The sequence below is a fragment of the Melospiza melodia genome, chromosome 28, assembly GCF_035770615.1.
Source record: "Melospiza melodia melodia isolate bMelMel2 chromosome 28, bMelMel2.pri, whole genome shotgun sequence".
NCBI lineage: Eukaryota > Metazoa > Chordata > Aves > Passeriformes > Passerellidae > Melospiza > Melospiza melodia.
Window position 1 is genome coordinate 6,321,736 of NC_086221.1, and position 127,198 is coordinate 6,448,933.

The 127,198-nt window shown below is 52.0% G+C and overlaps 4 protein-coding genes and 2 non-coding genes across 9 annotated transcripts; 4 read left to right on the top strand and 2 right to left on the bottom strand.

Annotated features, from left to right (window-relative positions):
• Positions 1–4,296: 4,296 nt before the first annotated feature.
• Positions 4,297–21,085, top strand: LRRN2 (leucine rich repeat neuronal 2). The gene is made up of 2 exons (XM_063177987.1): positions 4,297–4,556; positions 18,791–21,085. Exon 2 carries the CDS (start codon positions 19,047–19,049, stop codon positions 21,072–21,074), a length of 2,028 nt encoding a protein of 675 aa, XP_063034057.1. The 5' UTR covers positions 4,297–4,556; positions 18,791–19,046; the 3' UTR covers positions 21,075–21,085.
• Positions 21,086–23,000: 1,915 nt separating this feature from the next.
• MDM4 (MDM4 regulator of p53) lies at positions 23,001–44,117 on the bottom strand. Of its 4 annotated transcripts, none has more exons than XR_010030826.1 (12): positions 43,984–44,117; positions 40,794–40,872; positions 38,790–38,864; positions 36,482–36,615; positions 35,362–35,411; positions 29,848–29,909; positions 28,994–29,090; positions 27,715–27,875; positions 26,244–26,378; positions 25,663–25,743; positions 24,170–24,888; positions 23,001–24,073 (listed from the first exon to the last, which is right to left on the bottom strand). XR_010030826.1 is itself a non-coding variant. In XM_063178161.1 (11 exons), the coding sequence occupies exons 2-11, from the start codon at positions 40,839–40,841 to the stop codon at positions 24,346–24,348; spliced, it is 1,386 nt and encodes a 461-aa protein (XP_063034231.1). In that variant the 5' UTR covers positions 40,842–40,872; positions 43,984–44,117; the 3' UTR covers positions 23,001–24,345. The 4 variants fall into 4 exon arrangements, 2 of the variants coding, with proteins under 2 accessions (XP_063034231.1, XP_063034232.1); XR_010030827.1 differs by having other exon boundaries at positions 23,001–23,786; positions 23,966–24,888; XM_063178161.1 differs by having other exon boundaries at positions 23,001–24,888.
• A 1,945-nt stretch (positions 44,118–46,062) lies between these two features.
• On the top strand, positions 46,063–46,135 carry TRNAK-UUU (transfer RNA lysine (anticodon UUU)). Its single transcript has one exon. It is a non-coding gene; the product is annotated as a tRNA-Lys (tRNA).
• Positions 46,136–46,306: 171 nt separating this feature from the next.
• Positions 46,307–46,379, bottom strand: TRNAK-UUU (transfer RNA lysine (anticodon UUU)). Its single transcript has one exon. It is a non-coding gene; the product is annotated as a tRNA-Lys (tRNA).
• Positions 46,380–47,245: 866 nt separating this feature from the next.
• Positions 47,246–85,537, top strand: PIK3C2B (phosphatidylinositol-4-phosphate 3-kinase catalytic subunit type 2 beta). Its single transcript, XM_063177841.1, has 33 exons — positions 47,246–47,327; positions 54,192–55,139; positions 55,988–56,088; positions 56,598–56,752; positions 58,331–58,451; positions 61,014–61,125; positions 61,254–61,333; positions 61,430–61,493; positions 62,430–62,576; positions 64,111–64,144; positions 65,522–65,717; positions 69,214–69,336; positions 71,296–71,463; positions 72,919–73,030; positions 74,828–74,970; positions 76,270–76,458; positions 77,583–77,676; positions 77,777–77,871; positions 78,633–78,813; positions 80,125–80,232; positions 80,312–80,404; positions 80,992–81,121; positions 81,371–81,507; positions 81,610–81,779; positions 82,186–82,342; positions 82,434–82,543; positions 83,692–83,893; positions 84,016–84,140; positions 84,226–84,343; positions 84,542–84,623; positions 84,869–84,975; positions 85,061–85,189; positions 85,274–85,537. The coding sequence occupies exons 2-33, from the start codon at positions 54,270–54,272 to the stop codon at positions 85,460–85,462; spliced, it is 4,842 nt and encodes a 1,613-aa protein (XP_063033911.1). The 5' UTR covers positions 47,246–47,327; positions 54,192–54,269; the 3' UTR covers positions 85,463–85,537.
• Positions 85,538–86,631: 1,094 nt separating this feature from the next.
• On the top strand, positions 86,632–98,776 carry PPP1R15B (protein phosphatase 1 regulatory subunit 15B). The gene is made up of 2 exons (XM_063177730.1): positions 86,632–88,020; positions 95,476–98,776. Exons 1-2 carry the CDS (start codon positions 86,632–86,634, stop codon positions 95,686–95,688), a joined length of 1,602 nt encoding a protein of 533 aa, XP_063033800.1. The 3' UTR covers positions 95,689–98,776.
• The last annotated feature ends 28,422 nt before the right edge of the window (positions 98,777–127,198 follow it).

The window sequence follows — 127,198 nt, forward strand, 5'->3', positions numbered from 1 at the left end:
TCGTCCATTTAAAATTACCCCCCGTTATCCATCAAAAATTCCCCTCCATTATCCATTAAAAACTCCCCATGTTGTCCATAAAAAAAAAACCTCATTATCCATTAAAAAACTCCATGTTATCCATAAAAAATGCCATGCTATCCATAAATACCCCCATGTTATCCATAAAAAAACCCCTCATTATTCATAAAAAAACCCGTGTTATCCATTTAAAAAACCCCATGTTATCCATAAAAACCCCCATATTTTCCATAAAAAAATCCCATGTTATCCATAAAAAAACCCTCATTATTCATAAAAAACCCCATGTTATCCATAAAAAACCCCATATTTTCCATAAAAAAATCCCATGTTATCCAAAAAAACTCTCATTATCCATAAAAAGACCCCCCATGTTATCCATTAAAAAATCCCCATGTTATCCATTTAAAAAAATTCCAAGTTATCCATTAAAAAAAATCCCATGTTATCCATAAAAAAATGCCATGTTATCCATGTTATCCATAAAAAAAACCCTCATTATTCATAAAAAAACCCATGTTATCCATTTAAAAAACCCCATGTTATCCATAAAAACCCCCATATTTTCCATTAAAAATCCCGTGTTATCCACAAAAAAACCCTCATTATTCATAAAAAAACCCATGTTATCCATAAAAAACCCCATATTTTCCATAAAAAATCCCATGTTATCCATAAAAAACTCTCATTATCCATAAAAAGACCCCCATGTTATCCATTAAAAAATCCCCATGTTATCCATTAAAAAAATCCCATGTTATCCATACCATGGATACCCCATCCTATCCATGAAAAAATCCCATGTTTCCCATCAAAAACCCCACGTTATCCATAAAAAAATTCTCATTATCCATAAAAAAATACCCCCCAAGGTTATCCATTAAAAAATCCCATGTTCTCCATAAAAAAAACCCATCAATGGGAGACCCTACCAGGTGTGTTCACCCTGGAATTTCCTCCCAAGGTGGGCCTGGAGGTGTCTGAGAATGAGGAAAGGATAAATCCCAGCCCTGGCAGAGGGAGCCGCTCCCATCTGGGCTCTAATTCCAGTTTTTCCTGGTTTTTATGGGATCGGCCCTGATTTATGGGCAGCTTTTATGGCAGCCATAAAGCAGCCCCAAAATGCAGGGAATAAAGGGAGCGGAGGAGCATTTCCCATTCCTGGATCGTGGAAATTCCAGAGGATTCCAGGATCTTTCCATGGGGGAGGTGGGGATTTGGGGAGGCTGCTGTGATTTGGGATTGGGGTTCAAAATGGGATTTGGGAAGGGGAAAAAAGGAGGGGAATTGTTGGGATGTGGGAAGAGAAAGGGACAGGATTTGGGAATTCATCTCCACCTTGGAAAAGGGGACAGGATCCCACTCCCACCCCTGCCACAGGGGTGACCTTGGCTCACCCCAAATTTATGGGAATTAAATTTGGGGTGGGGGAGCAGAATTAAAAACGGGGTTTGGGATGCCTGCAGGGTCCCTCCATCCATGGGGTTTCCCTGATCCAGAAGGGAATAAAAGGTGCTGGAGGCCTTTTGTTCATCCAGGTCTGGTGGAGCTGAGCTTGGCTGAGCCTGGCTTAACCCCCTAAACCCCGTGGTTCTCCAGGACAATTCCTCAGTGCACTCCCCCAGGACCTCACCTCGCGTCCTAAGGGATAAAAGAACGGGAATGTCACGACCCCACAAGCGTGAAAGGGAAAAACCCACTCCAGACTCCGAGATTTTATTTTTTTTTCCTGGTTTTGAGGAACATTTTTAACCCTTTCCCAGGGAATATCCCCCAGGTGGAACCCGGAGCCGGCCGGGGGAGAAGCGCTGGCGCAGCAGGGAGGATAAATCAGAGCCATCTCGGCTGCAATCCCACGCAATTAAAACCTGGATCGGGATGTGCTCGGCAGCCTGAGGAGCGTCTCGGGAGCCTCGGGAATTACTCAGCCTCTGCAGCAGCGCGGCAGGAGCGGGGCGAGGCCGGATGGGGCACGGGCAGGGATCCGGGACGCCTGGGAGCGGCTTCTCCATCCCTGGGAAAGCCTGGAGCGGCCAAAATCCGCCTGGAGCATTCGAAATCCACCTGGAAGGGCTTTGCCAGGAGCTCCACAGAGCCTTCCACAGGAATTTGGGAAATTTCAAAGGGAATTTCCCTGCCAGCCCCACAGCACAGGGGGCTGCAAACCAACCCCTGCTCCCGGGCATGGGCACAAAATCCACCTGGAAAGGCTTTCCCAGCCCTCCAAATCCACCTGGAAGGGCTTTTCCAGCCCTCCAAATCCACATGAAAGGGCTTTTCCAGGAGTTCCACAGGGATTTGGGACATTCCAAGGGGCATTTCCCTGCCCGCACCACAGCACAGGGGGCTGCAAACCGAACCAACCCCTGCTCCAAGTGCCCCCAGCCCTGGCAGCGGGAACGGGCACAAAATCCCCCTGGAAATGTTTTCCCAGCCCTCCAAATCCCACTGGAGGGGCTTTCCCAGCCCACCCGGAGCTCCTCAGCAGTTTCCACAGGATGCTAACAGGATCTGGGGAAAAATAAATGGGAATTTCCTCCCGTGAGCCAGCCCCGATTTTTCCTTTTGCTGTTGGACAATCCTGGAGGGGCCGGTGCAGCTGAGGCTCCCCTGACCTCAGGGACGCTCTGAAGCAAAGCCCGGCTTTAGTGAGGCTGAAGCGGAGCCCAGCTCGCGTTAGGCGCCTGCGGAAGGGCTCTGCCGAGGGGGGCGGGCAGGGACTCGATGCCATTGAAGCGCTGCCAATTAAATCAGGTCACTCCGAGCGCTCTGCGAGCTCTGCTCGGCGTGTGCGCGGCCCCGCTCCAGCCCCGAGCTCCAGCCCCGAGCTCCAGCCCTGATCCAGACCCCAGCCCTGCTCCAGACCCAAATTCCAGCCCCGAGTTCCAACCCTGACCCAGCCCCCAGCCCCACTCCAGCCCCAAATTCCAACCCTGATCCAGCCCCGAGTTCCAACCCTGATCCAGACCCCAGCCCTGATCCAGCCCCAAATTCCAACCCTGATCCAGACCCCAGCCCCACTCCAGCCCCAAATTCCAGTCCGGAGCTCCAGCCTCGAGTTCCAACCCTGATCCAGACCCCAGCCCAGCTTCAGCCCCCCTCCAGCCCCAAATTCCAACCCTGATCCAGCACCCCAGCCCTGCTCCAGCCTCGAATTCCAGCCCTGAGCCCCAGCCCCGAGTTGCAATCCTGATTCAGCCCCCAGCCCCACTCCAGACCCAAATTCCAATCCTGATTCAGCCCCCAGCCCCACTCCAGACCCAAATTCCAGCCCCACTCCAGCCCCGAGTTCCAGCCCTGATTCAGTCCCAGCCCCGAGCTCCAACGCCGAGCTCCGGCCCCGCTCCTGTCCCAGCCCCGTTCCAGTCCCACTCCAGCCCCAAATTCCGGCCCCGAGTTCCAACCCTAATCCAGCCCCAGCCCCTCTCCAGCCCCGGGCTGGAGCCAAGCCCCGGCTCCGCTCTCCAAACCGAGCATAAAACGGGCACTCGATGGCCGCTGTCACCTCCCCCCTCCCAGGGCCCTCTGTCCCTCCCCGGGGCTGGGAAAGGCTTTTCTGGGATGCAAAAACAAATCTGGGGGTGCTCTGCTGCCCGCACCCCAAATCCTGCCCTTGTCCCAGCCCCCCACAGCTGCCGGTGACAGGTCCTTGTCCCCGTGTCACGCTGGGTGTCACCGTGGGTGGGGTCTGTGTCACCCCTCTGGGTAACACAGCTGGGCAAAATGCAGATTTTCCCCAGTTTTTTTCCCAAGGTTAAGATTTCCCTGAAAATCGCTTTTTGGGGGAAACGAGCCCCTGCTTGGGGACAGAGCCGGGAAAGCCGCGGGGTGGCCTCGCTGTCCCCTCGGCAGGGACACGGGGCTGGCGGGGTCATCTTTGGAAATGCCGAGAAATGCCGATGGACAGAAGGAGATCTGGGACACAAATCCCAAATTTGGGACACAAATCCCAAATCCACCGAGCGTCCCCTTCCCCTCGCACCCACCCCCCGGGCTGGGCGACCCCCGTGTGCGGGGAGGGGGCGGCGGCGGCGCAGCGGGAGCGCTGCGGATGCCGAGGGCCGGCTCAGCATCTCCGGGAGAGCCTTCATCCCTCGGCATCATCCCCCGGGAGGGCCTTCATCCCTCGGGAACATCCGCCGGGAGAGGCCGGAGCCGCAGGGGTTAAGGCAGGAGCTGCTCGGGTGGGTGGCACGCCGTGGCGACAAGGCTGGAGTGAGGAGGAGGAGGAGGATTGGGGAGGGAGGGGAGAAGGAGGAGAGGGAGGAGGAGGAGGAGGAGGGGGAGCGGGCACTGTGCGGCTGCGAAGGCGCCGGGCGAGCGAAGGGTGAGGAGCTCTCCCCGCCGCCTCCAGCCCCGAGGGTGGCCGGAGGGTCCTGCTGGCCCTGTCGCCGTCCTCAGCGACAAGGACAGACCCCGCCAGCGGTGACAGCTCCGGAGCCAGCCGGCCTTTTGTCTGCCAGATGTGCGGGCAGCTGTGGCGGGGGGTGGCAGGCGGTGACAGCGGCGCCGGGGGACGGGGACACGCTCGGAGGGTGAGTTGGGGGCCACCGCTGTGGTTTGGGGGCTTTGGGGCCGGGGGTGACTTTGAGGGGGGCTCCCGCGCTCTGCAGCAGCGAGCCGGCGCCTCCAGCTCGCTCGGGGTTGTTTTTTTTTTTTTTTTTTGCCATTCCAGAGCTTTGCTTTCCCTGCTCGATGCTGGGTTTGAGGAGAAATGGTGCGTTTGGAAATAAACGGGGTGGGGAAAAAAAAATAAAAAAAATAACAGGGAATGGATGGAGAGAGGCGCTCCGGGAGGGGATGAAGGGACGGGAGGAAGGCAGGGATGGCTCCCAGGTACCGCGGGGTGGGAGCCGCATTCCCGCTCCTGGAAACTCCTCCGGGATCCGGCGGATCCTGGGCCCGGCGGGGCGGGAGCGGGGGGTGAGGGCGGCGGGGCCGGGGGTGATGCGCTGGTCACGGAGCCGCCGGCGGGGCCGGGATCCGGGGATGCTGCCGGGATGCGATCCGGGCGGGAGCGGCGCTTCCCGGGCGTTAACCCCTGGGTGCCCGAGCGACGCGGAAAATGTGACGGGAGGGACGCAGGGTGTGAAATAGAGGAACGACGCGGTCCTTGGGGCTCCTGGCCAGCCCTCCTCCACCTGGGGACAGCAAAGGTGATGGCAAAGGACGCGTCGGGAACAGTCATTTTGGTGTCATTTTGGTGTCGTTTTGGTGTCATTTTGGTGTCATTTTAATGTCATTTTCCTGCTTTCTGTGCCGGTGCCGTGTTTACCTCCCCCCGCTGCCCAGCCCTGCCCCTCCCTGCCGCGGCTGCACCCGCCCGCAGTGCCCGGGTCCCTGTGCCAGCGCCCAGCCCTGCCCGGGGCCGTGCCCATCCCTGCTCTGCCCGGGTCCGTACCCATCCCTGCCCGGGGCCGTGCCCAGCCCTGCCCTGCCCGGGTTCCTGTGCCAGCCCTGCCCGGGGCCGTGCCCAGCCCTGCCCGGGGCCGTGCCCAGCCCTGCCCTGCCCGGGTCCTTGTGCCAGCCCTGCCCGGGGCCGTACCCAGCCTGCCCGGGTCCCTGCGCCAGCGCCCAGCCCTGCCCAGGGCCATGCCCAGCTCTGCCCTGCCCGGGGCCATGCCCAGCTCTGCCCTGCCCGGGGCCGTGCCCAGCCAGCCCGGAGACCCCCGGGTTGATCCTCAGAGCCGCTCCGGGAAAGGGCTCAGGGCCGGCAGGGACCCCGCGCTCCGTGTGCGGCTGATCCAGCCCTGCCCTCGCCTCTCCTGGTGCTCAGCCCGGCCCTGGTTTCTCCCAGAGCCTGGAGGAAGGGATTGCAGCGCCCAGGAGGAGCGGGAGAAGCCCTGGACACGCAGGGCCGGTGCTGGTGGGAGCCCGGAGGAGCCGCCGGGAGCGGCGTTCCCGGGGATGCCGTGGCTGGAGCTGCAGGTGGGCGCTGCCGCCGGGACCCGCTCCCTCCAGCCTGGACGTGCCGGGGCTGTGGCAGCTCCGGAGCCACGCGCGGATGTCACCTCTGTCCCCTCCGATGTCCCCTGTGTGTCCCCTCCCTGTCCCCTGCGTGTCCCCTCCCTGTCCCCTCCGCGCTGGTGCCGAGCCAGGACCCAGCCCTGCCTTTCCCGGGCAGAGCCCCTGGAGAAGCCGGGACGGGAATGGCTCATCCCGGCCTCCCTCATCCCGAGCCTGCGGTGGCTCCGGACACGATTCCCTGTCCTGGGGATTGTTCCGGGATGTCCCTCAGGTCACTGCAGGGACACGGGGCAGCATCTCCCGGCTCCAGACCGGGCTCGCTGTGCTGCAGGATCCCGATCCCGCCCTGCTGAGGCTTTTCCTGGCATTCCCGGCTCTCTGTGTCCCCTCTGCGGGCAGCAGGAGTGGCTTTGTCACCTGCTGGCATCGCTGGAAGTGGCAGAGCAGGATCGGGATCTGAGGGCTCTGCTCCTCGGCCATTCCCAACCCTTTTATTTGGCTGGGATCTCCCTTCCCATTCCCAACCCTTTTATTTGGATGGGATCTCTCCTCCCATTCCCAACCCTTTTCTTTGGAAGGGATCTCCCTTTCCAACCCCAACCTTTCTCTTTGGCTGGCATCTCTCTTCCCATTCCTGTTCCCATTCCCGTTCCCATTCCCATTCCCATTCCCGTTCTCATTCCCGTTCCCGTTCCCATTCCCAACCCTTCCCTTTGGATGGGATCTCTCTTCTCATCCACAGAGGGAAACCAGGAGCTGAGCCGTGCCCAGAGCCCCGGCAGAGCCCTTGGGATCCCTCTGGCACAGGGAAAAGGGCCGGGAATTCTGCAGGACCCCGATCCAACCCCATCCCGACCCCATCCCGACCCCATCCCGACCCCATCCCGGCCCCATCCAGCCTCAGCGGGGCTGCAGGAATTCCCTTTTCCCAAAACCGCGGGTATTGAGCTGGAATTGCCCCCTCGGGGGTTCAGAGGAGCCGTTCCCATTCCCACGGAATCTCAGATTCCCACGGAATTCCGGTTTCAATTCCAGAGCACTCCCGCCGCCCTGCCCAGCCACAGTTCCTTCTCCCAAAGCCCAGGGATCGTCCCTGCTCCTGCTTTCTGCTGGAAAAACACTTCCCTGCCCTTCTGGGATGTGATCCTGGATTTCCTGGCTAGGACAGGGATTGGGGGGATGCTGGGAATGCCCAGAGCTGGCACGGGGGAGTTTGGGAATGTCGCCTGTGCAGGTGAACCCCGAACACGAGGCTCTGCCCCTTTATTCCCAGATTTCCTCCTGGATCACCCTGGTCATTAATGCTTCTCCCCTTCCCTGGGAGACTCCATGGAATGACATTCCCGATGTCCCAAAAGGACACAAAAATTCATCACCACCCCATTTTTGCTCCCAAATCCCTTTGCCAGGACATGAAGGAGCTGTTCCCACTGTCTGTTCCCAATCCCAAGCCCCTGGAATGAGGGCTGGGATCTCTCTCTCCCCCATGACTTTGGTTTTATGGGATTATTCCCAAGGGAATAATTCCCAGCTTGGAAAGGAGAATCCCAATCCCAGTTGCTGCTTCCTGCCAGGGCACTGGGATGAGCAGGAAAATGGGATGAATTCAAAATTCCTGAAATTTGGGTGCGTTCCCTGTGGATAAAACCCCGCACTGGGATTTTGGGGTGGAATTTTGGGATCGGGATCGCCGCTCCTGAGTCGGGAGGATAAACCTGGATAAACCTGGCAACTTCCAGCATCCATTTATCCAGGACTCAGGTAGCCTCTGGAATTCCCAGCAGCATTCCAGGCCATCCATTTCTTTATGGAAAGCTTTGGAAAATGCGGATCCAGCAGCTGAATTTTAGGAATTTTTTGGGGAAAATCACCTCGGGAGCCTTTGCCGTCCCCTCTCCATCCAGCCAGGAGTTCTTGGGGATCATTCCCATGAAAATTCCCACAGGTCCCAAGGTGGGATAGGGGCTGGAAAACCCCCTCCAAATGCTGGCAGTGGGAGCTGTTTGCAAACACTCGGGAAAAGCAGGAATTGTGCGGCGGCTCCGTTTGGAGCGCGATCCCGGGGAACAAATAAATATGGGAAAAATTGGGATCCGTTCCCAGACAATTCACAAAGGCCTTAATTGGGACTGAAGTCTGGGGCTCCTCTCACCCAGACTGGATCCATAAATTATTCGGGAATAAATGATTTGGGATAAATTATTCGGGATCAGTTGTTCACCAGCTCTGCTTGGAATTAAGGCCGGGTTTTCCCCTCCAGGAATGATCCTTGATTTTCCTGACCCTCTCCGGGCTCCAGAGTATCCCAATCTCTGTTAAAAATCCCATTTTTAATGGAATTTATAAGGATCCTAACAAAAATAATCAATCCCAGGTGAAATTTGAGGGTTGGTGCTTTGTCCTTCCCAGTGGACAAAATGAGGAGAATCCAGGCTGGGAAAAAAATTGGGATTTTTGGGGAAGAGAGAGGATTTAATAAGGAATTTTAAATGAGGGATTTGGAATCAGCAGGAAAAGGGGTTTTGCATCTTAACCATCTTTTCCCAAAGGATCAGAGCAGCCAGCTCCAGATCTTTTTTAGGAAGGAAAAGCAGCAGCTTCGCTTCCCTGATTCCCAGCAGGACCTTTGGGAATAATGATGAGGGAAAAGCATTAAAAATACAAATTCTACCTGGAAAAAAAAGGGGATTTTTCCAATTTATGATCCTTTAAAAAATGCAATTTGGTTTGTGCCATGAGAAGCTTTTCCGAAGCTTTCCCATCGTTTGGTTGTCGACCTTTCCAGGATGATCCTTAAATTTCAAGGAATATTTTGGCTGCTCCAAGCGGCGTTTGACGCCTCATCAAAGCCTCTCCCTTGCCTTGAAATCCCAAAAAAAAAAAAGGAAATGGGGTGGAAGCTTTGATCCCGATTTGAAAATTGCTGCAGAGCCCGTTTTTCCCAGGAATGTTTGGATTCCCATGGAAAATTTTGAGCTCGGTCCCATTTCTGAGTCACTTTTCCCAACTCCCACGAGCTCCCAGCATTGGTTGTCCCAGCATTGGTTGTCCCAGCTCCGGCATTCCTGAATTCCTGGAGTTTGGTGGGATCCATCCCTTTGGAAGAACCCAGGGCCAGTCCTTCAGAATTCCAGGTCCCCGAATTTCCATCCACGCTGGAATTCCCTTTCCATGGAATTCTTGTTTAAAAAAAAAGGGGATTTCAGGGGCATTTTCCAGCTGTTTTTATGGCTCTTTAATAATTCCTTGGCTCCTTTTTTTCCCAGTAAAATCCTCTTGGGCAGGGTTGTCCTCCCTGGCTTGGCCATGGATTTTCCCAGTTTTCCTGGAATTGTCAGGATGCTGAAAAGATGGGAGAGCAGGGATTTGGGAGATGGATTTGGGAAAGGGACTTGGGAAGTGGATTTGGAAATGGATTTGGGAGATGGATTCGGAAAAGGGATTTGGGAAATGGTTTTGGGAGATGGATTTGGTTCCATCAGCAGCCCTCGAGGTCTGTCGGGACAGGGATCAGCTTTTCCTGCTGCATTTTCCAGGTTTTCCCATTTCCTACTGCAGAATCCCTGGAAACTGAGGGATTTTTCCATGGGAATGAGGGGGGATGAGCAGCTGGGATGTCCCTTGGCTCTCCAAATCTTTTCCTTCCTGCTCCAGAGCCATTCCAGCTCCAGCTCCAAGCCCAGCGGTGCTTGAGCCCATCCCAGTTTTTCCCTCCGTGGATCAATCCCCTTTTTCCTCCTCTCCCAGCTCTCAGCAGGATGATTTCATTCCAGACAAGCTGGAAACGGAATTTACCGGGAATCAGGGGAGGGATTTTCCACCCGGCGGGCGCAGCATCCGCACCCCTCTGGAAAATCCCTCTCGGGGAGCGCCGCGAGCGGCTCAGCCCCCAAAAACCCCATAAAGGCAGCGCTGCTCCATCCCCTGCCCGGCTCCCCGAGCCTTTCCAGAGGGATTTGCCTCCATCCCACGGATCCGCTCCGTGCCCGGGGAGGGGGTGAGGCAGCCCTGCCTGCCAGTTGCCACGGCAACCGTAGGTTTTCCTTAGGATTCCTGATGACTCCTTGGCATCCGCGCCGATCCGCGGCTTTTCTTGGGGGATGCTGGGGGTTGTTCCCTTTCCGCTGGAAAAGCCTGGGTTTGGTATTTTCCTGGGTTGTTTTTTTTTTACTGCTGGGGCTCCCTTCTTTTCCGCCCTGACCTGCAGCCAGCGATTCCAGGCTTGGAATTTGTTGGGAATTGGGAGCTGGGGCACCTTGGGTTGTCCCCTGGCAGTGGGACCTCGTGTCGTTGTGGAATTCCAGAGTCCTTGTGGAATTCCAGATTCCTGATGGAATTCCAGAGTCTTTGTGGAATTCCAGAGTCTTTGTGGAATTCCAGAGCCCTGATGGAATTCCAGAGTCTTTGTGAAATTCCAGAGTCCTGATGGAATTCCAGAGTCCTGATGGAATTCCAGAGTCTTTGTGGAATTCCAGAGTCCTGATGGAATTCCAGAGTCCTGATGGAATTCCAGAGTCTTTGTGGAATTCCAGAGTCCTGATGGAATTCCAGAGTCCTGATGGAATTCCAGAGTCTTTGTGGAATTCCAGAGTCTTTGTGGAATTCCAGAGTCCTGATGGAATTCCAGAGTCTTTGTGGAATTCCAGAGTCTTTGTGGAATTCCAGAGCCCTGATGGAATTCCAGAGTCCTTGTGGAATTCCAGAGGCATCCTGGCCCTGGAGGGATCCCAAGGGTGGGATTGGCTCCTCAAGGAGAATCCTGGATCCTGCAGACATGGCTGGGATGTGATTCCAAGGGTTTTGGTCATTCCAGGCCTTTCTGGCATCCAAGGAGGCCGGAATGCTCCAGGAGAAAAGCAGGGAGAGGCTTCCCTGGGACTGGGAATGGCTTTGATCCCACGGATGCTGCCCTGAGCTGGAATTCCGTGGGAGCAGCCCTGGAATTCAAACCCTTTGACATTCCCAGGAACTCAAATCCTTTGACATTCCCAGGAACTCAAATCCTTTGACATTCCCAGGAACTCCTTTGACATTCCCTGGAATTCAAATCCTTTGACATTCCCAGGAACTCAAATCCTTTGACATTCCCAGGAATTTAAACCCTTTGACATTCCCAGGAATTCAAATCCTTTGACATTCCCAGGAACTCAAACCCTTTGACATTCCCAGGAATTCAAACCCTTTGACATTCCCAGGAATTCAAACCCTTTGACATTCCCAGGAATTCAAATCCTTTGACATTCCCTGGAGCTCAAACTCTTTGACATTCCCAGGAACTCAAATCCTTTGACATTCCCTGGAGCTCAAACTCTTTGACATTCCCAGGAACTCAAACTCTTTGACATTCCCAGACATTCCTGTCCTTGGACGGGGGAAGGGAAAAGGGGGAGGTTTGGGGGGAGCTGCTCTGCAAATGAGGCGGCGTTAATGAGGAATTAATTATCGATCCCTCCCCATCCGCTGGGAAGGTCACAGGGAATGACACAGCAGTGTCCCTGCTGTGCCCTGCATGGAGCAGCGCTCCGAAATTCCCATTTTATGGAATTTTGGGGGGGCTGAGCCCTTCCCTGGGCTCCCAGAGAGGGATTTTCCAGCGGGATGTGGATGCTGAGCATTCCCACTGCACCCACGGGATGGAAAAACCCGGCCTGATCCTGGGAAAATCCCACAGCTCCTTTAGGGAATGGGATGGGATGGGATGGGATGGGATGGGATGGGATGGGATGGGATGGGATGGGATGGGATGGGATGGGATGGGATGGGATGGGATGGGATGGGATGGGATGGGATGGGATGGGATGGGATCAATGGGATGGGATCAATGGGATGGGATGGGATGGGATGGGGTGGGATGGGATGGGATCAATGGGATGGGATGGGATGGGATGGGATCAATGGGATGGGATGGGATCAATGGGATGGGATGGGGCAGGAATTCTGGGGGCTCCCAGCTCCCCACAGTTCCCAGTGACTGGAGCAGTACTGATCACAGAATTCCCCAAAATCTGGAAGCAAATTCCACTTGGAAGCTTTCCCTGGAACCCTCAGCGACGGCTTCCAAAGGTTGAAGGGCTCTAAATTCTCTCTTGGGAAGGAGATCCTGGGGATGGCTCAGGAAAAACCAGGCAGGAACAGCCAGGAAGGGCGTGGGGCAGGAGGGGAATATTTGGGATATTCTGGGAATGCACCTGTGACCTCCCTGCCTGGATAGGAAGGGGCTGGATTGGGAAATTCCATGGAATTCTGTGTGGGAGGAAAAACGAGCCAAGGCTCTGCAAATCATAAAAAAAAAAAAAAAAAAAAAAAAGAGGTGTCAGGGTGATAAATACCCAAAAATCAGATTTTTTCCTCTTTCCCCACATCCTTTCTGCCTGGAATGTTCTTATTTGCTGTTGGAAATGTGGGATTTGGGAGCGGGGATCCGCAGGCACAGACGGAGTTCAGCTCCTGCTGCAGCCCGGAGCCGCTGCCAGGAGCTGGAGCTGCTCCCAAAAACGCAGAGAGCTGCAGCCCAGCGCGGCTCAGGGCGGGTGAAAAACATGGATTTTCCACAGGGAAGGACAATCCAGCTGAAATTCCATCTCCGCAGCCCTGGATCTCTCCAGGGGCAGAGCTCAGCCAGCTTTTCCCCCCCCACCATGGAATTTGGGCAATTCCAAACGCTCCAGGTTAACACCATGGCCTGAGGATCAGGGATAAAATGAGGTGGGGTCCAGGGGCTGAAAATCATGGATTTGAGACTTCTGGGCTGAAAATCATGGAATTGAGGCTTTCTGGGCTGAAAATAATGGAATTGAGGCTTTCTGGGCTGAAAATAATGGATTTGAGGCTTTCTGGGCTGAAAATCATGGATTTGAGGCTTTCTGGGTTGAAAATCATGGATTTGAGGCTTTCTGGGCTGAAAATCATGGATTTGAGGCTTTCTGGGCTGAAAATCATGGATTTGAGGCTTTCTGGGTTGAAAATCATGGATTTGAGGCTTTCTGGGCTGAAAATCATGGATTTGAGGCTTCCTGGTTGAAAATCAGGAAAATCCTCCTGGTTGGAAATCATGGATTTGAGGCTTCTTGGCTGAAAATCATGGATTTGAGGTTTCCTGGTTGAAAATAATGGATTTGAGTCTTCTTGTCCGAAAATCCCTGGGGATTTATGAACTTTTGGAAAGGCCAAACTCCCAAAAGCTGAATTTTGGAGAAGGGACCCCCAGCCCAGGGACCTGAGCATCTCCAAAGCTCCCTTGGGATGGGATGTGCGATCTTTAGGGAATGACTGAGGCATCCAAGCTCCTCTGGAATGTGCAGTTTGAGGCCGAGAGGGCCAAATTCTGCCCCTTTTCCCAGGCTGGAAGCTGAGCCTGGATTGGGGATGCCACAGGAACTTGTGGGAGCGTTTGGAGGGGGAAAACCACAAAGAAAACAATTCCAGAGACAATTCCAGAGCTGAGACAACAATTCCAGAGGCAAGACAACAATTCCAGAGGCGAGACAATTCCAGAGGCAAGACAACAATTCCAGAGGTGAGGCAACAATTCCAGAGCTGAGACAACAATTCCAGAGGTGAGGCAACAATTCCAGAGGCAAAACAACAATTCCAGAACCGAGACAATTCCAGAACCGAGACAACAATTCCAGAGGTGAGACAATTCTAGAGGTAAAACAATTTCAGAGGCAAAACAATTCCAGAGTCAAGACAACAATTCCAGAACCGAGACAATTCCAGAACCAAGACAATTCCAGAGCCAAGACAACAATTCCAGAACTGAGACAATTCCAGAACCGAGACAACAATTCCAGAACCAAGACAACAATTCCAGAGCCAAGACAATTCCAGAACCAAGACAATTCCAGAGCCAAGACAACAATCCCAAGCCCTGGAGCGCCCGGATGAGCACACCAGGCTGATTTCCCGGCCCTCCTCATTAAAATCCAGCCAGAGACAGGCAGAGAAGCACCGAGATAAGAGATAAGAGGCAGCTGCTGCTCCCGGCTGCGTTTTTATCTCCTGGCTGCCTCCCAGACAAGCAGGAATAACAGGAATCACGTTATCGCCCTCTCCCTGCCCGCCGAGATGCAGGAGGATGTGAAAAAAAAATAAAAATCCCATCCTTGTGCACAAAACAATGACTGAGAGGAGAAATCGCTGGAAAAGGGAGTTTGGAACGGGTTCTGCCCATCCTGGTGGCTCCAAACCCTGTCCAGCTTGGCCGTGGACACTTCCAGAGGTGGGGAAAGCTGTGCCAGGGCCTCGCTGCCCTCATGGGGAAGGATTTCTTCCCAAAATCCCGTCTAAACCCACCCTCCTTTCCAAGGAAACGCTTCCAAAGCCGCTTTTCCCGAGCAAAAATCCCGGCTCAGACCTCAGCAGGGACTTTGCCAGGTGTTCCCCAACTCCTGGAAATGGTTTTTTTTAGGGAATGACATCCCGAAATGGCAGCTGGAGGCTGCTGTGAGGGACACAGGGACACAGGGTGGCACACGATGGGGACACGTGTGGGGACATCGCTGTCCCATGCCGTGTCACCTCGGGGGTGGTGTTGGGTTAAGGGGGGTGAAGCTGCTGGAAAAGGGGGTGGGAATGGCCTGGAAATCCCAGGAAAACCTTCCCATCCCAGGAACAGTCTCATAATTCCAGGAAAACCCTCGTAATTCCAGGGAAACTCTCATATTCCAAGGAGCAGCCTCGTATCTCAGGAAAACCTTTCCATCCCAGGAAAACTTTCATATTTAAGGAACATCTTCCCATCCCGGAGAAACTTCGTATTCCAGGAAAACCTTCCCATCCCAGGAAAACTCTCCCATCCCAGGAACAGCCTGGTATCCCAAGAAAAACCTTCATATTCCATGAAAACCCTCCCATCCCAAGAAAACTTCCATAAGGAACACCTTCCCATCCTGGGAAAAACTTCGTATTCCAGGAAAACCATCCCATCCTAGGAAAACTCTCCCATCCCAGGAACAGCCTCGTATCCCAAGAAAAACTTTCATATTCCACGAAAACCCTCCCATCCCAAGAAAACTTCCATAAGGAACACCTTCCCATCCCGGAAAAACCTCATATTCCAGGAAAACCATCCCATCCTAGGAAAACTCTCCCATCCCAGGAACAGCCTGGTATCCCAAGAAAAACCCTCACATTCCAGGAAAACTCATTTTCCAGGAAAACCTTTCCACCCCAGGAAAACCCTCCCATCCTGGCATCATCCACCTCAGGAACACGCGCCCCTCAACTGCCGAGCGCCAAAACCCCCTGGAATTTCTGAAAAGGCCCCAAAAGCCACCAAGTTTTCCCAGCGGCAGCTCCTCAATCCCATCTCCCATCTCCAGGCTGGGGTTCCGGGAGGGAGCTCGGGGTTTCCATGGAGCCGCGGCGGCCGCGGGGCTCAGCCCGGGCATACAGATGAGGGGTGAGGGGGGGCGGTTGCCACGGAGCCGGCGACACTCGGGGCCCTTTGTCCCTCTATTTATTCCTCCTTTGTCCCTTCATTTCTTTCTCCTTCGTCCCTTCATTTCTTTCTCCTTCGTCCCTTCATTTCTTTCTCCTTCGTCCCTTCATTTATTTCTCCTTCGTCCCTCTATTTATTTCTCCTTCGTCCCTTCATTTATTTCTTCTTTGTCCCTTCATTTATTTCTCCTTCATCCCTTCATTTATTTCTTCTTTGTCCCTCTATTTATTTCTCCTTCGTCCCTTCATTTATTTCTCCTTCGTCCCTTCATTTACTTCTTTATTCCTTCATTTCCTTCTTCTTTGTCCCTTCATTTCTTTCTTCTTTGTCCCTTCATTTATTTCTCCTTCGTCCCTTCATTTATTTCTCCTTCGTCCCTTCATTTACTTCTCCTTCGTCCCTTCATTTATTTCTTCTTTGTCCCTTCATTTATTTCTCCTTCATCCCTTCATTTCTTTCTCCTTCGTCCCTTCATTTATTTCTCCTTCGTCCCTCTATTTATTTCTCCTTCATCCCTTCATTTATTTCTTCTTTGTCCTTTTATTTATTTCTTCTGTTAAAAATAGGTTAGAAAACTAACAGCACATGCTTAACAATTATCAACTACTTCACAATGGTTTCTAACCTATTTTTAACACTTCTTTGTCCCTCTATTTATTTCTCCTTCATCCCTTTATTTATTTCTTCTTTCTCCATTTATTCCTTCTTGTTCCTCAATTTCTTCTTTGTCCCTCTATTTATTTCTTCTTTCTTCATTTATTTCTTCTTGTCGCTTAATTTCTTCTTTGTCCTTTTATTTATTTCTCCTTTTCCTTTGTATTTCTCCTTTGTCCTTTTTTATTTCTCATTTTTGCCCCTTCATTTCTCTTTTGCCCCTTCACTTTCTCCTTTCCCCCCGTGTTTCTCTTTTTTCTTGCATGTCTCCTTTATCTCAGTATTTCTCCCCCTTCCCTGTATTTATTTCTTCTTCCTCTTCACTTATTTCTTATTCATTTCTTCTTCAGTTTGCTCCTTTCCATTAATTTTAGTCCCAAGTTTTCCCAAATCCACCATTTTCCCTCAACTCCCCATCCTGTGACTCGCACAAACCCCTGGATTATCCCACATCCAGGATTTCTCCCAGCCATCCATGCTGCAACCCTGCCCTGCGCTGGGAAAAACGGGATAAAATCCAAATATGGATGAAACCAGCAGAGCTGGGGAGGTTTTCCCTGGAAAAGCAGGGTTGGAACCAGGCGCCTTTCCCAGCATTTTCCCCCCTCAGCAGGGATCACTCGCTGCTAAAGCTCTTCCTTTTCTCCCAGTTTGTTCCTTTCCATGAATTTTGGTCCCAACTTTTCCCAAATCCGCCATTTTTCCACCCCATGACTCACACAAACTCCTGGATTATCTCATATCAAAGATTTCTCCCTGCAACCCTGCCCTGTGCTGGGAAAAAATGGGATAAAATCCAATTATGGATGAAACCAGCAGAGCTGGGGGGGTTTTCCCTGGAAAACCAGGTTTGAACCAGGTGCCTGTCCCAGGATTTTCCCCCCTCAGCAGGGATCACTCACTGCTAAAGCTCTTCCTTTTCTCCCAGTTTGTTCCTTTCCATGAATTTTGGTCCCGACTTTTCCCAAATCCACCATTTTCCCACAAGTTCCCATCCCATGACTCACACAAACTCCTGGATTATCTCATATCAGAGATTTCTCCCTGCAACCCTGCCCTGTGCTGGGAAAAACGGGATAAAATCCAATTATGGATGAAACCAGCAGAGCTGGGGGGGGGTTTCCCTGGAAAACCAGGGTTGGAACCAGGCGCCTTTCCCAGCATTTTCCCCCCTCAGCAGGGATCACTCACTGCTAAAGCTCTTCCTTTTCTCCCAGTTTGTTCCTTTCCATGAATTTTGGTCCCAGCTTTTCCCAAATCTGCCATTGTTCCACCCCATGACTCACACAAACTCCTGGATTATCTCATATCAAAGATTTCTCCCTGCAACTCGGCCCTGTGCTGGGAAAAATGGGATAAAATCCAATTATGGACAAAACCAGCAGAGCTGGGGAGGTTTTCCCTGGAAAACCAGGGTTGGAACCAGGTGCCTTCTCCAGCGTTTCCTTCACACCTCAAAGAAAACAAATAAAACTCCTCCAAATTCCTTCGTGATATTTTTTTTACGGAGAAAAGATTCGAGAGATATTCGAACAGCTGGAGACTTTTACAGACCCGAAAACGCCGGAGCACTTAAAAGGAAAGGTGTGGATCCATCAGAGGGAAGCGGGAATCGATGGATCCATCCTTTCCTTTCATGCTGGCTCTGCAGGAGCTGCTTTGAAAGCAGCGGGGAAGGAGGGAAAAGAGCGGAGATCGATCCGGGAGGAGCTGATGTGGAATAAACTCGGCTCAGGAGCCCTTCCCAGGGAAAGCACGGCGGGGATAAAACTGAAACTTTGCTCTTCCCACTCTTTTTTTTTTTTTTTGTTGGTTTTTCCCCTGCTGGGTGAGAGGCTTTTAAGGGAAGGAAAGGTTGGATTGGGGTCAGCGTGGGGTGGGAGAGCTGGAGGAAATAATGGAATCAAAGGCTGGACTGGGAGAGGGGCAGGAGGTGCTGGGGGTTCAAACCTACCCCAGATTCCCCCAGAGCATTCCTGATGTTTGGGGGATGTTTTTCCCTAAGGAATATCCCATTGGAGGACCCCAAATGGGGCTGGAGCTTCTGGATGGGGGAATTTGGAGCTGGGGAGGATGAGGAGCAGGAAGCAGAGCCCACAGGAAGATGATTCCCATGGAAATTTATTCCCAACTCTTGCAGCTCTGGCTCTGCTCAGCCACAGATCCAGGGGGGTCCTGAGCAGAATCCATGGGATGATTCCACCAGATTCTCTGGGATGAGAAGGCGCAGAAAATGCCATGGATATAGAATGGAATTCATGGATTTGTTTCGGGAATCCTGGGAAGATTCCATGGCATAATTCCACCCAGATCCTGTGGGATGGGAGGACACAGTTCAATCATGGATATAAAGCAGAATTCATGGATTTGTTTGGAGGGTCCTGGGCAGATTCCATGGGATAATTCCAGACAGATTTTCTGGGATGGGAAGGCACAGAAAATGCCACGGATATAAAATGGAATTCATGGATTTGATTTGGAAATATTCTATGGGATAATTCCACACAGATCCTGTGGGATAGGAGGGCACAGTGAATGCTACGGATACAAAACGGAATTCATGGATTTGCTGGGCAGTTTTGAGGGCACTGGGGGTCCTGGGGGTGCCATCCTCCGATTTTTACCTCCCCAACCTGTCCCCTGTCCCTGCCCCTTGCTCCCCACAAGCCCAAACCCTCCTCTAACCCAACTCTGCTGTTTTTCCAGGAATGACCTCAAGGAGAAGCCCAGAAGATGCAGCCAAGCACGGCAACAACTCCTTTGGGGAGGAAGGAGAGGCCCAGCTCTGACTGAGGTGCCCCCAGCACTTTGAGCTCCCATTTTGGGGGCGTCGGGCAGGGGCCGACCCTTCCAGGGGCTCGCATGGAGCATCTCCCGCCACGGGCGCCGTCCCCACCTCGCCGTCACCGCTGTCACCCTGCGGCCAGCTCTGGATGCTCCCTGTGACCTTCAGCAGCCCAAAATGAGAGGCCTCCGGCCCAGCTGCCTGCTGCTGTGCGTGGTGGCCGCCAGCGCCATGCCCACGGTGCCCTGGCGGGTGGCGTGTCCCCCGCGCTGCGTGTGCCAGATCCGGCCCTGGTACACGCCCCGCTCCGCCTACCGCGAGGCGGCCACGGTGGACTGCAACGACCTCTTCATCACCTCGGTGCCCCCGGAGCTGCCCGAGGGCACGCAGACCCTGCTGCTGCAGAGCAACAACATCGCCAGGCTGGAGCAGGGCGAGCTGGGCTACCTGCGGAACCTGTCGGAGCTGGATCTGTCGCAGAACAGCTTCTCTGACGTCTGGGATTTTGGGCTCAGGAACATGCCCCAGCTGCTGAGCCTGCACCTGGAGGAGAATCAGCTCTCCGATCTGCCCGACAGCAGCTTCCCGGGCTTGGGGAACCTTCAGGAGCTCTACCTGAACCACAACCGGCTCCGCAGCATCGCCCCCCGCGCCTTCGCCGGCCTGGGCAGCCTCCTGCGGCTCCACCTCAACTCCAACCTGCTGAGGACGCTGGACAGCCGTTGGTTCCAGATGTTGCCCAGCCTGGAGATCCTCATGGTCGGGGGGAACAAGGTGGACGCCATCCTGGACATGAATTTCCGGCCCCTGGGCAACCTGAGGAGTTTGGTGCTGGCCGGGATGCAGCTGCGGGAGATCTCGGATTACGCCCTGGAAGGGCTGAGGAGCCTGGAGAGCCTGTCCTTCTACGACAACAAGCTGGCAGATGTCCCCAAGAGGGCCCTGCAGCAGGTGCCCGGCCTGAAATTCCTGGATCTGAACAAGAACCCGCTGCAGAGGGTCAAGCAGAGCGACTTCACCAACATGCTGCACCTCAAGGAGCTGGGCCTCAACAACATGGACGAGCTGGTGTCCATCGACCAGTTCGCCCTCATCAACCTCCCCGAGCTGACCAAGCTGGACGTCACCAACAACCCCAAGCTGTCCTTCATCCACCCCAAGGCCTTCCAGCACCTTCCGCAGCTGGAGACGCTGATGCTCAACAACAACGCCCTAAGTGCCTTGCACCGGCAGACGGTGGAGTCGCTGCCCAACCTGCAGGAGATCAGCATCCACGGCAACCCGCTGCGCTGCGACTGCGTCATCCGCTGGGTCAACAGCACCCGGCCCCGCGTGCGCTTCATCGAGCCGCAGTCCACGCTGTGCGCCGAGCCCCCCGACCTCCAGCGCCGCCACATCCGCGACGTCCCGTTCCGGGAGATGACGGAGCAGTGCCTGCCGCTCATCTCCGCCCGCAGCATCCCGGCGCGCCTGGACGCCCAGGTGGGCGACGACGTGGCCCTGCACTGCCGGGCGCTGGCGGAGCCGGAGCCGGAGATTTACTGGGTGACGCCGGCCGGGGCGAAGCTGCTGCCGTTTGGGGACGACGGGAAGTTCAAGGTGCACTCGGAGGGGACGCTGGAGATCCGCGGCATCGCGGCGGGCGAGGCCGGGCTCTACACGTGCGTGGCTCACAACCTGCTGGGCGCCGACACCCGCGGCGTCCGCGTGCTGGTCAACCGCTCCTTCCCGCTGGGCCAGGCCGAGCTGGAGCTGCTGGTGGTGGACGTCCAGCCCCACCACGTCCTGCTGGCCTGGCGGCCGTGCCTCAACGCCGTCTCCTCCAACCTCACCTGGGCCAGCTCGGCGCCGGGCGCGGCGCTGGGCTCGGCGCGGATCCCGGCGGGCACCCACAGCTTCAACATCACCCGGCTGCGCCCCGACACCGAGTACCGGGCGTGTCTGCGCGTCACCTTGGTGGCATCGCCGCTCAGGGTGGCCTGTGTGAGCGCCAGGACTAAAGAGGCCCGGCGGGGCGTGCCGTGGGGACAGGGGACGCTGGTGACGGCGCTGCTGCTGTGCCTGCTGCTCCTGGCGGTGGCGGTGAGCGGCGGTGAGCGGCGGGAATCGCTCCGTGGCGCCGGGGCCGTGCGCGTGGTTTATCCCGTGCAGCCCCGGGGACACCTCCTGGCCGTGGAGGTGCAGGCGGCGCCCCTGGAGTGCTGAGGGAGGATGGATTTTGGGGGGGGGGGGGTTCGGTGGGGCTTTGGGGTGGGTGGGGAGGGGGGAAAGGGTTTTTTTACCAAAAAAAAAAAAAAAAAAAGACAAATGCTGGGAAAAAAATGGATTTTGTGGACGTGACCTTGAGGAGCCGCAGGAGCCATGGGAGAGGAGCCTCTGGTGGTCCTGGATTCGTGTGGAGGGGCTGGATTTGGCTGTGGATCCCCAAAAAAACTCCGCTGGGAAGATGGGAGGGGATGGAGAACGCTGTGGGGACGATGCCCCGAGTGGGTGAAGAGCCATAAAAGGAACCCCAAACCTGCGTCCCCCTGGCACCAGGGACACCCCAGAGGTGTCACCTCCCTCGCTGGACAGTCCCCGCTTTGGAAATACAGAAAAACCCTAAAAACCCCTTAAAAAAAGAGGTTTCTTCCTTTGGGATCTGTGTCGGGTCTGGGGTTTCTTTATTGGGGTTTTTTGGAGCCTTGGCATCATCAAACAAAGCAACCCCAATGTCACCTCCCTCACTGGACAGTCCCTGCTTTGGAAATACAAGAAAAAACTAAAAAAACCTAAAACAAAAAGGTTTTTTTTTTCCTTTGGGATCCACGTGGGGTTTGGGGTTATTTTTGGGTTTTTTTGGAGCGTTGGGATCATCAAATCAAGTGTCACCCCCTGCTCTGTCACTGCTGTCACCTGGGGGGAAGCAGGGAGGGAGGATTTGGGATAGAAGAATGGGAAATGGTGATGGTGACACTTCCCTGTGGGGCTGGATGGATCCTGGATGCCACAAGACCCCAAAACTTTTGTGGATAAAGGAAAAAAACAGGAAAAAGAAAAGAAAAATAGAAAAAAAAAAAAAAAAAAAGAGGGGAGGAAGAAGGAACAAAAACTGGGAATGTTGAAATGCATCTGGAGGGGCGCAAGGGGCATCACTGGGATTTGGGATAGGGGGAAAACCTGGATTTGTGGGTTTGGGAAATCAGGAAAACCAACTCCCAGTCACGGGAAGGTGTCCCTGAGCATCTTTTCCAGCCGGGAATGTGGATCCTGGAATGAGGGAGAGCAGCAGGAGCTGGGTGTGGGTGCCCTCTAGTGAGCTCTGCCTTCTCCAGGAGTGCTGATCCCAAAAAACCAGCTGGAAAAGGGAGAAAAACTCCACAGGGATGGGGTGGGGTGGGTGATCCCACGGGAATGTCAGGAAATGGGATTGGAAACGGGCTGGAGAACAAAGGTTCACATCCAGAGGATTTGCTGCTGCCATTCCTGAGGGACTTTGCAGACATTGGATGGGGAAAAAAATCTGCCTGGAAAGGGGGAAAAAAATTCCTAAAAAGGGGGAAAAGTCTGCCTGGAAAGGGGGAAAAAATTCCTATAAAGGGGGAAAAGTCTGCCTGGAAAGGGGGAAAAAATCTGTCTGAAAAGAAGAAAAATCTGCCTGGAAAGAGGAAAAGAAATGTATTTGAAAAGGAAAAACATCTGCCTGAAAAGGGGGAAAAAATTTCCTACAAAGGGGAAAAAGTCTGCCTGGAAAGGAGGAGAAAAATCTGTCTGGAAAGAGGGAAAAAATGTATTTGAAAAGGGGAAACATCTCCCTGAAAGGAGGGAAAATTTTGCCTGGAAATGGGAAAAATTTGCTTGGAAAGGGGGAAAAATCTGCCTGTAAACGGTGCAAAATCTGCCTGGAAAGGGTGCAAATGGGGTTTTAAAGGAATTATTTTATCCCTCAAAATAATGTGTTTAATTTTTAAGCCAGTTTTCAAATCACTCAAAAATGATGAATTTGTTTTAGCCTAAAGGATGGGTGAGGGCAGGTGGAACATCCCAAAATATCCCAAAGCTGCTGGAATTGAATCCTGCTGGACAGAGGTGACACAGAATAGATTGAAGTATACAAAAAAGAGAAGAAATAGAAATTAAGGAGCCCAAAAAGAAAGAAAAATATAACATTATTATTATTATTATTATTATTATTACATCTCATTTGTGACCTGAGAGGTGTGGATTATAAACATAGATTTATTTCCCGTCTGCAAGCAAGGAATTCTTCACCCTGCCGACCTTAATAAAAAAATTAGGAATAAAGTTCTTCTTCTCTCCAAAACAAATCCCCTGGCCACCCACCATAAATATTTATTTCTGTTTTTAGCTCTCAGTTCCAAAGGAATTGCACAAGTTGGGATTTATGGGGAAATAAAACATTCCAAAGGTTTCACTTTTTCCCAAATCTGCTGTTCTTGGTCGGGAGAAAGAATCCCAATGGGAAATTGGGAAAATTTCCAAGCTGGGGTTTTGATCTCGAGGTGAATTCCATGGAAAAGTGGATCCTGAAGAGGATTCTTGGTGGGATTAAATCTTGGTACTCTTTGGTTTCACTGGCTGAGCTCTGGAATCGGAGTTTGAGTGCAAAAATCTTCATTTTGGGGTTATTTTAGGTGCACAAGGTCCTGCTATCCCATAAAGATCCTCATGGCCATCTTGATCCTGCAGACCAAACTCTGGAATTGGGGTTTTTGTGCAAAAAAAACCTACTTTTGGGGTTATTTTAATACTAGAAGGTCCTGCTAGGCCATGAAGATCCCGATGGCCATCCTGATCTCCTTTCTGCACACACTGAAACTGGGATTTGAGTGCAAAAATTCCAGATTTTGGGGTTCCTTTAGGGGCAGAAATCCTCCCTACCCCATGAAGATCCTGATGACCATCGTGATCTCCTTTCTGCACACACTGAAATTGGGATTTGAATGCAAAAATCCAGAATTTGGGGTTATGAAGATCTTGATGACCATCGTGATCTCCTTCTTGCACATGCCGTAATAGAGGTTTGAGTGCAAAAATCCAGATTTTGGGGTTATTTTATGAAGATCCTGATGACCATCGTGATCTCCTTTCTGCACACACTTAAATTGGGATTTGAGTGCAAAAATTCCAGATTTTGGGGTTCCTTTAGGGGCAGAAATCCTCCCTACCCCATGAAGATCCTGATGACCATCGTGATCTCCTTTCTGCACACACTTAAATTGGGATTTGAGTGCAAAAATTCCAGATTTTGGGGTTATTTTATGAAGATCCTGATGACCATCATGATCTCCTTTCTGCACACACTTAAATTGGGATTTGAGTGCAAAAATTCCAGATTTTGGGGTTCCTTTAGGGGCAGAAATCCTCCCTACCCCATGAAGATCCTGATGACCATTGTGATCTCCTTTCCACTTAAATTGGGATTTGAGTGCAAAAATTCCAGATTTTGGGGTTCCTTTAGGGGCAGAAATCCTCCCTACCCCATGAAGATCCTGATGACCATCTTGATCTCCTTCCTGCACACGGGACACGGCGATCTCTTCTTCTTCAGCATCCTGGCACACCTGAAGCAGGCCACCAGGTGAGCAGTCCTTCCGTGGACAATATTCCCATCCCGAGGCCTGTGCTGGCACAGGAAGCAGGGATTCAGCAGGGTTTTGATGCTCTCCAAAGATTCCACCTCCTCCTCTTTCTTCAGCTTGGCAAAATCCCGATTTTTCCCCTCCTGTGCCAAATCCAAGCGCTCGATGGAGCCGCCCGGATCCACGTGGGGTTTGTTTTCTCCCAGGAAAACGTGTTTGGGTTGGCCAGCCGGGGCTGAGATCGTCCTCCTGCAGTCTGGGACGTCCATCCCTTCATCCTGCTCCTGGCTTTCCATGGAATTGATGTTGGAAAGGGACAGGGAATGGGGCAGTTTGGGGCAGTCCCTGTACCAGTCCTTGCGCAGGGCCCAGCAGCGGAAGCAGTACCTTTTCCCCGGGGAGTTGAATTTCCTGCACTTGGAGCATTGCCAGCAATCCTGAGGGATTTAAGGCAAAAAAAAAATTCCAGCAAAAAAATCAATTTGTTTTTGGGTGTTCCTCATTTTAGCCATGTGGGAAAAGTAGCAAGGAAGTCTCGTTAAAAGAATTTTATTTATGAGTGATTTATAAGCTGGAAAATCAACATTTTGTGGCTTGGGATTGATTCATCCCTCATTAATTCCTCTCCTTCCTCTCTCCCAGCCCTCTGGAAGAATCTAAGTTGGGGCAGCTTATTTTTATTTAATTTTAAAAGAATTTTCAATATTTTGCTCAAAATTCAAGGGGACAGCTCCTGGAATACGGTATGAATTTATTTTCCAGGCTCACTCATCACTTACCAGCTTTGAATCTGCACAATTAATGGATTAATTAATTAATTACCTCACAGAAAAGGGCAGGACAAGTGCACAAGTGCAGAGCCAGGACTCAGCTGTCCAAAGTCAGGGACATGCCCATTTATTCCAGGCTGGAAAATTCTGCTAAAACCATTACAATTCTGCTAAAAAACATTAAAATTCTGACTTTTTGAGTGACTATAAAGTGCTACTTGAGATTTCTAAGTTCCTTCCAAGGACAATCCTCCGGATTTCCATCCAGAGGACAACATGCAATTAAAACCTTATTAAATCATGCCTGGGTATCAACATAACTTCACCCAGCCATTTTTTCTTTTTGGAAACCCACAAGAAAATCAGCTTTTCCCACCCCAAAACCAGCAGCAGATGTGGGATGAGCCCTTCCAGCCCCAGGTGATCCCAAGGAATTCCCACCTCAGAAGCAGCCTCTGTGTCCGTGTCATCACTCAGGCACTGGGAATCCTCCAGCTCATCCAAGCACACATCCTCAGGCACCTGGAAATCCAGGAGAGCATTGTCAGACGTGGAAATGTTGGAATATTCCCTATTTATAATTTGCCTGGTGCTGCAATTCCCAAATAAATGATTACAGCATCACCCTGCTCATTAAATCACTTCTAAGAGTGAATTAAAAACTGTTTTTGCAATGGTTCTTCTGCATAATGTTGGTAACTTTTGCTGGTTTACCATGATCAGATTCTCCTCTTTGAGTCTTTAGCTGGACTCAATTTTTAAAAGCCTTTTCTAAACTTAATTCCATGATTTTTGATTTATAACTCTTGCAGATATTGGTTAGAAACCCACTTAAGTCGCTGTGAGAAGTTTAACTCATTTTCAATTGATTTTATGCCTTGAAAAATTGAATTTAAACCAAAACCCAAGCAGGAAAACCATCAAACACATGAGGAATGGTGACAGCCTTTTCTAAACAGGATTTAGCCTTTCCAAGGGCAGCATGGGATGAATTAAAACAGAGAAAACTGTGCCAGAGGTACCTTGGTGTCACCTTCTGTGACCTCCTCACAGTCCAACACTTCCACCTTGAGCCCAGCAGCGCCCTGGTCCAGGGGACACTCGTTGAGGAACCACAGGTCATCAGTGGTGTCTGAAACTATGGCAGTGTCAATGTCCTGAGAGGAAAAAAACAGGAAAAATCATTTAGGAGCAGCTCCACATCCCTGTCCCATTTTCCTCTCCAACAACCTCCAAAACCCCAGGCACCTCACTGCCCTCAGACATTCGTTCTGAAAATTTCTGCCTCACAGGTCCCCTTTTTCTCAATTTCCACTTCACAGGCCTCCATTTTTAAAATTTTCCCCTCACAGATTCCCTTTTTTCCAATTTCTACCTCAGAAGTTCCTTCTTTCTCCCCCACCAACTCAGTTTTTCCCAATTTCCACCTCACAAGTTCCCCTTTCTCCAATTTCCACCTCAAAGGCTTCTCTTCTTCCAATTACTTTCTCACAGGCCCTCCTTTTCCTAATTCCCACCTCATAGGTTTCCATTTTTAAAATTTTCACCTCACAGATTCCCCTTTATCCAAATCCCACCTAACAGGCTCCCCTTTTGCAACCTTTCCTCAATTTCCACCACGTAAGTTCCCTCTTTTTCCAATTTCCTCCTCACATGTTTCTATTTTAAAAATTTTCACCTCACAGATTGCAATTTTTTCCAATTTCCACCTCCCAGGCCCTCCTTTTCCCAATTCACACCTTTAAAGCTTCCATTTTTAAAATTTTCCCCTCACAGATTCCCCTTTTTTTCAATTTCCACCTCACAGGCTTCTCTTTTTCCAATTTCCACCTCTCAAGTTCCCCCCTTTTCCAATTTCCACCTCACAAGTTTCCCTTTTCCCAATCTTTTCCCAATTTCTACCTCACAAGCTTTCATTTTTCAAATTTTTACCTCACACATTCCTGTTTTTCCAATTCCCAACTAAGAGGCCCTCCTTTTCCCAATTCACACCTCACAGGCTTCCATTTTTAAAATTTTCCCCTCACAGATTCCCCTTTTTTCCAATTTCCACCTCACAAGTTCCCCTTTTCCCAATCTTTTCCCAACTTCCACCTCACAAGCTTCCATTTTTTAAATTTTCACCTCACAGATTCCCTTTTCCCAATTTTCACCTCACAAATTTTCCTTTTCCCAACCTTTTCCCAATCTCCACCTCACCATTTTCCTTTTTTCCAACTTCCACCTCTTCCAGCTCAGCCACCACCCTACAAAGTTCACCCCAATAAAAAAAAAGGGGCAACTCCTGAAATCCAGGCACCTCTGAGGGCCTTGAGAAAAGAGTTTAGTTGATTTAAAAAACATAAAATTCACCAACCACCCAATGGGAAAGGCCCAGAGTGGGGAAAAAGGCTGGAAATCCTGGAGTGGGAAGGGAAAATGGAGAAAAAAACTGAATATTTTATTTCCTTGATAGCCAAAAGAGGAGATAAAGAAGACAATCTTTTTACACACCTGGTTAGTCTGAATATCCGTGGATCCATTACTCCTGGATTTGTAATTGCTTCTGAGATTCCCTAAAAACCACCACGGCAGCCCAGCCACATCCCATTCCTCAAAAACCAGGTCCAGCTTGGGCTTTTTGCTTTTGGAGAGGTTTTCTATCAAATCACTGTCTGCAAGAGCCAAGCACAGTCCAAGTCATTGGGTAAGAGACACCAGCAGAGACAAAAATTGGGCTGAAATCTGAATTTTTTACTTTTTGCATCAGGCTGAGAGCTCTGGGGTTTGGATCCTGGGATCCCAAACTGAGCATTCCAGGATCACCTTGGATCACCCTCCCTCCCTCCAGTGCCTGGAGTTTCCAAGGCACAGCCAAGGCTGGTTTGTAAATCCTGAGAATTTTCCAAGGGTTTCCAAGGCTGGTTTGTAAATCCAGGGAATTTTCCAAGGCTGGTTTGTAAATTCAGGGAATTTCCAGCTCTCCCATTTGAGCTGGAAACAAGGAGCTGCTTTTCCAACTGAGGTTCATTGAAAAGAGAGAATAAAAAGTAGAAAAACAGGAAAATTGCTCCCAAAATTTGTGAACTCTCCACAAGTGATGCAGCAAAAAAGTCCCATGGATAAAATGTCAAAATATGACATTTTCCACCCAAAAATTCCCATTTTTGTTCAGTTCCCTGCTTGGTTTGCAAGGAATGACTGCAGCCAGCCCAGCCCGGGTTCTGTGAGCTCAGGAGCCTCCCTTGGGAAGGGGGATGGATCCAAAGATAAATTCCAGCATTTTAAACACCCTCCAGCAAGGTCTGGAAGATTTTTTTTCTCGTGGCATTACTCAGTGAGAGATGGGATTTGGGGGCTTAACCTGCCACTGCATTCAGAGCATTTATTTATGACCAGAAATTAAGAAAATACTTGTGGTGAATTTGAAATTTCTCAGTTTTCAGCAGAGAGATTTTTAATTATTCTATTCCAAACCAGGGGTTTTATTGAGTCTCTCCTCCAGCATTTTGCTGCTCTGTGTCCCACACAGGTGGCTTGTAAGTGCTGTGATAATGCAGAAATTTGTCCCTCACCTTCACAAGTGTCACATCTGGGCTCTGAGGTAGCAGGAGCTGAGGTTCTCCTATCATTCCACCATCCCAGAGTCCCAAACTTCAGCACCAAGATTTTTAATGATTCTATTCCAAACCAGGGGTTTTTTTGAGTCTCCCAACTCCCTCCTCCAGCATTTTGCTGCTGTGCGTGCCACACGTCTGCAGACATTGTGATAATGCAGAAATTTGTCCCTCACCTTCACAAGTGTCACATCTGGGCTCTGAGGTAGCAGGAGCTGAGGTTCTGCTGTCACCCTCCAGGATCCCAGAGTCAGATCCTTCCTCCTGGCTGAGCTGCAGGAAGGAAAATGCAGGAATGAGCCCAGCAGAGCTTGCAGGGACAAGGGGATGCAGCACTTCCATCCCCAGGCACCAGCTGCAGGATGAGACCAAGCAGGTAGGAAGAGGAAATAATTCAGAATAAAAAACTACAAGCTATTTTATTTCTCTTTAAAGCCTCTGGAATCTGCAGGAAGAACCAAGGAAAAATCTTCAGCTTGGCAAAAAATCCTAAAGTTGGTGTTTTTCATGCAGTAAAAGTTGATTTTGTGACTCTCTGACACCTCCCAGCCTTCATCACACCCCAAACCACACCTGGAAAAAAACTTTGGAGACACCAAGATTTTTCCTCGGTTTTCACCTCTGCCTGAAAAGCTGCTGGAAACAAATCCTAACTAGGCACAGTGAATTATTTCATTGGCAATTCCTAGTGGGACGAAAAGACGGGGGGGGAAAAAGCAGGAAAAACACAGGGCTGGAGAAGCTGAGGGCTGGAAGTGCTGCACCCCAGAACAACACGCTCAGAGACTGGCACTCTGTCACGAGGAGAGAACAGAGAAGGGTGGCTCTGTCCCTGCTCTGTGGATTCCAGAACTTTTTTACATTTTAGGGATTTTTATTTTTTTTTTTCAGGAAAAAAAAAAAAGGTGAGGAGCAGCACAACGAAAAAAAATGAATAAAAAACCAAAAAGTTCTGGCAGTCCACCATGCAGAGGTACAGAGAAGGGGCGGCTCTGTACAAGAAAAGAACCCACTGGGCAGTGGGGGTTACCTGCAGCTGGTCTGGGCTGGGCTTAGCGACGCTCTGCTCCTTTGGGAGAGTCTGTGCAGCATCTGCAGATGGCAGGCAAAACACAAGGAAAAGCCTTCCCTGGGAATTCCCACTCGCACAGCACACGGGGGCCGGGGCAAGCACACAACCAGGCGGGCTGGGCACTGCTGGGGCTCTGCACGTCAGGCTGGGCTGCTCGGGGGAATGGGGGGATGTGGGGAGAAGCAGAGGGAGGAAAACTCACAATATTCTTCCCTAAGGGAAAAAGTATTCTTCTTGCTATGGCCGAATTCAGAATTCTTCTCTAAGGAAAAAATTATTATTTTTGCTATTGCCAAATTCAGAATATTATTCCCTAAGGGAAAAATGATTCTATTAGCTACAGCCAAATTCACAATATTCTTCCCAAAGGGAAAAATTATTCTTCTTGCTATGGCCAAATTCAGAATTCTTCTCAAAGGGAAAAACGATTTTTTTTGCTGTAGCCAAATTCAGAATATTATTCCCTAAGGGAAAAATTATTCCTCTTGCTATGGCCAAATTCAAAATTCTTCTCTAAGGGAAAAAGTATTCTTCTTGCTATGGCCAAATTCACAATATTCTTCCCAAAGGGAAAAAGTATTCTTCTTGCTATAGCCAAATTCAGAATCCTCTTCCCAAAGGGAAAAATTATTCCTCTTGCTATGGCCAAATTCAGAATTCTTCCCAAAGGGAAAAACAATTTTTTTTGCTATAGCCAAATTCAGAATATTCCTCCCTAAGGGAAAAAGTATTCTTCTTGCTATGGCCGAATTCAGAATTCTTCTCTAAGGGAAAAATTATTATTTTTGCTATTGCCAAATTCAGAATCCTCTTCCCAAAGGGAAAAAGTATTCCTCTTGCTATGGCCAAATTCAGAATATTATTCCCTAAGGGAAAAACGATTCTATCAGCTATAGCCAAATCCAGAATATTCTTCCCAAAGGGAAAAATTATTCCTCTTGCTATGGCCAAATTCAGAATTCTTCTCAAAGGGAAAAACGATTTTTTTTGCTATGGCCAAATTCACAATATTCTTCCCTAAGGGAAATATTATTCTTCTTGCTATGGCCAAATTCAGAATTCTTCCCTAAGGGAAAAAGTATTCCTCTTGCTATGGCCGAATTCAGAATTCTTCTCGAAGGGAAAAATTATTATTTTTGCTATTGCCAAATTCAGAATATTATTCCCACAGGGAAAAGTTATTCTTATTCCTACAGCCAAATTCAGAATATTATTCCCTAAGGGAAAAATGATTCTATAAAATTCACAATATTCTTCCCAAAGGGAAAAATTATTCCTCTTGCAATGGCCGAATTCAGAATTCTTCTCTAAGGGAAAAAGTATTCTTCTTGCTATAGCCAAATTCAGAATCCTCTTCCCTAAGGGAAAAATTATTCCTCTTGCTGTAGCCAAATTCACAATATTCTTCCCAAAGGGAAAAAGTATTCTTCTTGCTATGGCCGAATTCAGAATTCTTCTCAAAGGGAAAAGTTATTATTTTTGCTGTAGCCAAATTCAGAATATTATTCCCTAAGGGAAAAATGATTCTGTTTGCTATAGCCAAATTCACAATATTCTTCCCAAAGCGAAAAAAGTATTCTTCTTGCTATACCCAAATTCAGAATATTCTTCCCAAAGCAAAACATTATTCCTTTTGTTATAGCCATCCCAAATTCAGAATATTCTTCCCAAAGGGAAAAGTTATTCTTATTCTTACAGCCAAATATTCAGAATATTCTTCCTAAAGGGAAAAAGTATTCTTCTTCATACAGTCAAATTCAGAATACTCTTCTCTAAGGAAAAAAAGATTTATTTTTGCTATAGCCAAATTCAGAATATTCTTCCCTTAGGGAAAAATAATTTTTAGCTATAGCCAAATTCCGAATATTCTTCCCAAAGGGAAAAACGATTTTTTTGCCATAGCCAAATTCAGAATATTCTTCCCAAAGGGAAATATTATTCCTTTTGCTATAGCCATCCCAAATTCAGAATATTCTTCCCTAAGGAAAAAAATAATTATTTTTGCTATAGCCAAATTCAGAATATTCTCCCTAAGGGAAAAGTTATTCTTATTCCTACAGCCATCCCAAACTGAGAATATTCATCCCAAAGGGAAATATCATTCCTTTTGCTATAGCTAAATTCAGAATATTCTTCCCAAAGGGAAAAATTATTTTTTGCTATAGCCATCCCAAATTGAGAATATTCTTCCCAAAGGGAAATATTTTTTTTTGCTATAGCCAAATTCAGAATATTTTTCCCTAAGGGAATAAAAAGTGGAAAATCAGGAAATTTGATTCTGAAATCTCCATGGGTTTCCCAGCAAGAAATCCCATGGGGGAAATGTCAAAATATGTCAAATCCACCCCAAAAAAAAATCCCATTTTTGTTCAGTTCCCTGCTTGGTTTGCAGGGAATCCCACCTGGATGGTAAAAAGGGATTTTTTGGGGAATTTCTGAGCATTTTTTGCTCTTTTTGAAAGGTTTGAGCATGAGGATAAAAAACAGATCCACCCTAAAAAAAATCCCATTTTTGTTCATTTGGTTTGCAGGGAATCCCACCTGGAAGGTAAAAAGGGATTTTTTGCTCTTTTTGAAAAAGGGATTTTTTGGCGGGGGAATTTCTGAGGATTTCTTGCTCTTTTTTGGGGGGAATTTCTGAGGATTTTTTGCTCTTTTTTTGGGGAATTTCTGAGGATTTTTTGCTCTTTTTTTGGGGAATTTCTGAGGATTTTTTGCTCTTTTTTGGGGGGAATTTCTCAGGATTTCTTGCTCTTTTTGAAAGGTTTGGCCATGAGGATAAAGAGCAAAGAAAGGAAAATTCCATGCACAGGGCTGGACACAGCTGGATCCAGCTGCTCCCAAGAGTTAATTAAATTAAAAGGCTGAGCTAAATGAACAAAAATCCAATTAGCAGGGATCTTTGTGAGCCTGGCTTTGAGCAGAGAGAACAAAAATTGCCAGGAAGGCCCCATGGAACAGGAAAATTCAAAATTCCCTTTGGATGAGGCTGAGTCCCAGCAGGAATCACACCTGGATAGGGAAGATCTGAAAATGGCAGAAATTCCACCTAAAAATGGCCTTGAAATGGAGCAAAATTCAGAAATTTCTGCTTTTTTTTCATCCTTGCAGCTGCTGGGGTTTCATTGCTGATGGAAAACAGAAGCCAGGATCTGCAGGGAGATGGGAACAGGGAGAAATCCTTCCCAAAATCTGATTTTTAGGGGGTGGAAAATTCCAGAAAAACCTGACTGAAGTGAGGAATCTTAAATGCAGCCTGGGGGAAAGTGACCAAGGAAAAGGGGGAAAATAAAGAATTAGAAAAGGGGAAAAGAATTAGAAAAGAAAAGGGAGAAAAAATGAGAATAGGGGGTAAAAAATTAGAGAAGGGGAAAAAAATGGAAAATAAAAGGGGGAAATGAGGAAAGAAAAAGTGGAAAAGAATTAGAGAATAAAAGGGAGGAAAAATTAGAAAAGGGGAAAAGAATTAGAAAAGAAAAAGGGGAAAAGAATTAGAAAAGGGGAAATTAGAAAATAAAAGGGGAAATAATTAGAAAACAAAAGGGGGAAAGAATTAGAAAATAAAAAGGGGAAATTAGAAAAGAAAAAGGTGAAAAGAATTAGAAAAGGGGAAAAGAAATAGAAAAGAAAAAGGGGAAAAGAATTAGAAAAGGGGAGAAAGGGGGGGGAAATCAGAAAAGAGAGGGGGTGGAAAAGAACAAAAGGGGAAAAAATTGACAAGGAGGAAATGAAACAAGAAAAGGGGAAAATTCGAAAAGGAATGGGGGAAAATGAACCAAATGCAGCCATTGCTGGGCTGGGCTGGAGGGAAGCAAAGGGGTGGAAATGAAGGAAAAAGGGAGGGAAAGGGAGGAAAATTGGGAGAAAATGAAGGAAAATGGGTGGGAAAAGAAGGAAAATGAGGAGGAAAGGAAGGAAAAGAGGTGGAAAAAGAAGAGAAATGGGGAGGGAAAGGAATGAAAAGAGCCAGGAAAGGAAGGAAAACGTGGGGGAAAGGAAGGAAAATAGGTGGGAAATGAAGGAAAATGAGGAGAAAAGGAAGGAAAAGAGCCAGGAAAGGCAGGAAAATTGAGAGAAAAGGAAGGAAAAGAGGTGGAAAAAGAAGGAAGGAAGGAAGGAAGGAAGGAAGGAAGGAAGGAAGGAAGGAAGGAAGGAAGGAAGGAAGGAAGGAAGGAAGGAAGGAAGGAAGGAAGGAAGGAAGGAAGGAAGGAAGGAAGGAAGGAAGGAAGGAAGGAAGGAAGGAAGGAAGGAAGGAAGGAAGGAAGGAAGGAAGGAAGGAAGGAAGGAAGGAAGGAAGGAAGGAAGGAAGGAAGGAAGGAAGGAAGGAAGGAAGGAAGGAAGGAAGGAAGGAAGGAAGGAAGGAAGGAAGGAAGGAAGGAAGGAAGGAAGGAAGGAAGGAAGGAAGGAAGGAAGGAAGGAAGGAAGGAAGGAAGGAAGGAAGGAAGGAAGGAAGGAAGGAAGGAAGGAAGGTGGAAAAAGAAGGAAAAGAGGTGAGAAAAGATGGAAAATGGGAGCGAAAGGAATGAAAAGATCCAGGAAAGGAACGAAAATGTGAGGGAAAGAAGGAAAATAGGGGGGGAAAAGAAGGAAAATGGGAGGGAAATGAGGGAGCAGAGCCTCCCTGCCCAGCCTGCTCTGGTCCCTCACACTCAGCTGGAGCAGCACTCACACATCTACAGCCAAAAACACACATGGAGCTCAAAATTCTTCTGCAAAATAAATCTAAATTAAAAAAAAAGAACGGTCTGTAAAAAAATCCAAGGTGGAAATGGCCACGGTTTTGATTTAAATTTAATTTAATTTTTAATTTTTCTGAGCTCTCCTGAAGGTTTAAATGCTCTTTTAAAAAATGGGAAATGTGGCACCAAGTTCCACAATTGGGAATTAAATCCATTTTACCTGTTTAAAAAAATGGGAAATGTGGTAAAAAAAATTCCACATCTGTGGATTAAATCCATTTTATGTGTTTGAAAAATGGGAAATGCGGCACAAAATTCCAAAGCTGGGAATTAAATCCATTTTACCTGTTTAAAAAATGGGAAATGTGGTAAAAAAAATTCCACATCTGTGGAATAAAATTCCCATTTTGATTTGAGTTTCATTGAATTCCCCTCATGAGCTGGGGAAGGTTCAATTGCAGAATTTTTAGCACTTTCAGAGATGATAAAAATACAAAAAAATGAGGTGAGAGCAAAAAAATTGCAGCTCTGAAGCTGAAAAAAAAAAAATCAAAATATTGATTCCAGTCAAGGGGGGGATTTCAGGATTGAAATTTGGGGTTTTTGGGCAGCACTCAAACAACTCCTGGCACACAGAGACGACACAAACTCAAAGAGATTTTCCTGCAAAAGCTTTTTCAGAGCAGTTTATTCCTCCTGGATTTGGGATTTTCTTTGGATTTTTGGTGATTTTTTTGTGGTTTTTGGTACTTACCAGGTGAGAGCAACATTTGTGGAATGGAATCCAACCTACCTGGGAGGGCAGCAGGGCTCAGGTTCCTCTTCAGCATCTCGTACACGGGGCTGGGGAAGGCAAAAAAATCCAAATAAAATCCCTTTAGTGGCCACAGAAAACCCCAAAAAAACCCCAAAAGTATTTGTGATTTATGGATTTAATTATGAATTTTTAGGGGAAAATTCTTTTCTTACAGATGCCAGAAAAAAACAGAGGGTTTTCTTCAAAAGAGCTCAAAAATCAGTGGGGTTTTTACTAGAGAGAGCCCAAAAAATGTTTTTTTTTTTCCTAGAAAAATCCCAAAAATCACAAGGAATTCTACCCTAGAGACCCCAAAATGGCAAATTTTTTTTCACTTTCCCAGCTAAAAATGTGATTTTTTTTTTTTTTTTACTTTTCCAGCTAAAAATGTGATTTTTCTTTCACCGTTCCCAGCTAAAAATGTAAATTTTTTTCACCGTTTTCAGCTAAAAATGTGAATTTTTTCCCACTGCTTTCAGCAAAAAATGTGGATTTTTCACCTTTTGTGGATAAAATTTTTTTGGTTTTTTTTCCCTACCTGGGGTCCTTGACAGAGAAGCTCTGGATAAAAATCGCAATTTTTTCCAGATTTTCCAGATAAAAATTTGATTTTTTTTTTCACTTGCCCAGCTAAAAATGTGAATTTTTTCAGCTAAAAATGTGATTTTTGTTTCACCGTTTCCAGCTAAAAACGTGAATTTTTTCACCGTTTTCAGCTAAAAATGTGAATTTTTTTCCCACCGTTTTCAGCTAAAAACGTGAATTTTTTTCAGCTAAAAATGTGGATTTTTCACCTTTTGTGAATAAATTTTATTTTTTTTTCCCTACCTGGGGTCCTTGACAGAGAAGCTCTGGATAAAAATCGCAATTTTTTCCAGATTTTCCAGATAAAAATTTGATTTTTTTTTCACTTGCCCAGCTAAAAATGTGAATTTTTTCAGCTAAAAATGTGATTTTTGTTTCACCGTTTCCAGCTAAAAACGTGAATTTTTTCACCGTTTTCAGCTAAAAATGTGAATTTTTTTCCCACCGTTTTCAGCTAAAAACGTGAATTTTTTTCAGCTAAAAATGTGGATTTTTCACCTTTTGTGAATAAATTTTATTTTTTTTCCCCTACCTGGGGTCCTTGACAGAGAAGCTCTGCAGTCCCAGCAGCTCTCCCAGCTGGTCTCCCCCACAGTGCACCAGGTGCTGCTGCCTCTTGTCGTAGAGCTGCCTGGCCATGATGTACTGGCCCAGGAAATGCATCACCTGTGGGGCAGGAACGGCTGGGAAATCATTGCCTGGGATTTTGGGGGGCTGGCAGGGGAATCTGAGGGAGATTTGGGGTGTTGGAGTGAAGGTTTGGGGCTGGGGGTGGTTGTGAGGAGGATGGAAATGAACTGGTTCCAATGGGGTGATCCCAGTGACCCCAAAGTTTCTCCAAAAGTGACCCTGAAGTGTCCCCACAATGATCCTGAAGTGTCCCCAAAAAGTGACCTCAAATGTCCCTGAAGTGTTCCCAAAAACTGACCCTGAAGTGTCCCCAAAAACTGACCCCAAAGTGTCCTCAAAGTGACTCTGAAGTGTCCCTAAAGAGTCTCCAAAAACCGAGCTTGAAGTGTCCTCAAAGTGACCCTGAAGTGACCCCAAAGAGTGACCCTGAAGTGTCCCCACAATGACCCTGAAGTGTCCCCAAAAAGTGACCAAGTGTCCTCACAATGACCTTGAGGTGTTCCCAAAAACTGACCCTGAAGTGTCCTCAAAAACTGATCCTCAAATGTCCCCAAAATGTCTCCAAAAACTGACCCTGAAGTGTTCCCAAAAACTGACCCTGAAGTGCCCTCAAACAGTGACCCCAAATGTCCCTAAAGAGTCTCCAAAACCCGAGCTTGAAGTGTCCTCAAAGTGATCCTGAAGTGACCCCAAAAAGTGACTTCAAAGTGCCCCTAAAAAGTGACCCTTAAGTGTCCTCAAAAAATGCCCTAAAAGTGACCCTGAAGTGACCCCAAAAGCGACCTTGAAGTGCCCCTAAAAAGTGACCCCAAAGTGACCCTTAAGTGCCCCCAAAAATGCCCCAAAAGTGACCCTGAAGTGATCTCAAAAAGTCACCTTGAAGTGCCCCAAAAGTGACCCTAAAGTGCCTCACAAAGTGACCCTGAAGTGACCTCAAGAAGTGACCTTGAAGTGACCCAAAAGTGACCCTGAAGTGTCCCTAAAGTACCCTCAAAACTACCCTCAACTGCCCCAAAAAGTGACCCCAAAGTGTCTTCAAAGTGATCCTGAAGTGACCACAAAAAGTGACCTTGAAGTGCCCCAAAAGTGACCCTAAAGTACACTCAAAATGACCCTGAATTGCCCCCAAAAGGTGACCCTGAAGTGCCCCAAAAGTGAGACTGAAGTGGCCCTAAAATCTGACCCCAAAGTGATCCTCGACAGTCTCCAAAGTGCCCCATAAAGTGACCCCAAAGTGCCCCATAAAGTGACACCAGTGTCCTCAAAGTGACTCTGAAGTGATTCCCAATAGTGACCCTGAAGTGCCCCAAAAGTACCCTCAAAATGACCCTGAAGTGCCCCAAAAAAGTGACCCCAAAGTGTCCTCAGTGACCCTTAAAAGTGATCCTGAAGTGCCCTTAAAAAGTGACCTCAAAGTGTCTTCAAAGTGATCCTGAAGTCACCCCAAAAAGTGACCTTGAAGTGCCCCAAAAGTGAGACTGAAGTGGCCCTAAAATCTGACCCCAAAGTGATCCCCAAGTGTCCTCAAAGTGCCCCATAAAGTGACCCCAAAGTGTCCCTAAAAAATGCCCTCAAAGTGATCCTGAAGTGACCCTAAAAAGTGACCTTGAAGTGCCCCAAAAAAGTGACCCCAAAGTGTCCTCAGTGACCCTTAAGAGCCCCTAAAAGGTGACCCTGAAGTGCCCCAAAAAGTGACCTTGAAGTGTCCCCAAAATGATCCTGAAGTGCCCCAAAAAGTGACGCTGATGTGGCCCTAAAATCAGACCCCAAAGTGATCCCCAAGAGTCTCCAAAGTGCCCCATAAAGCAACCCCAAAGTGCCCCTAAAAGTGACTCCAAAGTGCCCCTAAAAAGTGACACCAGTGTCCTCAAAGTGACTCTGAAGTGATTCCCAATAGTGACCCTGAAGTGCCCCAAAAGTACCCTCAAAATGACCCTGAAGTGCCCCCAAAAGGTGACCTTGAAGTCCCAAAAATGACCCTGAAGTGGCCCTAAAATCAGACCCCAAAGTGCCCCATAAAGTGACCCCAAAGTGCCCGCACAGGTGAAATGGGGCCATTTCCCAGGGCCTGAAGGAGTGAACCCCAAACCCCAAACCCCAAATCCCAAACCCCAAATCCCAAACCCCAAATCCCCAAACCCCAAATCCCCAAACCCCAAATCCCAAATCCCAAACCCCAAATCCCAAACCAGCCCTGGGGGTGCCCCCACCTCTTTGAGCGTGAAGGAGTCGCCCTGGGCCCCCCCAGCCCGCAGGATCCTCAGCAGGGGCAGCGTGGGAAGCACCTGAAACACCAACATTCAATGGTATTCATAAATAAATAAAAATTTATAAATAATATTTATAGAAAAAATACTAAATGGTAAATATGGGATAAATGCAGAAATGAGAAATATTTCCCCACTATTTACCAATAATAAATGATAAATATATAAATACATAAATATATAGAAATGATAAATATTCCCCCACTATTTATCAATATTATCAATATTTCCCCACTATTTACCAATACTAAATGGTCAATATTTGATAAATATAGAAATGATAAATATCTGCAAACACCAACATTCCATGGGAAATATCTGATCAATACAGTCATGATAAATAAATAAAAATAGATAAATAATATTTATAGAAAAAATACTAAATGGTAAATATGGGATAAATACAGAAATGAGAAATATTTCCCACTATTTAGCAATATTTTCCCACTATTTACCAATAATAAATGATAAATATATAAATACATAAATATATAGAAATGATAAATATTCCCCCACTATTTATCAATATTATCAATATTTCCCCACTATTTACCAATACTAAATGGTCAATATTTGATAAATATAGAAATGATAAATATCTGCAAACACCAACATCAATATAGTCATGATAAATAAATAAAAATTTATAAATAATATTTACAGAAAAAATACTAAATGGTAAATATGGGATAAATACAGAAATGAGAAATATTTCCCCACTATTTATCAATATTTCCCCACTCTTTACCAATACTAAATGGTCAATATTTGATAAATACAGAAATATATAAACACATAGAAATGATAAATATTCCCTCACTATTTATCAATATTATCAATATTTCCCCACTATTTACCAATACTAAATGGTAAATATTTGATAAATATAGAGATGATAAATATTTTCCCACTAATTATTAATATTTTCCCACTAATTATCAGTACTAAATGGTAAATATTTGATAAATATATAAATATATAAATTATAAATATTTCCCCACTATTTACCAATACTAAATGGTAAATATTTGATAAATATATAAATTATAAATATTTCCCCACTATTTACCAATACCAAATGGTAAATATTTGATAAATACATAAATAAATATATATATATAACTGATAAATACTTTCCCACTATTTAGCAATATTTCCCCACTACTTACCAATACTAAATGGTAAATATTTGATAAATGTAGAAATTATATATATATATAAATATATATAAATAATAAAATATATAAAAATATATAAATATATAAAAGTGATCAATATTTTTCCCACTATTTATCAATATTTTCCCACTAATTTATCAATATTAGCAATACTTCCCCACTATTTATCTATATTATCAATATTTCCCCAATACTGTCCCACTAGTTATCAATATTATCAATATTTCCCCATTATTTCTCAATATTATCAGTATTTTCCTACAATTCCTTCATTTTTTTCTGGATTTGGTTCCAATTCCAAGCTCCTAAATTTTCCTCCAATGGAAAATCCAAATTTATTCCCCCTCCCACCACATTTTCCCTGATATTAGAAGGATTTTTTTCCCCAAGAAATTGGAAGTTTGAATTTTTGATTTTTGGAAACCAGACCCAAGATTCTTTTCTAGATCAGAAAAAAAAAAAAAAAAACTAGAATATTTTAATACCAAAATATCAATAATTCCACGTTTTTATGTCCTTTTTAATCTATATTTTCCCTTGAAAATATTCCTAAATCATGGACGTGAAAGAGAACAAATTCCTTGAGATAAATCCCAATTTTTTTAGGATAAATCCCAAATTTTTTAGGATAAATCCCAATTTTTTCAGGATAAATTCTCCAAACTTAAACATATTTTAAATTTCCTAAAAATCACTGCTTTGAGGAGGAAATAACACAGATAAATGATCAAGTGAGGGGGTAATTAATTGATAATTAATTGCTAATTACCTGATTGGCTTGGCCCAGGGGGATCCTGCTGGAATTTGGGAAGCTCATCCTGGCAGTGAGGAGCTGTTCAAGCACCGACCTGCAAATGGATTTGGGATTAAAATCAACCTTAAAATTTTATTTTTAATCCCGACCCGGGTCCCTCCCACTTTGTGCTGCTCCAGGGGAAGGAGGGGGGAAAAAAGGGAAAAAAAAAAAAATAAAAGGAAAAAATATTTGGGAAGGGTTGGTCCAAGCACATCAAATATTCAAATTTCTAAATTAGAATTCAGATTATAACAGCTCTGATCCCTTTCCACTTCATATCTCCCTAAATTTTAACCAATTTCTGAGGGAAAAAAATTAAAATATTGACCACAAACAACTTTAAAAAGAGCTGGACAGGGTAGACTCAAACTTATAAAGTATTTAAATATGTGAGGAACATCGACAGTGACCTGGAATAATTCAGATTATAACATCTTTAGCCCTTCCCAGTTCATATTTCCTTAAATTTTAACTGATTTCTGAGGGAAAAAAATGAAAATATTGACCACAAACAACTTTAAGTGAGTTGAACAGGGTTGAGTCAAACTTAGTAAATATTTAAATTTGTGAAGAGCATCGACAATTAACTGGAATAATTCAGATTATAACAGATTTAATCCCTTCCCTAGTTAATATTTCCCTAAATTTTAACTGATTTCTGAGGGGAAAAAATGAAAATATTGACCACAAACAACCTTAAGTGAGCTGAACAGGGCTGAGTCAAACTTAATAAATATTTAAGTTTATGAAAAGCATAGAAAGTGATCTGGAATAATTCAGATTATAACAGCTTCAATCCCTTCACCAGTTCATATTTCCATAAATTTTAATCGATTTCTGAGGGAAAAATACCAAAATATTGACCACAAACACCCTGAAAATGACCTGGACAGGGTTGAGTGAAACTTAGTAAATATTTAAATTTGTGAGGAACATCGACAGCGACCTGGAATAATTCAAATTATAACAGTTTCCCTCCCTTCACCAGTTCATATTTCCCTAATTTTTAACCGATTTCTGAGGGGAAAAAATGAAAATATTGACCACAAACCCCTTTAAAATCAGCTGGACTTACCCACCTTGACTTTTTTTGTGCCTGGCAGGAATATTCTGGGATTATTTTCCCGGGATTTTACAGCGGGATAATTCCCGAGTTTTTACAAAATTCGCTTTTTTCAAACCTCGCCCGAGGGAGGGACACGGGGAGGGACCGATAACGGCTGGGCTAAAAAATCGGCTCAAAAAAAGGAAAAAAATTCGGATTTTATCTCCCTCCCCTTTTCCTGGAAAGAAATTCAGGGCTGAGGGCGGTGAATTTTAACCATTTCAGCGCTGATTTGATCACTCAAAACCTCCGGGTTTTGCACAAAAATTAATTTTTTTTTAGGTAGTTTGCTTCTCATTAATATTCGCATTTAATCAGAAATTAATTTTGGCGTTAATTAAGGTTTTGTTCACGAGTTTTAAAATATTTTCGGGAGAAAATATAATGAAATTTAGGGGTAAAGCCCCATTGAAAAGCTCCCACGTGGTGGAAATTCCTAAAAAAATAAATGGAATTTTGTGCTTGGCAAGCTCAGAAATTTGGGATATTTCCAATCCTAAATTTGGGATAATTTCAATACTAAATGTGGGATAATTTCAATCCCCAAATTTGGGATAATTTCACCTCCAAACCCCCATCCAAAAAGGGATTTCCGGAGATTTTTAGGTGCTGAAAATCTCGAGAGGAAATCGTGAATCACCCCCGAGTCATGAGCTGAGCAAATTTTCCACTCCAAAATTTCACCCCAGACAGAGGAAAGACTCATTTGCCTCTTTCATGACTAAAAAAAAAAAATGCCTTTTTTATGACTAAAAATTCCTTTTTTTGAGTCACCAAAAACCCCCCAAGAAACCGCAGCTTTTTTAAAAACTGAAAATCTCAACTGGCTGAAAAGTCAAATTAAAATTTATTCGAGCTTTGATGGTTTTTTATTAAAGTCTAAATTGAATTTTAAAAATTCGTTTTTAAATTCCATTTAAGGTAGAAAACAGCAGGGGCTGGGGTTCAGGTGACAGCGATTTTTCCAGCTTTTAAATAAAGTAAAATATTGAAAATAAAGTTGGGATTTTAGGGAATTTTAGGTAAAACAGCCCTGAAGGGGAGGATTTAAACAGGCACTGATGCAATCATGAAGTCACTGATAAATTAATTAAATTTGTCCTCATCAGTCCCTGAGGGGTTTCATACCTTAAATTTCACCCTTTTAATTTAAAATAAACTTTAAAAATTCTGATTTGTACCCGAGTTTTGTGGCTAGCACGATGAACTTGGAATTTTGGGCAAATTTTGGGGATTTTACCCCAAAAATTCCACCAAAACCTTGGATAAATAAAAGATAAATCGAAAAAACATTGTGCAATTGCTCCTTTGGTTGTGAAATGTTGCAAAAGCCGGGAGGAAATCCAAAAGTGATGAATTAAAATGACAAAAAAGCGAATTTCCCTACAAATCTCCCTAAATCCCCGCAGGAATTTGGGATAAGGAAACACTTCCACCACCTTGAATGTTCCTGATTTGTGGCTATTTTTATTTTAAAAGGAAAAAATTGGCTTTTCTTGGGGTTTTCCCACAATAGTTGAGGCAGCTTAACCCAATAAAACAAAAGAAAATTTTTGGGATCAATCCCTCAGCTTTTGTGGGGTGAAATCCTGGAAAAAAATGGAATTCCAGAGCGGTTTGGGATGGAAAAGACCTAAAAATTTATCCCATTCCATGGGTAGTGACAGTCCAAAATCGCAGGTTTTTCCAACTTGCTTCCAGGGATGGGGCAGCCACGGATTCTCTGGGAATTCTATCCCAGGGAAGGATTTATTCCCAAAATCCCGATTTATTCCCATATCGCGGTGTGAGCCCGCAGCCATTCCCCCTTCTCCTATCACTCCAGGCCTTTGGGATCATTCCCCATCCATCTTCCTTGATCGGCTCATGATTAAATCACCCCGAAGTTTCCCTTCTCCAGGCGGGACAATCGCAATTATCTCAGGATTCCGCGGGAAGAGATAAAAATTCAGGGACGCTCCCGCCGCCCCAGGCCCCTCCCGCCGGCACCGCCTCCCGCCCCCCTTCAGCCTCCTCAGCCCCCCGGGATCCCCGCGCTCCCCTCAGCGCCCTGCTCACCCTACAGCCGCTCCATGGGCTCCGGGCAGGGGGCTGGGGAGGGGAAGGAGCCCCTAGACCCCCGGAGGGCTCCGCGCCTCCATTTTAGCGGCGTCCCGGCCGCCGCTTCCCTCCCCGGCCAACATGGCGGCGGGGTCATAGAGAGGAGCGGGATGTGCGGCTGGACGGGACGTGGGGATGGCGGGGGTGGGTGGCGCCCCCGTAGGGTTGGAGGACCACGGGGGTGTGCCCTCCGCCCTCATGGAAAACAGAAATAAAAATAAGTAAATAAAAATAAATTTTCAAATAAAAGTAAATGTAAAATATAAATGTAGATATAAATATCAGGAGGACCACGGGGGTGTGCCCTCAGCCCTCATGGAAAACAGAAATAAAAATAAGTAAATAAAAATAAATTTTCAAATAAAAGTAAATGTAAAATATAAATGTAGATATAAATATCAGGAGGACCACGGGGGTGTGCCCTCAGCCCTCATGGAAAACAGAAATTAAAAGAAATAAATACAAATAAATTTTCAAATAAAAGTAAATGTAAAATATAAATGTAGATATAAATATCAGGAGGACCACGGGGGTGTGCCCTCAGCCCTCATGGGAAACAGAAATAAAAATAAATAAATACAAATAAATTTTCAAATAAAAGTAAATGTAAAAATATAAATGTAGATATAAATATCAATACAAATATAAATAGATATAGATATAGATATAGATATAGATATAGATATAGATATAGATATAGATATAGATATAGATATAGATATAGATATAGATATAGATATAAAAGTAAATGCAAATATAAACGTGTATAAATATAAATATTAAAATATAAATATAGATTGCAGATATAAATATAAATATGGATTACAATAAAATAAGCATATATATTTTAAATATAAATATGAATATATAAACATGAAATTTATCTAAACTTATATAGTTTATTTATGTATAAACTTACATAAAAATTTATAAAATTAAGTTAATAAATTGAATCAAGAATTAAAATTTAAAAAATTTAAAATAAAAAATTAAAAATAAAAATAAAAAATTAAAAAATAAAAAACTAAAATTTAAAATTAAAGTGGAATAAAACTTTAATTTAAAAATACTTCAAAATAATAATAACACATGCATAAAATAGTACAAAACGATACATACACAATAAATGTTTTGTATTATATATCTTATGCAATGTAACAACATTTAATAAATTAAAAAATCAATAATAATTAGTGATAAATATTAATGAAAATAATAAGAAATGCCTGGGAAAAGAAAACATTATCTCAGCCATTATCTCATTATTTTTGATGCAAATCTTTGTATATTTTCAGGTCTAATCAGCAAGAAAGGAGAGCTCAGTGGAGCAGGAGCATCCCTGGCTCAAGGACACCCTGGAATTATCGAGCCTTAAGGATGGAATAAATCAAAATGTCAGTGAGGGTCTGCGCAGACATCGCTGACCTGGCAAAAAATTCAAGGTCTCTGCGTCCTAGAGCTGAGTTATCTTCATTTTAATTCCCACCTGGACTTTGGGGATTCCCCTGGACATTATAACATCCACTAGAATATCCACCTGGATATCAGAATATTCACTTGGGTATCGGAATATCCGGGATATTACAATATTCTGGATATCAGAATATCCACCTCTATCCATTTAAAACCCCAAACTTTCCTTTGTCACCTGCTCCAGGTCACCCTGCCTTGTCACGGGCGTGGACTGAATTATTTCCACAGCTCCTTTCCAAGCTGGGAATATTTTCCACGTGTTTGGAAAATTCCGAATTAATCCCAGCACCGGGGCAGGGCTTGGGAACCGCTGGGTGCCGACAGCGATGGGCTGGGCTTGTGGCCGGCTCGGACAGAAATAATTAGAATACTTTGAGAAATAGCAATAACATTTTAAAGAATAATTAGAATATTTTGAGAAATAATCAGAATATTTTGTCTAACGATGTGTTTGGGCCGGGGGAGGGAGCCGCACACCGGGAACGGATCCCAGTTCCTGGAAAAACCGGGAGAATCATCCCCGCTGTGTGCTCATAAAAGCTTTGACCAGCGGCGGACTTCAGAGCCCGGATAGCTCAGTCGGTAGAGCATCAGACTTTTAATCTGAGGGTCCAGGGTTCAAGTCCCTGTTCGGGCGAATGTCCTTTTTCCATATAATATTTTTTTTTTTTTTCATTCCTGCCACGATTTCCCCCAGGGGCAGCCAGGACTCTCCGGCGGGCAGCGCTGGTCGTGTCGCAGGTGTAAAAAAAGGATTTTTTTGGGAAAAAAAATAATTGGGCTGTGAAAAAATGAGGAAAAGGAAACTCGCCCGAACAGGGACTTGAACCCTGGACCCTCAGATTAAAAGTCTGATGCTCTACCGACTGAGCTATCCGGGCTCTGCTGTCGTTCGTGGCGCTGCTGGAATATCCCCGTGCAAAGGAACTGCGCGGCTACCGGGACTTGTGTTTCAGTCTGCACCCCCTAACTGACCCCTTCTGCCTGTACCCCACTGCCTGCACCCCCACTGCACCTCAAGATCTGCACCCCATTGCCTGCACCTTCCCTCCTGCACCTCCCAACTGACGGCAGCATCCCGGGGGTTCCATGGGGCAGCCGGAGCGTGCTGGGGACACGGGGGGACGCTGGGAGACGCTCGGGGACACGGCGAGGGGTCGGCCCGTGCTCTGTGCAATGCGGAGGGACAGCGGGAACACCCCGGGAACATTCAGGGGGACACTGGGGGACACCAGCCGGGGCTCTGAACATCTCGGGGACATTCAGGGGGACACCAAGGGACAACAGCCGGGGCTCTGGCCAATAAAGAACATCTCGGGGACATTCAGAGGGACACCAGCCCGAGCTCTGGGCAATAAGCAACACCCCAGGGACATTCAGGGGGACACCGGGGGACACCAGCCGGGGCTCTGAACACCCCGAGGGCATTCAGGGGGACACCGGGGGACACCAGCCGGGGCTCTGAACACCCCGAGGGCATTCAGGGGGACACTAAGGGACACCAGCCGGGGCTCTGAACACCCCGAAGGCATTCAGGGGGACACCAAGGGACACCAGCCGGGGCTCTGAACACCCCGAGGGCATTCAGGGGGACACTAAGGGACACCAGCCGGGGCTCTGTGCAATGCGGAGCGCGGCCGGGAGATGGCCCCGCACCGCCCCGCGCTGTGCCCGCCATTGTCCGCCGCCTCCGCCGCGGAGCTCCCGCCTCCCTCCGGCTCCTCCCGCATCCCCCCGGCTCCTCCCGCATCCCTCCGGCTCCTCCCGCATCCTCCCGGCTCCTCCCGCATCCCCGGCCCCGCCGCCGCCGCCGCAGCCGCTCGGAGCAGGTAGGGCCGCGGAGGGAGCGGGGGGCACCGCTCGCCTCGTCCCGGGGTTTCCCCGCTAAAAACTGATATTTTCTATTTAAACGGAGCTCTGTGCGTCCGTAATTTTCACCTCCCGGGGATGATGCGGGTCCCGGAGCTTCCCAAGAGCTGCGGCTCATCCTGGGAACCCCGAAAGGGAACGCGACGCGGGGAGAATGCGGGGCTGCCCCTTCCCAGGGCACGCGGAGGGGTCGGGGGTCTCCCCTCGGGAATTTGGGGGGGTTGGAACAATGAGATGGTGCCCGAGGAGCGGCCAAGTTGGGCAAAGGGGACGGGGTGGGTCGGGGTCTTGTCCCCTCCCCACAGGGACAGCGATGGGGACAGGGGTGGGGACAGAAATAGGGAAGGGATGGGGACGGGGATCACGGAATCCTGGAGCGGTTTTACTCTTGGCTTTTGGTTTTGGACCCTCTGGTCCCCACCCCCTGCCCTGGGCAGGGATGGCACCCTTTGGATCAGTGGCTGGGGACAGGGACAGGGACAGGGACAGGGGCAGGGACGGGGACAGGGACAGGGGCAGGGACAGGGACAGGGACAGGGACAGGGACAGGGACAGGGACAGGGACAGGGACAGGAACAGCCCAGCCGTGCTGAGAGGCCGAGCAGGATCAGCTCCATCCTAGCCCTAAACCCGCACGGATTTCGGGGCAGGAGGCTCCGGTGAGGATGCTGGTGGGATCCCTGCTCTCCTGCCGATCCCAGCCCTGCGGGAATCTCGTGGATCAGAATTCCAGAGGTTCGGGAGCTGCTCCCGCTGGGTGAGGGAGCTCCGGGGGCTCCCTGCTCGTGTGTGCGAGGCCGAGCACGGCTGGGATTGTTCCCGGCGCCTGGGCCCGGCTCCATGAGCACCAGCGTGACCGGGAAAATCAATCCTTCCTTCCCGGAGCGGCAGGGATGGGAGCTGCTGGGGAGGGAATGCTCCTGGAGCCTGGATCTCCCAGGAAAATCAATCCTTCCTTCCCGGAGCGGCAGGGATGGGAGCTGCTGGGGAGGGAATGCTCCTGGAGCCTGGATCTCCCAGGAAAATCCATCCTTCCTTCCCGGAGCGGCAGGGATAGGAGCTGGGGCTGAGGGAGCCTGCCTGGAGCCTGGTATTCCCAGGAAAATCCATCCTTCCTTCCCGGAGCGGCAGGGACGGGAGCTGCTGGTGAGGGAATGCTCCCGGAGCCTGGTATTCCCAGAAAAATCAGTTCTGCCTTCCCAGAGCTGCAGGAACGGGATAACAGGGAGCTGGGGGGTGAGGGAATGCTCCTGGAGTCCAGGTTTCCCAGGAAAATCCATCTTTTCTTCCCAGAGCAGCAGGGATGGGATAACAGGGAGCTGGGGGTGAGGGAACCTGCCTGGAGCCTGGTATTCCCAGGAAAATTAGTCCTTCCTTCCCCGAGCAGCAGGGACGGGATAACAGGGAGCTCTGGGCTGAGGGAATGATCCTGGATCTCCCAGGAAAATCCACCCTTCCTTCCCAGAGGGGCAGGGACGGGATAACAGGGAGGTGTGGGTAAGGGAGCACTGGGAGAGCCTGGTATTCCCAGGAAAATCCACCCTTCCTTCCCAGAGCTGCAGGGGCGGGTAACAGGGAGCTGGGGGTGAGGGAATGATCCTGGATCTCCCAGGAAAATCCATCCTTCCTTCCCAGAGCAGCAGGGATGGGATAACAGAGAGCCGGGGGTGAGGGAACCTGCCTGGAGCCCAGACTTTCCAGGAAAATCCATCCTTCCTTCCCAGAGCAACAGGGACGGGATAACAGGGAGCTGGGGGTGAGGGAACGTCTTGGAGCCCAGATTTCCCAGGAAAATCCATCCTTTCCTTTGCAAAATGAGAGGAATGGGGTAACAGGGAGCTGTGGGATGGGGAAACCTGCCTGGAGCCTGGTATTCCCAGAGAAATCCACCCTTCCTTCCCAGAGCGGCAGGGATGGGATAACAGGGAGCTGGGGGTGAGGGGATGTTTCTGGAGCCCGGTATTCCCAGAAAAATCAATCCTTCCTTCCCAGAGCAGCAGGGATGGGATAACAGGGATCTCTGGATTAAGGGAACCTGCCCAGAGCCTGGATTTCCCAGGAAAACCGATCCTTTCCCTCTCAAAGTGGGCGGGACTGGGATAGCCGGGAGCTCTGGGCTGAGGAACCCGCCTGTCCCGGATTTCCCGGCCGGGCACCTGCCCCACCTCGGAGCACAGCCCCAAATTCCAGAGCCTCCGGAGGATCGGCCCTTCCAACCCTGCAGCCGGGAATTCCTGGCCTGCTGCAGTGGGAGTGGGGCTGGGATGGACTGGGATGCACCAGAATGGACTGGGATTGACTGGGATGAATTGGGATGGACTGGGATGGACTGGGATTTACAGGGGTTCACCAGGATTGACTGGGGTTGACTGGAATGTACCAGGATTGACTGGGATTCACTGGGGTTTACCAGGATTCACCAGGATGCACTGGATTGACTGGGATGTATTGGGAGGTACTGGGATTGACTGGGGTGCACTGGGATTCACCAGGATGCACTGGGATTCACTGAGATGAACTGGGGTGCACTGGGATTCACCAGGATTCACTGGGATGCACTGGGGGATGTATTGGGAGGTACTGGGACTGACTGGGGTTCACTGGTATTCACCAGGATGCACTGGGATGCACTGGGATTGACTGGGATGCACTGGGACTCACTGGGGTTCACTGGATTCACCGAGATTCACTGGGATGCACTGGGATTCACCAGGATTCACTGGGATGTACTGGGATTGACTGGGATTCACCAGGACACACTGGGATTCACTGGGATGCACTGGGATGCACTGGGGGATGTATTGGGAGGTGCTGGGATTGACTGGGGTTCACTGGGATTCACCAGGATGCACTGGGATTCGCTGAGATGAACTGGGGTGCACTGGGATTCACCAGGATTCACTGGGATGCACTGGGATTGACTGGGATGCACTGGGACTCACTGGGGTGCACTGGGACTCACTGGGGTGCACTGGGATTCACCAGGATTCACTGGGATGCACTGGGACTCACTGGGATGCACTGGGATTCACCAGGATTCACTGGGATGCACTGGGACTCACTGGGATGCACTGGGACACACCAGGATTCACTGGGGTGCACTGGGACTCACCCTGGGATGATCCCAGTCCTCCCCACATCCCTGGGATGATGCTCCCAGTCCTCCCCGCATCCCTTTTTTTCCTTCCAGACTGTTGGATTTGCTGGATTTGGGATCGATGGATCCGTTTGTGGCTCCAAAAGTGTTTTGGGGTGTTCCTGTGGTGTTTTTGGGCGTTTCTGTGGTGTTTTGGGGTGTTCCTGTGGTGTTTTGGGGCGTTTCTGTGGTGTCTTTGGGCGTTTCTGTGTTGTTTTGGGGATGTTTGTAGGCCTCCACCCCCTCCTGTCCCCGCTGCCCCTCCCGTCCCCAGGTGGGTGGCGGGAGGAAGCCGAGATTTGCATAGGACACGGGTGGTGGCATCGGGGACAGCGTGACACCACCCCCAGCATCCCCCGGGGGTGGCCTTGACCCCCAAAACCCCGACCCTGGGGGCTTTGGGAAATTCCCAAAGTCTGGGTGTGGCTGTGACGCGGGGACAGGAGGTGGCTCCAAGTGGGGTCTGGAGCTACTTGGGGACACCTTGGGGACATCTTGGGGACGTCGTGGGGTGCCATGGGGACAGGAGTCGGGATCTCTTTAAAAGGGGGGGTTCCAGGTGGGATCCTGAGAGGGGGAAGGGAGGATGGGGGTGCTCAAGGAGCCCCCAGGATCCCATTCCTGGGCATGGGGAGCCAGGGATCTGCCATGGGATCCTGCCAGGTTTTCTGAGTTCAGGGAGGTTCCAGAGCCCCCTTTAACCATGGCACCATTAAAATTCCCATTAAAATTCCCACTAAAATTCCCATTAAAATCCCCATTAAAATCAGCCCCCAGGATCCCATTCCTGGGCACGGGGAGCCAGGGATCTGCCATGGGATCCTGCCAGGTTTCCGGGGATCAGGGAGGCTCCAGAGCCCCCTTTAACCATGGCACCATTAAAATCCCCGTTCAAATCCCCTTTAAAATTCCCACTAAAACCCCCATTAAATTCCCATTAAATTCCCAATAAATCCCTGTATCAAGAGGCTCTGACCCAGCATCACTTCCAGCTCCTGGACCAGCACTTAGGGGCTTTTCCATGGGATTTTTTTTGCTCCTTTTGGGAAGAGAAGGGGCTGAGCCACCTGCTCAGTGTTCCCAACCCAAGTGATTGGTTAAAATTCCCACTAAAATTCCCATTAAATTCCCAATAAATTCCCATTAAAATCCCCATTAAATTCCCAATAAATCCCTGTATCAAGAGGCTCTGATCCAGCATCACTTCCTGCACTTAGAGGATGATTTTGGGGCTTTTCCATGGGATTTTTTTTGCTCCTTTTGGGATGAGAAGGGGCTGAGCCACCTGCTCAGTGTCCCCAAACCAAGTGATTGGTTAAAATTCCCATTAAAATTCCCATTAAATTCCCATTAAAATCCCCATTAAAATTACCAATAAATTCCTATTAAATTCCCATTAAATCCCAGTATCAAGAGGCTCCGACCCAGCATCAATTCCTGCTCCTGGACCAGCACTTAGAGGGCGATTTTGGAGCTTTTCCATGGGATTTTTTTGCTCCTTTTGGTCCAAACCCCATTCCCGCCCCATTCCCGTGGCAATCCCAGCCCCACACGCTGGAAGGGAAATGCAGATGTTTGTTTTGGAGAGCAGCACGGAGCTGCGGCTTCGTCAGCCGCAAAACTCAGCCGGGATTTTGTTGCTTTTGGGTTAAAAGCAGATTTTCCCCTCTGTTCGCCTTCCAGCTTTTGGGATTTCTGCTTTTCCAGGAAAAAGCCACAGCTGCCAGCAGAGCCCTGAAATGCCAGGGGAAGGGAACATTCCCAACCTCTCTTTTCTAGCTGGAAAGCACCAAAATCCCTGGGGGCTGGAAAATTCCCAATTCCCAAAATTCCCAAACCCAGTGGGAATTGTGGAGCTCATTGGGAACCATCTGGTCCTGCAGAGCTCGGGGTCAGGAGGACAAAAACCCCCCAGGAGCAGCCTGAGGACACCCTGGGATGGACTGGACACTGGGGTGGGGTGTGGGGGCCACTTTTGGGGTCCCCTGGCCTCTCCTGGGTCCGGTGGTTTGGGATTTAGGATTTTCCTGCTTTCCCCCAAAACGGGCATGGTGATGGCCAGGGGTCACCCAGTAAAATATTTTGTTGTTATTGGGAAGGCGGAGTGGCTCCTTTTGACCCTAAATTGGGACATCAGCAGAGCAGAGGAGAGCCTGGGGGGGCAGTGGAGCCAAACCCATCCAAAACCCCAAAAACTGGAGGGCCCATGAACCAAACCCATCCAAAACCCCAAAAACTGGAGGGCCCATGAACCAAACCCATCCAAAACCCCAAAAAATAGGAAGTCCCATAACCAAATCCATCCAAAACCCCAAAAATGGGAGATCCCATGTGCCAGATCTGCCCAGAACCCCAAAACCTGGAGGTCCCATGAGCCAAACCTGTCCAAAACCCCAAAAAATAGGAAATCCCCTGAGCCAAACCCTTTGAAAACCCCAAAAACAGGAGATCCCGTGACCCAAACCTGTCCAAAACCCCAAAACTGTAGGTCTCATGAGCCAAACCCATCCAAAACCCCAAAAACTGGAAGTGCCATGAACCAGGTCTGCCCAGAGCCCCAAAACCTGGAGGTCCCTGCTGGTGATTTTCAGAGCTGAGCAGTGCCTGGGTGGGTGCTGGGGAATTTCCGTGAGGTCCAGAAATCTCCTGGCTTTTTCCAGGCCATTCCCAGCTCCCTCTGCTGAAATGAGAGATGGGAGCTGCCCCCTCAGCACCCTCATCCCGTTCTGCCTTAAAAATCCCTGGATTTGCTCCCAGGGGTTGATTTTTCCCTCAAATCATTGGGCACCCATCCATCAATCCCTCACCTTTCCCCACTCCCAGCATCAATCTGTACTCTACACTATTTGTTATTTGATCTTTTTCACCCCCTGATGAATATTAGAGATATCTTTTCACCCCTGATGTAAATTAGAGATACATTTTATGTGAAAAATTTGATGGATTTCTATGCCAATTTCAGTGAACAAATTTTTTCCTGAGACAGTTTTTGGTTTGTATTCTCACCAAACAAGAAAGCATAATGACCATAAATTTAACTGATGATAGCCTGATAATTTTATATAAAAAGTGTGCGTGCATTTATGTGTGCAGGATCTTTATTAATACTTATTAAATAATGACTAGATGCAGCTAAATTAATTAATAACTTATTTTAGAACATATTTTACAAAAAACCTTCCCCTATTTCCAGCCATCCATGGGTGCCATCCATCAGTTCCTCACTTTTCCCCATTCTCAGCGTCAATCCCACACCCTTCCCGACTCCCAGCATCAATCCCTCACCTTTCCCTATTTCCAGCCATCCATGGGTGCCATCCATCAATTCCTCACTTTTCCCTGGTTCCCAGCATCAATCCCACACCCTTCCCCACTCCCAGCATCAATCCCACACCCTTCCCGATTCCCAGCATCAATCCCACACCCTTCCCGATTCCCAGCATCAATCCCTCACTTTTCCCTATTTCCGGCCATCCATGGGTGCCATCCATCAATTCCTCACTTTTCCCCACTCCCAGCATCAACCCCTCACTTTTCCCTATTTCCAGCCATCCATGGGTGCCATGCGTCAATTCCTCGCTTTTCCCCATTCTCAGCATCCGTCCCACACCCTTCCTGACTCCCAGCATCAACCCCTCACCTCTCCCCACTCACTCCCCATTAACCCCTTAACCCTTTCCTCTCCCAGGAGCAGCACGATGCCGTTCTCCTGACGCCGGTGCCGCTCTCCGGACCCCGATCCCAGCAGGAGGATCCCGGCAGCAGGATGTCCACGTCGCGCCGCCGCGGCCCCGGCGAGCAGTGGCCGGCGCTGGAGTCGGTGGGGCTGAGCCGCAAGGAGCTGGCGCTGGCCGAGGCGCTGCAGATGGAGTACGACGCCTTATCCCGCCTCCGCCAGGACAAGGAGGAGAGCCGGGCCAGGAAGGAGCAGCTCCAGGAGCGCTCCCTCATCTCCTGGGACGACCCCGCCGACAGGAGCGCCGTCAAAGCCGCGCGGGGGCTCTCCGGCTCCGAGCCCGCGCTCAGCCGCGCCGTCCCCAATGTCCCCGAGGGTCCCCAAGTGCCAGCCGGGCCCAGCACGCCCCGGGTGGAGCCGCAGCCCTGGAAGGGCCCGCTGAGCGGGGATTACCTGCTCATCTTCGAGGGTTCCCAGCGGGATTTCCTTGGGGAGCCCCTCAACGGCTCCGAGCCCCACGAGGGTGGCGGATCCCCCAAAAAGCTCTCGCCGCCCCCTCTGCCCCCGCGTCACCCGCTGTGGGGCTGTCCCGAGGGCGGCCAGCTCTCAGGAAAGGCATCCCCGCTGTCCCCCAAGAGCCAGGCCCAGCCCAGGGACATCAACATGTTCTCGGTGGCCCAGGACAAGCTCGTGGGGCGCCGCATCTCGCAGGAGGATCCCTACGGCGTGGACGCCATCACCTGCCTCAACCTCAAGTCCACCTACGAGTCCGAGGCGCTGAGGGAAGGCTCCCGGGGATGGAAGGAAGGAAGGAGCATCCTGGAGAAGGAATCCAGCGGGAAGCCGGTGGCACGGAGCAAGACCATGCCCCCACAGGTGCCCCCGCGCACCTACGGAGCCCGGGCGGGCGGCAGGAAGAACCTGGCGGCCAACAGGAACCGCAGGATCTCCGTGGAGCCGGTGAGGGCTGGGAATGGGAATGGGAATGGGAATGGGAATTGGGGAGGGATGGAGGTGGGAATTCGGAGCTGGGATGTCCCCAAGATGGGTGTGCTTCTGGGTGGGTTCTCCTTGTGAGGGCGTCGTGGCTCCTTGGAATGGGATGTGGGATGTGGGATGTGGGATGTGGGATGTGGGGAGAGGCGTCTGAATGTGGGGATGTCCCATGAGGCAGCCATGCCCAGGGCACCAAAAACTGAGCCAGACCTGTCCAAAATCCCAAAACTGAAGGTCCTGTAAGTCAGACCTGCCCACAACCCCAAAACTGAAGGGTCCTGTGAACCAGACCTGTCCAAAACCCCAAAAACTGAGACAGATGTTCAAAACCCCAAAACTGAAGGTTCCCATGAGCAAGACTTGCCCACAACCCCAAAACTGAAGGTTCTGTGAGCCAGACTTGCCCAAAACCCCAAAAGTGAAGGTCCCATGAGGCAGACCTGCCCAAAACCCCAAAACTGAAGGGTCCCATGAGCTGTCACAACAGTGCCACCTTCCCTGTTGGGGACAGCAGTGGGCAGTGTCCCCTGCAGCACCTCCACAGCCTGGGGACACACCCTGCCGGTCCTGCTGCTCCTCCCTGTGGGATATCCCTGGGAATGGCCACTTTTGGGGGGTCTCCAAGCCACGGGCAAGCACAACCCCCCCTGTGCTGGCTCAGAGCCCCCACACCACTGCGGGGCCACCTCTGTTCCCACCATGGTGGCCCTGGTGTGGCACAGGCTGTTCCAGGGGGGGGTCTGGGGGTCCCCATGGGGGTGTGGGGTCCCGGGGGTGTCCCCCAGCTGATGGTCCCGTGTCCTGCCCCACAGGTGGCTCCCCGGCCCCACTCCCTGGCCAATGGCTACGAGCTCTTCGAGGTGTCCGAGGAGCGGGACGAGGAGGTGGCGGCGTTCTGTCACATGCTGGATGTGTGAGTACACAAAAACGTCCCCAAAACAGCCCAAAGGGGCTTCAGGGCCACCCTGAGGGGCTTTAGGGCCACCAAGAGGGGTTTCATGGCCACTCCAAGGGGATTCAGGGTCACTCCAAGGGGATTCAGGGCTATCCCAAGGGGATTCAGGGCCACCAAAAGGGGATTCAGAGTGACCCAGAGGGGATTGAGGGGCACCCCAAGGGGATTCAGAGCCACCAAAAAAGGCTTGAGGGCCACTCCAAGGGGATTCAGGGTCACCCCAAGTGGCTTCAGGGCCATTCCAAGGGGATTCAGGGCCACCAAAAGTGGATTCAGGGCAACCCAGAAGGGATTCAGGGCCACCAAGAGGGGTTCAAGGCCGCCTCAAGGGGATTTAGGGCCACCAAAAGGGACTCAGGGCCACCCAAAGGGGCTGTTCCCGGGGGCGCTGAGCCCTTGTGGTGCCAAAAGGGAATTCCAGGACCCTCCCAGCCCCGGCAGGCCCCTGATCCATCCCTGCTCCCCAGGCTGCGCTCCAGCTGCGGCTCCAGGGGCTGCTCCGGCTCGGGGCTGGTGTGGAACGCGGTGAACGTGAGCCCCGAGCAGCCGGGCCACGGCGTCAGCCTGAAGGTGACGGTGCTGAGTGACAGCCTGAGGGAGCCGCTCACCTTCACCTGCGACTGTGAGTGCTGTCCCCGGCCAGGGGAGGAGGGGGAATTGCCACGTTCACACCGTTCCTGCCGTTCCCGTTCTTCCCGCTGTTCCCGCTGTTCCCGTATTCCTGCCATTCCCGCCGTTCCCGCTGTTCCTGCTGTTCCCAACACTCCCACCATTCCCCCATTCCCACCATTCCCCCATTCCCATATCCCTGCCATTCCCGCCGTTCCCGCTGTTCCTGCTGTTCCCAACACTCCCACCATTCCCACCATTCCCCCATTCCCGCATCCCCACCATCCCCACCATCCCCACCATTCCTACCATTCCCACCATTCCCACCATCCCCACCATCCCCACCATTCCCACCATCCCCACCATCCCCACCATCCCCACCATTCCCACCATTCCCCCATTCCCAACACTCCCACCATTCCCACCATCCCCACCATTCCCACCATCCCCACCATTCCCACCATTCCCACCATTCCCCCATTCCCACATTCCCACATTCCCACCATCCCCACCATTCCCACCATTCCTCCATTCCTGCATTCCCACCATCCCATCATTGCCACCATTCCTCTATTCCAGCTGTTCCTGCTATTCCCACCATTCCCCCCATCCCCACCATCCCCACCATTCCCCCCAATCCCACCATTCCCACCATTCCCCCATCCCCACCATGCCCTCCATTGCCCCAATCCCACCATTCCCATCATTCCCCCATCCCCACCATCCCCACCATTCCCCCAGTCCCACCATCCCCAGCCGTTCCCACTGTCCCTGACATTCCCACCAATCCCACCATCTCCACCAATCCCCACCATCCCTGTAGTTCTCACCAATCCCCACCGTTACCTCCGCTGCCCCATTCCCACCTGTTCCCACTGTTCCTGACATTCCCACCATCCCCTCCATCCCCACCAATCCCCCATTCCCCCATCCCCTCCATCCCCACCATTCCCCCATCATCTCCACCATTCCACCATCCCCACCATTCCCCCATTCCTCCCATTCCCCCTATTCCCACCTTTCCCACCTTTCCTACTATTCCCACCATTCCCCCATTCCTTCAATCCCACCATTCCCACCATCCCCCCAATCCCACCATCTCCACCATTCCATCATTCCACCATTCCCACCATTCCCCCAATCCCACCATTCCCCCATCTTCACCATCTCCACCACCCCCACCATTCCCCCATTCCCTCAATCCCACCATTCCCCCAGTCCACCAATCCCACCATCCCCACCATTCCACCATTCCACCATCCCCACCATTCCCCCAATCCCACCATTCCCCCAGTACACCTATCCCACCATCCCCACCATTCCCCTAATCCCAACATTCCCACATTCCTGCATCCCTACCATTCCCCCATCCCCTCCATTGCCACAATTTCCCCAATCCCACCATCCCAACCATTCCCACCATTCATCCCAACCATTCCCACCATTCATCCCCACCATTCCCACCATTCCCACCATTCATTCCCACCATCCCCACCATTCATCCCCACCATTCATCCCCACCATCCCCACCATTCATCCCCACCATCCCCACCATTCCCAAGGGTTCAGGGGCCGTTCCTGTTCCCCCCAGGCTCCTCCACCGTGGACCTGCTCATCTACCAGGCCCTGTGCTACACCCACGACGAGCTCCACGCCGTGGACGTCGAGGATTTCCTGCTCAAAATCTGCGGCCTCGAGGAGTTCCTGCAGAAGTGAGTGGCCGTGGGGAAAAACAGGGGGAAAAACAGGGAGGAAATGGGGAAAAATGGGGGAAAAAAACAGGGGAAAATGAGGTAAAATTTGGGGGGAAAAACGGGGGAAAAAACCAGGAAAAAAATCCAGGGGAAAATGGGGGAAAACAGAGGGAAAAACAGGGGGCAAATGGAGTAAAATCAGGCGGAAAGCTGGGGAAAAAACAGAGGGAAAACCAGGGGAAATGAGGGAAAATCAGGGGGAAAAACGGGGAAAAAATAGGGGAAAAATGGGGGGAAAATGGGGAAATGGGAGAAAAATAGGGGAAAACACAGAAAAACCAGGGAAAAGTGGGGGGGGAAACAGGGGAAATACAGGGAAAAAACAGGGAAATAAATGGGGAAAATGGGGGGGGAAATATAAAAATGGAAAAAATGGGAAAAAGAGTGAAAACATGGGAAAGCCAGGGAAAAAACAGGGAACATCCATGGCAGGAGCTCCAGGGTGTGATGAACACCCAGAGTTGATCTGGCACAGCAGGAGCACAGCAGGAGTTTCTCTGCTCCTTTTCCTGCCTCTGGAGCTGCTCCTGCCAAAAGCTGCATTGGGAATGTCTTGGGAATATTGCTCCCGGCCAGGCTGAGCCCCAAACCCCTGGAAAACCAGCTGGGAGCTGCCAAAAATGCTTTTTGGAGGAGAATTCTGTAAAAGCCATGTCAGGGAGCGGAGAATGGATAAATCGCAGCCCTTGATAAATCCCAGCCCCGGGTAAATCCCAGCTCCAGAATTCCCCCTGTCATTCCCAGATCCAGATATCTCCCTGTCATTCACAGCTCCAGAATTTCCCCTGTCACTCCCAGCTCCAGAATTCCCTCTGTCATTCCTAGCTCCAGAATTCCCCCTGTCATTCCCAGCTCCAGAATTCCCCAGCATTCCCAGTTCCAGAATTCCCTCTGTCATTCCCAGCTCCAGAATTCCCCCTGTCATTCCTAGCTCCAGAGTTTTCCTCGTCACTCCTGCTCCAGGGTTCTTTCTGTCATTCCCAACTCCAGAATTCTCCCTGTCATTCCCAGTTCCATAATTCCCCCTGTCATTCCCAGCTCCAGAATTCTCCCTGTCATTCCCTTCTCCAGAATTCCCCATCATTACCAGCTCTAAAATTCCCTCTGTCATTCCCAACTCCACAGTTCCCACTGTGATTCTCAACTCCAGAATTCTCCCTGTCATTCCCAACTCCAGAATTCCCCCTGTCACTCCTAGCTACAGGGTTTTTCTTGCCATTCCCTTCTCCGGGGTTCTTCTTGTCATTCCCAGCTCCGGAATTCCCCATCATTCTCATTTCCAGAATTGCCCCTGTCACTCCCAGCTCCAGAATTCTTACTGTGATTCCCAGATCCATAATTCCCCATCACTCCCAGCTCCAGAATTCCCCCTGTCATTCCCAGCTCCAGAATTCCCTCTGTCATTCCCAGCTCCAGAATTCCCCCTGTCATTCCCAGATCCATAATTCCCCATCACTCCCAGCTCCAGAATTCCCCCTGTCATTCCCAGCTCCAGAATTCCCCCGGTCATTCCCAACTCCAGAATTCTCCCTCTCACTCCCAGCTCCAGAATTCCCTCCCAGTCCCAGTCTCAGATCCGTGCCCTGCTTCCCACGGATCCCTGGGCAGGTCCTGGCAGGCCGGGCCCGGCTCCGGAGGGGAAGGAGGGAGAACAATTCCTCATTCTCTGAATTTCCTGCTGCCACAAAGGTCCCTGTGCAGGCAGGGCGGCCACCCTGAGCCCCGGCCAAGGCTGCCTGGCTGGGGGATATCAGGGTGGGGCACTCCAGGTGGGATTTTGGGGCTCTCAGGTGGGATTTTGGGGCACCCGGATGGAATTTTGGGGTGTGGGATCAGTGTGCAGAGCTCTCCCTGCACATTTGGCAGGCACAAGTTCACCCAGCCCTGCTGGAAGTCTGGTTTCACTGTGAATCTCAGCCAAAGCTGCCTGGCCAGGGGATTTTGGGGCTCTCAGACAGGATTTTAGGGCTCTCAGGTGCGATTTTGGGGCAGCCAGGCAAAATTTTGAGGTGTGGGATGAGTGTGCAGAGCTCTCCCTGCACATTTGGCAGGCACAAGTTCACCCAGCCCTGCAGGAAATGTGGTTTCACTGTGAACCCCAGCCAAGGCTGCATGGCCAGGGGATTTTGGGGCACCCCAGATGGGATTTTGGGGCCCTCAGGTGCGATTTTGGGGCACCCAGATAGGATTTTGGGGCGTGGGATGAGCCTGTGGCCCTGTCCCTTCATGCTGGGCAGCCACAAATTCACCCAGCCCTGATGAAAGTTCAGCCTCACTGTGAGCCCCAGCCAAGGCTGCCTGGCCAGGGGATTTTGGGGCTTCCAGGTGGGATTTTGGGGCAGACAGGCAGGATTCTGGGGCATCCAGGTGGGATTTTGGGGCATTCCAGGTGGGATTTCAGGCCTCTCAGGTGGGATTTTGGGATACCCTAGGTGGGATTTTGGGGCTCTCAGGTGGGATTTTGGGGCTCTCAGGCAGGTTTTTGGGGTGCGGGGTGAGCCCACGGCCCTGTCCCCACAGCAAACACGCGCTGGGCAGCCACGAGCACATCCAGCACTGCAGGAAATTCGACATCGACATCCGGCTGCAGCTGCTCCAGAGGAAAGGGGTGCGCAGCGACCTGGCCCGCACGGTGGGTGTCACCAACCTGGGACACTGAGGGGTTGATGTGACCTCCCTGGGACACTGAAGGGGTCAGTGCCGCTCCGAGGGGTCAGCGTCACCTCCTTGCAGCCCTGCTCAGCCTCTCTGTGTCCCCAGGCCAGCGATGACCAGAGCCCGTCCACCCTCAACCACCACATCCACCTGCAGGAGCGCCCCATCAAACAGACCATCAGCAGGTAGGGCTGGGGACACCCAGGGCGACACGGTGGCACTGTCACCACGTGTCCCCACGTGTCCCCTGGCTGGGCTGAGCGCTGTCCCCTGTCCCCCAGGCAGGCCCTGAGTCTCCTCTTCGACACCTTCCACAACGAGGTGGACGCGTTCCTGGCGGCCGAGGTGAGGCCAGCGATGGTTTTGGGGGGATTTTTGGGGGGTTTTGTAAGTTTTGGGGGCTTTGGACCCTCTGGGAATGCAGTGGGCAAAGGTGGTGCCCCAAAGCTCAGATTGGATCCAGGTAGGAATGCTTGGCTCCTCCCCTGGGTGGAGCATCTCCCCATGGGATGATGGAATTTTATCAGCCATGCAGGGACACTCATTGACTCATGAACAGAAAATAATTAATAATTAATGGCCCATTAAGAGATTATATCTCCTGAAGGGAGGATGGAAGAAATAAAGAGATTAATATAATATAAAATCATGTAATATAATGTACTGTAATGTAATATGTATAGATAGAGGATATAAAGAGATAAAAATATAAAATATAAAATATAAAATATAAAATATAAAATATAAAATATAAAATATAAAATATAAAATATAAAATATAAAATATAAAATATAAAATATAAAATATAAATAAATAGTATATTTTATTGTATTATATTTTAATAGTATATTTTATTCATATAAATATAAAGAAAATATACTTTTAAAATAAAATATACTATTAAAATATACTATACTGTGCCATAATATAACATAACATAGTATAGTATAATGTAATGCAGTGTAATGTAATATAATATAATATAATATAATATAATATAATATAATTATAATATAAAGAGATAACATATAAATAATATTATAAAAACAATTGTCCTATAAATATACTATAATATAATATAAATATACCATGATATATTTATCATCTCCAGAATTCCCCCTCTATAAATATAAGAGCTAAAGCGATAAAGAAATAAAGATAACAGCCCCACCTCTAACTGGTAACTAGAACTCACTCCCTCAGCCACACCTGGCATTCCTCCTAATCCCAGCTGCCACCCCTGTCCCTGTCCCTGTCCCTGTCCCTGTCCTGTCCCTCAGGGCGATGTCCCCCTGAAGGCCGAGCGGGTGATCCAGTCGGTCATGGCCATCTGCAACGCCCTGGCGGCCGTGGAGTCCCAGGAGATCACGGCTGCCCTCAACCAGATGCCGCCCTGCCCGTCCCGCATGCAGCCCAAAATCCAGAAGGTGAGCCCTGGGGTGTCTTGATTTGGACAGGCAGGTTCCTGCTCAGGGAGGCAGGAGCCTCCTCCTGGTGTGGAAAATTGTTGGTAAATTTTGAATTGAAATTTTGAATTGAAATTTGAATTTTGGAATTGAGTTGAAATTTGTTGGATGTCTTGGTTTAGACAGGTTCTGCTGTGGAAGGCAGGAGCCTCCCCTGAAATGGAAAATGTAAACCCCTTCCCTCCAAATTACTATAATTTTAAAATTAAGAGGTTCTCAGGCAAAGATAGCAGAATAGGAATAACAATTCTTTATTATCCTGAGCTGGAAGGGGATTTGTGGATGTCTTGGTTTGAACACACAGGTGCCTGCTAAGAAAGGCAGGAAATAGGAAGTGTAAACCCCCTCCCTCCAAATTACTATAATTTTAAAATTAAGAGGTTCTCAGGCAAAGATATGGGAATAAGAGTAACAGTTCTTTATTATCCTGAGCTGGAAGATGATTTGTGGGTGTCTTGGTTTGGGCAGACAGGTTCTGCTGAGGAAGGCAAGAGCCTCCCCTGAAATGGAAAATGTAAACTCCCTCCCTTCAAATCATTATAATTTTGAAATTAAGGGGCTCTCAGGCAAAGATATGGCAATAGGAATATCAGTTTTTTGTTAGGAAAAATTAAAAATACAAACGCAATGGTACAAACCAAAGCGCTGGAAGGGTCCGAGCGTGCCCTGCCCCCTGTGTGCCAGGGCGGTGTCCCAGCCCCACCCACGGGGGCTCAGCCCTCCTGCAGTGCCAGCTGTGGCTCTGCTGCAGCAGGGATCCTGCACAAGGCGGGAGTTTTCCTCTGCAGCTCCAGGGCTGCTGCAGATGGGCCTGGGCTCCCTCTGGCCGTGCAGGGCAGCAGAAAGCTGCTCCTCTGGCAATGCAGGGGGCAAAGGCTGCTGTGCTGTGCCAGACCCAGATTGTACCCAGGTAGGAATGCTTGGCTCCTCCCCTGGGCGGGGCAGCTCCCCATGGGATGCTGGGATTGGATCAGCCCTGCAGGGACACTCGCTGGCTCATTAACAGCAGATAATTAATAATTAATGGCCCATTAACAGCAGAGAGCTCCTGGAGGGAGGATTGGTTGTAGAACAGATAAAGAAAAATGCCCATTGAAGAGAAGATAACTGCTCCACCTTTAACAGATCCACACTTATCTTGCAACCCGGGGGAACTTAGCCAGGAGTGGGAGGAGAAAAGAAAATTGTCACATCTGGCTCTTTTCCCTCCTTTCCACCACGTGGAAAATCCCTCAATAGCCGGGAGCAGCCTGGATCTGGCAGCCTGGGGTGGTTACGTAAAATCTGCCTTGGCAGCACTTAGGGGTTTCTTCTTTTTATTTTTTTTTTTGTGGTTTCTCTCCTTTTTTTCCTTTTTTTTGTGGTTTCTTTTTTTTTTTTTTTTTTTTTTTTTTTGGTGGTTTCTCTCTTTTTTTTGGTCGTTTCTCAATTTTTTGGTGGTTTCTCAATTTTTTTCGTGTGTGTGTTTCTTTTTTTTTTTCCTTTCCCTCCGCAGGATCCAAGTGTTCTGGCCAAGAGGGAAAATCGAGGTATTTCTCTTCTCCTGCTCCCCTTTCTGGGCTCAAGTTCGTGCCATGCCTTTCATCTTCAAACCCCTCCTCCCTCTTCAGTTCTCGAGGCCAAAAAACGGGTTGGAAACCAGTCTGGTTAAAAAAGGAAAAAAAAAAAAGAGGATTTTGGGGGGTGTTGTTCAAATGGAAAATTTGGAATTTCCCTTAGTCCAATTGGGAAGTTTGGAATTCCCCCATCATTAATTCATTCCTGAGTAGAGGGGAAGCAGCATGGGGGGTCCCAAATCCAGATTTGAGGGATGGATCCCCGAGGGATTGATGGATCCATGAGGGATCGATGGATCCCTGTCCGTGTTTCCCTGAGGGATTGATGGATCCTTGAGGGATTGACGGATCTCAGAGGGATTCATGGATTCCTAATGGATTGATGTATCCATGAACAATCAATGGATCCTTGAGGGATTAATGAATTCCTAAGGGATCAATGGATCCCTTCCCTTGTTTCCCTGAGGGACTGGCTGATCCCTGAGGGATTGATGGATCCCTTAGGGACTGACAGATGTTTCCCTGAGGGATTGGTGGATCCTTGTCCATGGATTGATTGATCCCTGTCCATGTTTCCCTGAGGGACTGACGGATCCCTGTCCGCGTTTTCCCTGAGGGATCGATGAATCCATGAGGGATTGATGGATTCCCATCCATGTTTCCCTGAAGGATTGATGGATCCCTGTCCACGTTTCCTGAGGGGATCAATGGATTCCTGTCCATGTTTCCATGAGGGATTGATGGATCCCTCTCCATGTTTTCCTGAGGGACTGACAGATCCCTGAGGGACTGATGGATCCCTGTCCACATTTCCCTGAGGGATCAGTGGATCCCTGTCCATGTTTCCCTGAGGGATCAGTGGATCCCTGTCCATGTTTCCCTGAGGGATCAGTGGATCCCTGTCCATGTTTCCCTGAAGGATCAATGGATCCCTGTCCATGTTTCCATGACAGATTGATGGATCCCTCTCCATGTTTCCCTGAGGGATCAATGAATCCATGAGGGATTGATGGATCCCTATCCATGTTTTCCTGAGGGACTGATGGATCCCTGTCCACATTTCCCTGAGGGATCGATGGATCCCTGTCCATGTTTCCATGAGGGATTGATGGATCCCTCTCCATGTTTTCCTGAAGGATTGGTGGATCCCTGTCCACATTTCCCTGAGGGATCGATGGATCCCTTTCCATGTTTCCCTGAGGGATCGATGGATCCCTGTCCACATTTCCCTGAGGGATCGATGGATCCCTGTCCATGTTTTCCTGAGGGATCGTTGGATCCCTGCCGCTGTTTCTGAGGGATTGACGGATCCCCGAGGCACTGACAGTTCCCCATCCGTGTCTCCCACAGAGAAGATCGTGGAGAGCCTCACGGCCGCCATCCTCAACCTGGTGGAGCTCTACTGCAGCACCTTCAACGCCGACTTCCAGACGGCCGCGCCCGGGAGCCGCGAGCTGGGCGTGGCGCAGGAGGCGCGGCTGCTCACCTGCCCGCTGGCCTTCACCGTGTACGCCACGCACCGCATCCCCATCACCTGGGCCACCAGGTAAGGCCTGAACCTGCCACCCACCACATCCCCATCACCTGGGCCACCAGGTAACGCCCTCACCTGCCACCAACAGCATCTCCATCACCTGGGCTACCAGGTAACGCCCCCTCACCTGCCACCAACAGCATCTCCATCACCTGGGCAGCCAGGTAATGCCCCCCTCACCTGCCCCCTGCCCTTCACCCCATCACCTGGGCCACCAGGTAATGCCCCCTCACCTGCCACCTGCCCTTCACCCCATCACCTGGGCCGCCAGGTAAGGCCTGAACCTGCCACCTACCGCATCCCCATCACCTGGGCCACCAGGTAAGGCCTGAACCTGCCCTCTGCCCTTCACCCCATCACCTGGGCAGCCAGGTAATGCCCCCTCACCTGCCTGTCCCCTGGCCTTCACCATCTATGCCACCCACTGCATCCCCATCACCTGGGCCACCAGGTAACGCCCTCACCTGCCCCTCAACCTTCATGCCATCATCTGGGCCACCAGGTAATGCCCCCTCACCTGCCTGTCCCCTGGCCTTCACCGTTTACGCCACCCACCACATCCCCATCACCTGGGCCGCCAGGTAACGCCCCCCTCACCTGCCACCAACAGCATCCCCATCACCTGGGCAGCCAGGTGATGACCCCTCACCTGCTTTGCAAAGCCAAGTGGCTGCTAAGGAAGGCAGGAACCTCCCCTGAAATGGAAAATGTAAACCCTCTCCTTTAATCCTATAAACCCTATAATCTGAATTATTATAGTTTTGAAATTAAGGGGTTCGCAGGTAAAGATGTGGGGTTAGGAATAATAGCTCTTTATTGAGGAAATTACAAATACAAATGCAATAGTGCAAAAAAACCACAAAAACCAAACCTGGCAGAGTTAACAAAAAACAAAATGTTCCTGGCAATGCTGGCGCTGGGACACCCCAAAATCCCAGCACATCTGAGGGTGTTGGCACTGGGACACCCCAAAAACCCAGCATATTCCTGGGATCGCTGGCACTGTGACACCCCAAAATCCCAGAGCATGTTCCCAGGATCGCTGGAACTGTGACACCCCAAAATCCCAGAGCGTGTTCCCAGGAATGCTGGCACTGGGACACCCCAGAATCCCACAGTGTGTCTAGGACACCCCAAAATTCCAGCACACCTGAGAATGTTGGCACTGGGACACCCCAAAATCCCAGAGCATGTTCCCAGGAATGCTGGCACTGGGACACCCCAAAATCCCAGCACGTTCCTGGGAACACTGGCACTGGGAGACCCCAAAATCCCAGAGCATGTCCCCAGGATCGCTGGCACTGTGACACGCCAAAATCCCAGAGCATGTGCCCAGGAATGCTGGCACTGGGACACCCCAAAATCCCACAGTGTGTCTAGCACACCCCAAAATCCCAGCACGTTCCTGGGAACGCTGGCACTGGGACACCCCAAAATCCCAGAGCGTGTCCCCAGGATCGCTGCCACTGGGACACCCCAAAATCCCACTGTATGTTCCTGGGAATGCTGGCACTGAGACACCCCAAAATCCCAGAGCATGTTCCCAGGATCGCTGGCACTGTGACACCCCAAAATCCCACAGTGTGTCTAGGACACCCCAAAATCCCAGCACGTTCCTGGGAACACTGGCACTGTGACACCCCAAAATCCCAGAGCGTGTCCCCAGGCATCGCTGGCACTGCCATCCAGGGCGCGATGTCGCCGCATCTCGGGCCGGGCTGGCTCATCCCGAGGCCACCCGGGGGAGGTGACAGATGGCCCCGCGCCCCGCGCCAGCGGCGTGGCCCCTTTTGTTCCGCTCCTCCGTGCCCGTGCCCGGCGCGGGGGGACCGCGAGGCGACCGGGAGGGGACCGGGGGGTGGCGGCAGCGGCGCCGGCAGAGCCGCCCCGCCGGGGACCCCTCGCCTTTGTCCTTGTCCTTAATGTATTCCCCTTGGTGAGTGGCTCCGAACAAAGCGGCGAGCCTGGGAAATGCCGGCAGCCCCTGACCCCCGCGCCCCGCAGCCCTGCCCGGATTGTCGCGGCCCTGCCCGGATTGTCGCAGCCCTGCCCGGATTGTCGCTCGGCACCTGCCACATGGCAGGGCCCCCCCGTGTGCCGGAATGCGCCGTGCCATATGGTGCTGGGGACATCGGGAGGGGGAAATGGCCCCGTTCTGTCCCCGTTCTGTCCCCGTTCTGTCCCCCTTTCCCATCCTCGGGGCAGGATTTAGGGGCTCTGGTGATCTGAGTAAAGCCTCACCCCTCTCTCCTCCTCGGGGAAGGATTTAGGGGCTCTGGTGGTCTGAGTTTTCCCATTATTGGGGCAGGATTTCAGGGTTCTGGTGGTCCAGGTAAAGCCCCGCTCCCTTCCCATCCTTGGGGAAGGATTTAGATGTTCTGTGATCCAGGTTTTCCCTTCCTTGGGAAACAATTTAGGGGTTCTGGTGGCTTTGGAAAAGCCTCACCCCTTTTCCATCCTCAGGACGGGATTTAGGGGTTCTGATGATCCAGGTTTTCCCATTCTTTGGGACTGGATTTAGGGGCTCAGATGGCCCAGGTAAAGCCCCACCTATTTTCCATCCTTGGGACAGGATTTAGAGGTTCTGATGATCCAGGTTTTCCCATCCTTGGGGCAGGATTTAAGGGTTCTGGTGACCCAGGTTAAGCCCCACTCCTTTCCCATCACTGGGGGCAGGATTTAGGGGCTCTGGTAATCCAGATTTTCCCATCCTCGGGACAGGATTTAGGGGCTCTGGTGATCCAGAGTTTCCCACCCTTGGGGAAGGATTTAGGGGTTCTGATGATCCTGGTAAAGCCCCCCCTCTTTTCCATCCTCAGAATGCGATTTAGGTGTTCTGGTGGCCCAGGTAAAGCCCCACCCATTTTCCATCCTCGAGGCAGGATTTAGGGGCTCTGGTGGTCCAGGTTTTCCCATCCTTGGGGAAGGATTTACACATTCTGGTGGCCCAGATTAAGCCCCACTCCTTTCCCATCCTTGGGGTAGGATTTAGAGGTTCTGTGATCCAGGTTTTCCCATCTCTAGGGAACGATTTAGGGGCTCTGGTGGCCTGGGTAAAGCCCCACCACCCCTTTTCCATCCTTGTGGCAGGATTTAGAGGTTCTGATGATCTGGGTTTTCCCATCCTTGGGACAGGATTTAGGGGTTCTGGTGGCCTGGGTAAAGCCCTCCTCTTTTCCATCCTTGGGACAGGATTTAGGGGCTCTGGTGATCCAGGTTTACCTATTATTGGGGAAGGATTTAGTGGTTCTGGTGACCCAGGTTAAGCCCCACCCTTTTTCCATCCTTGAGGCAGGATTTAGGGGTTCTGATGGTCTGGGCTTTCCCATCATTGGGGAAGGATTTAGAGGTTCTGATGATCCAGGTAAAGCCCCACTCCTTTCCCATCCTCGGTGCAGGATTTAGGGGCTCAGGTGGCCCAGGTAAAGCCCCACCTATTTCCCATCCTCGGGGCAGGATTTAGGGGCTCAGGTGGCCCCACATGTCTCATTGGGTGTTTCTCCCGCAGTTATGAAGATTTCTACCTCTCGTGCTCCCTCAGCCACGGCGGGAAGGAGCTGTGCAGTCCCCTGCTCACCAGGAAGGCCCACGTCTACAAATACCTCTTCCACCTCATCATTTGGGACCAGCAGTAAGGCCCCCACCCGCTCTACCTTCATCATCCTCACCATCATCCTCCCCTCCCTTGCTCCTCCTCTCCTCCTCGCCTTTTTATTTTTTTTTTTGGGCCTTGGAAGTTTTTGTGTCATCGCCCGGAAATAGCAACGCCCGGGAAAGGGGATCTGCTCCCAAAATAGCGCCGGGAGCAGGCGGGGAGGCCGTGCTGATCCTTCGCCATGCCCGGCATCCAGAGTGGCACAGGAGGTGGGGATGGGACGGGATAAATTTAGACGGCGCCGGTGCCCCCAAGGACAGGGACGGCGGCGAGCGCGGCGATCCTGGGGACCCTTCCCAGGGGATCCTGCCCCGTCCGTCCTTCCCGCGGGATGTAGCTGCCAGCCCCGGGAGCGGCACAGAGGAATCCCAGCCCCGGGGGTCCCTCCTGGCTTGTGGGGCAAGGTCAGTGCCCGGCGGGGCTCCCCAAGGAGGGCCCTGGCCCTGCGTGGGGCAGAGAGGGCAGCCGGGGGTTCCTGGAGCTCCAGCTGGCTGTGCCCAGACCTGCGGGGTGGCTGGGACTTCAGGGGCTTCAGGGACTTCAGGGGCTTCAGGGACTTCAGGGACTCCAGGGGCTTCAGGGACTTCAGGGGTTTTAGGGGTTTCAGGGGCTTCAGGGATTTCGGGGACTTTCAGGGACTTCCAAGGACACCCTGGTGCCCACAGGAAAGGCAGCTCTAGGGCTGTGCTCTCCTGGGGCATCCCAAGGAGGGGACTGGGAGAGGCAGTCCCTGGCACCCTGAGCCCGTCTCTGGCACCCTGAGCCTGTCCCTGGCACCCTGATCTCATCCCCACCACCCAGAGCCCATTCCCTGCACCCTGAGCCTGTCCCCTGCACCTCAGTCCATCTCTGGCACCCTGAGCTGGTCCCTGGCATCCTGAGCCTGTCTCTGCCACCCTGAGCTCATCCCCAGCACCCAGAGCCACTCCCTGGCACCCCAAGCCCATCCCTGGCACCCTGAGCCCATTCCTGGCACCCTGAGCTGGTCCCTGACACCCTGATCCTGTCCCTGGCACCTTGAGTCTGTGCCCAGCACCCCGAGCCCATCCCCTGCACCCTGAGCTGGTCCCTGGCACTCTGAGCCCATCCCCACCACCCCGAGCCCATCCCCAACACCCTGAGCCCATCCCCTGCACCCCAAGCCCATCCCCTGCACCCTGAGCTAGTCCCTGGCATCCCGAGCCCATCCCTGGCATCCTGAGCCCATCCCCTGCACCCTGGGCTGGTCCCTGGCACCCTGAGCCCATCCCCACAACCCTGAGCCCATCCCCTGCACCCTGAGCTGGTCCCTGGCATCCCGAGCCCATCCCCACAACCCTGAGCCCATCCCTGGCACCCTGAGCTGGTCCCTGGCACTCTGAGCCCATCCCCAACACCCTGAGTCCATCCCCTGCATCCTGAGCCCATCCCTGACACCTTGAGCTGGTCCCTGGCACCCTGAGCCCATCCCTGGCACCCTGAGCCCATCCCCAGCACCCTGAGCTGATCCCTGGCACTCTGACCCCATCCCCAACACTCTGAGCCCATCCCCTGCATCCTGAGCCCATCCCTGACACCCTGAGCCCATCCCTGACACCTTGAGCTGGTCCCTGGCACCCTGAGCCCATCTCTGGCACTCTGAGCTCATCCCTGACACCTTGAGCCAGTTCCTGGCACCCTGAACCCATCCCTGGCACCCCAAGCCCATCCCCACCACCCTGAGCCCATCCCCAGCACCCCGTGCCCATCCCAGCACTCCATGCCCATCCCTGGCACCCTGATCCCATCTCCACCACCCCAAGCCCATCCCTGACATCCCTGAGCCCATCCCAGCCCATCCCTGACATCCTGTGCCCATCCCTGGCACCCTGATCCATCCCCAGCACCCCGTGCCCATCTCCACCACCCCGTGCCCATCCCTGGCACTCCGAGCCTGCCCCTCCCTCTCTCCTGCAGGATTTGCTTCCCGGTGCAGGTGAACCGGCTGCCCCGGGAGACCCTGCTCAGCGTCACCCTGTTCGCCGTGCCCGTGCCACCCCCGGGCGGCTCCTGTGACACCAACAAACAGCGGCGCGTCCCCGAGGCCCTGGGCTGGGTCACCACCCCCCTCTTCAACTTCAGGCAGTACGTGGGGCGTGCTGGGCATCCCTGGGGGCACAGGAGGGTACCCAGAGCATTGGGGTCCCCAGTGCCATGGGCACAGGGCTGGGCTGGCATCCCTGGGGGGCACAGGAGGGTACCCAGAACCTCGGGGTCCCCAGAACCTCAGGGTCCCCAGTGCCATGAGCACAGGGCTGGGCTGGCATCCCTGGGGGGCACAGGAGGGTCCCCAGAACCTTGGGGTCCCCAGTGCCATGGGCACAGGGCTGGGCTGGCATCCCTGGGGGGCACAGGAGGGTACCCAGAACCTCGGGGTCCCCAGTGCCATGAGCACAGGGCTGGGCTGGCATCCCTGGGGGGCACAGGAGGGTACCCAGAACCTCGGGGTCCCCAGTGCCATGGGCACAGGGCTGGGCTGGCATCCCTGGGGGGGCACAGGAGAGTACCCAGTGCCGTGGGGTCCCCAGAACCTCGATGTGGGTGACCCAGTACTGTGGGGTCCCCTGGGCACAATGAATGGCTGGGCTGGCATCTCTTGGGAAGACAGGAGGGTCCCCAGCATTTTAGGGTCTCCAAAACCTTGGGGTCCCCAGTGCCATGGGGTTCTGGGCACAGGGAGGGACTGGGCTGGCATCCCTGGGTGGCACAGGAGAGTCCCCAGCATTTTGAGGTCCTCAGAACCTTGGGGTCCACAGCACTGCGGGATGCCCTGGGCACAGCAAAGGGCTGGGCTGGCATCCCTGGGGCACAGGAGGGTCCCCAGTGCCGTGGGGTCCCCAGAACATTGGGGTTCCCAGAACCTCGGGGTCCCAGGTGCCATGGGGTTCCCAGCACCTTGGGCATGGCGAGTGGCTGGGCTGGCATCCCTGGGGGGCACAGGAGGGTCCCCAGAGCATTGGGGTCCCCAGTGCCATGAGCACAGGGCTGGGCTGGCATCCCTGGGGGACACAGGAGGGTCCCCAGGCTCATGGAGTCCCCAGAACCTCAGGGTCCCCAGTGCCATGGGCACAGGGCTGGGCTGGCATCCCTGGGGGACACAGGAGAGTCCCCAGGCTCATGGGGTCCCCAGAACCTCAGGGTCCCCAGTGCCACGGGTTTCTGTGCACCCTGGGCACAGGGAGGGACTGTGCTGGCATCCCTGGGGGGCACAGGAGGGTCCCCAGTGCATTGGGGTCCCCAGTGCCATGAGCACAGGGCTGGGCTGGCATCCCTGGGGGGCACAGGAGGGTCCCCAGAACCTTGGGGTCCCCAGACCCTTGGTGACCCCAGTTCAGTGGGGTCCCCAGCACTCTGTGCGTGGCAAGGGGCTGGGCTGGCATCCCTGGGGGGCACAGGAGGGTCCCCAGTGCCACGAGATCCCCAAAAACCTCCGTGTCCCCAGCACCCTGGCGGTCCCCAGTGCCTGAGCTCAGCAGCAGCAGCAGTGCCACCCCCGTGCCCGGCACAGTGCCCCCCCAGTGCCGCCCTTTGTGCCCCCAGGGTCCTGACCTGCGGCAGGAAGCTCCTCGGCCTGTGGCCGGCCACCCAGGACAACTCCAGGGCCAGGTCCAGCGCCCCAAACTTCAACCAGCCCGACAGCGTCATCCTGCAGGTGCGTGCTGGGGCACAGAGCCCCCCAAAACCCCTACGGGGGTGCCCTTGTTGAGTTCAGAATCACACAGTCACGAGAATGATCCTGGGCAGGTGCTTTTATCAAAGAGCTCTGGGTGCCAGGGGTACCAACCCAAATCTGGCTCCAACGTGGGCTCGGGGTGAACATGTTTTTATATTTTATCATTATGTAACTTCCATGGTAATTATTAAACTTATGCTGTTCTATGGTATGCACGGATTTCATCCAAGCATGGGCTCCTCGTGGCCCCCCTCAAACTTCTAACATGGTTCCTCATGATTCTTCCTACGATTAAACAATGATTATATTTATTAATAAATTATAATATAATGAATATTTATTATAATATTATAATTATAATTATGTTTAATTACTAAACTATCATCACGTCTAACAATTATATAATTTATCATATACTGTTTACACAGGTGCAATTATTAATTATTAAATTTATGTTGTTCTATTGTATACATAGATTTCATTCAAGCACGGGCTCCTCGTGGCCCCCCTCAAACTTCCAACATAGTTCCTCATGATTCTTCCTACGATTAAACAATGATTATATTCATTATATACTAATATAATAAATTATAATATAATGAATATTTATTATATTATAATATTATAATTATAATTATGTTTAATTACTGAACAATCATCACATCTAACAATTATATCATTTATCATATACTGTTTACACAGGTGCATTTATTAATTATTAAACTTATGTTGTTTACTTATGTAAATAAACAACATACTTATGTTGTTTATTAATTATTAAACATGTTGTTTATGTTGTATTGTATACATAGATTTCATTCAAGCACGGGCTCCTCGTGGCCCCCCTCAAACTTCTAACATGGTTCCTCATGATTCTTCCTACGATTAAACAATGATTATATTTATTAATAAATTATAATATAATGAATATTTATTATAATATTATAATTATAATTATGTTTAATTACTAAACTATCATCACGTCTAACAATTATATAATTTATCATATACTGTTTACACAGGTGCAATTATTAATTATTAAATTTATGTTGTTCTATTGTATACATAGATTTCATTCAAGCACGGGCTCCTCGTGGCCCCCCTCAAACTTCTAACATAGTTCCTCATGATTCTTCCTACGATTAAACAATGGTTATATTTATTATATTATAATATAATAAATTATAATATAATGAATATTTATTCTATTTATTATATTATAATAATTATAATTGTAATATAATATCATATCATAATATTATAATATATTAAATTATATTTATTTTATGATATATAATATAATATAATATAATATAATATAATATAATATAATATAATATAATATAATATAATATTATATTATATTATATTATATTATATTATATTATATTATATTATATTATATTATATTATATTATATTATATTATATTATATTATATTATATTATATTATATTATATTATATTATATTTATTATATTTATTATATTATATTATATTATATTATATTATATTTATTATATTATATTTATTATATTATAATTATAATTATAATTATAATTATATTTAATTACTGAACAATCATCACATCTAACAATTATATCATTTATCACATGCTGCTTACGCAGGTGCAATTCCACATGATGTGACAAACACAAAGCCTAACATTCTCAGAGTCTATTTTTAACATTTTTCCCCACCAAGTCTAGCTTCTTTCTAATTCCCCGAATTTTATGATTTTCAAACCCTTTACCCTCACCCTGTGCCTCTGCCCCAGATCGACTTCCCCACCTCAGCCTTCGAGGTGAAGTTCACCAGCCCGCCCGCGGCCGAGCCCGGCCCCAGCTACGACTTCGGCAGCCTGGGGGAGGAGGATCAGCGCCAGCTGCGGGAGGCCATGCAGAAAAAATCCCTTTATTGGTAAATAAACATGGAGGGGGACACTGGTGACACCCCTCAGGGGACACTGGTGACACCCCTTAGCACACACAGGGGTGTCCCTCCCTGGGCGGGAGGCCATGCAGAAAAAATCCCTTTATTGGTAAATAAACCTGAGGGGAGACACTGGTGACACCCCTCAGGGCACACTGGTGACACCCCTCAGCACACACAGGGATGTCCCTCCCTCCAGGGATGGGGATTTTGGAGCTGGGGGTTCTGCTTTCACTGTTGTCCCCTCCTTGGGGACAGCTGACGGTGCCATGGCCAGGCTGGCACTGCCAGAGCTGCCCAGGGGGATTTTGGAGCTGGGGGTCTCCTGTGCTCTGATCTCGTTGTTGTCCCCTCCGTGGGGACAGCTGATGGTGCCACGGCCAGGCTGGCACTGACAGAGCTGTCCCAGGGGGATCGGGTGTCAGCAGCTGCCCAAAGGACAGCGGGGCTGGCTCGGGGGTCCCTGGGCATGGGGACAGGCAGGGACAGCTCAGTCCCCCCAGGCAGGGGATGCCTCCTCCCAGTCCTGCCAGCCCCCTTCTCTCCATGCACAGTGGGGCACAAGGATGCCACCTCCCTGAGTTCCCACGTGTTTTGGGATCACAGGGATGCCACCTCCTCACCCTCCCGCATGCTTTAGGGTCACAGGAATGTCACCTCCCCAACCTCCCATGTGTTCTGGGGGCACAGGGGTGCCACCTCCCAGTCCTGCCTGCGCCATTCTCTCCATGCACAGTGGGGCACAGGCTGCCACCTCCCCTATGTCCCATGTGTTTTGGGGTCACAGGGATGCCACCTCCTCACCCTCCCACATGCTTTAGGGTCACAGGAATGTCACCTCCCCAACCTCCCATGTGTTCTGGGGGCACAGGGGTGCCACCTCCCAGTCCTGCCTGCGCCATTCTCTCCATGCACAGTGGGGCACAGGGATGCCACCTCCCCTATGTCCCATGTGTTCTGGGGGCACAGGGATGCCACCTCCTCACCCTCCCGCATGTTTTGGGGTCACAGGGATGCCACCTCCCAATCCTGCCAGCCCCATTTAATCCTTGCACAGTGCAGCAGAGGGGTGCCACTTCCCTGACCTTCCAGCCCCATCCCATCCACGTGTTTTGGGGGTCACAGGAATGTCACCTCCCCAACCTCCTATGTATTTTGGGGGTCACAGGGATGCCACCTCCTCACCCTCCCACACGTTTTGGGGTCACAGGGATGCCACCTCGTCCCCATTTTCCCCCCCCTGCCACCCGTACCCCTCAGGCTGACGCTGTCCCCGTGTCCCCCCAGGCTGACGGACGCGGACCGGCAGCGGCTGTGGGAGAAGCGCTGCCACTGCCACGCGTCCCCCGGCGCGCTGCCCATGCTGCTGGCCAGTGCCCCCGGCTGGGACTGGGGCTGCCTGCCCGACATCTACGCCCTGCTCAGCCAGTGGAGCTCCATGAGCCACCAGGACGCCCTGGGGCTGCTGCACGCCACGTAAGGGGGCTGTGGGGACACTGCGGGGACACTTGGTGCCATGTGGCGGTGGCGGGAGGTGTCACCTGTCCTAGTGAATGGATGTTGCGATGGTTTTTTTGGGGTGATGTCAGGGTGCAAAAAAACCGACATGGTACAAGGGGGTTTGCGGTAATAATCAAAATAAATGCGGCTTTATTGAGTGACCCCAGCAAAATGTGATAGAGGGGTTAAGGGAGAGAAAAAGATAAAGAGAGAAAAGAGAGAGAGAGAAAGAGGGGGATATATCTACCAAACATAGAGACAAAATCCTTTGGTCCAGTCGAGGATCCGCCTGTTACGCTGGGGAGATCTCAAAATCTCTTGCTAACTCAGAGGTTTTTATTATGATAATTCTATTGGAAATTGTGATGGGGGGAAACAGATACAATAAGGAACAGATGTAACAGATAGTCCATGTTCTCAGCAGTAAACGAGAGCCATTGTTTTTGTGTCCAGTGGTCACACCTGCAGGCAAACATCTCGCTTTGGTCAGCTTTGGTCCCCCACACACCTGCCCCAGGCTGGAGGTTTCAGTTCCAGTCCTTGGAAGGAGCAGAGGGGCCTTTGCACATGGGGGTTCCGTGTCTCAGTCCTTGATGGAGAGGGGCCTTTGCACATGGGGGTTCCATATCTCAGTCCTTGATGGAAAGGAGCTTTTTCACATGGGGGTTCCACGTCTCAGTCCTTGATGGAAAGGAGCTTTTTCACATGGGGGTTCCACGTCTCAGTCCTTGATGGCTTATATCTCAGTCTGTCTGTCACTGTGGTTGTAAATGAGTGAGGGTCTTCTGTGGGAGACTCAGGAGAAGTCCAGCCAGGCTGAGAGGTGGGACAGCTCCCAAGGCTGTTGTTGCACAAAGGGCACGGTGCCCCTTCTTAGCATACAGCAAACACACCTGTGAAAACAATAACTCAGCAATGCTCTCACGTCTCAGGGCCTTGTTGGCCTGTGTGACTTTCTCCTTCAGAGCCAGAGATTCTAGACAGGGGGGGGTCTTCTCTTCAGTGCTCCCCAAATGACGATCGTGAGGCAGATGAGGGAAAATTCAGACAGACTCTCACAGGAGGGCACTGTCACCCCATGGAACGTGTCCTGGCTGCAGGTTCCCCGACCAGGAGGTGAGGAGGACGGCCGTGCAGTGGATTGACTCCATCTCGGACATGGAGCTGCTGGATTACCTGCCCCAGCTGGTGCAGGTGCGTGGTGGCACCGGGATGTGCCACGGGGTGTCCGCCGGTGCCACCGTGCCCCTGTGCCCCTGTGACACTGTGACACTGTGACACTGTCCCTGTGCAGGCCCTGAAGTACGAGTGCTACCTGGACAGCCCCCTGGTGCGCTTCCTCATGAAGAGGGCCATCTGTGACCTGAAGATCACACACTACTTCTTCTGGTGGGTTTGGGGGGATCTGGGGGCACCCTGAGGCTGGCCTGACCCTGCGTGTCCCCAAACCAGAATGGTCCCTGAGGCTGGCCTGACTCCAAGTGTCCCCAAACCAGAGGGAACCCTGAGCCCCTCACGTGTCCCCAGACGAGAGCAGTCCCTGAGGCTGGCCTGACCCTGGGTGTCCCCAAACGAGAGGGGCACCCTGAGCCTGGCCTGTCTTCATATGTCCCCAAACCAGAGGGGACCCTGAAATTGGCCTGAACCCACGTGTCCCCAAGCTAGGGAGGGACCCTGAGCCTGGCCTGACCCCGTGTGACCCCAAGGCAAGCAGGACCCTGAGGCTGGCTTGATCCCACATGTCCCCAAACCAGAGTGGACCCTGAGGCTGGCCTGACCCTGCATGTCCCCAGTCTGGTTGGATTCCCAAGCCTGGCCTGTCCCCACGTGTCCCCACACCAAAGGGGCACCTTGAGCCTGGCCTGTCCTCACATGTCCCCAGTCTGGTAGGATCCCCGAGCTTGGCCTGTCCTCACATGTCCCCAAACGAGAGCAGTCACTGAGGCTGGCCTGACCCCAAATGTCCCCAGTCTGGTAGGGTCCCCAAGCTTGGCCTGAGCCTGCATGTCCCCAAGCTGGGCGGGACCCTGAGCCTGGCCTGACCCCATGTGTCCCCAAACCAGAAGGGCACCTTGAGCCTGGCCTGACCCCATGTGTCCCCAAGCTGGGTGGGACCCCGAGCCTGTCCTGACCCCTTGTGTCCCCAGCAGGCTGCTGAAGGACGGCCTCAAGGACTCGCAGTTCAGCATCCGGTACCAGTACCTGCTGGCAGCGCTGCTGTGCTGCTGCGGGAAGGGGCTGCGCGAGGAGTTTGACCGGCAGTGCCTGTTGGTCAGCACGCTGGCCAGGCTGGCACAGCAGGTCCGCGACGCCGCCCCATCCGCCCGCCAGGTGGGTGCTGGGTGCTGGCAGGGGTGCCAGGGTGCTGGCAGGGGTGCAGGGGTGCTGGGCGCCAGCCCCCTGTCCCACACCTTGTCACCCCTCCTGTCCCATGCCTGCCTCATCCCATCATGGTCCTACCCTATCCCACATCCACCCCGGGTTTTGCCTGCTATATTCTGTGCATACTCCATCCCATGCTGACCCCTTCCCATGTCCACCCCTCTCTATCCCGTTTCTATCCCATGGTCACACTGTTCCTTGCTCATCCCATCCCATCCCCACCCTGTCCACGCCCGCCCTATTCCATGGTCACTCTATCCCTTGCCCACCTCATTCTATTTCCATCCCATCCCACCCTATCCCATGCCCATCCCATCCCATCCCATTCCCACCTTGCTCCTTGTCCATCCCATCACATTCCCATTTCCATCCCATCCCACCCTATTCCATGCCCATCTTCCCCATCCCATTCCCACCTTGTTCCTTGCCCATCCCATCCCATCACATTCCCATGGATTCCATCCCATCCCACCCTATCCCATGCCCATCCTCCCCATCCCATTCCCACCTTGTTCCTTGTCCATCCCATCCCATCACATTCCCATGGATTCCATCCCATCCCCATCCCATTCCAATGGATCTCATCCCATTTCCATCCCATCCCATCTATCCCATGCCCATCTTCCCCATCCCATTCCCACCTTGTTCCTTGCCCATCCCATCCCACCCCATTCCCATGGATCCCATCCCATTCCCACCCCACTCCAATGGATCCCATTCCATCCCATTCTCATGGATCCCATCCCCACCCCATTCCCATGGATCCCATCCCATTCCCACCCCACTCCAATGGATCCCATTCCATCCCATTCTCATGGATCCCATCCCCACCCCATTCCCATGGATCCCATCCCATTCCCACCCCACTCCAATGGATCCCATTCCATCCCATTCTCATGGATCCCATCCCCACCCCATTCCCATGGATCCCATCCCATTCCCACCCCACTCCAATGGATCCCATTCCATCCCATTCTCATGGATCCCATCCCCACCCCATTCCCATGGATCCCATCCCATTCCCACCCCACTCCAATGGATCCCATTCCATCCCATTCTCATGGATCCCATCCCCACCCCATTCCCATGGATCCCATCCCATTCCCACCCCACTCCAATGGATCCCATTCCATCCCATTCTCATGGATCCCATCCCACCCCATTCCTATGGATCCCATCCCATCCCCACCCCATTGCCATGAATCCCACCCCATTCCCATGGATCTCATTCCCACGGACCCCACTTGTTCCCGCCCCCAGGCCATCCTGCGCGAGGGGCTGGAGGACGTGGCTCAGTTCTTCAAGGCCCACGGCTCGTGCCGGCTCCCGCTCAGCCCCAGCCTGCTGGTCAAGGGCATCGTGCCCCGGGTGAGTGCCCGCCTGTCCCAGGGGGCTCGGGGGGCTCCCTGCCCGCCCCCGGCTCGCCCTGACCTCCTTCCCATGGCAGGACTGCTCCTACTTCAACTCCAACGCCGTCCCGCTGAAGCTCTCCTTCCAGAACGTCGATCCACTCGGGGAGAACATCCGCGTCATCTTCAAGGTCAGCCCGGCGCCTTTGGGAGTGCCCAGATCCTGGCACAGCCCTCTGAGAATCCCCGTGCTCTGGGCTCTGAGGGCTCTGGTGGCTCTGGTGGCTCCTCCCTGGCTCTGGTGGTTCTCCCTTGGTTCTGATGGCTCTGGTGGCCCTGATGGCTCTCCCCTGGCCCGAGTGGTTCTCCCCTGGCCATGATGGCTCTGGTGGCTTTGGTGGCCCTGATGGCACTCCCCTGACCCTGATGGTTCTCCCCTGGCTCTGATGGCTCTGATGGCTCTCCCCCTGGCCCGAGTGGTTCTCCCCTGGCTCTGATGGCTCTGGTGGCTTTGGTGGCCCTGATGGTTCTCCCCTGTCTCTGATTGCTCTCAAATGGCTCTGGTGGCTTTTCCCTGGCCCTGATGGTTTTCCCCTGGCTCTGAGGGCTCTGATGGTTGTCCCATGGCTCTGATGGCTTTGGTGGCTTTGGTGGCCCTGATGATTCTCCCCTGGTCTTGATGGTTCTCCTGTGGCCCTGATGGTTCTCCCCTGGCCCTGATGGTTCTCCCCTGGCCCTGATGGCACTCTGATGGCTCTGGTGGCTCTTCCCCCGGCAGTGTGGCGATGACCTGCGGCAGGACATGCTGACGCTGCAGATGATCCGCATCATGAACAAGATCTGGGTGCAGGAGGGGCTGGACATGCGCATGGTCATCTTCCGCTGCTTCTCCACCGGCCGTGGGCGAGGTGAGACAGAGTTTGGGTGTCCCCAGGGGTCTCCAGTGGGGCTGGGGGTGGCCCAGGACATCCTGGGCTCTGATCCCACCAGCCCATCCCTGTCACGCAGTGGTGACGGGTGAGGAGTGGTTGGGTTGGTGATGGGTGAGGAGCGGTTGGGTTGGTGACGAGTGAGGAGCAGTTGGGTTGGTGACAAAGGGGGTCAGGATTGTGGTTCCTGGGGCTGGAAGGGTCTCACCCCACTGTCCCACCTGCCAGGCATGGTGGAGATGATCCCCAATGCCGAGACCCTGCGGAAGATCCAGGTGGAGCACGGCGTGACCGGCTCCTTCAAGGACCGGCCGCTGGCGGACTGGCTGCAGAAACACAACCCCGAGGAGGATGAGTATGAGAAGGTGAGGAAGAATCTCTGCTCCTCGTGTCCCCCATTCCAGGGACCAGCCCCTTGCTTCCATCATATCCATCCTTTCTCCTTGTCCTTCCCTCCTTCCTCACAGGCCGTGGAAAACTTCATCTACTCCTGCGCCGGCTGCTGCGTGGCCACCTACGTGCTGGGCATCTGCGACAGGCACAACGACAACATCATGCTCAAGACCACGGGCCACATGTTCCACATCGATTTCGGACGGTTCCTGGGCCACGCCCAGATGTTCGGCAACATCAAGAGGTGAGAGAGGCCCCTGGGACCTCCTGCCCTCATCCCTGCCGAGGGGGAAGCTCCCTGTCCTTGTCCTGGTGGTGGGTGACCTCTCTTTCTTCATGTCCTGGTGGTGGGTGACCTCTCCTTCATGTCCTGGTGGTGGGTGACCTCTCCTTCATGTCCTGGTGGTGGGTGACCTCTCTTTCTTCATGTCCTGGTGTTGGGTGGTGGCCACAGTGACCTCCCCTTTTCCTTGTCCTGGTAGAAGGTGACCTTTCCCTCTCCTTGTCATGGTGATCAGTGACCTCTCCCTCTCCTCATCCTGGTGATCAGTGACCTCCTCCTCTCCATGTCCTGGCAGTGGGTGACCTCTCCCTCTTCTCATCCTGCCCCCCACCCCAGCTCACTTTGTCCCTCCTGTCCCCTGGCGCAGGGACCGTGCGCCGTTTGTCTTCACCTCGGACATGGCGTATGTCATCAACGGCGGGGACAAACCCTCCAGCCGCTTCCACGACTTCGTGGACCTGTGCTGCCAGGCCTACAACCTGATCCGCAAGCACACCCACCTCTTCCTCAACCTGCTGGGGCTGGTGAGAGCCGGGGTGGGGCACAAAATTCCCCTCAGCAGCGTGGCACGGGGGTCCCTTTGTCCCCTGTGCTCACCCCTGCCCTCCCTGCCAGATGCTGTCCTGCGGCATCCCCGAGCTCTCCGACCTGGAGGACCTCAAGTACGTCTACGACGCGCTGAGGCCGCAGGACTCTGATGCTGATGCCACCACTTACTTCACCAGGTAGGGGACACCAGGGTGGGGTGACACAGCAGCAGCTGGAGGCTCCCTCGGATGGTGGTGTCACAGACGTGTTTTATGAAAAATCCTTTCCTTAGGAGAAGCTGAGAGGCCTCAAAACAAAATGCAAACAATGGTTGTGTGCTGCTTTGGAATGCGACAGGTGCATCTGGGATTGGTCTCATGTGGTTGTTTCTAATTAATGGCCAATAACAGCCCAGCTGGCTGGGACTCTCTGAGAGTCAGGAGATTTGGTTATTCATTCCATTTTTTTCCTTTGCTTGATTCTGATGAAATCCTTTCTTCGATTCTTTTAGTAAATATTTTATATTATATAAATATACTACATATAATATAATATAATATAATATAATATAATATAATATAATATAATATAATATAATATAATATAATATAATATAATATAATATAATAATATATTATATCTATATATATTATTATACATTATTATATATAATTATATATAATATATAATATTATATATCGTTACATATATAATATATTATATGTAGTATTATATATTATATATTATATATTATATATTATATATTATATATTATATATTATATATTATATATTTTATCTATTACTATAAATATTATTAATAATATATGCTTAAATCTATATAATATATATTATATACATAGATAATATAAATATACTATATTTTTAATATAATATATATAATAAAATAATAAATCGAGCCTTCTGAAACATGGAGTCAGATCCTTGTCTCTCCCCTCTTCCTGGGACTCCTGTGAACACCTTCTGATGAAATCCTTTCTTCTATTCTTTTAGTATAGATTTTATATTATATAAATATATATAATATAACATATACAAATATATAATAATAATAATATATATTATTTTATTACATTATATATATTATTATATATAATAATTATATATAAAACATCTATTATTATAAAATTTTATTGATATATTTAAATATTATGTATATTATATATAAATATATAATATAAATATATTTTTAATATAATATATATCATAAAATAATAAATCAGCCTTCTGAAATATGGAGTCAGATCCTCATCTCTCCCCTCTTCCTGGGACTCCTGTTAACCCCAGCCCACGGTGGCACTGAGCGGGCGGTGGCCTCGTTGCAGGTTGATCGAGTCCAGCCTGGGCAGCGTGGCCACCAAGCTCAACTTCTTCATCCACAACCTGGCGCAGATGAAGTTCACGGGCTCGGAGGCGCGGCCCACGCTGTCCTTCGCGCCGCGCACGCACACCCTCAAAACGTCCGGCCGGATCCGCGACGTCTTCCTGTGCCGCCACGAGAGGGTCTTCAACCCCAGCAAGGGCTACGTGAGTGGGGACAGCTGGGGACGGGCCCAGGCTGGGCTCAGGGGACAGCTGGGGACAGGCCCAGGCTGGCCTCGGGGTGCCCCAGCTCCTCCATCCCACGTCTCGGTTCCTCCTCTCTGCAGACCTACGTGGTGAAGGTGCAGAGGGACAATCCCGGCGACGTCACCTTCGTGCAGCGCACCTTCGAGGAGTTCCAGGAGCTGCACAACAAGCTGCGCCTCCTCTTCCCCTCCTCGCTGCTGCCCAGGTAGCCCTGAAGCCCCTCAGGACATCCAGGGACTCCCCAAAACCTGCCGGGACCCTGCTGAGTGTCCGTCTGTCTGTCCCCAAAGCTTCCCCAGCAGGTTCGTCATCGGGCGCTCGCGGGGCGAGGCGGTGGCTGAGCGGCGCAAGGAGGAGCTCAACGGCTACATCTGGCACCTGATCCACGCTGCCCCCGAGGTGGCAGAGGTGGGGACATGGGGTGGGGGCTGCGGGGAGGTGGGGACAGCGCCAGGGCCACCAGAGAGGTGGGGAAACGCTTGGGGACAACACGACTCATAGAGCATTGATGTGTGCGCCATGTAGAGCATTGGTGCACACCCTGGTTTTGAGTGGAGGGGTTGTTGTCACTGGTGTCACCACTAATGTCACCTCCTGACCTTGCAGTGTGACCTCATCTACACCTTCTTCCACCCCCTGCCCCGGGATGAGAAGGCGGCTGGAACCAACCCGACCCCAAAGCCGGCAGGTGGGGATGGGGTGATTTTTGGGGGGCGATTTTGGGGGCTGATTTTTGGAGGGTGATTTTGGGGTGTGATTTTGGGGGGCGATTTTGGGGGGGCAATTTTTGGGGGGTGATTTTGGCGGGGGGTGATTTTGGAGGGTGATTTTGGGGGCTGATTTTGGGGGTGATTTTTGGGGGGCGATTTTGGGGCCTGATGGCAGGGGGTGACATCAGGAGTGTCCCATCCCTCCTGTCCCCCCCCCCTCCAGACGCCACGTGGGCTCGATCCCTGGGCAAGGTCGGCGGCGAGGTGAAACTCTCCATCTCCTACAAGAACAACAAGCTCTTCATCATGGTGATGCACATCCGAGGGCTGGTAGGACCCACGGCACCCACGGGAGCGGGCTTGGGGAGGCTGTCCCCTCCCTGTGCTCACAGCCCGTCCCCAATCTGCCCCACAGCCACCCCTGCAGGACGGCAACGACCCCGACCCCTACGTCAAGACCTACCTGCTGCCCGACCCCCAAAAAACCACCAAGAGGAAAACCAAAGTGGCGCGAAAAACCTGCAACCCCACCTACAACGAGATGGTAGGAAGGGACAGGGACGGATTTGGGGCGTCCCCACGGGGTGACCGTGGCTGAGAGGGTTTGTGTCCCCGTTGTGTCCCACAGCTGGTGTACGACGGGATCCCCCGGGGGGACCTGGAGCAGCGGGAGCTGCGGCTGAGCGTGCTGAGCGAGGAAGGGTTTTGGGAGAACATCCTGCTCGGGGAGGTTGGGATTCGCCTCCGCGACCTGGACCTGGCCCAGGAGAAGATGGGCTGGTTCGCCCTGGGCTCCCGCGGCCACGGCACCCTCTGAGTCCCCAAAAGTGGCTTCTTTTTTTAAGTTTACCTTGTGTCAAGGGAGCAATGCGGGGAGGGTGGGGCGTGGGGGCTGTTCGTGGGGTTATTTCTTCCTTTGGGATATGCGTATTTTAATTTTTTTTAATAACGAGTAGCGTGAGCACCGGGGCGGAGGGGATGGGGAGGGTTGGGGGGTGTGTGGACCCCTCCCCACCTCAGGAACTGGGCAATTCCCACCGCGGGGAATTCGCTCCCAAAGGAGAGCGGCGTGGCGAGTTGCCTGTCCCGTTGCTGTCCCCATGCGCTGGGGACATCTGTGTCCTTCCCGCCTGCCACCCGGCCCCGGGTGCGGGCTTGGTGCCTGTGGTGCTTTGTTTACAGCGACAGCTCCGTAAACGGACGAAATGTTTCTCAGGATCGAGAATAATTAACTTTAACCTTTATATTAAAAGTTTTAAATATTGGATCTGGTGGCTGTTGGGGTGTGGGGGGTGGTCTGGCTTCTCGAGGGTGAGGGAGTTGGGAATTTCCTGCCTTGGGACTGCCTGGAACATGGGAATGGGATCATAAAAAGGGGATGAAAGGAGGGGTGGCACATCTGCCCCACTGCTGCACATCTGGGCACACATCTGCCCACTGCACCCTCCAGAATGCCAAGCCCTAGGGGTCTGGGGTCTGCCTCTCTCAACCCCCATCATCCTCCAGCTGCTTTCCCACTGCGCCCTTCACCCAGCGCTGTCCCTGGGGCTCACAAAGTGTCCCCGAAGTGTCCCCAAAGTGTCCCCAAAGTGTCCCCTGACCAACCCCGGGTGGGCTCGGGGTCCCCCCGCTGCCCCCGTACCCCGCCGCTCCGCCAGGGGGCGCTGCCGTGCGCCGCCAACCGGCTGATGCAATCCCCGCGGGGCGTGGCCACACTGGGGAGTGGGCGTGGCATCGCCGACACCGCCCAATGGGAGGTATTGACGCAAAGTGGGCGGGGCAGATAAGGTGACGCCCCGCCCCTCCCTTTGGGGGCGGAAAGCGCCGCGGCGGCGGCGCCGCCATTTTGTGCTGAAGCTGCCTCAGGATGGAGTCGAAACGCGAACCGGAGCTGCCCGCCGCCCGCCGAGCCTTCCGACTCACCGCCCCGCCACGGAGCGCCACTCCACACACCCCTCCGCACCGCTGGCAGCGCTGAACGGCCTCATGGAGCACAGCGGACGCGAACGCGCCGGCCCCGGCTTGGGATGGGCCCGACTGGGCCTGGCCGGGGCCTGGCCGAAGCTGGCGGCGCCCAGCGCGGCGCCCGCCGGCGGCTCGTCCCAGGCGAGCCCGCCCTTCTCGTGGCTGCGCGTGGTGTCGCAGCTGCTGTCGCCGCTACCCGCCCTCCTGCAGCGGCTGCTGCCCGGCGCCGCGCTCAGCTCCGCGCTGTGCCCCGCCAAGGCACCGCCGCCGCTGGTGCTGCTGCCCAGGGCGGACACTTCGCTGGACTGGACCGAGGAGAAACTCCCGGAGAAGCGGCCGGAGCCGCCGGCGGGGCTGTGGGGAGCAGGGCTGGTGAGGAACAGCCTGGGAGCCCTTCCCGTGGATTGGTACGTGCTGGGCTTGGAGCAGGGCAAGAGCCACCTGCCGCAGCCCCTGCGAGCCGAGGGCTTGCCGGAGGTTGAATTCCTGCGCAGCAAGCGCCTGGCGTTCCTCCAGCGCTGGCATCTGCCCGTGCCCGACCCCGACCACGGCTACCACAGCCTGGAGGAGGAGCAGCAGCAGCAGAACAGGGGTGTGTGCCTGGAAATTGGGGAGCAGCGCGGTAATAACGGGGATTTAGAGCAGGCCGAAGATGCGGGGATTCAGCCCGGAGGTGTCCCCGAGGAGCAGGAGGGGATCCGGGGTGCGGCTGAGGATGGGGAAGCCTTGGCTGGAGAGGAACGTGAGGACTCGGAAACGGAGCAAGACTTCCCGATTTCCACCAGACCTGTCTGTGCGAATAAATTAATTGATTATATCATCGGGGGAGTATCCAGCGGCGAGGAGAGTGAGGGTGAGGAAGACTGGGATGATGGTGATGATGATGAAGATGATGATGACGGGTTTGACAGCGAAGAGCTGCCCTCCGACTCAGACGCCGGCAGCCAGGACGGGGAGAGGCTTCATCTGTGGAATTCCTTCTACAGCTTGGATCCCTACAACCCTCAGAACTTCACGGCCACCATCCAGACCTCTTCCAGCGAGCCGGGAAAGGGAATGTCGGACATGGAGGAGGAGGAGGAGGAGGAAGACTCATGGGCAGAGTCCTCTGAGGGCTCGCCTAGTTCCGATGAGGACGAGTGGGACTGTGAGAGCGTGGATGAGGCGGAGAGCTTGAAACTTTGGAACTCGTTCTGTAGCTCGGACGATCCCTATAACCCTTTGAACTTCACGGCGGCTTTTCAGCCAGCGGAGAAAAAAGGGACGCCGGGTTTGCAAGGGGCAGAGAGGGCGAGTTCTGCCCCCTCGGAGCATTTCAGCGTGTGCAGGGTCCAGCTGGAAAAACACAACTGCGGCAGCGCCGAGCTGGGGCAGAGCAGCGAGAAAACTGCGAGCTCCAAGCGGAAGAAGGTACGGATTTTATTCATATTTTTTATATTTTAGGATTATAAAAACAAATAAATAAACAGCCACACACTGCGCCAAGTGGGGGTGAGGTCAGCGTTCCATATGTGCTGATAATTTCCTTGGAATGCTGAACCTCATCCTTGGCACGTGGTGGGAAATTCTGATTCTCCTTCCGAGACTCGCTGACAACAGTATTTTTTCTCTAAATTCAAAAGTTCTCTTTCCGTTTTGAGTTGTAATTTCCTTTCTGTTTCTCTTGTGGTTTCGACGTCAGAGAAACTCCAGGCCTGGGGTGGAAATTTTTCCCTGAAAAACTCCACAGAGTTGGGAGGAATTTCCCTGAAAATCCCCAGTTTATGTTAGAAGGAAGTTGTTTGGGACCTGAAACCGAAAGATTTTTTAGGATTTTTTTTTGTAACCCAGGTGTGATATTTTTTATAACCCAGCTTGTTGAGTGTTCTGGAGTAAATTTGAGGTTCCCATATAAATGATCTCAATATTCCCATTTCCGTTTAAGATACTATTAAATATTATAATAATAATAATAATAATAATAATAATAATAATAATAATAATAATAATAATAATAATAATAATAATAATAATAATTTATAACTATATAATATATTATAAATATAACAATATCTTGATATTATATACATATATTATAATTACGGGTTTGCTATTTATGGGATAGTTATTTATAGGAAGGATGTAATCAAAAACTGGACTTTTGAGCCTAAACAGAGTAATTTGGGCAATAATAATAATAATAAGAAGAAGAATAATAATAATAGTATTATAATATATAATAATACATTATAGATATATACTGTAAATATAATATAGTAGTATTGTATATTAATATTGTATATAATATATTATAAATAAAATGTTAATATTGTATATTAGTATAATATCAATATTTATATTATAATTATGGGCTTACTATTCATGGGATAGTTATTTATAGGAAGGATGTAGTCATAAACGGGACTTTTGAGTCTAAACAGACTAATTTGATTTTTTTATAAGTAATTTGGGTAATAATAATAATAATGCCTGTGCTGGGATGCAAATAAACAGAAATTTATCCCAAATTTTGTGCTGCTGCAGATATTCAAGGTGTTTCCCTCAAACTTCTGGCTGAGGAATAATTCAAATACCAAATCCTTGAGCAACCCAGTGTTGGAACAAACCATCCAAACAGCAAATATTTCTAATTATTTCATATTTTTCCATCAGATACATTTATTTTTGGGTATTAATTACCAGGAATAATTAATTTCGAGCACTCCCGCGTGTCAGGGCTGCGATTGCAGCAGGAATTTTTGCCTCGGGTGGTGTAAGAGGCGATGAGGTGGCTGCAATATCCCCAGTGATGTCAGAGCCGCGGGAATTGTGGCTCCGACTGATGTAAAAAAGCTGCAAGGTGGGGAAGGGCTGATGTAAGAGCTCCCGAAGCTCTCCTGCAGGAGCCGGGCACATTCCTGAGGAATTTTGGGGAAAAAATTCCAGGGGGTTTTGTTCCCAAAGCCGTCAAATCCGGGGGTGTTGGTGCCGCTTTGGGCTCAGCTCTGGGAGGGCTCCTGGCGCTGCTCCCGGGGATTTTTGGGATCAGGGAATCCCTTCATCCTGCCCTGCTGATTTTGGGATCAGGGAATTCCTTCATCCTCCCCTTCATCCTGCCCTGCTGATTTTGGGATCTGGGAATTCCTTCATCCTCCCCTGCTGATTTTGGGATCTGGGAATTCCTTCATCCTGCCCTGCTGATTTTGGGATCAGGGAATTCCTTCATCCTCCCCTGCTGATTTTGGGATCAGGGAATTCCTTCATCCTGCCCTGCTGATTTTTGGGATCTGGGAATCCCTTAATCCTCCCCTGCTGATTTTTGGGATCAGGGAATTCCTCAATCCTCCCCTGCTGATTTTGGGATCAGGGAATTCCTTCATCCTGCCCTGCTGATTTTTGGGATCAGGGAATTCCTTCATCCTGCCCTGCTGATTTTTGGGATCTGGGAATTCCTTCATCCTCCCCTGCTGATTTTGGGATCAGGGAATTCCTTCATCCTCCCCTTCATCCTGCCCTGCTGATTTTTGGGATCAGGGAATTCCTTCATCCTGCCCTGCTGATTTTTGGGATCAGGGAATTCCTTCATCCTGCCCTGCTGATTTTGGGATCTGGGAATTCCTTCATCCTCCCTTGCTGATTTTTGGGATCAGGGAATTCCTCAATCCTCCCCTGCTGATTTTGGGATCAGGGAATTCCTTCATCCTGCCCTGCTGATTTTTGGGATCAGGGAATTCCTTCATCCTGCCCTGCTGATTTTGGGATCTGGGAATCCCTTCATCCTCCCTTGCTGATTTTTGAGATCTGGGAATTCTTTCATCCTTCCCTGCTGATTTTTGGGATCACCTCTTCATCCTGTCCTTGCACAAAACACCCCCTGGGACAGTGGGAAATGTCCCCGGTGGAATGGGATCACCCAAACCCTTCTGGAATTCCAGGAAGGAATGTGAATTTTGGTGTTTATATTTTTAATTTCATGACACAATTACCCTAACCCTGGAATCCCAGGAGGGGCTGTGACAATTTTTGTGTATATTTTTAATTTCATTACACAAACTCCGCCCCTACAATTCCAGGAGGGATTGTGACAGATTTTGTGTGTATATTTTTAATTTCATTACACAATTACCCTAACCCTGGAATTCCAGGAGGGATTGTGACACTTTTTGTGTTTATATTTTTAATTTCATGACACCAACTGCACCCCTGGAGTTCCAGTAGGGATTGTGAATTTTGGTGTGTATATTTTTAATTAATTTCGTTATGTGAACTCCACCCCCTAGGATTCTAGGAAGGATTGTGACACTTTTTGTGTGTATATTTTTAATTTCATTACACAATTACCCTAACCCTAACCCTGGAATTCCAGGAGGGATTGTGACACTTTTTGTGTGTATATTTTTAATTTCATGACACCAACTGCACCCCTGTAATCCCAGGAAGGATTGTGACAGATTTTGTGTGTATATTTTTAATTTCATTACACAATTACCCTAACCTTGGAATTCCAGGAGGGATTGTGACAATTTTTATGTATATTTTTAATTTCATTACACAAACTCCGCCCCTGGAATCCCAGGAAGGATTGTGACAGATTTTGTGTGTATATTTTTAATTTCATGACACAAACTCCACCCCTGGAACCCCAGGAGGGGCTGTGACACTTTCTGTGTATTTTAGGACCGGTTGTTCCGGTCACGTTGGGCTGACTGTTGTCCCCTGTTCCTCCTTATCTGTCCCCGTGGTGACTCACGGGGCTCTTGACTCAACAAAACTCTCCTGGTTTTTTTTCTTTTTGGCTTAGGTAATCCTCAGCAATCCCCAAAATCCCATCAGGGACCCCAAAATCCCATCAGGGACCCCTCAGTCCCAGTAGGAATCCCACAGTCCCAGCAGCACTCCCATACTTTAATAATATTCTGTTTATTTTTATAATATTTTAAATGCATATTTTAAATCCATTTTAATCCATATTTTATTTCTTTTAGCTATTTTTTGCCAATTTTTAATCACTTTTTTCCCAGCCTGAGTTTAGGCACTCCCAGGGATGGAGCAGCCACAGCTCTTCTGGCAGTTCCACCATTCAAATCCCAGTCAGGAATCCCTTCCCAACACCCCTCAGAAAAAATCCCCAATCTTTTCACCATTCAACAACTTTGACTCAAACCACTTTAAACTTGGATTTGCTGAGAATTCCTGCCTGAAATTCTGCTTTTTTCAGGTGACATTCCATTAAAATCTGGTGTATGATGGAGTATTACATCAGCAGCGAGGGGGACTGCAAGGGGCCTCATAGTCTATTTATTGTTATACTATTTTAAAGCCATATTTTAAAGCCATATTTTACTTATTTTTATCTATTTTTTTATATTTTTTACCCACTTTCCAGCCTGAGTTTAGGCACCACTCCCAGGGATGGAGCAGCCACAGCTCCTCTGGCAGTTCCACCATTCCAATCCCAGTCAGGATTCCTTTCCCAACACCCCTCATCAAAATTTCCCAACTCTTTCACTACTCAACAACTTTGACTCAAACCACTTTAAACTTGGATTTGCTGAGAATTTCTGCCTGAAACTCTGCTTTTTGCAGGTGACATTCCACGAGGAGGTGACAGAGTATTACAGAGTATTACAAACAGCGAGGAGGACCTGAAAGGGCCTCATATTCTATTAATTTCTATAATATTTTGAAGCCATATTCTTAATCCATTTTTATCCATATTATACTTATTTTATCTATTTTTTGCCATTTTTTATCCATTCTTCAGCCTGACTTTGGACACTCCCAGGGACGGAGCAGCCACAGCTCCTCTGGCAGTTCCTCCATTCCAATCCCAGTCAGGAATCCCTTCCCAACATCTCTTAGAAAAAATTCCCAACCCTTTCACCACTCAACAAATTGAACCTAAAACACAAAACCACCACTTTAAACTTGGATTTGCTGAGAATTCCTGCCTGAATCCCTTCTTTTTGCAGGTGACATTCCAGGAGGAGGGTATTACATCAGCAGCGAGGAGGATCGCATGGGGATTCATATTCTATTAATTTCTATAATATTTTGAAGCCATATTCTTAATCCATTTTTATCCATATTATACTTATTTTATCTATTTTTTGCCACTTTTTACCCACTTTCCAGCCTGAGTTTAGGCACTCCCAGGGATGGAGCAGCCACAACCCCTCTGCCAATTCCTTCCCAGTCAGGATTCCTTTCCCAACACCCCTCAGAAAAAATCCCCAGTCTTTTCACCACTCAACAACTTTGACTCAAACCACTTTAAACTTGGATTTGCTGAGAATTCCTGCCTGAAACTCTGCTTTTTTCAGGTGACATTCCACGAGGAGGTGACAGAGTACTACATCAGCAGTGAGGAGGACTGCAAAGGGCCTCATAGTCTATTTATTGTTATAGTATTATAAAGCCATATTTTAAACCCATATTTTACTTAATTTTTATCTAATTTTTTCTATTTCTTATCCACTTTTCAGCCTGACTTTGACACTCCCAGGGATGGTGCAGCCACAGCTCCTCTGGCAGTTCCACCATTCAAATCCCAATCAGGAATCCCTTCTCAACACCCCTCAGAAAAAATCCCCAATCTTTTCACCATTCAACAACTTCCTCTCAAACCACTTTAAACTTGGATTTACTGAGAATTCTTGCCTGAAATTCTGCTTTTTTCAGGTGACATTCCATTAAAATCTGGTGTATGATGGAGTATTACATCAGCAGCGAGGAGGACCTGAAAGGGCCTCATAGTCTATTTATTGTTATACTATTTTAAAGCCATATTTTAAAGCCATATTTTACTTATTTTTATCTATTTTTTTATATTTTTTACCCACTTTCCAGCCTGAGTTTAGGCACCACTCCCAGGGATGGAGCAGCCACAGCTCCTCTGGCAGTTCCACCATTCCAATCCCAGTCAGGATTCCTTTCCCAACACCCCTCATCAAAATTTCCCAACTCTTTCACTACTCAACAACTTTGACTCAAACCACTTTAAACTTGGATTTGCTGAGGATTCCTGCCTGAAACTCTGCTTTTTGCAGGTGACATTCCACGAGGAGGTGACAGGGTATTGCAGAGTATTACAAACAGCGAGGAGGACCTGAAAGGGCCTCATATTCTATTAATTTCTATAATATTTTGAAGCCATATTCTTAATCCATTTTTATCCATATTATACTTATTTTATCTATTTTTTGCCATTTTTTATCCATTCTTCAGCCTGACTTTGGACACTCCCAGGGACGGAGCAGCCACAGCTCCTCTGGCAGTTCCACCATTCCAATCCCAGTCAGGAATCCCTTCCCAACATCTCTTAGAAAAAATTCCCAACCCTTTCACCACTCAACAAATTGAACCTAAAACACAAAACCACCACTTTAAACTTGGATTTGCTGAGAATTCCTGCCTGAATCCCTTCTTTTTGCAGGTGACATTCCAGGAGGAGGGTATTACATCAGCAGCGAGGAGGATCGCATGGGGATTCATATTCTATTCATTTCTATAATATTTTGAAGCCATATTCTTAATCCATTTTTATCCATATTATACTTATTTTATCTATTTTTTGCCACTTTTTACCCACTTTCCAGCCTGAGTTTAGGCACTCCCAGGGATGGAGCAGCCACAACCCCTCTGCCAATTCCTTCCCAGTCAGGATTCCTTTCCCAACACCCCTCATAAAAAATCCCCAATCTTTTCACCACTCACCAACTTTGACTCAAACCACTTTAAACTTGGATTTGCTGAGAATTCCTGCCTGAAACTCTGCTTTTTTCAGGTGACATTCCACGAGGAGGTGACAGAGTATTGCAGAGTATTACAAACAGCGAGGAGGATCGCAAGGGGCCTCATATTCTATTAATTTCTATAATATTTTGAAGCCATATTCTTAATCCATTTTTATCCATATTATACTTATTTTATCTATTTTTTGCCATTTTTTATCCATTCTTCAGCCTGACTTTGGACACTGCCAGGGACGGAGCAGCCACAGCTCCTCTGGCAGTTCCTCCATTCCAATCCCAGTCAGGAATCCCTTCCCAACATCTCTTAGAAAAAATTCCCAACCCTTTCACCACTCAACAAATTGAACCTAAAACACAAAACCACCACTTTAAACTTGGATTTGCTGAGAATTCCTGCCTGAATCCCTTCTTTTTGCAGGTGACATTCCAGGAGGAGGTGACAGAGTATTACATCAGCAGCGAGGAGGACCAGAAAGGGCCTCATAGTCTATTTATTTCTATAATATTTTAAATCCATATTTTACTTATTTTTATCTATTTTTATATATTTTTTTATATTTTTTACCCACTTTCCAGCCTGAGTTTAGGCACTCCCAGGGATGGAGCAGCCACAACCCCTCTGCCAATTCCTTCCCAGTCAGGATTCCTTTCCCAACACCCCTCAGAAAAAATCCCCAGTCTTTTCACCACTCAACAACTTTGACTCAAACCACTTTAAACTTGGATTTGCTGAGAGTTCCTGCCTGAAACTCTGCTTTTTTCAGGTGACATTGCACGAGGAGGTGACAGGGTATTGCAGAGTATTACAAACAGCGAGAAGGACCTGAAAGGGCCTCATATTCTATTAATTTCTATAATATTTTAAAGCCATATTTTTAATCCGTATTTTATTTATTTTTATGGGTTTTTTTTTTTTATTTTTTATCCACTTTCCAGCCTGACTTGGGACACTCCCAGGGATGGAGCAGCCACAGCTCCTTTGCGAGTTCCGCCATTCCAGTCCCAGTCAGGAATCCTTTCCCAACACCCCTCATAAAAAATCCCAATCTTTTCACCACTCACCAACTTTGACTCAAACCACTTTAAACTTGGATTTGCTGAGGATTCCTGCCTGAAACTCTGCTTTTTTCAGGTGACATTCCACGAGGAGGTGACCGAGTACTACATCAGCAGCGAGGAGGATCGCAGGGGGCCCTGGGAGGAGCTGGCTCGCGACGGCTGCCGCTTCCAGAAGCGCATCCAGGAGACTGAGGAGGCCATCGGCTTCTGCCTGAGCCCTGAGCACAGGCTGAGGGTGTTCCAGAGGCTCCACAAACCCCAATCCCACAGGACTGACCCCTTCTAGAACCTTCCACCTCCTGCCGTTCGCCCCACCCTTCAATCCGTGAAATCTCAACCGCACGCGGCAGCTGCGTGTGCTGAAACGGGGAGAAAAATGGAGAAAAATGGAGAAAAATGGGATTTTTTTCCCTTTTTTTCCCCCCCCTGATTTGATATTCATTTGATATTGTCTGGCAGCTGCATGTGCAGAAACGGGGAGAAAAATGGAGAAAAACGGGATTTTTTTTCCCTTTTGTTTTCCCTGCATGTGCTGCAACGGGGAGAAAAATGGGATTTTTTTCCCTTTTTTTTTTCCCTGCATGTGCAGAAATGGGGAGAAAAATGGGATTTTTTTTCCCCTTTTTTTTTCCCTGCATGTGCTGAAACGGGGAGAAAAATGGGATTGTTTTCCCTTTTTTTTTCCCTGCATGTGCTGAAATGGGGAGAAAAATGGGATTTTTTTTTTCCCCTGGTTTGATACTCAGAAATTGTTATCTGGCAGCTGCATGTGCAGAAATGGGGAGAAAAATGGAAATTTTTTCCCCTTTTTTTTCCCCCCTGGTTTGATATTCAGAAATTGTTGTCTGGCAGCTGCATGTGCTGAAACGGGGAGAAAAATGGGATTTTTTTTCCCTTTTTTTTTCCCTGCATGTGCAGAAATGGGGAGAAAAATTGGATTTTTTTTCCCTTTTTTTTTCCCCTGGTTTGATATTGACAAATTGTTGTTTTGATAGCCCTGGAGCTCCCTGATGGGCTGCTCTAATTGCATTCCTGTTAATTAGCACTTGACACACACAACCAGACTGCTTGGGCTTCAATCCATTCCCAAAAATTGCCTTTTCCTGCCGTACCTTGGGAAGTGTGGGGACTGTTCCTTTGGATTTTTGCACTTTGGAAAACAAAAAAAAAAAACAACAAAAAAAAACAAAGCAAAACCTATTTTGAAGGAAATATTTATGGGAATTGCAGTTTTGATTTCAAATTCCCTGAGGGATGTGCAGCTGAAGGGTTTTTATTTTTGTGTTTCTCTATTTTTCCAGCTTCTCCAAAAGCCTCATTTTTAAAAATTTCTTCCTTTAAGGGATTTTTTTCCTTTTTTTTTTTTGCTTGGAATAATAATTTATTTCTAAAAATTCCTTCCTTTAAAAGGATTTTTCCCCACTTTTTTTTTTTTGCTTGGAATAATCCATTTTTAAAAATTCCTTCCTTTAAGGGATTTTTTTTCCACTCTTTTTTTGCTTGGAATAATAATTTATTTTTAAAAATTCCTTCCTTTAAAAGGATTTTTCCCCCACTTTTTTTTTTTTTTTTTGCTTGGAATAATCCAATATTTGAGTTTTTCTGGAGCTTTTGGAGGTTTGAATATTCCAGCCAAGCTTTGATTTCAATAATTCCCTTTTCCAGGATTATTCCAAAAGGTTCTGGCTACTTGTCCAACAAATTTCCTGAATTTCCTCATCCCAATTAATAATTCAAACTTAATGAGGCTGTGGATGATGCTTGAATTTAGGGAGCAAAATTCCTGAATTATTTAATTAATCTTTGCTGTAATCCTGCTTTGGGAGAGGGATTGAAGTGAATTTTGATTTCCAATCTGCTTCTCCTGATAATTTTCTTGAATTTAAGGAAATTACCTTGAATTTCAAGAAATTTAAAGACAAAAATTCCTGATTTTCTTTCCCAAAAATCAGTATTAACTCTTTATGTCTGCACTGGGGTCACCAAAAAAAACATTTCAGTGAGAGGACAAAACTCTTTATTTATATTTTAATTTAAAATATTACATTATTTAATCAAAATCCTTGAGGGAAAAAGGGGTTTGGAGCTGGAGGTTGCTGTGGGAATTTTCCAAGCAGGGAAAATAAAAATGGAAAAATTCCAATGTTTGCACAAAGTTGGGTCAATAAATCAATTATTTGTTCAGCTGGCCAGAATAATTTCCATTTGGTAGAAGAAAAACTTGATTAAAGTGCTTTAAATTTATCCTGAATTTTCATTTTAATCCAGTTTTTAATTTGGAAGAAAATTGTTAATTCCTGCTTTATCCTAATTGAAAATCCCAGAATTTTTGGATTTTTTCCTTTATTTTTTTGCAGGAAATGCTTCTTGAAATTAAAAAATCCCTTTTTTTTTTTGGTTGTGCAATTAGAAAAATTAGGAGATTAATTAAATTAAAGCTGTGTTAATTCAAATTCCAACAGTTTGCCATCCTAAAAATTTGATTTTTTTTCCTCAAAAAAAAATTAAAAATTTCTCACATCCTGAGGAATCCACTTGGAATTTTTGATTTTTTTTTTTGAGAATTTTTTTCACATTGGATTTGTTTTTTAAAAACCAACAGAAATTGGAATTCCAAGAAGAAAAAAATGTGAATTTCTGATCATTCCAAGGCAAACACACAACAAGAATTTTCCCATGGATTTCCCAGTTGGTTTTTCCCATGGATCTCCCGAATTTTGGGATTTATTTTTGGGATTTATTTTTGGGATTTATTTTTGGGATTTGTTTTTGGGATTTATTTTTGGGATTTGTTTTTGGGATTTGTTTTTGGGGTTGTGGTGCTTCAGTTCTTTGTGGACAACTCGAATTTCTTGGTGCTCAGGAGAACCTTGGGAATGCTGGGAATCCAAAACTGCTTGGAAAAATTGGGATTTAATGAAGGAACTTGAAAGGGTTTCAAGTTCCAAAGGGTCCAAACCTTGGGAAAAATTTAAATTTTTAAATCAAAATTCCCATGGATGAGTTTCCCACTCCTCCAACCTCATTTTTTCCAGCTGTTCCATCAGAAAATTGAATTTAATTACCACCAAACCCATCCTTAAACACCTCAGAATTCCTTTTTTCCCTCTAAAATTCCTTTAAAAATATATTAGATATAAAACTTGGAGGGAATTAAATCAAAACTGTGATGTTGCAGATTTTTATTTTTGTATCATTTTGGGGGGGAGAAAAAGTTTGGATTTGGCTTTCTATGGATTTTCTTTGATTTGTGGCTGCTTTGTTGGGTTTTTTCTACCTAAAAAAAAAAAAAAAAGAAAAATTCTATTTCTGTACATAAGAAAACTATTCAGGACTAATCTGTGCGTTGTAATAAAGAGATTTGCAAGATAAAATTGGGGGAAAATTTGGGGAAAATCCAATTTTGGGTTGGATTTCTGGGTGGTGTTTGTGATTCCTCGGGTTTTAGGGCAGGGAATTATCCCAAAACTGGGCTGGAGGAATAATTTGGGTTTTTCCAGGGATTCCCAAAGGATGGGATGAAGAATTTTTGGGATTAAATTTTGGCCTGCTGAGCTCTGAGTGGGGTTTAACCCAGGGTTTATTCTGATTATTTTGGAGGGGATAAAGGAATTTAAATTAGGAAAAAAAGGATTGGAGCTGCCCTTGGGATAAAAGCTCTGCCTTCCTTCCTGGCCTGGGTTTTTGGGATTCCTTTCCTTTTCCTTTTCTTTTCCTTTTTCCTTTCCTTTCCTTTCCTTTCCTTTCCTTTCCTTTCCTTTCCTTTCCTTTCCTTTCCTTTCCTTTCCTTTCCTTTCCTTTCCTTTCCTTTCCCCCTTTTTCCCATCCTTCTCCCTTTCCCCTTTTTTTCCTTCTCCTTTTTCCTTTTCCCCCTTTTCCCTTTCTCCTTCCTCCTTTTTCCTTCTCCTTTTCCATTTTCTTTCCCTTTTTTTCCTTCTCGCTTTCCCTTCTCTTTCCCCCTTTTTCCTTCTCCTTTTCCATTTTCTTTCCCCATTTTCCTATCCTTTTCCCTTTCTCCTTTCCCCCTTTCCCCTTTCCTTTCCCCCTTTTCTTTCCCCCTTTTGCTTCTCCTTTTCCATCTCTCCTTCCCCCTTTTTCCTTCCCCTTTTCTTTCCTCCTTTTCCCTTTCCCCCTTTTCCCATCCTTTTCCTTTTTCCTTCCCTCCTTTTCCTTCTCCTTTTTCCTTTTTCCTTTCCCCTTTTCCTTTCCCATCCCTGCTCCTCCCTCCCCAGGGTCACTGACTCGGTGCCAGCTGTGCCCTCTGTGCATGCCAGGCGCATCCCTGGCTCTGGCACGTTGGCACTGTGGGGTCTGTGCCCAGCTCCCTCTCTGTGCCAGGCAGGGGCAGAGCCCCGCAGAGGGTTTGGGTTCAGCTCCTGCTCCTGGGGTAACTCGGGTTGGGCTTGGGGTGGAGCGAGGAGCTGGCAAAGAGGGGAAAGCAAATCCAGGAGGAAAAACATTCCCAGAGCTGCCAGGAAGATTCCAGATGCCAGGGGCACACCCGCAGTGCCAGGGGCACACCCACAGTGCCAGGGTCACACCCACAGTGCCAGGGGCATAACCAGGGTCACACCCACAGTGCCAAGGACATACCTGCAGTGCCAAGGACACACCCAGGGACACACCCGCAGTGCCAGGGGCATAACCAGGGACACACCTGGGGCACACCTGCAGTGCCAGGGACACACCCACAGTGCCAGGGGCATAACCAGGGTCACACCCACAGTGCCAAGGACACAACCAGGGACACACCTGCAGTGCCAGGGACACACCTGGAGTGCCAGGGTCACACCCACAGTGCCAGGGACACAACCAGGGACACACCTGGGGCACACCTGCAGTGCCAGGGGCACACCCACAGTGCCAGGGGCATAACCAGGGTCACACTTGCAGTGCTAGGGACACAACCAGGGACACACCCGCAGTGCCAGGGACACAACCAGGGACACACTTGGAGTGCCAGGGACACAACCAGGGACACACCCGCAGTGCCAGGGACACACCTGGGACGCACCCGCAGTGCCAGGGACACGCTGGTGACGCCACCCTGGCACAGAATCCCCACACAACCCGTGGCTGCTCCATGCCAGGAAGTGCCCAAGGGACACCTGGAGCACGCTGGGACACCGCAATTGTCCCTTCCGTCCCTGAATCCTCGAATCCTCCCCATCCCGGGCATTCCGTGCTTCCAGCGCGGGGGGGGCATCGCTCGGGGACAGTGCCAGCCCCGCGTCCCTGGGACATCGCGTGGGGACAGTGCCAGCCCCGCGTCCCTGGGACATCGCTTGGGGACAGTGCCAGCCCCGCGTCCCTGGGACATCGCGTGGGGACAGTGCCAGCCCCGCGCCCCTGGGACATGGCTTGGGGACAGTGCCAGCCCCGCGTCCCTGGGACATCGCGTGGGGACAGTGCCAGCCCCGCGTCCCTCACGGAGGGGACATCGCTTGGGGACAGTGCCAGCCCCGCGTCCCTGGGACATCGCGTGGGGACAGTGCCAGCCCCGCGTCCCTCACGGAGGGGACATCGCTTGGGGACAGTGCCAGCCCCGCGTCCCTGGGACATCGCGTGGGGACAGTGCCAGCCCCGCGTCCCTCGCTCCCGGTTGCTTTTCCCGGGAATGTTTTGCCCAGAAGGTGGTGCCAGAACCGTGCGGGACGCGCCGCCAGCGCCGAGGCCACCGCCCCCTCTGGGCTTGTCCCCAGTTGTCACCTCCCCCCTCTGAGGTTGTCCCCAAGATGCCACAACCTCCTCTGAGGTTGTCCCCGATTGCCACGGCCCGGGAATGTTTTATCCAGAAGGCGGTGCCACCCCCCCGTCTGAGCTGTCCCCAAGGTGCCACCGCCCCCTCTGGGGTTGTCCCCAAGGTGCCACCACCCCCTCTAAGGTTGTCCCTAAAGTGTCACGGCCCCCTCTGAGGCTGTCCCCAAGGTGCCACCGCCCCCTCTGAGGTTGTCCCTAAAGTGCCACCGCCCCCTCTGAGGCTGTCCCTAAAGTGTCACCGCCTCCTCTGAGGTTGTCTCTGAGGTGCCACCGCCCCCTCTGGGGTTGTCCCTAAAGTGTCGCCGCCCCCTCTTAGGTGGTCCCCGAGGTGCCACCGCCCCCTCTGAGGTTGTCCCCAAGGTGCCGCCGCCTCCTCTGAGGTTGTCCCCACTTGCCACTGCGCCCACTGAGGTTGTCCCCGAGATGCCACCGCCCCCTTGAGGTTACAATTGCCACCGTCCCCTCTGAGGTTGTCCCCGAGGTGTCACCGCCCCCTCTGAGGTTGTCCCCGAGGTGCCACCACCCACACCATCCTCTGGATGAGTTTTGGGACAGGAAAATCCAGGGCGGGAGCAGCAGCCGCCCCTGAGCGCGGGGCAGCGCCCGGTTCTGTGACATTCCTGGAGCCTGAGCCACCGGAGGCGGCAGGAAATGTCCCCAGCCGGGCTCTGTGTCACCCAGCGGGGTCACCGCGGGCTCGGTGTCCTCCCTGCCGGGGTGACAGCGCTGTCACCTCGCCGCACATCCCTTCTCCAGCTGCTTCCCTCCCTTTGTTCCCTGGTCCCAGCGCGGTTGGGAGGCTGGGGATGGTGGGGAGGAGGTGACAGCTGGTGGCTTCTCCTTGGGGACATCGGGGCTGGGAGGGAAGGAGAAGGAGAAGGGAAAGGAAAGGAAAATTGGGAAGGAAAGGGAAGGGAAGGAAAGGAAAGGAAAATTGGAAAAGAAAATTGGAAAGGAAAGGAAAGGAAAGGAAAATAGGAAAGGGAAGGGAAGGGAAGGAAAGGAAAATTGGAAAGGAAAATTGGAAAGGAAAATTGGAAAGGAAAAGAAAATTGGAAAGGAAAAGAAAATTGGAAAGGAAAAGAAAATTGGAAAGGAAAATTGGAAAGGAAAGGAAAGGAAAGGAAAATTGGAAAGGAAAATTGGAAAGGAAAGGAGAAAAGGAAAGGGAAAGGATGAGAGGGAAAAGGAAAATCAGGGAACGGAATGAGAAAAGGAAATCTTCATCCCCCAAACCAGCATCCCTGTCCAAGGCCAGCATCTTCCCACATTCCCTCTCATCCCGCTGTCCCCTTCCCGTTCCTGGTGTCCCCAAGGCTTTGTCATCCCAGGAAAAGGCAGCAAATCCGCCTGGTTTGGGAGGGAATGGGATTTGGGAGTCGCCACAGCCCTGAACCAGCCCCAGCCTGAGCTCCTGATTGATTTCCCTCAATCCCAGATCCCTCCACTTCTCTGTCTTGCTGCTCCTTTGGGGGAAAAATGAGGAATTTGGTCATGGATGGATGGATGGGGAGTGTGGGAGTTTGGGATCACGTTGGGAACATGGCAGAGTCACCCAGAGGGACACATCCCTGTGGGTGACACTGGAAATCCACCCCTGGAAATGTCCAGGACGGAGCTTGGATCAACCTGGGATAAGGAAATGTCCCTGGCCTTGGCACTGGAGGAGCTTTAAAGTCTCTCCCAACCCAAACAAGTCCGGGATTGCATGGAAACAAAAAGCCCTGCTGGTGCTCCCAGGTTCCCCGGGAATGGAGATTTTCCTGGAGAAACAATTGAAATGAAGCTTTTCCAGGGGAAACAGTGCCCAGGGAATTGAACTTTTCCAGGTGAAAAGGTGAACTTTTCCAGGTGAAACAATGCCCATGGAATGAAGTTTTCCAGGTGAAACAATGCCCAGGAACTGAAACTTTTCCAGGTGAAACAATGCCCAGGGAATGGAGTTTTCCAGGTGAAACAATTGGAATAGAGATTTTCCAGGTGAAACAATGCCCAGGAAATGGAACTTTTCCAGATGAAACAATGCCCATGGAATGGAGCTTTTCCAGGTGAAATAATGCCCAGGGAATTGAGCTTTTCCTGGTGAAACAATGTCCATGGAATGAAGTTTTACAGGTGAAACAATGCCCAGGGAATTGAGCTTTTCCTGGTGAAACAATGCCCATGGAATGGAGTTTTCCAGGTGAAACAATTGGAATAAAGGTTTTCCAGGTGAAACAACGCTCAGGGAATTGAGCTTTTCCTGGGGAAACAATGCCCATGGAATGGAGCTTTTCCAGGTGAAAAGGTGAATTTTCCTGGTGAAACAATGCCCATGGAATGAAGTTTTCCAGGTGAAACAATGCCCAGGGAATGAAACTTTTCCAGGTGAAACAATTGGAATAAAGGTTTTCCAGGTGAAACAATGCCCAGGGAATTGAGCTTTTCCTGGTGAAACAATGCTCAGGGAATGGAGCTTTTCCAGGTGAAAAGGTGAATTTTCCTGGTGAAACAATGCCCATGGAATGAAGTTTTCCAGGTGAAACAATGCCCAGGGAATGAAACTTTTCCAGGTGAAACAATTGGAATAAAGGTTTTCCAGGTGAAACAATGCTCAGGGAATTGAGCTTTTCCAGGTGAAATAATGCCCAGGGAATTGAGCTTTTCCTGGTGAAACAATGTCCATGGAATGAAGTTTTACAGGTGAAACAATGCCCAGGGAATTGAGCTTTTCCTGGTGAAACAATGCCCATGGAATGGAGTTTTCCAGGTGAAACAATTGGAATAAAGGTTTTCCAGGTGAAACAATGCTCAGGGAATGGAGCTTTTCCTGGTGAAACAATGCCCATGGAATGGAGCTTTTCCAGGTGAAAAGGTGAATTTTCCTGGTGAAACAATGCCCATGGAATGGAGCTTTTCCAGGTGAAAAGGTGAATTTTCCTGGTGAAACAATACCCATGGAATGGAGCTTTTCCAGGTGAAATAATGCCCAGGAAATGGAGTTTTCCTGGTGAAGCAGTGCCCAGGACGGTGCCATCAGCTGCTCTCCCAAAGGCACCAACCAGACGTGTTTTTCTCACCCAGCGGTTCAAAGGACACCAGGAAAAGCTTTCGGGGAACTGGTTTCCCCAAATCCCAGCTCTGATGTGGGGACTGAGCAGGAAAAACCCCAAAACGCTTCAGCAGCCGTGCTGGTGCTCAGTTAAACAACATTCAGCTCCATTTTGGAAGTCTCTTCCAACTTGAATAATCTTAAACCTCTGCTTTGAGAATCAGGGAGTTTTTGGGAACCAGGAAATTTTATTTTTTTTCCTTCTTTTCCACCTCTGTGGCCTCTCCCGAGCCAGCTGGTGCCACGAGCAGCTTTACAAAGGCGCAAAGCTGAGACGGGAGGGCAAATTGGCTCCTTCAATCAGCGGCCCAGGTGCCTCCCAGACCCCACCTTTGGCCTTGAAAGACTTTTAATTGAGGGCTGCGAGAGCAAAGCCCCGGTGGGCAGCCCCGGGAGCGCCGCAGATAATCATCAGGGTGCCCTACATTCGGCTTGGCTGCCACATCAGACGGGCCCGCAAGAACCCGACATTGTTCCAAACGAGCAGGAGAGGGAAGTAACAACTCCATAATTACTCACCTCGAGTTAATGGGTGGTAATTACAGCGAGCAGGCGCTGGAGGAAGCAGCGACGAGCTGGCCCTGGAGAGTCACGGGGAGGGGAGGGAGTGCGCGGCTCTGAAGGGGTTAAACTCCATGGGTTTGGCCGGGAATTTTTTTTTTTTTTTTTTTGCTTTTGCTTTTCCCTCCCTGCCGGGTCATTCAGAGCAAACAGAGCCGGGCTGGCGGTGGAAGAAGGGCTGAGCTGAGCCTTTGCTCCCGGGGCCAGCCCGGGACTCGCTGCCCGGCGCTGCCCGGGTGAGGCGGGCGCTGCCCGTGCCCCCCGTGCCCCCCGTGCCACCCCCATGGGCGATGACATCGACTGGCTGGACCTGCCGGGCAGGTGGACCTACGGCGTCTGTGGGGACGGCAGGATCTTCTTCATCAAGTACGGAGCCGGCCTGGGCTGGGGAGGGGGCTCTGCTGGGGCTGGGGGGCTGCAAAGGATGGGGGGGCTCGGTTTGGGGTCCCTGTGCTGTCCCGTGTCACAGCCACCATTGCTGTCACAGTTTCCCCTCTAAAACCCACTCGAGACGTCCCCCGTGGTGGTGCCCAGAGATGGGGAAGGGGCTGCCGAGCCCCCCCGGGGGTGCTGACAGCCCCCTCTTGTCCTTGTCCCTCGCAGCGACGACACCAAATCCACCAGCTGGGTGCACCCGGGCTCGGGCTACGCCGTCCAGAGCGGGCACTTCTCCTGCGCAGGTGAGCCTGGGCCTGGCACTGGGAAATGTGCGCTGAAATCCCCCGGGGGTGCAGAGGAGACCCCCCAAAAATGAGCCAGCAGGAGCTGCCTGCACCTGGGAGGAATTGGGGGGTTGTACGAGGTGATGCTGATTCTGCCCAGCGTGGGTTTTCCTGGCGGATTTTCCCCTCCTTTCTGTGGTCTCTGATGAGGAGGGGCCTCAAACTCCTCCGAAAACGCAGTTTGAGCCTGGTGAGAGCGGCACAAAGTGTCCCCATCACCCCTCAATCCCTGCCCTCACCCTCCTGGAGGGGACAGCGAGGGTGACCCCGCTCCTGCCTGTCCCCGCAGGGCTGCCCCGAGGCTGGGAGGTGGACACCACCATGCACGGCGGCCTCTACTTCATCAAGTAAGTGAGGAAGGGCCGGGGGAGAAGTTTTTGCAGCCCGGGATTGCAGTTTTTGCAGTTTTTGCAGCCCAGGATTGCAGTTTTTGCAGTTTTTGCAGCCCGGGATGATCCCTGGATGGGGCAGGAACAGCCCTGCACCTGCAGCTCCTGCTCCAAACGCCCATCCCAGATGCAAAATTCCTCCTCGGAGATGCTCCGGGGTGGGGTGGGCGAGGCAGCCACCCCCCTTCCCCGCGTCATCCCGCAGGGAAATGTTCCTCCGGCAGTTCCTGCAGCTCTGGGATGCTGCGCGGAGGAGCGCAGGGTCCCCGGGGCACGGAGCTGGCTGTGCTGGCAGCAGCAGCAGCTCGGTGAGGCTCCAGCCCGAGGCGCTGCTCCCGGTTCATCCCACCGGGGTGGTCCCCGTTCCCTCTCGCCCCTTTTTTGCCTCCAGTGCTGGGATTGGGGCCGCGGCGAGGCGATTTTGGCGTCTAGACGGGCTGGGAGCTGCAGGCTGCGCCTCGCCTGGCGCGGTGAGGCTGCTCCAGACGGGATCGGCGGGCCCGTCCCTCTGTGGCTCCCGGAGCTCTCCCCGTGTGCCCAGACAGCCATAAAAGCCCGGCGAAGGGAGCAAAGATCCCCGGCGGGCCGGGGCAAAGCGCCGGAATCAGCCGCGCTAATCTGGGCCGTGGCCTTGAGGCAGCTCCAGACGGGACTGGGAGTGGGGCTGGGGCTGGGGCTGGGACATCGGGAACCTTCCTGGGTGTGCTGGGATCCGGGAATGTCACAGCAGGGCAGGGAATGGGATTGGGGCTGGGGCTGGGACCTCGGGAACCTTCCTGGGTGTGCTGGGATCCGGGAATGTCACAGCAGGGCAGGGAATGGGATTGGGGCTGGAGCTGGGAGCCTCCAGTGGGGCTGGAGCTGGGACCTCGGGAACCTTCCTGTGTGTGCTGGGATCCAGGAATGTCACAGCGGGGCAGGGAATGGGATTGGGGCTGCCCTGGGAGCCTCCAGTGGGGTTGGAGTTGTGACACCAGGAACCTTCCTGTGTGTGCTGGGATCCAGGAATGTCACAGTGGGAAGGGAATGGGGTTGGGGCTGGAGTTGTGACACCAGGAACCTTCCTGTGTGTGCTGGGATCTGGGAATGTCACAGCAGGGCAGGGAATGGGATTGGGGCTGCCCTGGGAGCCTCCAGTGGGGTTGGAGTTGTGATCTGAGGAACCTTCCTGCGTGTCCTGGGAATGCCATAATGGGGTCTGCTCCGGGAGCCTCCTGAGGGGGTTGAAGTTGTGTCCTCTGTGTCAGCACCCTCCCTGAGCACCACAGCACCTGGGAATGTCACAGCGGGGCAGGGAATGGGATTGGGTCTGTCCTGGGAGCCTCCACGTGGGGTTGGAGCTGTGATCTGAGGAACCTTCCTGTGTGTCCTGGGATCCAGGAATGTCACAGCGGGGCAGGGAATGGGATTGGGGCAGCCCTGGGAGCCTCCAGTGGGGTTGGAGTTGTGATCTGAGGAACCTTCCTGCGTGTCCTGGGAATGCCATAATGGGCTCTGCTCCAGGAGCCTCCTGGGGGGGTTGGATTTGTGACCTGAGGAACCACCTTCCTGTGGGTCTGGGGACCTGGGGATGTCACAGTGGGGCAGGGGATGGTGTTGGCACTGTTCCAGGAGCTTCCAAGGAGGGTTGGAACTGTGACCCTGGGGACAAGGACCACCGTCCTGTGTGTCCTGGGAGCTGGGAATGTCACAGCAGAGCAGGGAATGGGACTGGGGCTGCTCTGGGAGTCTCCAAGTAGGGTTGGAGTTGTGACCCCAGGAACCTTCCTGTGTGTCCTGGGACCTGGAAATGCCATAATGGGGCTGCTCTGGGAGCGTCCAGGAGGGCTTGGAGCTGTGACCCTGTGTGTCCTGGGACCTGGGAGTGTCACAGTGGGAAGGGAATGGGACTGGGGCTGCTCCAGGAGCCTCCTGGTGGAGTTGGAGCTGTGACCTGAGGAACCACCTGGGAATGTCACAGTGGGGCAGGGAATGGGATTGGGGCTGCCCTGGGAGTCTCCAAGTAGGGTTGGAGCTGTGACCCCAGGAACCACCTTCCTTTGTGTCCTGGGACCCAGGAATGTCACAGCAGGGCAGGGGATGGGATTGGGGCTGCTCCAGGAGCTTCCACGTGGGGTTGGAGCTGCGATCTGAGGAATCTTCCTGTGTGTGCTGGGAATGCCATACTGGGGTTGCTCCAGGAACCTCCTGGGGGGGTTGGAGCTGTGACCCCAGCACTTTCCCTGTGTGTCCTGGGAGCTGGGAATGCCAGAGTGGAGCAGGGAATGGGACTGGGGCTGCTCCAGGAGCCTCCTGGTCAGGCTGGAGGTGTCACCCCAGAAGCAGGGACCACCTTCCCTGTGTGTCCTGGGACCTGGGGGTGTCACAGCGGGGCAGGGAATGGGGTTGGGGCTGCTCCAGGAGTCTCTAAGTAGGGTTGGAGTTGTGGCCTCAGGAACCTTCCTGTGAGCCCCAGGACCTGGGAATGCCACAACAGGGACTGCTCCAGGAGCCTTCTGGTGGGGTTGGAGTTGTGACCTCAGGAATCACCTTCTTGTGTGTGCTGGAACCTGGGAATGTCACAAGGGAACAGGGAAAGGGACTGGGACTGCCCTGGGAGCCTCTCATTAGGAGTGATGACCTCAGGAACACCTTCCTGTGTGCTCCAGGACCTGGGAATGTCACAGTGGAGCAGGGAATAGGACTGGGGCTGCTCCAGGAGCCTCCTGGTCAGTCTGGAGGTGTCACCCCAGAAGCAGGGACCACCTTCCCTGTGTGTCCTGGGAGCTGGGGGTGTCACAGCAGAGCAGGGAATGGGATTGGGGCTGCTCCAGGAGTCTCTAAGTAGGGTTGGAGTTGTGGCCTCAGGAACCTTCCTGTGTGCTCTAGGACCTGGGAATGTCACAGTGGGGCAGGGAATGGGACTGGGGCTGCCCTGGGAGCTTCCTGGTGGGGTTGGAGCTGTGACCCCAGAGGCATGGAGCATGTTCCTGCGTGTCCTGGGACCTGGGAATGTCACAGTGGGGCAGGGAATGGGATTGGGGCTGCCCTGGGACCCTCTAAGTAGGGTTGGAGCTGTGACCCCAGGAACCTTCCTGTGAGCCCCAGGACCTGGGAATGTCCCAGCAGGGCAGGCAATGGGGTTGGGAGGTGGTGGCCACCTGGGGAAGGGTCCTGCCAGCCCCACCCGTGCCCCAGGGCACCGAGTGGTGGCCGTTGTCCTCCAGAGGTGGCACCAGGCCCAGCTGTGCAGACGGGAAGCTCCAGGGCACGCCAGGCACCCCCAGCCCGGAGCGTGTGTGGGCAGCTCCCAGTGCCCTGTCCTGGTTCTCCCACCCAAAATTTGGGATTTTTCATCCCAATCCTGTCCCCAGCTCTGCCTGCAGGCCCTGCTGTGCCCGTGGCTTGGGGATGGGGCACCTCCTGGTGTGCCATAAAGGGAGCAGGGAACAACCAGACACCAAACCGGGGTGCTCAGCCTGCCTGGGGGCTCCCCTGAGAGCTCCCCGATTCCTCCTGGGCTCTTTCTGGGAGCAGTGGGAGGTGGAGCAGCCCCTGTGGATGCCCTGTGCCTGCAGGGTGGGGACAATGCGATTTTGGGGTGCTGCTGTGTGCTGGCAGGGAGGGACAGTGTCCCCCACGCTGCGGGGACACAGATCAGTGAAAGCCACCCCGGTGCCAGCCCCTAAAGCCCTGTGCCTAATGGGGGATTATAGGATCAAAGCTTTCCCTTCCTGGAGCGTCCTGGCTGTCCCCAGGGCTGGGATGGGAGGTGCCTGTGGGCTCGGGGTGCCATCAAGGTGCCACCAGGGTGCCACCAGGGTGCCAGCGTGGTGTCACCATGGGCCTGGCAGGTGTGACAGGCAGAATGAGGGCAGTGCCATGGATTGGGGCACAGTGCCCTGCTGTCCCCAGGGCTGGGATGGGAGGTCCCTGTGGGCTCTGGGTGCCATCAAGGTGCCACCGGGGTGCCACCAGGGTGCCAACGTGGTGTCACCATGGGCCTGGCAGCTGTGACAGGCAGAATGAGGGCAGTGCCATGGATTGGGGCACAGTGCCATGGCTGTCCCCAGGTGTGGGATGGAGGTCCCTGTGGGCTCTGGGTGCCACCAGGGTGTCATCAGGGTGCCACCACGGGCCTGGCAGCTGTGACAGGCAGAATGAGGGCAGTGCCATGGATTGGGGCACGGTGCCATGGCTGTAGGGCTGCAATCTGCAGGGTTGGTGCCTCCATGCCCAGGTCCAGGAGCCACCAGGCTGGGCTGAGGGCATGGGCAGCCCCACCTGAGCCATCCTGGCCACCAGCTCAGCTCTTGGGGACTGTCCTGCCACCCTCCCCTCCCCGTGGGTGACAATCCTGGGGTGCAGATCCCACCCTGCTCCAGAGGGTCCCACACCTGCCTGGCACCAAAGGGGCTCCCCTGCCCTGCCAGGATCCCGAGGGATGCACGGTGCCAGGGATGGGGAGGAATCCAAGGGACCTCTCTGCCCCCACCCCAGTGCTGGGGTGCCTGGGGAGTGTGTCCAGTGCTGGGGTGCAGGGTCTGGGGTGTTGGGATGTGGGAAAGGGAGCAGGGTGCCCAACACGGGGGTGTGCAGGGGAGCTCGGTCCAGGCTGTGCCCAAGTTCTGGGATGCAGGTTCAGGCTGTGCCCAGGCTCTGGAATTCGAGTCCAGGCTGTGCCCAGATTTTGGGTGAAGGTCCCTGCTGTGCCCAGGTTCTGGGATGTGGGTCCAGGCTGTGCCCAGGTTCTGGAATTCATGTGCAGGCTGTACCCAGGTTTTGGGGTGCAGGTCCAGGCTGTGCCCAGGCTCTGGAATTTGGGTCCAGGCTGTGCCCAGGCTCTGGAATTCGAGTCCATTATATACCCAAGCTCTGAGATGTGGGTCCAGGCTGTGCCCAGGTTTTGGGGTGCAGGTCCCTGATGTGCCCAACCTTTGGGACGTGGGTTCAGGCTGTGCCCAGGTTCTGGAATTCAGGTCCAGTTTGTGCCCAGGCTCTGGAATTTGGGTCCAGGATATGCCCAGGTTCTGGGATGCAGGTCCAGTTTGTGCCCAGGTTCTGGAATTCAGGTCCAGACTGTGCCCAGGTTTTGGGATGTGGGTCCAGTCTCTGGGATGCGGGTCCAGACTGTGCCCAGGTTCTGGAATTCAGGTCCAGGCTGTGCCCAGGTTTTGGGGTGCAGGTCCAGGCTGCCCCCCAGTCTCTGTCACTCGGCTCCGGCGGATCCCGGCTGTTCCCGCGGGGAGCGGGGCTGTGCTCGGCGTGTCCATCGCTCTCCGTCCCCTCGCAGGGTCCCGGATCCCCCCAGCGCGGCCCGGGGGGGGCTCAGCGCGGTCCCCGCGGGGGCTGCGGGGGCGGGGGGCGGTGGGGGCGGCGCGGCCCCCCCGCCCCGCTCGGTGCCAGCCCGGCGTCACGTGCCGCTCGGTGGCCCCCGAGCATGCCCAGCTCCAGCTCCGGCTGCGGCTCCGGCTCCCGCTCCGGCTCGGGCTCCCGCTCGGGCTGGGGGCGGCCGGGGGGATGCTGCGCCCGTAGGCAGCGCGGGGGGGACCGGCCGCTGCCCGCCCCGCACGGTCACGGTGAGTGCCTGCGGCGCGGCTCCTTCCTCCTCCTCCTCCTCCTCCTCCTCCTCCTCCTCCTCCGCTCTTCCTCCTCCTCCTCCTCTTCCTCAGCGGGCGCGGAGCGGCAGCGCAGCCCCTCAGGGTGCTGGGGGGGCTCTTTCAGGGAAGCGGAGGGGGCTGCGCTCCCGTCCCCAGGGCGCGCTGTGGGGGCCGGCACCCCCCGTTTGCCCGAGGGGCTCCCCCTGCACCCCCTGCCCATCGTGCCGAGCTGTGGCCCCCCGAGCTGTCCCCGCCGTGTGTTTATGGGCTGCGAGCCGGTTTGTGCCCCCAACACCCCAAATGCTGCGGGCTGGGACCCCCTGGGTTCGGACCCCCCGACTCCGTGCAGGGGCAGAGCAGCGCCGAGGTTTTGGCTCAGCACCCCCAAACCCCATCCTGGTGAAGGGAGGGGGCTCGGGGGGCCCGGACCCCCCAGCACCCCCAAACCCCATCCTGGTGAATGGGGGGGGCTCGGAAGGGCCGGGCCCCAGCGCTGGATGTGGGATGTGATGGATGGGGCTGAGCGATGTCGTCTGGCGCTTCCCAGGAAAGCGAGACCTTCCCTTGGCTCCGCGGCTCGTTTCGCTGCCTGCTGCGAGCGGAGCGCCATCCTCCTCCTCCTCCTCCTCCTCAGGGCCGGGAGGAAGGGCAGCGCCGCCGCTCCGGGCCCCCCCTGCACCGGGGGGTGTCTGGCGGTGCCGCTGCCCCGAGCCCTCCATCCTCAATCGCAGCTTTGTTGCGCCGCTCGCAGGGAAGGGAAGCAGCCTCTGATTCATCACATGATGGGGATGTTCATACGCCACGAGTCCATTAAACCCCAGCGGAAGGGGCCGGACCGGCCTCTCCCCCCGGGACCCCCGTGCTGACCGCGGGCTCGGGGTGTCCGGGCGCTCCGGTACCTCCGTGCGGGTCTGGGTCATCTCCGAGGGCCCCGAGCAGCACCTGGCGCTGCCATCCCGCGGGGCAGGGGGGTGGAAGGGGGTAGGGGGGCGGCCCCCGCTCCAGATGGCCGCGGGAGCCGCTCCGTTAATCCCGGCCTGCGGGGAGGGGGAGCGGCGGAGGGAGCCGGGGCTGGCGGGTGCTGCAGGAGCCGCGCTCGCTCCGGGCTGAGCTGCGGCGCTGCGGGCGGCTCTGCGGCCGGGCATCGGCAGCACCCCGCGGCTCGCTCCCACTGCCGGGAATGCGGGAGCGCCTGCAGCCCGCCGTGAGCCCGCGGTGCAGCCCTGCAAAAATGCTTCCAGGAATCCCACCGTGATTCCACTGGGAATTCATCCCTCCGTGAATCCCTCCATGAATCCCTCTGTGATCCCTCCATGAATCCCTCTGTGATCCCTCCATGAATCCCACCCTGATCCCTCCATGAATCCCTCTGTGATCCCTCCATGAATCCCACCCTGATCCCTCCATGGATCCCACTGTGATTCCTCCATGGATCTCACTGTGATCCCTCCATGGATCCCACCCTGATCTCTCCATGGATCCCACTGTGATTCCTCCATGAATCTCACTGTGATCCCTCTGTGATCCCTCTGTGATCCCTCCATGGATCCCACCCTGATCCCTCTGTGATCCCTCCATAAATCCCACCATGAGTCCCGCCTTGAATCCCTCTGTGACCCCACCATGAATCCTGTTCTGAATCCCACTGTGATCCCTCCATGAATCCCAACACGATCCCTCTATGAATCCTGTGATCCCTCCATGGATCCCACTGTGATCCCTCCATGAATCCTGTGATCCCTCCATGAACCCCACCTTGATCCCTCCATGAATCTCTCTGTGAATCTCACTGTGATCCCACCTTGATCCCTCCATTAACCCCTCCATGGATCTCTCTGCGAATCCCGCTCTGCACCGAGCTCATCCCGGGCTGCCCAGGGCTCGGTGTGTGCATGGGGCTGCTCCAGATCCTTCCCCTGGGTCCTGCTGGCATCTCCTCACGGGAAAGGAGAGCTCCTGAAGCTCCTGTCCCCCTCAGACCTGTCCCTGTCCCTCTTGTCCCCTTCCCTTTGCCAGGAGACGCTTCCCAAGCCAGCTCCTTCCTCTTTGGCCCGGCTGGGGACACCTGGGCCTGTCACCCACCCTAAGCCAACCCCCATGGGGACACAGAGCCAGGATTAGGATCCCAGAGAGGGGATGGCTGAGGAATTACAATTCCTGAGCTAAAATCCCATGGGAAGCATGAAATCCTGCCTTTATGGACTTTGGTGTTTGCAGGGGACCCCAAGCCCACCCTGGGGACCCCTGGCACCCATCCTGCTGCGCTGGGCCACCAGGGCCACCCCACAGGGACAGGGGCTGTGGCTGGGGGACACCTGGGCCTGTCACCCACCTGAGACACAGGATTAGGATCCCAGAGAGGGGATGGCTGAGGAATTACAATTCCAGAGCTAAAATCCCATGGGAAGCACGAAATCCTGCCTTTATGGACTTCAGTGTTTTGGGGGGACCCCTGGCACCCATCCTGCTGCGCTGGGCCACCAGGGCCACCGCACAGGGACAGGGGCAGTGGCGAGGGGTGCCCAGAGGTGGCCGTGGCAGAGGCGGTGCCAGGGTGACAGCGGCTGGCACCGGGCTGGCGCTGCAAGCCGCGTTTTCCTGCCGAGTTCCCATAGAAACCGGCGGGAGCAGCCGCGGGGCTGGCGAGGACGAGGCAGAGGAGGGACGGGCAGGAGGGTGAGGGACACGGCTGGCACTGCCAGGGCGATGCCGCGGTGCCAACGCCTCGAGGGCACCGCTGAGCAGCGGCTGCTCCGTTCCCTGGGGAAGGGACAAGGGACAACAGCCGTGTGTCACCGTGACACGGGTGAGCGTGCCCACGTGTGTGTGTGTGTGTGTGTGTGTGTTGTGGTGCCCACATCCCCCACGCCGCTGGGCACCAAACCCACCCCAGATGGGCACTGAGGGGGTTTTAATCCCCCCGAGGCCTCCTGAGCCAGCCAAGCAGGGCCGGGGTTGTTTTCTGCTCCATCTGTGCCCCTGGGAATCGGCCGGGCTGGGGATTTCTCCCAGAGCTGGGATTGGGATTTCTCCTTAAACTGGGCTGGGGATTTCTCCTTAAACCGGGCTGGGGGTTTCTCCCAGAGCTGGGCTGGGGATTTCTCCTTAAACTGGGCTGGGGATTTCTCCTTAAACCGGGCTGGGGATTTCTCCTAAAGCCGGGCTGGGGGTTTCTCCCAGAGCTGGGCTGGAAGGGGCTGCGTGGCTCCGTTGCTGCTCCTCTCCTCTCCTCTCTCTTTCTCGCTCCCAGGATTTGGTAGTAGCATCCCCCACTCCTGTTTTCCTGGGCAAACACACCATCATCCGCAGCAGCAGCAGCAGCAGCAGGCAGGAACAGCGCCTGGAGCAGCGCGCTGCTGCCTCCTCTCCATCCTCCTCCCTCCTCCCTTCCTCCGCAGCGTTCGCAGCTCCCCGCCCACCCAGGGGAGTCCTGCCCCGCCGAAAGCCCCTTCCCACTGCCCCGAGGGGAGGTGATGATCCAAAACATCCATCCCTGATGATCCAAAACATCCCTGATGATCCAAAACATCCATCCCTGATGATCCAGAACATCCCTGATGATCCAAAACATCCATCCCTGATGATCCAAAACATCCCTGATGATCCAAAACATCCCTGATGATCCAAAACATCCATCCCTGATCCAAAACATCCATCCCTGATCCAAAACATCCATCCCTGATCCAAAACATCCATCCCTGATCAAAAACATCCCTGATGATCCAAAGCATCCATCCCTGATCCAAAACATCCATCCCTGATGATCCAAAACATCCATCCCTGATGATCCAAAACATCCCTGATGATCCAAAACATCCCTGATGATCCAGAACATCCATCCCTGATGATCCAAAACATCCCTGATGATCCAGAACATCCATCCCTGCTTCTCCCGGCATGGTGATGATCCAAAACATCCATCCCTGATGATCCAAAACATCCCTGATGATCCAAAACATCCATCCCTGATCCAAAACATCCCTGATGATCCAAAACATCCATCCCTGATCCAAAACATCCCTGATGATCCAAAACATCCATCCCTGATCCAAAACATCCATCCCTGATCCAAAACATCCATCCCTGATGATCCAAAACATCCATCCCTGATGATCCAAAACATCCATCCCTGCTTCTCCCGGCACATTGATGATCCAAAACAATTATCCCTGCTTCTCTCGGCATGGTGATGATCCCAAACATCAATCCCTGATGATCCAAAATATCCATCCCTGATGATCCAAAACAATTATCCCTGCTTCTCCCGGCATGGTGATGATCCCAAACATCCATCCCTGCTTCTCCTGGCACGGGCGGATTGAAGGAAACCTGCAGGCAGAGGGAGGGAGAGAGGGGGCACGTGTGGACCCCCCATTCCAGCCCTGCCTGCTCCTTCCACCATCCCAAACTGGAAAATCCTCCCGGACTGGGGTGTTCTGTGCGGGCAGTGCTGCTTTTCAGTGTGGATTTGGTTTGAATCTGGTTTGATTCAGCACAGGGAGCCCTTGCAGGGCCTGTCCAGAGCTCCAGAGCCAGGCTGGAGCAGGGGAAAAGCTCCAGAGCAGCAGCTGGGGGGTGAGGTGGCCCCAGCATGCAGGGAGTGAGGCTGGATGGTGACAGGGAGCAAAGCTGGATGGTGACAGGGAGCAAAGCTGGATGGTGGCAATGAGGCTGGATGGTGACAAGGAGTGAGGCTGGATGGTGGCAGGGAGCAAAGCTGGATGGTGGCAGGAGTGAGGCTGGATGGTGGCAGAGAATGGATGGTGGCAATGAGGCTGGATGGTGGCAGTGAGGGAGGATGGTGACAAGGAACCAGGCTGGATGGTGGCAGTGAGGGACAATGGTGACAAGGAACAAGGCTGGATGGTGGCAGTGAAGGGAGGATGGTGACAAGGAACAAGGCTGGATGGTGGCAGTGAGGGACAATGGTGACAAGGAACAAGGCTGGATGGTGGCAGTGAAGGGAGGATGGTGACAAGGAACAAGGCTGGATGGTGGCAGTGAAGGGAGGATGGTGACAAGGAACAAGGCTGGATGGTGGCAGTGAGGGAGGATGGTGGCAGGGAACGAGGCTGGATGGTGACAGTGAGGCTGGATGGTGGCAGTGAAGGGAGGATGGTGACAAGGAACAAGGCTGGATGGTGGCAGTGAGGGAGGATGGTGACAAGGAACAAGGTTGGATGGTGGCAGCGGCCGGGCTGTGCCCTTAATCTGCGAATCCACTAAAGCTCTTTAATAAAGATTCCAAGTCACCAAGTTGTCAATTAAGGGATGAGGCGGCTCTTGATCCGCGTTTCTGGGTCAGCCGGAGAAAGGCCATTTAGGACCTTTGATGTTCGCAGGGAATGAACACCTGGCCGGGCAGGACCCGAGCTGCTCCTGACTCATGGGCTCCTTTTGGGGAAAGTGGAGCCGCTGGAGCCGGTCCAGAGGTCACGGAGATGCTCCGAGAGCTGGAGCATCCCTGCTTGGAGCCAGGATGGGAGAGGAGGCTCCAGGGAGAGCTCAGAGCCTCTCCCAGCGCCTGAAGGGACTCCAGGAGAGCTGGAGAGGGATTTGGAACAAGGGATGGAGGGACAGGAAGCAGGAATGGCTCCCGCTGCCAGAGGGCAGGGATGGATGGCATTTGGGAAGGAATTCCTCCCTGTGAGGGTGGCGACGCCCTGGGATGGATTTCCCAGATAAGCTGTGGCTGTTCCGTCCCTGGAAGCGTCCAAGGCCGGGTTTATGGGGTTTGGAGCCGCCTGGGCTGGGGAAGGTGTCCCTGTTCCCTGCGCAGCTCTCCCGGAGGAGCCGGAGGGCTCTGGAGTTCAGTGGGACCCTCATGGGGGCTCATGGGTGGTCCCCACCCCGCCGGGGCCCCCCGGCTCTGCAGGGCTCTTCAAACCCTCTGTTTACCTCAACAGCAGCCGCCTGCACGGGTGTTAATTGCAGGAGCCGGCGAGGCACTAATTAGGGGATAATGAGACGCCTTTGTGTGTGTTTGGCAGCCCGGCGACAGACGCCCTGCTCCGAGCAGCCGCGGGCCGGGGATGGGCCGGGGCCTTGGGCAGGGGCCGTGTCCGTGATTCCCCCACGCTGTGTCCGTGATTCTGGGCCGCGTCCGTGATCCTGGGCCGTGTCCGTGATTCTGGGCCGCGTCCGTGATTCTGGGCCGCGTCCGTGATTCTGGGCCGTGTCCGTGTTTCTGGATCATGTCCCTGACCTTGGATCATGTCCCTGACCGTGGATCGTGTCCCTGACCTTGGATCATGTCCCTGACCGTGGATCGTGTCCCTGACCTTGGATCATGTCCCTGACCTTGGATCATGTCCCTGACCTTGGATCATGTCCCTGACCGTGGATCGTGTCCCTGATCCTGGATCGTGTCCGTGACACCCTCGTGTTGTTTCCACAATTCCCGTGCTGTATCCATGATCCCCGTGCCGTGTCCGTGATACCCTCGTGCCATGATCCCCCCACGCCGTGTCCGTGATTCCCCCACGCTGTGTCCGTGATCCTGGGCCGTGTCCGTGATCCTGGGCCGTGTCCGTGATCCCCCCACGCCGTGTCCGTGACCCGCGGATCGTGTCCATGATCCTGGGCTGTGTCTGTGATCCCCCCTACGCTGTTTCCCTGTTTCCCATCCTGTATCCATAATTCCCGTGCCGTGTCCATGATCCTGGGCTGTGTCTATGATCCCCCCCACGCTGTGTCCATGATCCTGGGCTGTGTCTGTGATCCCCCCTACCCTGTTTCCGTAATTCCCATGCCTTGTCCACAACTCCTGTACCATGTCCGTGATCCCCCCACACTGTTTCCCTGTTTCCCATCCTGTATCCATAATTCCCGTGCCGTGTCCATGATCCTGGGCTGTGTCCCTGATCCCCACATGCCGTGTCCGTGGTTCCCCAGCGCTGTGCCCATGGTTCCTCATGCCATCATGGGAATTGTTTCCCTAATTCCCATCCTGTATCCATCCCGTGCCATGTCCGTAATCCCCGTGCCGTGTCCATGACTCCGTCCACGGGGACAGGGCTGGGGACAACCGTGACCAAGCAGCCCCACGGTCCCGGGTGGAGCCCCGGGGGTGCCGCGCCGTGCTCGGGCTCCGGTGGAACAGCCGGGACCGGTCGGGCAGCCCCGGGCACCTCCCCGCCCTGCCCGGCCGGTCCCGCCGAGCTCGGCAGCGCCTCCCGGAGCCGCGGAACGCCCGGGGGGGGCTGCGGGGCACGGGGGAGGCTGGGCAAGGGGCTGTGCCCACGGCAGAGCCCTGGCACCGCGTGCCAGCCTGCGCGGAACAGCTGGAAAACGCCATGGCGCTGGCACTGCCAGCCGGAACGTCGTACCCACAGCTGGAAAACGCCATGGCGCTGGCACTGCCAGCTGGAACATCGTACCCACAGCTGGGCTGGGCACTGGAACATCGTACCCACAGCTGGGCTGGGCACTGGCAGGGGCTGAAAGGACCTCCAGGAGAGTTTTGGTGTCCCCAGAAGGATTTACGAGGACCCCAGGAGGGTTTTGAAGGGACCTTCAGAAGGGTTTTGGAGGTCCTGGAGGGGCCCTCAGAAGGGTTTTGGAGGTCTTGGAGGGATCCCCAGGAAGATTTTGGAGGTCCAGGAATGTTTAGAGGCACCTCCAGGAGGTTTTTGGAGGTCCAGGAGGGTTTGGAGAGACTCCCAGGACTGTCTGGGACCTCCAGAAGTGTTTTAGAGGTCTTGGAGGGACTCCCAGGACAGTTTTGGTGTCCCAGAAGGATTTATAAGGACCCCGGGAGGGTTTTGAAGGGACCTTCAGAAGGGTTTTGGAGATTCAAGAGGGTTTGGAGAGACTCCCAGGAGGATTTTGGAGGTCCAGGACTGTGTGGAGGGACTCCTGGGACAGTTTTGGAGGTCTAGAAGGATTTACAAGGACCCCAGGAGGGTTTTGGAGATTTTGGAGGGGACCCTCAGAAGAGTTTTGGAGGTCTTGGAGGGATCCCCAGGAAGATTTTGGAGGTCCAGGAGGATTTGGAGGGACCTCCAGGAGGATTTTAGAGGTCCAGGACTGTTTGGAGAGACTCCCAGGAAGATTTTGGAGGTCCAGGAATGTTTAGAGGGAGCTCCAGGAGGATTTTGGAGGTCCAGGAGGGTTTGGAGGGACCCTCAGAAGAGTTTTGGAGGCCCAGGAGGGTTTGGAGAGACTCCCAGGACTGTCTGGGACCTCCAGAAGTGTTTTAGAGGTCTTGGCGGAACCTCCAGGAGGGTTTAGAGGGACCCTCAGAAGGGTTTTGGCCGGCGCGCCCAGATGAGCGGGACCCCGGGCTGTGGCACGGCCGAGGGTGGCACCGCAGGGACAGGGTCACCCCCTGCCAGGTGCCACCAAGCCCTGGTGGCAGCAGGGACACAGGGACAGCACCAAGCCCATTCCCGTTCCTGTGGGAGGGGCTCCGCGGGATTGGGGCGCTGCCCACGGGGGCAGAAGCACCGCGGGTGATTTTGGGGCGCTGGGGCTGTGGGGGTGCCTGAGGGGCGAGGCTGGGAGCAGAATGCGCCCCTTTAACCGGGGAAACTGAGGCACGGAGCCACCCAGCCGTGTCGCACCCACCTCTGTCGAGTGCCTCAGGGGCGAGGCTGGGAGCAGAATGCGCCCCCTTAACCGGGGAAACTGAGGCACGGAGCCCCCCGGCCGTGTCCCATGCCCGCTCCGGAGGGTGTTTTGGGTGGCATGTGTGGGATGTTCGCGCCTGTGGGCACCCAGCAGCCCCAGCTCCCATTTCCCGATCGGCTTTGGGCGTCGCCACGCCGTAATTAGCGGTAATTGCTCTCTAATGAGGCGGCAATCCTGCGGCTTCCCCCGCCCCGGGCCGTGCTGGGGCACCTCCCGGGGAGCTTTGGGGACATCCGGACACGGGGGTGGCTCGCTGGTGGCGCTGGGGACAGCGGGCGGTGGCGCGGCCCCGCAGTGCCCGTGCCAGGCTGGCAGCGCGCCCCGCCCGCCCCCGGGCACCGCTGGCACCGCCGGGCACTTCCCCTGCCTCGCCCCCGCTGCTGGTGCCACCCCTGGGGCGGTGCCACCCCAGTGACAGTGTCACCCTTCTGTGACAGTGCCACCCCGCTGTGGCAGTGCCACCCTGCTGTCGGTGTCACTGCCGTGGCGGTGCCACCCCTCTGGCTTTGTCACCCCCTCTGTGGCAGTGCCACCCCTCTGGCTTTGTCACCCCCTCTGTGGCAGTGCCACCCCTCTGGCTTTGTCACCCCCTCTGTGGCAGTGCCACCCCTCTGGCTTTGTCACCCCCGCTGTGGCAGTGCCACCCCTCTGGCTTTGTCACCCCCTCTGTGGCAGTGCCACCCCTCTGGCAGTGTCACCCCCTCTGTGGCAGGGTCACGCCGCTGTCGGTGTCACCCTGTTGACAATGCCACCCCTCCGTGGCAGGGTCACCTCGCTGACAGTGTCACCCCCACTGTGGCAAGGTCACCCCACTGGCGGTGCCACTCCACTGACAGTGTCACCCCCTCCGTGGCAGCGTCACCTCTCCAGTGGTGCCACCCTTCTGGCGGGGTCACCCCGCTGGCAGTGTCGCCATCCTGACAATGCCACCCCACTGCGGCAGTGCCACCCTGCTGGCAGGGTCACCCCACGGTCAGTGCCACCCCTCCGGCAGTGTCACCCCACTGTGGCAAGGTCACCCTGCTGACAGTGTCACCTCGTTGGCAGTGCCACCCCACCCTGGGTCACCCCGCGGGCGGTGCCACTCCTCTGGCGTTGTCACCCCGCTGTGGCAGTGTCACCCTGCTGGCAAGGTCACCTCACTGACAGTGTCACCCCGCTGTGGCAGGGTCACCCTGTGGTCGGTGCCACCCCTCTGGCAGTGTCACCCCTCTGGAGGTGTCACCCCACCCTGGGTCACCCCGCGGGCGGTGCCACCCTTGTGGCATTGTCACCCTGCTGGCTCTGTCCCCTTTCCCCGCCCCACCCTGCCCAGAGGAAAAGCCACCCCAGGCCAGCCCCGTGTGCCCGCAATGCCACCAGGCGTGTCCCCGCTCCTGTCCCTTCGTGCCACCCTCTGTGGGCCAGCGGGTGCCGGGTGTGGGCAGCCTGGCACGGGTGCCAGGGAGACATTTTGGGTCTTTTCCCTTTAATTCTCCAATTTAAGCCTCAGGCGGGGATCCCAGGCTGGGCAGATGCCGAGAGTGGCACCGAAGGTGCCAACGATGCCACCGGGACGGGGTGGGCACTGGGGCTTGGCACAGCTTTTGGGAGCCTCTGCCCCCTCTCCGGGATCGATTTCCCTCCTGATTTTCCTCTGGGCACTCTCAGCCCAGCGAGGAGGAGGAGGAGGAGGAGGAGGAGGAGGAGGAGGAGGAGGAAGGCTCAGGTGTGTGCCAGCCCCGGGTGTGTGCCAGCCCCAGATGTGTGCCACAGCCCCGGGTGTGTGCCAGCCCCAGGTGTGTGTGCCAGCCCCAGGTGTGTGCCAGCCCCAGATGTGTGCCAGCCCCAGGTGTGTGCCACAGCCCCAGGTGTGTGCCAGCCCCAGGTGTGTGCCAGCCCCAGGTGTGTGCCAGCCCCAGGTGTGTGCCACAGCCCCAGGTGTGTGTGCCAGCCCCAGGTGTGTGCCACAGCCCCAGGTGTGTGCCACAGCCCCAGGTGTGTGCCACAGCCCCAGGTGTGTGCCAACCCCCCATGTGTGCCAGCCCCAGGTGTGTGCCAGCGCTCCCCGTGCCCCTCGCGGTTTTGCTTTTGTGTTTTTGTGTTTTCCTCGCTCTCCTTTCAGCTCGGCTGAGCAGCGATGATGATTTGATTTGATGATTTGATGATTTGATGATTTGCAATTCCGGTTTTCGTGGCAGCACCTGATGGGGCCGGGCTGGGTGTGCGTTATTTGCTCTGCTCTGTGATTTATTTGTTAATTTGATTGCGTGGTTTTTTATTTTTAATTCATTTTTTGCCTGAACCAACGCTTTGCTTGATTAGGAAACAACCACGGGGGAGCGGGGTGGAAGTTTGAAATCTCGTCTAAGCCCGAGGATGATGAGGGAGATGTTTGGGGGATGTTTGGGGGTGTTGGACCCCTCAACCTTGGGAACCCTGACACATTATTAGCTCTGCTTTGTGATTTATTTGTTATTTTGATTGCATATTTTTATTTTTAATTCATTTTTTCCCTGAACCAATGCTTTGCTTGATTAGGAAACAACCACGGGGGAGCGGGGTGGAAGTTTGAAATCTCATCCCAGCCAGAGGATGATGAGGGAGATGTTTGGGGGTGTTTGGGGGGTGCTGAACCCCTCAGCCTTAGGAGCCCTGACACGTTATTTGCTCTTCTTTGTGATTGCTTTGTGATTTATTTGTTATTTTGATTGCGCGTTTTTTGGGTTTTTTGTTTTTTGTTTTTTTTTTAATTTTTAATTCAAATTTTCCCCTTTCCCCTGAACCAACGCTTTGCTTGATTGTGAAACAACAACCACAGGGGAATGGGGTGGAAGTTTGAAATCTCGTCCAAGCCCGAGGATGATGAGGGAGATGTTTGGGGGGTGCTGGACCCCTCAGCCTTGGGGTGCAGGGCTGGAGGAAGGGCTGCTGATAGCGCCGAGGCTGCCCAGCCTTATCTCATCCCCTCTTATCAGCAGACATGCTTGAGCTGCAGATAAGCGGGACCTTGGGTTCAGGCTCGGGTTGCTGGAGCAGGGGGGGGATTGCTCCGTGTCCCGGCGGGGTGGGAGGTGCTTGGGGGGCTGAACCCCCCGTTTGGGAGTGGGGGATCCCCCCAAAAGCTCCGTGTGGGGTTTGGGGGTCACAGAGTGACCACGGTGAGTGGAGGCTTCGCCTTTCCTTGTGTGGATGGGGCAGGGAACGGCCTGGGGAGGGTTGGCTCTGCTCCTTCTTCTCCTGAAGCGAAAGAAACTGAAGGAAAAAATTCATATTTGGGGCCAATTTGGTGATTGTGCATTCAAAACACCCATGGGGCTCCTATTTCTCCTTCATCTCCCCCAAATCTCTCTCTGTGCTGGCAGGAGCCCCAACCTGTGCAGGAGATTCTCTGCTCCATCCCCGGAGATTTTTGCTGGAGGTTCTCTGCTCCATCCCCGGGGATTTTTGATGGAGGTTCTCTGCTCCATCCCCAGAGATTTTTGATGGAGGTTCTCTGCTCCATCCCCAGGGATTTTTGATGGAAGTTCTCTGCTCCATCCCCAGAGATTTTTGATGGAGGTTCTCTGCTCCATCCCAGGGATTTTTGATGGAGGTTCTCTGCTCCATCCCCGGGGATTTTTGATGGAGGTTCTCTGCTCCATCCCCGGGGATTTTTGGGGGTGCTGGAAGGTGATTTGGGTGCTGCCAGGCCTTGTGATCACTGCTGAGAAGGGATTTTCATACCAGGGACACGGTGAGTGCCATCCCAAGGAGCCAAAACCCTCGGGGTGGCCTTGGGGAGGAAATCCTCACCCCACTTTTGATGGGGTTTTGCTCTTCCAAATTTTGCTTTTCCAAAATTTCGTTTCCAAAATTGCTTTTCCAAAACGCCTTCGGGGGATGCTGAGGCTCGGGGCGCTGCACCCCCTGTACTGGGGAGTGTCCCCACCTCCTGTGCGTGTCCCCGGGGGCTCTGGGGACAGCTGGTGGCCCTGTCTGACCATTTGAGGGTGGATCCAGGAGCTCCAGCTCTCCCTGCCAGGGCTCTGGGAGCCGGGGAAGCAGCAGCAGGTGGCTGGGATGGTAAACAGGGCTGGGATTGTCGCTGCTGCTGTGCCCCCGGGGCCGCTTGTGCAACCGGGGCGGGGAGCTGGCTCCGAGCTCCGCGCCTGATTTCCACAATTCCAGCCCCGACCAGCCTTGGGAGAGGAGCAGAGAATGCGAGCTGCGCCTTCCCAAAGTCAGCTCTGTGACACAGAGCTGTCAGTGTCCCCAGATGTGCCACAGAGAGGCTTCGCCCGCCGCTGGCAGAGCTCCTGGGATGCCCTTTTTGGATAATTATTTGGATAATTGATTAATTCCCAGATGATCCCAGGACACCCTGCCTGGCCCAGCTCACCTGTGCTATGTGACCGTCACAATTTGGGGCTGAGCCTGGAGAACTGGTGAAAAACAGGGCAGGGTTTTGTCTTCTGGAGGGTTTTGCCCCTTTGGCATTTTCTTTTTGGATAAATAAATAATTCCCAGGATGATCCCAGTGGCTCTGAGCAGGACACCCTGCCTGGCCCAGCCTCACCCGTGCTATGTGATCATCACAGTTTGGGGCTGAGCCTGAAGAATTGGGGACAAACAGGGCAGGGTTTTGTCCCTCTGACATTCCCTTTTTGGATAATTATTTGGATAATTTGGATAATTGCCAGGAGATCCCAGGACACCCTGCCTGGCCCAGCCTCACCTGTGCTATGTGACCGTCACAATTTGGGGCTGAACCTGAAGAACTGGGGAAAAACAGGGCAGGGTTTGTGCTCCAGAGGGTTTTGTCCCTCTGACATTCCCTTTTTGGATAATTATTTGGATAATTTGGATAATTGCCAGGAGATCCCAGGACACCCTGCCTGGCCCAGCCTCACCTGTGCTATGTGATCATCACAATTTGGGGCTGAGCTTGAAAAATTGGGGCAAAACAGGGCAGGGTTTGTGCTCCTGAGTTTTGTCCTCTGCAGGAAGGGCGGGAGCTGCTCCCACACGAGGAAGTGCCGCGGCGCTGGCACAAGGAAGTTTGGCAGTGGCGCGGTGTGCCCACGTCCTGCCCGTCCGCCACCGTGTCCCCAAGGAGCCCAGGGTGCCCCCAGGGTGTCACACCGGGTGTCACCTCTGCGGACGGGGACATTTCCCGCAGGTGCCCCATCACCTGACCGCGCTCAGCCCCTCCCACTCGCACTTTTAAGGCTGAACCCCGCGTTTTTCGCCTTTCCCACGCTGTTTATCCCCGCGTTCCCAGCGTGGCAGTGCCCCCCTTGTGCCCACCCGTCCCTTCCCCAAACCCCAAACCCCAAACCGCGCTCGCAGCGCCCCGAGCGCACCTGAAGCGCCACCCCAAAACCAGCGAGAGGCTCCACCTCGAGCACGGGGGAGGGACGGAGGGCAGCACCGGCGACACCGGGCTCGGGCAGCGTGGCTGTCGCTGTCGCTGTCGCTGTGGCTGTCGCAGCGGGGGTGGCAGCGGGGTGTTTATATAGCAAAGAGCCAAAGCTGCCGGTTCGGATTTCAGCCCTCGCTTCTCGGCCGGGCTGTTCCTGCCGTGCCGGCTCCCGGAGGCCACCGAGGCTTTTCCCGTCCCTTCCCGTCCCTTCCCGGGGCTCCTCCGCACCTGGAGCAGGTAACCGAGGCGGCTGCGTCCTCACTGCCCGGCTTTGGAAGGGTTAAAAACGGTGTTGGGGCGATGGAGGGAAAATCCGAGGGTTAAACACGGGATTGAGGCGATGGAGGGAAACTCCGAGGGTTAAAAACGAGATTGAGGCGATGGAGGGAAAATGTGAGGGTTAAAAACGAGATTGGGGCGATGGAGGGAAACTCCGAGGGTTAAAGACGGGGTTGAGGCGATGGAGGGAAACTCGGAGGGATGGAGGGGTTAGGGGAGCCAAAAATGTTGTTTGGAGCATCTCATGGGGAGGGGACACAGCCCTGGTGTCACACGGGGACAGTAGGACGGCAGGCAGGTGGCACGGCGGGCACAGCGGGCACGGGCCAGGCCGTGCCGAGCCGTGCCAGGGGTTAATTCCGTGCCGGAGCTGCGGGGAAGGTGTGGCAGCAGGATAAGGCTGGCACGGCCCGGAGCGGGGCAGGGACAGGCGGTGCTGCACAGGGATCTGAATCCTGCCTGGTTTTGGGGGATCCTGCCTGGTTTTGGGGGATCCTGTCTGGTTTTGGGGGCATCCTGACTGGTTTTGGGGGGATCCTGTCTGGTTTTGGGGGGATCCTGTCTGGTTTTGGGGGATCCTGCCTGGTTTTGGGGGATCCTGCCTGGCTTTGGGGGATCCTGTCTGGTTTTGGGGGCATCCTGACTGGTTTTGGGGGGATCCTGCCTGGTTTTGGGGGTATCCTGCCTGGTTTTGGGGGATCCTGCCTGGTTTTGGGGGATCCTGCCCAGCTCAGGGGGTCTCTCCTTTGCCATGGGCTGGGCCCCTGTTTGACAGCACCGTGTGGGTGTGCTGGGATTCCCTGGCCTGCTGTGGGATTTGGGATTTCCCTGTCCTGCTGTGGGATTTGGGATTTCCTGGCCTGCTGTGGAATGTGGGATTTGGGATGTGGAATTTGGCGTGTCCGTGGTGGGATTTCCCTGCCCTGCTGTGGGGTTTGGGATGTGAGCTGGCTGTGCTGGGATTTCCCTGCCCTGATGTGAGATTTGGGATGGCTGTGGTGGATCATTCCCGGCCTGCTGTGGGATTTGGAATGTCTGTGGTGGCTGGGATTCCCTGGCCTGCGGTGGGAGGTGAGATTTGGCATGTCTGTGGTGGGATTTCCCTGTCCTGATGTGGGGTTTGGGATTTCCTGGCCTGCTGTGGGATATGGGCTGGCTGTGGTGAGATTTCCCTGCCCTGCTGTGGGCCGTGGGCTGTGGGCTGGCTGCGGTTTCCATCCCATGGCTCCCGGCCATCCCCAGCCTGCCCAGGAGCTGGGAATGAGCTCTCCAGCCCTGGCAGGGGTGGGTTTGGAGCTGCAGGCACCTGCTGGAGTGATCCCCAGCTGAATCCACCTGTGATCCCCCACTGGATCCCCCCTGTGCTCCCCTCTGGATCCCCGCTGTGATCTCCTCTGGATC

Coding starts and splice junctions, on each gene's coding strand:
- LRRN2 (XM_063177987.1), top strand. CDS start 19,047: ATGAGAGGCCTCCGGCCCAGCTGCCTGCTGCTGTGCGTGGTGGCCGCC.
- PIK3C2B (XM_063177841.1), top strand. CDS start 54,270: ATGTCCACGTCGCGCCGCCGCGGCCCCGGCGAGCAGTGGCCGGCGCTG. Junction 64,145..65,521: donor GGCCAAGAGGGAAAATCGAG/GTATTTCTCTTC, acceptor TGTCTCCCACAG/AGAAGATCGTGGAGAGCCTC. Junction 85,190..85,273: donor ACCCCACCTACAACGAGATG/GTAGGAAGGGAC, acceptor TGTGTCCCACAG/CTGGTGTACGACGGGATCCC.
- PPP1R15B (XM_063177730.1), top strand. CDS start 86,632: ATGGAGCACAGCGGACGCGAACGCGCCGGCCCCGGCTTGGGATGGGCC. Junction 88,021..95,475: donor CGAGCTCCAAGCGGAAGAAG/GTACGGATTTTA, acceptor TGCTTTTTTCAG/GTGACATTCCACGAGGAGGT.
- MDM4 (XM_063178161.1), bottom strand. CDS start 40,841: ATGAGCTTCCCAAATTCCAGCAGGATCCCCCTGGGCCAAGCCAATCAG. Junction 38,865..40,793: donor CCCTGGGCCAAGCCAATCAG/GTAATTAGCAAT, acceptor TTGGTGTTTCAG/GTGCTTCCCACGCTGCCCCT. Junction 25,744..26,243: donor TCACAGAAGGTGACACCAAG/GTACCTCTGGCA, acceptor CTGGATTTCCAG/GTGCCTGAGGATGTGTGCTT.